The sequence below is a fragment of the Barbus barbus genome (assembly GCF_936440315.1).
Source record: "Barbus barbus genome assembly, chromosome: 25".
Taxonomy (NCBI): Eukaryota; Metazoa; Chordata; class Actinopteri; order Cypriniformes; family Cyprinidae; genus Barbus; species Barbus barbus.
This window is the reverse complement of record NC_136753.1, coordinates 18,945,324-19,089,502: the sequence shown is the minus strand read 5'-3', so window position 1 is coordinate 19,089,502 and position 144,179 is coordinate 18,945,324. Positions and strand designations below refer to the sequence as shown.

The window sequence follows — 144,179 nt, the reverse complement described above, 5'->3', positions numbered from 1 at the left end:
CAAATTGAACTTGATTGTTCAAAATATAAATTATCATTGTATGCTTAAGGCCTGTTCACACCAAAGATGGTTTTAAAAATCATTTTAAAAGAAACAGAATAACAGAAGAATTACTTGTTTGAGCATTCAAAGCAGCAGACAGCAAGAATGTTATCATTTGTTGTTGTGAACACTAATAAATTTATCATTATAGTTATCATTCTTGGTGTAAATGGGCCTTTGTTTTGTGAATCTGCATAAGTACAGAACACAGTCTGAACAACAATTGCTTCTGTAGTCCAGCTTTAAAGTGTATTCAACAGTAAATGATTAAACTCTTGTTTATCAGTGTAAAACCAATTTTCTGATTCGTTGTTTGTTCTTTACAAAAAAAACAAACACAAGCAAACCCATAAAAACAAAATGTCAAAAAAGATCCTTTGTCTACACAGAAGGGCTGAATTAGTCAATTATAGTTGGGAAAACAAATCTTTGTCATTCATTCAGTTCTTTGTTTCAAGGCCAGTTTGTTATGTTTAATTGTAACAATTTGCCTTGGAAAAATTCATTTCAGTTCATTTTATTTTAGAGTGGATTGTTTGTAGATTAGCCTAATCAGTCCATACTGCATTATGTATTTTTTTGATTCAAAGATAAGAGCATTTCTTTTGTGTTGACACTGTTGAAAAACTATTATGTTCTTTGAAATTAATTTACCCTAAATGCTGCCTGACTTTTTTACCACTGTTTGTTGAAATCATTCCCACACAAACAAGTCTTAAAATAAATCTGCGTTGAATAGTGAATAATTACTTTCATTGATCCACAGAGGTTGAATCATATAGTACTTGAATACCACATGCTGTTATACAACATGGACTCATGAGGGATTGCATTAAGGGCTGTGTGCCCTAGGCATGCACGGCGGTAATGTTTGGATAAGGATGTTAAGAGCTGGTGAGACCGGGGTCTCCGGTGGCAGCATGTCGCCAACACATTAGCACAAAAACAACACACAAAGCTGTACTCACTCTAATAGCTTTTCCACATTTTTATTTCCATAGATGGCCTGGCCACCTTCAAGAGCTTCCTCAGATCTGAGTTCAGCGAGGAAAATATTGAATTCTGGGAGGCTTGTGAGGGCTTCAAAAAGACCAAGTCCCCCCTGAAAATGACCATCAAAGCTAAAAAGATTTATGAAGACTTCATTCAGACCGGTGGGCCCAAAGAGGTTTGTTTGTTTTGCCTTTTTTTTTTTTTTTTTTTCGTGGTAATCACACTTAGATTTACAGTTCAGATAAAAGGCACAGTGCTTCAGAGGTAGAAGGAAGCAGTTATTGATTTACATTTATCAAGGTTTGCATGTGTGTGTAATTTAATGGCTGTTACATAACTATAATTTAAACCTTAGCACACGGCTGTGCAAACATTGATACAAACATTTTTTTTTATTTTTTTTTATGCAGCATGATCATTTACTAAAAAATTATTTTTTAATAGTGTTGGTTTAAAAGCGGGTTTTATTGGCACAGGCTTAGAACCTACAACCTTTTGGCTATTAGAAAAATTCTATAAAATGACCCGGCAAATACTTAAGTGGAAAACTGCATCTTTATTAAGTTATATATAGCCTATGGTGCTGAAATATCAAATATACACAACCAGCAATCGTGTAGTTAAAACAATATTCCTAAAATGTTATACAAGCTTATGTTGACCTAAAAAAATCAGGAGCAATACTTCAGTGGAAATCTATGGTAATGTGGAGCTCTAGGTCAATTTATTTTAATCAAAGTTCATTAAACTAAAAAAAAAACTAAAAAAACTCACAAATACTCCATCATATTCAAGTTTTTTTATTGCTCCTTGGGGGAAATTTAGTGGGGAGAACATTGGCCTCAGCGTTTATACAGTGATATAAACAGCTGATATGAAACATATTTTCATAGGAGATGAATAACGGGTCTGATGGAGAACCATTTGTTTCTTAGCGATCATAACGATTTTTAAAATCAATGAAATGCAAACAGTACAGTAGACATCTTATATATAACCTTTTTCTAATTCTGTGATTATTTCCACATCAATATTTGTATAGTTACGTCATTTTTTTTAGTGCTGTTCATTCAATATTATGATCAAACATTTTGATTGCACATATTACAATAAAACAAAACTGTCACACTTTATATTAGGTGGCCTTAACTACTATGTACTTACATCAGAAAATAAGTACAATGTACTTATTGTGGTCATATTGTATTTTAAAACACTTTTGCTGCTATTGAGGTGGGATACGGGTAAGGTTAAGGACAGGTTTGGTGGTATGGGTAGGTTTAAGGGTGGGTTAAGGTGAGGGATGGGTCAACAGTGTAATTATAAATGTAATTACAGAAATTAATTACAGATGTAATTACAAATAGGTATTTTTAAAAATATAAGTACAATGTAAAAACATGTATGTACACAATAAGTGCATTGTACCAAATGATTAATTTAAATGTAAGTACACAGTAGTTAAGGCCACCTAATATAAAGTGGGACCAACAAAACAAATCTAAAATAACACAACTCAAAGATTTTCTGAAGCATTTTTCTATATCAGGTTATGTAAGGAAATTGGTATGGTCATGATAATGTTTAGGAAAAAAATAAATAAAAAAGAATACAATTCTCTAATCAGGCCTGTATTCGTAAAAACTGCAGGGAATAAGTCAAATTGGATGACTTCATTCCAGAAGACTGACTGCTCCACAGCCCACCTAGAGTGCTAAGGAACTGTCAGAGTTTAAATAATGTTTCTGACTCATTATTTTTGTCCAATTTGAAGCATTTTGTGACTGACTTTTACACACTTCCTCCTTATCACCAATATCATGCGTTTAGGTGAACATCGACCACTGCACCAAAGATGTGACTCTGAGGAACCTGGTGGATCTTTCTCCCTCCACCTTCAAGCTGGCTCAGAGCCGGATCTACACCCTGATGGAGAAAGACTCCTTCGGTCGGTTCCTGCGGTCTGAGCAGTATCAGGAACTCCTCAAGTAAACTGACTTGTCCAGCTGCAGGGAGACTCGTTACTTTGGTCACAAATTTATGTCACAGAAAACTATTTTACTCAAAGTCTTTACTATACACATTTTGACACATTTCTAAAGCTCATTAAATGATACCAAAGTTGGTGAAAGTGCAAAACATCGGGCACGGTTGCAATATCTCCCTGCAGCTACTGAACTGGCCCACTGCTAACAAGAACATCTTAACATGAATTGTTAAATATAACGTGATTCCTGCCCAGTGCTCTGAACGTCAAAGTCAAGAACTTCAATAAAAGAAGTTGATTAGGGTTTAAGACACAGTATTGCTCCTTATAAACGTGTGATTTGTCATTAGCAAACATATAATTTGTACAAGTGCAAAATTACAAGGATTTGAAGCGCCTCTTAAAATCTTGTATATATGTCCTATTAATTGGAGTCACACTCCTTTCTGACCCCTGTAGACTCAATAAAGACTAAAACTGATCCCCACTTGTAATTTATGGCTTTCCGGATAAGTGCAGAAGTGGTTCATGTACTTTTGATGAGGACGTTCTGACCTGAGCACCTAAGCAGCATGTTCATCTAGGGTAAGAGGCTGGGGAATGGGAATGGGAGGGTGTGGGCTTTTTCTTGGAAATGTCTGTGTTAACATTAAAATGCCCAAATGGTAAACCAATGGAAATTATGGGGAACAACACACTTAGTGTTGAAAGCTTTACTATAATTCAAAGCTTTAAAAAAAAAGTGTGACATGTTAAGATGCACTCCAGTCTCTGGGAACTTGTTGTTTTGGTTACCGCTATTGAAAGTTGCTAAGATGGGAATATCAAGTCAGAGGGAATCTCTATAAAGCACTGGGCACATTATTTTTTATTCTAAAGGCAATGTTTATTCCCATGTCACTTTTAAAGCAGAACACATTTAGATTAAGTCATGGAAACCCCAAACATCCGAGTGTTTTTTCCGAATTTCTACAGCAACCATTTATAACAGTACCATAAATATATACACACTGTAAGATCTATAAACTATTATACTATGAACAAGAATGATTGCTGCCAAATCTTATTGAAGTTAACATCTATTATTTGCTCTTAGCATGTGCAGCCAGTCGTGAGTTGTAAGTCAAGTTATAGCATACAGAAAGGAACATCAAATATATGTAACCCACATGTGTTATATTCAGTGTTTTTTTTTTGTTTGTTTTTTGCATGTTTTTATTTACAGTTTTTTTTCAGCTGCTTGCACACATTTTCAAAACTTTGCCTCTTTTTTTCAAAACTTTACACAGAAATCCAAGAATTGCAAATACAAAATGCCTCACATCTCTTGCTAAATGTAGCACTGCATTCAAAATATCACAAACCCATCTCAAAAGCAAACATTTGCAAACACCTTTGCCATAAAAATAATTCCTGTTAGATTTTTGTGTGTTACATATAGAATTGTGTTTTGTGTTTTGCAAAAAGTGTTTTATGAAATTGAAAACCGAGTCAAAGGCCAAGAATTGGTGTATGGTTTTGCAGATTTGGTGTGTGGTTCTGGTGTTTGAGTTTCAGGTTTCAGAAATTGTGTGACAAGTAAAGATTTTGTGTGTAAGTAGTTGAAAAAACGTGTGTGTTTCACAGACACATATACTCTTGCATGTTACTTTATTAAACTATGTGTAGCTATGTCACTAAATCTAATAGCATTCATTCATAAATGAGCAGTGGTAGGTGCTTCCAGAAGTCCTTACTGATGTTCGAAAAGCAAATTATTAGTTCACTGCAGGGCAGGTTTAGTTTAATATGGCTATCAATAATTAGGCATCACCAATGTAAAGTAAATTAAAGAGAAATTGAATGAATTCAACAAGAATTACTTCAATTTTAAAAATAATCTTTTAAAATTATTACATTGGCTTAAAAAAATACCCAAATTTTGTCAAAATTGTCAGTAAGGACTGACAGAGTACCTTGCCTATACAAGAAATCTGCATAAACTATATGCATGTATGTTTGTAGTTGATCATATAAAATCCATAATCACATTAAAGTTCTGAAGATTTATTTATTTTTTTCAGATGTACATATCAGCCATTTATAAATTATTTTAATTTATTATCTTTGTCTGTTTGTTTGGTCTTCAAGGTAAAAAGTATTAAGATAAGAGTGTGTCCTTTCTGTTATTTAATTTGTCAATTTGTCATTTTCTTTACCAAGCAAAGCTAGTGATTGAACGGAAGTAATTAAGACGCTTTAAAGTTAAGCTTTGTTTTCCTCCTCTATTATAATTGTTTTCAATCATCATGGAATTACTCAACGTTGCTTAATGGTACTGCCATTTCAGCAAGCATGTAATTTCAGTAAAATCGGAGAATGTTGTTAAAATGCTAAATTTAAATAATAATGCAACTATTTCCTGACGTCCCGCACAGCAAGCTCTCTCATCTATTTCATTTAGCCACTCGTCCAGAGTGTTTTATTCACACAACCATGATAAGATGAGAGGACCAGTGTGAAGAATAGAAAGATATAAGAAGAAAACAGAGGAAGAGAGAGGTGGAAAATTGAGATGAAGCAGATGGGCGATGAGAGGTTGCCAAAATAAATAATGTCAGACGCAAACATGTTCACATTCATTACCACTCTCATTCCTAGAAATAGACGTATGACTCGTGACTAGGGGTTAAACCCCTTGTGTACTGACAGAACGAAAAGACATTTCTTCAACCATTTCTGAGTTGCATCAAAAAGGCACCCTTTTCATAAATGCCAAACAAAAGAGCATCTCCATTTTGCTTTGTCCAGACTATAGGTCAGGATCAGCAAAACAGTTCTTAATTAAATTGTTTTTGTTGTGCTGCATTTATCAAAGACATACAAAAACATAACTCATTTAATTTAAACAGCAAATGCATGCATCCAATTAATCTCTGCTTAAACAAGGTTAAATCCTTTCGAACATTCTGTTATGACAAGAAGGCAAATCAGAATATTACATTAAGCCAGTGAAAAAGTACAAAATCACATACAGTGGACCAAAATAGTATTTGGACACTCTGAGCCACATTTAAAATTGTCTAAATGTATTTGTATTAGGGTACATTTACATGACAACAAAGTACTAAAAACAAAAACATTCCCTTTGCATTTTTGTTTCACGTATACTACAGGACAACATTGTCAAAACGATCCCCACTCACACAGATCCACAAAAACAGCTAAAGTCACTGTATTATTTATGCATGCCAGACCAGTAGTTGGCAATGGCATTTTGGACAGAAATATTATGCACATATACCTTTAGACTGAACACACATTCATGTTTTGTAGTTTACAAAGAGATGATAATGGTATTGTTTACAAAAATTTGCATTTTCAGACCCCCCAATGCTGTTGTCATGCAAATGAATGGCCAAAACACATTTTAGTTGAAAACGGTGCCTCTTTAAAATAAATGCATTCATACATTGTGTGTTCAAATACTTTTATGGCCACTGTATATCTGTATCACAAATAGCCTGTCCATTCACATGCCAAATTTACGTCACGTTTCTTTCCATACCAGGGCCAAACAATATTAAATCTTATCCAGGTGTTAACACCAGTCTTACGACAGCTCGAGCTGCAGCTATAACAAGGTACAAGAGTGTGACTGAGTTTGTGTGTGTGTGGACCAGGATGCTAATCGTGTCCTTATGGCACAATAATGCTGTTCCTGCTATTTGCGCATACACACAAATGGAAACAAATGTGGCTTGTACGCACAAAAACAAAACCAGATAATGACTGCGTAGGGCTCAGATGGAAGGAGAGATAATCCTCTATAAATACTCACTTCATATGTTCATTTGTGTAGTAAAACCAGACCGCTCTCATTAAGGAGACAGCTGTGAATTTGCACTGTTTTTGATGGCTACCAAGATTTACAACAGGTGAATGTAAACTCTAGGAAACCTAAATACTGAACTGGTAAGTTTGGCTTATAAAACAGTTGTTTTTTTGTTTGTTTTCTTTCAGCAAACACCCAAAAATCCAAAACAATGTTATTATATTGTTGCAGCTATTTCCTTAATGCATTTCATACACTCTCAAAAAAAAATTACTAAGTTGTCCCTACGGTGCCATAAGGGAAAAAGCTACATCTTTGCACTTTATTTACCCCTAAATGGTACATTTTAGTACTTTAAATCAACTGTACGTTTTTTACCTTGAAATATCAGTTTCAGAATAATTCCGACTGCACATTGTCGTCTGCTCTGTTCTAACCTTTCATCGATTTTGGACACAGCTAATGACTTCATTTAAATGTCCTTGGAAAGTCCTATACCAGCACCAATAGTGCCTGGTTAAACTGACCTGGAGTTGTTTAGTCACCGGCACTGAAAACCAACTCGGTTAATTCGGCCTCTAGTGTTTCCTTATAAATAGGTTTTCAGATGCAGTATACAAATATGGCTCATTCTTTTTTGGTTCAAGCAAGTTCATTGCTGTTCTGTGTGTATGTGTCTGCCATTTCAAAAGGTGCCCACTTCAATAACAATGATCAAACAGGCACTGCAGCACCTGAAGCACCAGAGCAGAGTGTAATTACATCAAACCTTGTGCTGAGCCATAATGAGCAGCCTGCTGTCCTGCAGCAAGATCCTGCCACGAAACAGAGAACACAGAACAGAGAACAGAAAGAGAAAGAGATAAATCGGTCATGAAAAAGAGCCTGTTCTCTGCTCTAGCAGACCCTCATTTGCTCCTCTGTAACTGTGGGCAAAGGGAAAACATGTCAAGTCAGTGTAGACGAGAGGTGATGAGAAGTCACACATTTCTTTTGGGAATGTATAACAGCGATGCAGATGGTTATTGAATTGTTTTTGTAGGTTGTTTTTAGCAAATGTGAGCACATAATGGGACTTGAGTAACTTTGTGAAATATTTACCTATTATATTCAAAGCTGGATTGTCAAAATAACTGTGATGGTAATGGCAACCTCCATAATCCTTCACTCAAAGTCATCAGCAACATCTCAATTTCACTAGCATTTGCCTTTGTGCTGAATTTAATTGAACATAAAGCACAGGGTGCAAAGGTGCTGAAAGCCCTTGGGATAAAAACGCTCTTTTGAAAATATTTTCTCACCAAAACACCTAATTAAAACAGGCCCCACCACAACATTTTCCTAAACAACAGTTAGTTGCAATGCATAACATGACTTATCCATGGGGTAAAATTGATGCAATTTTAATTAATTTTTTTTATTTACACACTTATATAAACAGAATTATTGTGTGTTTGTGTGTGCGTGCATGTGTGTGAAATAACTTATTATTTTAAGCATTAACTGTAATTCCTATAGAACATTCTACCCCTGACAAGTTTACACTTATTTTGCACTTTAGGGTAAACTTTCCCCACTGTGGGGAAGTCGTGGCCTAATGGTTAGAGAGTCGGACTCGTAATCGAAAGGTTGCGAGTTCGAGCCCCCGGCCGGCAGGAATTGTAGGTGGGGGGAGGGAATGTCCAGCGCTCTCTCCACCCTCAATACCACGACTGAGGTGCCCTTGAGCAAGGCACCGAACCCCCAATTGCTCCTCGGGCGCTGCAGCATGGCTGCCCACTGCTCCGGGTGTGTGTTCACGGTGTGTGTGTGTGTGTGTGTGCATTTGTTCACTACTCACTGCTGTGTGTGTGCACTTGGATGGGTTAAACGCAGAGCACCAATTTCGAGTATGGGTCACCATACTTGACAATACATCACGACTTTACTTTTACTTTACTTTTACTTTAGATTTTTTGTGATTTTAAGCCCATCCTGCTGCTTTCAAACTGTGTTCCTTTTTTATTATTATGAAAAGTGCTGTTTATAACATTTATATTTTTGGCACACAATGTAGGGCATACAACTATACATTTTAAAATATTTGTTCTTTAATAAATTAGCCCTGGGTGTAGAATATTTATTTATTTAGGCAAATATGCATAAGTAGTATATTATTATTGGTATAAATTGAGTATTATGGTTTTCATGTTTGTTCAAAAGAATAAAATCATTGGTTTTTCAATAACCAATCAAATATTTTGAAGTGGGACACTAATTCAAGACTAGATCCAATCTGCTTTAAAATGCCACTACTATATAGTAGACAGGGAAGGAATATGGAGGATGCCGTTTCTGAAAAAAATAGTTTTCCATAAGTGAGAAGAAATTTGTTTTAAAGCATGTGCAAAGTGGGCTCAGCAACTGTGACAAACACAATCAAGAGTCATTTCCGAAACATGCCTTCAGCATTGTAGCTGTTGAATATACATTGTTTGGTTACTAAAAACAAGAAAATGTTTTTGTTCCTTTAAAGAATGTTCCAAATGAGCTGTACATGGTTTATCATTTGCTAAAGTTGCTATTTCCTGTATTTCTTTGATTGTTTTACTCAGAAATATTGTCCTATGTTAATTTTGTCTCTATAAACTGGTATTTTATACCATTTACACCGCTCTTTCCCTTGGGGTCCGGATTCTTTTTAGATCCTGAATGTGGGGGTAAAAGCCCCCCTTATTCATTGCCTTTATTTTTAAATGATTTTCAGTAAAGCTTCTTTGATCATATCTTTTCACAGTTGCTTCATCAATCATGTTTTCAATCATCATACACTTTAAAAAGCTTTTCCTTTGTACCCTACAGCTCTGTGTGAGATATACAGCAATACTTTATATTAATCATTTTCACTCATTACTCCATTTGTGTTTATGTTTTCATTTGAATGTAATAGTGTCACATCATTTGTTTACGTCCCTAGATTTTCTCTGTTTCCTACTTCAAAAGGCATGAAAGACATGAAAGAACTGAATGTTCCCATCCTATATTCGTCTTGCAATGAACCCACTACAGCTCAGCCTCTTTGCGCACTTTTTACTTCACAAAATCTCTCTGCACTGTTTTAAGCACGGTGAGAGATGAGATGAGACTGGATAATATAGTATGTGCATTCAAAAAGAGTATTGACTGTTCTCTCGCAATATTTCAAAAATCTTAAAAACACTCCTAATTAAAACCATGTGCTTGCATGTGTGCTAGGTCACATTGACTTTGCCAAGGTAGTCGTTTCCTCTGCTGTTAAGAGTTGTAACTCTGTTTTTAAATAATTCTTTGTAGGAAGGAGAAATAGGAGACATGATGAGCGTGTCAATATAAAGAGTTAATAAGTAATCTTACTCAAATGCACAGTTTGAGTCTTGCTACATAGTTTTCTAATGGTCTCTGTAATTTTAGGAATATCTGAGAAATACCCATGAGAGAACTTATAGTTTTTGAGATAGCTGAACTTCCTGTACTCTTTCACTCAATGTCCTAAACATCCACATACAACATGCTGCAATCCTCCATTACGTCACACTCAAGCTACATGAGTGCTCATCATCATGTTTTGAGAGATAATGGTTATTGACATGGAAAAAAAAAACTTTCAAGATTCTGCTTTCAGTAAGGAGATATAGACAGTAACCAAATGCTTTTCTTGTTTATGTTCAGTTATTTCACTTTAATTGCAATGAAAAGAACCTATTCATTGCCATTAAAGTGAAATTACTGAACCTACACATAGGAGCCAAATAAAAATGATAAAAATGCTCATTTTAGAAGCAAATTTCAAATGGCACATGGAGGCTTTTGCATATGAACCCTAATATATATATATATATATATATATATATATATATATATATATATATATATATATAGTGTGTTCTTAAGATGTTTGAATATATATATATATATATATATATATATATATATATAAGATATATATATTAATCTTCAATTGCATTTTGTTTTAAAACGTAAAATTAGGAGTTGTCTGTTGGATCTAATAGTATGAGACCATTTGAATTTTATGATGTCATTTTATTCATAAATATGACAAAAATAAATATGGAACCAGTAAACAAATATGTAAACAACTCACATTTGGCCATTTATTCTAACAGGAGCATTTGTGGTTTGATATGTAATGTCTGCCTTAAAGCCAAGACACGGTTTCACAGTGGAACACATTGTAAATCAGTGGCAGTGGCAGGTTATACATTACACATGCACATTTATCACATTCACTTGTCATTTTGTGGATTATGAAGAGTGGCCAATACAAAAATGAAATGCTGGAAATTTCACATTTTAAGTAGAAAGAACATACATAACCTCTGAAGTTAAGATAGCTTATATATAAACATATATAAATATGCAGATTACATAACATTACAAGAGTAAAGAGAATACAGTTGGTTAAAAGTGATGTTAATGGTCCTATTCTCATCACAGCTCAAATAAAATCCTAAGCAAAAACCAGTTTCTGTCTGTAACAGTCATTTAGTTGTAAACTACGTCACAGATGTATTGTTTTCCCAAAGCCAATTCAATGGAATTTCAAGGTTGAGGAGTAGATGGGGGTTATTTCTGTTGATGGTAAAAACATTGTCTGAACAAAACCCATTCAGAACATCACCGTCATGCTCAAGCAGTGGATAACTACACACTTTCAACGCTGCTGCAAAGATAAAAGTGTTACAATCACAATGACGGAACCATCTAATGAACTCCGCCTTTTTACTCATAAACATAAATGAGCTTTATAAAGCCAAATGAGTGGAAGTCACATTATGGCAAAGTTCGTCATATACTTTGTTCATCTAGGAGGAGATGGTTTGGTTAGGCATAACTAGGCAAGCACTGATTGTGGTCAGAAACATGACGTTTTCCTTTCTTCTCTAAACTACAGGGTTTGTTGTCCAATGGTGGTTGAGACAGTTCCAGGAACAGTTTGGATTTTAGGAAGCGCCTGTACGAGTCCTTTTCCATGAGGGTGAAGATTTTACTCTGAGCCTCCTCAAAACAGGATGCGTCACACCTTTCCAGATTCTTTCTAGTGAGTTCTCTAGTGACCGAATCCAAATTCACCTAAAAAAAATTATGGAGATTTATGAGTACAGTTTAGATGGGATAAGGGAATAGATATATTCCAGTCAAGCAGCGCTCTCACCTCGCTAGGGGAATCAGCTTCAACGTATCGCTCAAATATCTTTCTAGCATTCACATTCATCTTGTCCACTGATGTCTGCTTGAAATCTTCACAGGCTTCCCAGAATTCAATGTTCTCTTGACTGTACTCGGACTGTAAAAAGGAAGTGAAAGCCTTCCGACCGTCTGAAAGGAAAGAATTTCAGTGAGACTCAATACACTAAAAAAACAATAAATTGCATTATATATTCAATAATATAATATATATCCAAACTAAAAACAAAATGAATATGAGAAATGGAAATTAACTGAAATAAGTTTAAGTTTGTAATATTTTATTTCAGTTAACATTTATTGTGAATTTTTTAGGTGACTATAATAACCCTGATCCGAAGACATTCAAATCTCCATTTGAACTCATTATTCCTAGGGAGCGGATGCTGAGGAGGTTTTGGAATGAAGACTCTGGGTCAGGACTTTGAGTCTGGGGGGATTCTCTAAAGACTGTCCTAGTGGTTGATGACCCCTGTAGCCCACCAGAGCAGAACACTCAAGCTCTTCAGGGGCCACCAGTGCAGTCTGCGGACACGTAGCACACACTCTGGTGCGTGAAAAAAATATGGTCATGGCCTATCAGACTGACCGAAATACAGTCTCCTTTATCAGAGACTTTAATGAGACCATGGGCTCTTTGACAGCAAATACAAGGCCGAATAAACAAGGGTCAGTGCAGAAGTCTCAGGCTTTTTCTCATTAAATCATTACTATGCTGCAGCCTGTTCATCATTAACACATGCTGGTTTCCCAGATTTGATCAGGATGGTTGATTTATTTATTGCATAACTAAATAATCTTGACACTAACCTTCATTTTTGATTAGGTTGTTAAATGAGGTTTTCCATTTCTCAATTTCAGCAGAAGGGACTCTAGAATCAGAGGAAGGAATAAACAAAATATATAAATGGTTTTGTAAATGTAAATAATATCAGATTAGCTTCAGTAATGTTTAAATACTGTAATATCAAAATATTAATTATCTATAATATCAAAAATTATATTAATGTAAATAATAAAATATTATTGAAAATATAGAATAGAATAGAATAGAATAGAATAGAATAGAATAGAATAGAATAGAATAGAAAAGTAAACTTTGTTGGTCTAACCTTACCTGTTCACCACGGTGACCTTCGCCTTCTCCTTCTCTTTCTCCTTCTCCTTCAGAGACTTCTGTTCTTGAAGTGGATCTGGCTTTTGAAGCAGGAAGCCAATCTTATGCTTTATGTCTTTGGCGCTGTTGGAGAAGTTAACATATAATTAAACGAATCAAAGCAAACTGTAATATCTTGATACCCAAACAGCTGCTTTGTTTTGCTCTTAGTCCAATTCAGAGTATTCAGAGCATGAAAACATATATCATCTTGAACGTTGAACTAAAAATTATAATATCACCAATAATTTCCAATAAGGTAGTTCATACCTTTTCAAGCATGTTGCTGGGAGGGCAGCGAGCCCTTTACACATGGTGCTGGTGTGTAATACAAATCCAACGCTAGAGAAAAAAAGTCTTGAGTGTCACAACGCAGGTCCTCACAATCTCAATGCAGTCTCCTCCTACAACTATCCTTTTATACAGCCCCAGCCTCCAGAACACAACAGCCAGCCAATCAGAACAGAGGCACGAACAAAGCAGACGCAAAACCAAGTTAATTTCCAAAGTTTATTAAAGGAAAGGAGTTTGTTGTACCTAGATCACTGATGTATAATAAACATGAGATGGCATTTTTGTGGTGTACTTGTCCTGCACGTTTTACATGCGTTATTTGCTTTTGGACTTTTTTCTGTACATGTGTGCAATAATAAAAAATAATAAAAAATTAAATTAAATTAAATTAAATTCAAGTCAATTCAATTCAATTCAATTCAATTCAATTCAATTCAATTCAATTCAATTAAAAGCCAAAATTCATAATAATGTAATGTAATGAAATATAGTAGAATTTATAGTGGTTAACTGTAATTTATGTAGCTATAAATGTAATTTTTGTTGGGGTTTTTTACCCATGTAGTGTGCATTTTTAGAATTGTTACACAAGCCTGAATATATATCTCCATCTTATTGGTATTAAAATTGGTATTAAAATTTTCAGTGCAAATCATTTCATCAGCAAATGTCATGTTTTTTATGTCTGACTGAAAATGTCATAATATTGCCTTTACTCACCAGAGCGGTCTCAACAAACAATCACAGCCCAAAATTTATTTGAACTCTTTGACTGACCTCCACGACACCATGCAGCCCCTAAGGTCACAAAAGCTACATCCTCTAAGTTGTCAAATATGTGTGGTCTCCATGCCTGGATTAATTTGTTCATACCCCCTATTGCCCTGAAGAAAGGAATCTGTGGCAAGAAATAAATATTACACATTAGGACTGCTACAAATTAAAATAAAGCTGTGCTCAAAGAAACTGAACATTTTTTTCTGTCCAAATAATAAATCTCAATAAAACCTTTAAAAAAATACTTACTTTATGTCAAGGCTCCTTTGTTATTTTGAACTGATCAACTAAATCAAGATACAAATCTCCTCAATGGAAAAAAGTATTTACTACAGTCTAAAAGGAAAAGGCAAAAGGCCAAATTCTGTAATGTTCTGGAGACAGGAACAGACTCCTAATCCCCGGCTGTAATGTAATAGCTGCCATTACCCTGATTTACATATCAGATCATGTGTAAGATCATAAATTATTATCCTCTCGCAAAGGAAATGCACTTCATGTTGAATTTATGGGCGCATTGAAATCCTACTAGCAATGATTTCATGAAAGAAAGACACTGCAATTTAGTAATATTAGTAACATTTCACAGTTACATTAGGAATTAATTGAACACTGCATATTATAAAGCATATCTTTATGAAAAATGTAGAAAGATCACAATATTTCATCATCATTTCATCTCACTCCTCACATACTAACTTCATCCACAAAACCTGTTTAAAAGCACATATCTTCTCACCCTATTTATTTCAATCTGTTGACACATCCATGCAAAATATTGAACCAATCCTATCAATAGTTCTAGTTAGTCAGATGCCTGCAGAGATCTAAAGACAAACTTTTGACATCAGAACCAAAAAACAAAGCAGCAAGTTTATCAGTTCCAGTTCATTCAACTGCACCAGCTATAGGCCATATAAGGTGCGTATGAATGAACAATGGTTTAATCCAGGGCAAAGTGAGAATGAGATAACCAAGCTCACATAAGGTCATATTCAGGGGAAAAGTCACCTCCACCCTGTATTAGCCAACATTTTTCTTCTTATCATAATTTACCTGGTCCCAGATGTGGGGCTGTGACTCGAAGCATGTGCATCTTTCAGCTCCATTAAGCTTTAACTAGATATTGGAAACTTCAGAGGTCTTTTGCTGATTACACATTCAGTGCAGACTCCTGCAGATAATGATTACTAGATCGCTAGATTAATCTGTAAACAGAAACAGAAACCACTTTCATAGCTAACCACAAAATTACTACTACCACTACTAAATAATAAACATATTTATTTATTTATTTATTTATTTATTTATTTAAAATGTTATTTTGGGAAATTGTATTTATATATAAAATAATAATAATGGCAATATTAAATTAAATAATTATTATTATAATATAACATAATTCTAATAATAATTCAACAACAAAACAAAACAACAATAACTAAAAAAATATAACCATGTATATTATTAGTAGGAGTATTAGTAGTTGTATTAGTATTAGTATTCACACGCAGTTATATTGTTTATTCAGTGCATAGCATATTACCATTATTGGTGGAATTTTGACTCTGCCACTCTCCCTCTAACTACCTGCCAAAAAATCAGACTAAATTGCTGTTTTTGATTAGCATGTTGGAAAATAGCTAATGTTACATACCTTTGACCATGTCTTGAGGCTGCATGTGTAGATGTTTAAAAGCTGGACATGTGCCTAGTACAGAATGTGCAAGAGCAATACTACAAAGTAGGGCAATTTCTGAAAATTGTCATCTGACGGTTACGTTTATGCCTCAAAGTGGAAATACAGGCCGATTACATGCAGACTTTTCCGAGATTGTAGCCCTGAGTTCTATTGATTTTTTTTTTCTGGCAATTAATTTGTCCAGGTCTGACAGGTTCTTGTTGTGATTGTCACCTTAATATTCAAGGTTCACTAGAAGTTAGGCTCAATCAATAGCCTTTGTGGAATATACAGCAATGCCGAATGAATGAATGAATGAATGAATGAATGAATGAATGAATGAATGAATGAATGAATGAATGAATGAATGAATGAATGAATGAGAGAGAGAGAGAAAGGTCAAAGGCCAGTTTTGGGATGAAGCAGAAATGTGAATGTAAATGTAAAAGCAGAATGTAAAATCAGAAATGTGAAGGTTATACATTTTTTAAAGCACTTATTAATTTGCATGTTAAAACGTGTATTATCTGAGCTGTAAAATCATTGTTTTGATAGTAATTTTGACAGTCAACAAAGTTGTAAAATTGGATATCATTTTACGCAGAAAACGTTGATCCACACTAAAATGATCCAACATGTATATTGTTTTGGTGGCTATACTTTTGAAATTTTGAGTATTGTAATGTTTACAAATTGTCCCTATTCACTTCCATTGTAACACCCTCATGTAGCCTAGACCTTTGCTTTTATTCAAGAATTTTTCAAATCTAATCGAGATAATCAACACTATATATGTCACAAGTTGTGGCAACTGACCTTAACATGTACTGAACCCAGAAAATTTATTTAAACACGGAACCACTGAACAATTATTGTGTGCAGTGTTTACGCTCAATTTGAAGTGTAGGTTCAGGTCATAGCAAGTGATTTGACCGGGGTTCAAAGTGTGGCTCATTTCACATGAAGGGATAGACTCCTTCATGCTCGATATGTTATACATCACCTCACAACACTTCTGAGTTCATACTTCAGTTGATGCAGACCAGGCGTATTGATCAAAGAACCAGACTCCAGATGAGAAACAAGCCAGTGAGGTGAGATCACCCCTTTTGGCTCCACAGTGTTTAATGTCGCTCTGTATCTCAGTCTATCAAATCATGGGTAAAAAAACAAAAACAGAATGGTTCACCTCAGAGTAATGTTATATCAAATCAGTTCCAACTGCTACGTTTACACAGGAAATGGAGTCATGGTGGCCTTAGATTGTCCAGGTCATTTTTCACCATAAAACATTCATAAAAAGAGGAAACGGGATTGTGGTCCATCAGGGTCAATGAGACAAACCACAAAAAAACATTTTGTTGGTACAGTAACAAAATAAAAGAAGTAGAATTGTTCACTTGCTTTGTTTCAAAACATAATGAACTACCCTTGGAATCAATATTTAGGGGGTAATGAAGACATTCAAAAAGGTAGCCATCATATTTATGTTGCAATCCAATAAATCTAATTTGAAACAAATTGCAACACTGTGCGATAAGAGACAAGCAATTTGTTTGTGCACACGGTACGTGACACGACTGCAAGACTTGACACAATCAATCAAATATCCTAGCCAATCAGGAGAGTGCGTAGGTGGGCTCTTTCTGCAAACATACTGCACTCACAATGAAATAGTTAAGAATATTTCATCATTGTTACAAATACATGCATTGTGAGTGAGTGAATCTTACATTGAATAGACGTTCACATTTCGAGCATATTGAGAATATTTTCATGATCTGAGGTCATTTATTAATTGTAGCTTTCAGTATGGCTGTACAGGTCAGGCAAAATGATATTCAAATTCACATTAGACTAGTTTAGCATAAAATGAAGCATTTAAACAGTAGGCTGAGATTATTGTTGTCTTAGTTTGTGTGCTGTTGTTCCAGTCATGACATGCCAGAATTAGAAACTGTTTCTGAAATAGAATCCCCTGATGCTTGTCACGTATCGTGGCTGATTAGGCCAAAACTGATTAACATGGCCTTTTATTCATGCATCAGGGCTGGTTAGGACAAGCTAGCATCACATGTACAGCATTAAGTAGAAGGCATTGTGATATCAGTGAGAACATTTAATGTAAATTGACAGATGACATTTAGTTTAGACTGAACAGTATAAATAATACAGCTCAGTAAAATTTCACTTGCTTGGCAACATGCTAACAACAAACTCTATCAAAATCATTTGCGAGGCGAGTCATTTGCGTTGTCCCATTCAGATCACTATTTGCCTGACTTGCTGAGCTCCTGCCTATGTAGAGTGTTCCAGATGGTCATTTCCATGGTGATGCCTTAAAGGAGCAGTCACATTTATCATTGTGCATGAATTTTCATCGGCAAAATTCAGTCATTTCAATAGGAATCTATGCAATCTGGAATTTCGCATAAGGCTATGAACATTCCCCCACAAATATTTTTGCAACCAACAGAAAGCTCCTTGGTTTGAAAGCGACTTCTAAGCTATGCATTACTATATTATTGACAACAGACAATGGATATTTTTGCCCACAAAATTTCGCCAAAATTTTGGTACTGTTACTGCACTTTTACAAGACACCTGCCCATGTAGGAAGCTTTCATACTAGCTTTTTAAAAAGAGCTTATCAGCGCAACACACTGTGTTCCCGCCTTCACTCAAATCCCATTCTCCTTTGTTACGCTAGAGTTAGTCCATCAGCACTGCTTTTACGCATTGCCTTCAGTACACATTTCTGCTCGAATGAGAGACAGGTGTTATTCGGGAGTTTAGTCTTATCGGCCCCAGATAAACTGGGAGAGAGAAAAACACAGTGCTCAACACTCAATCAAAGTCTGACTGAACAAGCTCAATAAAATGCTGCCATGGACAGACATCATAATAACAGTCTTGTCAGTGCAGAAATGTCATTGTGCAGTCAATGAAGAGCTGCAGTGAAGCAACATGTGCAAGCAAATGTTCTGGCTTTTCAGAATGTTCTGTATTTGCACTCTGTGTCCACGCCACATTTTTAGTCATGTCTGTAGTAGATCATCAAAGGGTTTTGTTGCAAGAGTAGCTTTAGAACAATTTTCAGTAATAAAGAAAACTGTAATCATTTTTCCTATCACTTATCAGATGTTAATACCATATTGCATCACACACACACACACACACACACGAAAACACAAAAACCAGCAAAGACATCATTCTATTCTTACGCTATGAGCTCAGTTATATGAAATGATACAACACTCATGCCTCTTTGCTTTATGAAAACAGACTCTATTAATACTAAAACATTTAGTCAACGTTGTTCAAACCCCACAGACTTTTAAAGTCCACAGACAGACTTTATTCCTGGAACACTAAAGGTGAATTTTTAAAGAATATTTTGGCCACTCTTTTAATACAATGAAAATAAATGAGGACTGGGACTGTCAGGCTATTGAATATAAGATAAGCACCATAAAAATGGCTCATATGAATCGTAAAAGTTATGCTATAGCTTCATGGGAGAAAAAGACTACTTGGACTGAGTGTTCATGACTGAAGTAGTAATATCCAATTCACTAACAGAAAGTGCTTTTGAGTTAGATCTTTTCAATGAATCAGTTCACTGAATCTAGTTTACAAAAACAGTGTTAATGATTTGTTCATGAATTTGAGTGATTTGGTTCTCGCGTGACTCACTGATCCGTTTGCGTCTTCCATAATTGGAGTGGAAGATTGTCAGTGAATAACGACTTGGAATATAGGACATGAGCCATCGATATTATATTCATGATACTATATGGTGATTTGGTGTCCTTTTTGAAGCTCAACAGCCTCATTCACTGGAAAAGAACAAACACCGCATTAATCAAAATTTATTTTCTGTTCCATGCAAGAAAGTTTGAATTTTGAAGTTTATTTTTCAATGCACTATTCCTTTAAAGACAGCCACATCTTAAGCATACAACTGATTAAAAAAAAAAAAAAAAACATATGAGTGTATCCGAGTCTAAAGTTCAGCTGCTGGTTATCTGTTGTATTTCAACGACTGATGCCGTAACTCAAGACAGAAGATAAATGTTTTATAAAACAGGTGCCACTAAGCTGTCTCTACATTGCTCCCAGGACGAGTAATGTTTATGGCCATTTACAACCCTATTTCTGAATGGAAAATAGGTATGAAGGATGACAGGAAGATGACCTCTATTTATTTTCATTTTATTTTTAAATATTGACTTGATATTATTGACGTAAAGATGTTTTCAGACTAAAAGTCAAACAGTTACCGTAAGTTGTTTAATACTGTTGATGTGGATGGATTGTGCAGTGTACTATTCCAGTAAGCATATTGTCAGATGCTTCATGACACACTTAAATAATGACAAACAAACAAACCTCTTTGTCCCCCAACTGTCTGTGAGAGTGAGAAAGTGTTTGACCCATGCGAGGGAGCATGTGTGAGGAATTAATGTGGTCGTGTCTGTTAGCGCTAACATAAATAAACGTGGGAGCTACGTGCCAGGCAGCACAAAGAGAGCGGGATATTTGGCCAGATGGCGTTTAAGGGCTCGTTGGCCCTTTCATCACAGATTTTGACTGTTTATGCATGTGTGTGTTTGGAAACCTGTGCACTGAAGAGATTGTTCCTTTAAATCAGTACATCTTCAGCACACTTTAAAGCGCTGAGAGAGAATGAGGTTATGACAGATTCAGTTTTCATCACTGCTTGATGCTGATTAGGCCCGTTAACAGACTGAACTTCAACCCTAAGTGTTACGAAATCATTGGACACACGGTTTCTTCACACATTGTCTCATCAACGAATTGCAAAGTAAAATGTGATTTAAACCTCTCTGATTAATGTTCTCGTTGAACAAGCATCTGTTGTGAAATCAAGACTGACAAGATAATGGAATTGTTTTTCCACAATGAGATGGTCCATTTGATGAAACAGTCCATTTCTACAGCTTACAGAGGTGTGAATTCATTTATTGGTTTGAAATGATCAGAGGCTCTCTGTTTTGTGGCATGTATTTTAGAGCATCATCTTTCTGGCCCCTGGCAGTCGTTCCCTCCATTTAATAGTAATGTAGTGCTTTCAGGTCGCGTCTCGTCTGCGCTATTAGCCGGAATGAATTGAAATGGCAGCAAATGCATCAGATAGTGAATGATATTGAGACTGAAATGACTCCCTTTTATACTAGTCCATTATTTTAGCTGGTGTCATCCTGAAATTTCTAAAGGACAGACATTATAATGACAATAATCTAAAAGTTAGTTTTAGCTAAGTCGTTAGCCATCTGATAAGAAATGTGCAGTTGTATAACATAATGCCTTTATTGAACCAATCAGTCTTCGAATTTGTAAACTGAAGTGTTGAAAAGCTGTATGTTTTAGTTAATCTGGTTATAGTTGATATTTTAACATTCTTTTGTATTATGCAACTGTCAACATCAATATATTTAGGAATAAAAAATCATATTTATAAATAATCATGAAATCTATTCTACTTATAAATTATTTCAAAGCACAACAAGTGTATATTAAATATGTAAACAGGTATTCAGGAACTGTATCTAAAATTAATCTGCAGGAGAAATAAAAAATGTGGACAACCTTCAAGTCAAGCCAAGAGAACTATTTCTATAACATAATTATACTATACTGTGTCAAAGCAGCTTCACGGAGATAGACGGGAAATAACTGAGCAATTCAGTTCTAAACCATGCAGCGCCGATGTTGCAAGACACAATTCCGTTGTAAAGCATCTCTACAGAAAACAATGCAGCCATCATCAAGCTTAATTCAGTTTAAGTTTTGTTCTCATCCAGTGGTGTAAGTCAGTACAGTCTATTGATAAATTGTGGTCATATCAATAAAGTTACGTGTCTTTCAGACCCCAAATAAGCAAGCCAGAAGGCAACAGTAGAAAAGAACACAAACTCCATCAGGTGACAGAAATGGAGAAAAATAAATGTTGGGAGAAACCAAGTCAGGGGACAGTTTTCCTCTGGCCTAAACGAACTAACACTGTGTGATATTGATTACGGTATGTCACATTGGCGAAAGAATGAGTTGTAGTCTGTCCAGCAGTTAGGAAAAACATGAAAATGGAGCTGCCGTTGACCTTGAAGACAAAAAGGTTGAAACCACTGGTTTAGATGGGTTCTGTGCTCAAAAGATGCTAAAGGCTGGAATACAATACATGGTATTTAAAATCTGAAAATTTTTTAAATGCTAGGCATCATACACTTAACAACTGAGGATCACATACCACCAGAGTTTCTAGTTGTTCTGATCACAATAATCTCAAGCAGAAACAGGAGATGCATGAAAAACATTATACACTATGTCATTTTTTATGAAATCTGCCAATTCAAATCTGCAGACAGGCAATGAATTTCGGCAACTACTAATCCAACTTCTCCAGAGTGTAAATTGGGGGCACAAATCTGGGCAAAAGTCATGTAGTGTATTCCAGCCATAAGAAGCTCTTCTTATGTTCTCTTTATGTCAATGAGTGTAAATGTCAACATCATCGTATGTCTTAAAGACCAAAGTAAAGTCACACAAAACATGATCTCAATAAACCAATCAGTCTGCCATTTTATTCCAGATGTTACTTCTGGTTGGAAGCTCCTGTAAATATTTAGTTTAAGTATAACTCTATGTATAATGGAAACACTCAAATATTTAGTAGATCTATTGTAAATAGGTTCTAACTTACAACTGGTGAAAATGCTGAATGTATGTCAGGCTCTTACACTAAACGTCTTTTTGAATCCAATCCAAGCAATTGAATCCAATTATATAACAAGAGCATTGCAGCTACTGTACGTGTCACATGTTCCATATGGAACAGAATTATTGGACACAAGGAGCACTGGATTCCTGACCCTCAGTGGAGGTCTTTGGGGGATCTGCAGTCCAACAATCAAGCCTCGGCTGTGGGAGAGGGACTGGAAAAGCTCTCTGGACGCAAAGAGGAACATCAGGCCAGATCATGCGCACTTCCATCGTGGAACCTGTGAATGACGCCATGGCTACTATCATTCTGTAAATGTCAAAAAGACATTCGTAGCCTCAGGTCATCAGCCAGGGCAAACAAAGTTATAAGGCACAGATGTGTCATGGATTACGTAAAAGCTGCGAGATTGGTCATCCTATCAGGAAACCAAAGATGAACCTCATTACCTAAAATACAATCTAATTTAGGACCTGGTGGCTAAGCTTTCAGAGACAAAACAGAGGAAGAGAGTAAAGACGTAAAATACATTCTTAGTGTTTAGAGGCAGACGGAACGAATGAATGATTTTAATAAATATTTACCTCAGCGGGTCCTGCTGGTAATTTAGGTGAACCATGAGAGGATCTGTCACGACTCCAACCTTGTCATGACTCAAATAGCCAGTGTTTGTTCCTGCACCATTAGTGTTCATGTAAACAGAGACCAGACATCAACATGGACAGTGTAACAACATTACACACTCCTTTACACAATAAGGGCATCATTCCAAGAAATGCTGATGTATTGTAGAAACTGTCATTACATCAATGCATACATGTTTTCATCTTTTTATCCATTTAACTTTAATCCATTTAAATTTGTCATTTCTACTCAATTTTAGGAGTTTTCAAAGTTGAATTCAATTTTCTTCATCAGTGATTCTATTTAAAATGGTTTTAAAAGTGCAACCAACCACTTAATTGCTATAAGTGCTTTGTTGCGCCACCTTTTTAGCCACATACTGTATCTATCCACTTGTTGGATATTACACTATGCAATTACAGTGCAGTTGAACCTTCAAAAAGGCTGTTTCAAAATGTAAATTAAATTAAACAGCAAGACAACAGTGACACTTAGCAGACAAATACAGCCTTTCTGTCCAGTGGCTCGAACACACCAGTAACTCTTGAAGACTGTTTAGACATTTGTCCTTGGCTACAATAAAGCATCTGGTTTATTAAGGTCAAGTTTATAAAGCATGTCATTGCCTTGAATACTTCTGTACTCCAATGAAACCAAGCTATCAGCAAACAACCAAAAACGATGAAATTTCATATCAAGGTCAATGTGTCAACATTTGATGGGTGAATATGGTTTACAGGCCAAATTAGCCTTGATATGTCCAACCATAGATTAATGATTGTTATTGTGGTGTTTGACAGCCTTGTTATAAAACAAAAAACCTGTTCAACCACATTTGCCTTGAGCTTGACCTTTTACCAATTCATAGAGAAGCTTTCAGCACGCACAACGAACACAGAAAACTTAATAGCCAGACAGTGACCTCAAAACTGACTATTATCAGTGATGAGTTGCATCATATACTTTGACATAATCTTGGCGACTGATCTAATTGATAACCATCTGACATACTTATTGTAATGTAGGTTAAGGGCACAAAAAACAAAGAACTATTTGTTTTTTTATGATCTTATCACTACCAAGTTATCACTAATAGATGACAATACTTATTTCTTCTTTTCACTCATTATTGCCAGACGGGGTTGACAAATAAAAATAAATAAAGGTATGTCAGTGTTCATTGTTGTTGATACACTCAATGATATTTCAAGAAATAATTATTTATATAGAGAGGAATGTTAACAAAGATTAAAACTCATTATAGATCATTCAAATCTATATAAGAATTAAAATCTAATTTTATTGAATAGTGTGATAACGGCATTACTGATTGAAAAGTTTAACTGAAACTGAATGCTTAAACAATTTTTTGACCTCTAGTTGTATATCTTGCACTGCAGTGCCCCTCTGTGGATTTTTATTGTATTGGCATAACTCTAGAAGTGCTATACTTAATATTTCGTAATATTTAAAGGTTTTGCAATTAGAATTTATTTCAATAGCAGTAGGGTGTTTTTTTATTCATTTAATTCATATGCAAAATACAGTTTTCTGCTACAGAATGCAGAATACTGTCATCAGAGCACATAATACATCAATGGCCTACATAAAATGTTATTCTATCCTTGTAAAAACAACACTGTGAATAGCCAACAGGCATGAACAAACAAATATGTTCTTAGCTGCTTTGTTGTTTGTACAAGAGTTATAGACATTATATGTGGAATCCTCACATCCTGTTTCAGCTGTTCCTGTGCCCCATATTTTTGGGGAATCTTCATTATTAATTCAGGTTAAGCAGATCATCTGTTGATGAAGGGGGTCATGCTCAAATCTTTAAAGATTTAAACACTCAGGCAAGAGCCAGTTTATCTGACCCCCTGGACAGCCAGTGACTTGGCCACAGATTTCCCCTGAAGTGGCACAGTTGTTTTGTGATCCAGGATATACAGCAGCATATCAAATATTTAGATCTTTTACAAAAACTGCATAACATTGCATACATTTTCCAGCATTTTCCTCAATTAAGACCATTTTGATTTTTACATCAGGTTTCATTTAGCAAATGAATGGCCCTCTGCTGCAACTGCCTCAAGCTCTCCTCCATGAATGCACATCCCATGTTTTAACTCTAAATTATTTTCAAGTTCAGGTACTAAAAGTCCAGACTCAACATTAACCATTCATTCTACCATTTTTTAAACATCTCTTTAAGTAATGACTTCCAAAAGTCACACTCTTTCCATCAACATTGCACACAAAATCTCTGTTCTCTTCTGAAAAGCCACACACTGAAGGTCTTTTAAACCCTTGTAACCTGGATGCAACACCTGTGCTCACTAATTAGACAAACCCACATCAAATCAGCCTTTCAGCGAGCTGTACATCCTCAAAATCACCAGTAGAGGGTGAAAGAAGGAGAAAAATTATATATATATATATATATCTTACTTTAGTACAGTTTTGTATTTGCAAACTACCTAATAACTTTAATGCACTACCTGAAAAAAAAAAAATATTTGCATTTCCATGAGCTGGGAGATAAAAGGCATGATGTCAGAACATCGCTTTCTATGGCTTCTCACAACCTAAATTATCAGTCTCTTTTATTAAACAAACAGTGAAGATAATACAGGAAATGTATGAGTCAGTAGTTTCTGCCTACACATCTCCCCAGTGGTTACTTTTATAACATCAACAATTTTTCCAACTTTTTCCCTCTGCCAAGCGATCAAACAATTTAAAAATAGAAAGATTCCGGCTTTATACTCCAGTCATGTTCAGAGTTTGAGATGGTTGAAAAGTTAATTTTTTTTTATTGCTGAATACGAAAAAACTGCAGCATTAGAAGCATACTGGATTATGTTAATGTGCATAATATGCATTTAGCAGTGATAAATGTGGGAAATATCCCTGGCAGAAAGTGTATCTTATCTAAATAGCAAAAAAATTATTATTTGGCCTGAAGCACTACAAAAGTTTCCTTAGAGGTTTCCTCGCTCAGCCTTGGAGAGGGATGTATCCAGAAACTAGAACTGCAGTGCTTATATTGGCTGATTTTTCAGGAAAGCAAGTCGTGAAGTAGAGTTAAACAACTATATCACAATAATTCCCATAGAAGATCCATCATATTAAGAAAGAATTAGTATTATTAAAGAACTTAATAAAAGCATATTATTCAAAGACAACCATCTTCAAATCATTGGATCAATAATAATGAATAAGTCCTCTAACCAGCAACACTGGTGTTGTTGTGATGTATTCAGTCTGTTAGGTGTCATTCTATATTGTGTTAATCCAGTTAAAATAGATTTTCTGCTAATTTACGTACATAAAAATAAAAAATAAAAACAATTAGTAACTAGACTGTATGCATTCTATTTTACCATGAACAATCTGTGAATGCAGTCCATTAAAACTACAGACCGATTAAAGCAGAACTACAGTGTGATAATTCAGAACAAAGAGACTTTTCAACAGCAACCTCTTCAAGGTTACTGGATTGGGCTTCATAAAATTGATGGATTCTGGACCCGAGTTGGAACATTAACATTATTTACAGTTTCTTTTGCCATGTCTGCCCATCTGTTTGCAGTTGTTCAGTTTTCAGAGCTCACAGGACCAGTGGGGCACATAATGCATTGTTACAATCTGAAGGGCAACTTCTGCTACCAATCCACCTGTGAGTGCCTTAATGGGCTGAATGACATTGGACGTTTATTTATTTATTTTTAGCCAGTGGTAGGTATCCATTGTATTCTAATAAATTTCTAACAAATTTAAAAATCAATTTGCTCTGATGTATCATATATATACATATACATACAGTGCCCTCCATAAGTATTGGAACAGTAAAGACAAAATTGATCTGTTGGCTGTGGAGTCAAGATATTTTCAAATATGATTAAAAGATGAATGAGAGACAAAACTACAGAATGTCACATTTTATTATTAGCCATTTCAACACATATATGTTTTACCAAATAAAAAGAACAGCACTTTTAGAGTTCATCCCACTCATTGATGTGAGCATAAGTATTGGGACAGTTGAACATAAGGCAGATATAAAAGATTAAAAGTTGTTTAGTTGCAGATCTCTTGCGCACAATCTCAGCAGTGAGTCTGTGACCCATAGACATCACCAGACTCTTGGTCTCATCCTTTGAAAGACTTTTCCCAGCCTTTAATGCAGCCAATTCCAATTGTTGTTTGTTTTGGGGATTTTCTGCCTTTACTCTCCTCTTCAGCTGGTGAAATTCATGTTCAATCGGATTTAAATCTGGAGATTTATTTGGGCAATCTAAGACTTTCCATTTCTTTGCCCTTATAAATTCCTTGACTGAACTGGCAGGGTGTTTTGTGTCATTGTCCTGATGCAATATGAAGCACTTCCCAATGAATCTGGTGGCATTTTCTGGTTCATCTTTGTCTCATCGGTCCATAAATACAGTTCCAAAACTCTTCTGGCTCACCTTTGTGCTTTTTTGCAAACTCTAATTTTGCCATCCCATTTTTTGTGCTGGTCAGAGGTTTGCATCTTGCTGTGTATGTAACAGGGCGAACAAGACATGAAGATCCAAGTGCAAGCTTTTATTTACAGACATGGTCAATAACAGGCAGGGTCAAACAAACAGCAAACAGGTATAGAGAGGGCAAGACAGAAGAGTACTCAAGAAAACAGGCGTGGTCGGCAATCGGCGTACAATATCCAAGGGGCTTGGCAGAAGGGGTAATCCAGGTAAAAGAGCAATAATCCAATCGAGGTGCAAACAGAGTCCGAATGGCAAGGAAAAATGGTAAATCCAGAGGGCAAGGGCAAGGGCAAGGGCAAGGGCAAGGGCAAGGGCAAGGGCAAGGGCAAGGGCAAGGGCAAGGGCAAGGGCAAGGGCAAGGGCAAGGGCAAGGGCAAGGGCAAGGAGAGTGATAAACGCAATACAAACACTCGGCCTCTAGCAAGAGCAAGTCCATGGTTTATAAAGCCTGAGTGATTAGTGTGATCAGCTGTGTAATCAGTGAAAACAGCTGTGTGTGTCGTCAATGCAATGAATGATGGGGATTGTAGTGAAGTGCAAGAGTCCATGTGGTGAGTGGGTGACCTCTGGTGGTGATTAACCGGAAATGCATGGACCAGATTCATGACTGTGTAGCATCTGTAATTCTGTGTCAAAGTCTCCTGAGGACAGTAGATTATCAGAGCATCACCCCAGCTTTCTGGAAGTTGTTGGTGATTTTACAGACATGTCTTTTATGGTTAATTTTCACAGCTTTTATGATTTGTCTGTCATCAACTACTGTTGTTTTCTCAGCCGATCAGGTAGTTGTTGGTTGCTGGTGGTTTTCAAACTCTTGATTTCTCCATGCCCTTTGTTTTTGCTATAGCTCTAATTGACTTCCTCTTTTCTTTCAGCATTCAAATTGCTTGCTTTTCTCTCAAAGTCAGCTCCGTCATCTTCATCCTGATTTGTGTGTCATCATCGAATGCAAGATTCAGAATACAGCAGTAATGGATATAACTGATACGACACATTCCCTGCTTTTAATATCTGAAGAATTAATGCAAAGGACACAAGCTGATCACTTAGAAAGACCTGTGAGGCAACTGTTCCAATACTTATGCTCACATCAGATAGGGGAATGAAACTCTAAAAGTGCTGAACTTCTTAGCTGGTAAAACATCTATGTGCTGAATCCCCCAATAATAAAATGTGACATTCTGTAGTTTTGTCTCATATTCATCTTTTAATCATATTTTATAAATGTCTTGACTCCACAGCCAACAGAGCAATTCTGTCTTTACTGTTCCAATACTTTTGGTGGGCACTGTATATATACACAAAAAGTCATTTTTGTTTTTTGATTTCTGGTAAAAATGTATACAAAAGGATGTGAGGTGAAAAAGTGAAAATGTTGTGTTTACATCAAAGATGTTTGTGTGTCACAGGTAAAGATGACACAATATGGGTAAAAGCTGCACTTACAGGTATATCTACAGTATAGCCTACTATTTCCAACTAACATGCTGTCACACCCTTGTGGTAAGAAAATAAAAGTGCATTTGCCTGTGTGGCCTGATTCAATACTAACCACACCAACACAGGTGCTGGTAATGACTACTTTATATCGATCTGGTGTGCATTTCCCAAAAGCACTTTAGCCAATATGGTCGCATGTTCCGCTGAACTCTATTGCTAATGACGGAACTTGCAACCATAGTTGCTTTTAGGAAATGCACCCCTGATTGGTTAAAGAGGAACAGGCATGTCTAGAGAGTAGGTTGATCAGGTTTCCAGCCATGCAAGATCAAATAAACAACAAGGTCAAATGAGTTGGTGTGAAGAGAGAAATAGTTTAATATATTTGTAAATTCTGTAATAGGTACATAAAGATTGAGTATTATGGGTTCTGACTGCAGGGAAAGAAACGTGACATGTGATTTTACATTGTACACAATACAGAAAAAGAGGAGCACTAAATGTGAGATTAAAAGGAGGATAGGAATATTTCTTCATGTTTAAAATGTGGCCATAATGCTACATAATGTGGTAGACTATTAATAACAAATGTAGCCTAAGAGTAGGAAAGCGGAAGACTAAGGAAAGCCAAGAGAATTCCTTACAAACTCTGCTGGTATCTGTGCTGTCTCTAAGATGTGTGCTACTGTAGTACAATAGACAATGTACTGTACAGTACTGTAGACAATGTCATTTTTCTATAGAAGGCTGTAAGGGATATGCCAAATCTATGTGAGTAGAAAAAAACTTCCCCATGCTGATGCAGGTGTTTTATGTTTTATGACAACATAGCCTACAGGTGCTATTCCCAACAGTCCAAAAATGGACATGCATGCATGTCAGGGGAATTCTGGCATCATAGACATTTCCAGATATGCCTTTCAGTATTGTGTTTAGTAGTATTCTGTGGTGAAAATTATGTACTGAAAATATTTTAACTATTTTTGAAGTTAACTTTGTCTTGCTAAGACTGATTGCACACTTTCTGCGTAATTGAGAAATTTTGCACAATAAAATTACTTCTAACTTATGGGAGAAAATTTTTTATTTCAATAAATTAAAAAAATCATCATATAATAAAATGAAGAAAAAATAAGTGACAGTCGCAAAGCTGAAGAAACGCTTTTTCTTTTTCTTTATAAAGACAGTTACAAAAAGGTAGATTGGCCCAATTTGAATTAGAAAAGTAAGATTGATTACATCTTGGTTAATTTATAGTTGGTCAAACTAGTTTTTAAGACATAGTGGCTATGTTTATGCAGCTGAAATTGCAGTGAACTTGATTTCACCAAGTGCAAAATGTTCCTGGATCAACATACCCGTTGATCCGGAAACAACATTCCAAGCAACCAATCAGAATTGAGGGATAAGTTTACAGGAAATGTTAGTTTTATACACCCACAGTTAGGTGCTTGTATACCCTTGTTACTCAACTTTCCTTCAGATTTTAGGGATAAATTATGGGTAGGGTTAGGTTTAGGGGTAGGGATAGGGTTGGTTAGGTCTATGTTTTTAGACAATATTGTTGATCCAGGATCAACAAAAGATGCTGGTCCCAGAATATATCTTACTTGGCAAAATCACAGCATAATTTACGTTTTCTAATTTCCTTAGGGAATGAGTTGCCAACTCGCCACGATTTAATCCACGGTGTACCGAAGTCTGCCACTAGGTGCCATTCTCCGCTCTCCTTGAACACCATTGTTGGGTGTTGAATGTGAAGCGAGGTATTTTTCTCCTCCTCCAAACCTGTGATGAAGCCGTGTTCCAATGAAAGCAGGTGGAATTCCCCCTTTCAACCAATGGCGCTCTGCCCTCGCAACAATCCTTTCGAAAAGGATGTGTGGGCTCGGTCATGGCGCTGGCGTGAAGTTGTTGGAAACGGACAAGCCCAGGAAGCAGGATTTTGGCACTACTACACCAGTTAAAGCTTAGGGCTGCCCGCTTGAATGGGAACTAGTGAGCAGACCATTCAGATTTGCTCAAACGTACACCTTGGAAGCCACTTCGGCGACGTCGGATTGAAGATAGTGATTTCTACAAAAGTTGCTCTGTCAAAAGCGAGCACGCATGAGAAATAAGAGTAACCTTGGGCTAAAAAAGGCATGGTTCGCAAGAGTTAGACTGAGTTCTGACTCCCCTCGAGCTTTTTGTGTTTTTAACTGAGGAGAAGGACTAAAACAGTCACCATGCCTGCCAAAACAAAGTACAATTTAGTCGATGATGGACACGACTTGCGGATTCCTTTACATAACGAGGAAGCATTCCAACATGGGATTAATTTCGAAGCAAAGGTAAGTTTCTTTTTCAGCGGCATGTTTTGTTTATATCCTGCTGCGAATCCTGTTTCCAGTCCCAGGAAACGTTTAAAGTTGTTTGCCACTTTGTTTACGTTCCGTAATGTCAATTTAATTGAGCGCGTCAATTCTGATGCCACACTAAGCCCAATTTGTCGACAGCCGATCTAATACATTTCATCTCGTTGGCTTTGATTTCCAGTATATCGGTAGTCTGGATGTGGCTCGACCCAACAGCCGTGTGGAGATTGTTGCGGCCATGAGGCGAATAAGGGTGAGTTTTTATGGAACCAGTTTACTTTTACTGCTTCCTAAAGTGGAGTTAGCTTACAAAGTTTACAAATGGCAGTATTTCGTTTATTATTTATTCTAATAAAGCGCCACGGCGTGCACGACTCGGCCTCTATTCCACACGGGTGGTCTCTTCATGCCTCGAGCAACAATCAAAATATAAAAGCAGGACAGATCTATGAGCAAATTGCTTACAAAATGAAAGGGTTGGATATTGATAGCCCTGTCAAAGTTGCTTTGATACACATTCACCGGTTGTGTACGTTATGTCGCCTTTGGCAACCACAGTGTTTGTGGATTTTCATGTGTGTAAACAGATAGGAGCTCTTTGAAGTGGGGGTCTTCTGTGTAAAGCACTTAAAGGGCCAGTTTTGGCGCCCACCAATCACTGATGAGAATGCATGGGCTTCCTGTGTGGCTAGACCCCCTTGATAAAGATATCCTACAGTGCTATCGTGTTTTGTGTTTAAAGACATTTCCCTGTTGGTAGATGGATTAGTTCATTTAAAGTCCTCATATGTAGAAAGCTAGTGTTTACTGCTACCTACTATAAAAGTAAACTTTAGCAGGCACATTTTGTACATGTTTTCCTGTTTCACTGAATGACACAAATGTCCTCTGTTGTATGAAACATCATATTCATAACATCATATGTGTTATTCTCCTTCCACTTATAAAAAGTAAAGGGAAAACAACAGCTAACTGATAACATTTCATTCCTTAACACTGAGTCTCTTAAGTGTAATCTTGTTGTTTTCAGTTAGCTGTATTCATGGCAGTTTCTCTAACATTCACTACTTTATTGCTGGCAGGGAGAGTTGTTTTACCTGTAGATATCTATTTCCTTTTCCTGGTAAATTTTGCATTGTGTGGCCCAGCTATTGCAATGTACAATGAAACTTATTTCAGGGAAGTGTGATGTAAGAAGTGGTTTGAATATAATAGTTGAAAGGCTTTTTTTCCTACCAACATCCTGGATTCCAGCATGGCAGCAGACACCAGGTGCAAATGATCCTATTAACCTTTTCAGTGTGCTGGACCCCCTGCTATGGTCTGCTGGCTAATGGGCAGCCATACATGCTTTTAAAGCAGGAAATGATTGTGTGGTAAAGCTCAAACACAAAAGTTACACAAAACCAATCATGCTGTAGCAGTTAAGTAGTTAAAGCATTGACGGCATTGTTTGAAGTTAACTTGTTTGAGCTTGCAGTAAACTGCTCTACTAAGACAAGATGCATACAATGACAACACTGAACTGAGAATTTATTTGTTTAATTATTTTTGCATTGATTTCATATTTTTTTTACACTCTTCTACAAATGTAAGCATAGTTGAGTAAAACCTATTCTTCACGGGACAGAACTATTGATTTATAACTTTTTGCACTTTGTTTTTGCTCAGCACATTGCAAGTAATAATCGCTTACATATTACTTAAAAACCATATATACATATTTCCTATTTAAAATATGAGGAACAGTTGCATTTTGAGGGACAGTTTTATGCAATAATATTGACAAAAGAGATCCTACTTGTTTGGTTTCAAGTCCCATTCACTCTAATTTATTTGGCAAGCAGCTTCTCTGTATTGTTATGGCCTATTGTTTATTGCTTACTGTTTGTTGCTATTGTGTACTTCTTTTACTAAATGTGCATCATGGCATATGATATGTTCCAATATAGGACATTTCCATCAGTCTGAGGAGTCATGTAACATCTCTAGAATGCAGTTTGCAACTTTAGATGGTAATGTTAATGTGAAGGCTTCATGCAAAGAGTGTAGTGCATAAATTGTTTCAGTGTAGTGTTAAATATAATTCTGGTGTCAGTGCTTTCAGTTCTCAGGTATTTCACTTTGTAGGAAATGATGTGGTATCTGTAAATGAAAGGAGAACCTTTCAATGGCTGTCTGAAATCATTTCTGTTTAATCTGCCTTTGATCTTAATTGCCATCGCCTCGATAAGGAACGTGGGATGAAGAGACCCAGGGAATTGTGAATAGATTAGGTTTAACTTAAATCGAATAATGTAGAAGTGTAAATATTGAGGTGAAATCCAGTGCCTCAGACATTTTGGTCAATAGTTACATTAAAAACACAGAGAGAGAGACACTCTATTTGTTCAGGAAGGGGTGATTTAGAGTCCATTGGGGAATTAAAAGCTTGAAGCCTACAATCACTGGCAATTTTCACCACACCCAGATTCCATTTACCGAGTATAATAAGCTGGAGTCCGAAATGTTTGTAGCGTTGTGTTTTTATTAGGTGCAAAGAATGTTTGTTATTTTAATCATCTAATAATAGAGCTATAAATGTAAACACATGTGTAGATCCCTTATAACAGCTTCCCTTATGTCCTGAACAACAATTTAGTTTTATAGTGATTTGTTATTAGACTGCCAGTTTCTTAGCTTCACTTTATTTCCACATGACGCTTCCTCAAATTGCTGTCTTTTTGTTTTTGAGCATCACAAACAATAAATGGCTTCAAAATCCACCCTTCCTTGACTTTTTAAGCCTTTGTAGCTTCAAAGATGGAGATTCACTTAAGCAGCAGTAGCAGTTTGTGTTACACCAATGTGTGACAAGTGCCTTCATTGAGGACTAAATTATAGGCCTACTTGATTGTTTACTCTAGCTTCATTGATTTACGAGATACCTAACAAACACCTCGTAAGAAAGGGCTTGATCATGGCATTATCTTTGTGGAGATGATTAGCATTGAGTAGATTGCTGTCAGATTTGGAAAGGGGAATATTTACGGGCTTGCAATCCTCCCGTAAAAGCTTTCAGACTCGTAGTCCAGCGCACTTTGCTCTTATTGCTGTGCCTCAAGTTTATTACATTATATGTTGTTAGCTTTAAGATGGTCAAGCCTGCAGTTTAAAACGGCACCTTAATTAACTGATTGATTAAGTGATGTTATGAATGAGTTCTTTTGGGCTGAGATACTTCCTCCAACATTGTGGAAGTGGAAATGTTGACTTCTAATTTATAGTTATGAATAGCGTTTTTATTTTTAAGGCTTTTTCTTCACTTATTCAAGCTAAAATTAGGTAATCTTGCCTTGCTGTTATTCACTGCTGTTATATCTGGTGGATACTAGTCCCAGCTGAATCCTGTCTGCAAAATGAATTGCCTTATGTTCATATGGCAGCATAATTTTAAAGACATTCCCTGAATCCGAATGTGAAAGATCGGAGTGCCTCATTCCCCCCGGCTGTGCACTCTTACCAAAGCCATTTAAAATAAAGGTTGCATGCAATAGAAGAACAATTCTGGCTTCCCCAAAGAACTCTTCATTGAATAGTTCGTACAAGAACCTTTTTTTAGTGTGAGGAAACTTTTAATCATCTGAAGAACATATAAAGAACCTTTTGTGCAGTAGAAAGGTTCCATGGATGTTAAATGCTCTTAAAAGCCAATAAAGAACTTATTTTTAAGAGTGTACTGTTACTGGTTTCACAATGGATTTCAACAGTAACTCTGAAGTTGTCGCTGAATAGATGTTTCTCTGTTCTCCTTCAGTTATCTCTGTTGAAGCAGAAAGGTCACAGAGTGTTCCAGTGACCATTATTGATTCTCCCTTTCTGTCCCCCTCCATCAGACACCTTTTGGAGGGAAACTTAGTTTAGTCTAACTGTGGCTGCTGGTTAATGTATAACTTTGTTGTTTGAATTTAAATTCACGATAAATCCAAAGTAGCGACTGAAGTAGATATTTTCTTCTGTATTGTGCATCATACATACAGTCCTGCATACATCACCAGAAGGGTCAGTTATGACATTTCTATTAAACATTACAAGGTCGATTAATAATGGGGAAAAAGGCATGGATAAATCATTCAAAATAAGATCTATAACATGCATTTAGAAAATAGGGTGAATTTTCAATTTATGCCAAATTTCAAAATGACTTTGTTACGATAGGTAAGTATTTACCTGGCTGCCAATCAAATGGGTAAAAATCGATCTTTTGTCTTTACTTTATTAGTAAACTCTGTCTTTACTAATGTTCACTTTTGTCCATCTGACTTAAACTGGATGACATTTTGACTGCACTGTACAGGGTGCAGCCATAAGAGAGGCTGTTGGCCAGGATCCATTCTGTTGACGTGCCTCATTTTGTCTCCAAAGGGCCTCTTTGGATTTAGAAAAGCTCTCTATCCCCTCAAGAACTGAGCATCCTCTGTGTAACATTGACTAGTGTCAGAACAACAAAGCCATAGGATACTCGAGCCCGTCCCCTTCTTAACCATAGTAACAGAGAACAGTAAATTGACTCATAACTCTCTTCCTTTCTCCTTGGAGTGTCTTTGCCTTGCGATCTGTTAGAAGGATCGCTTTCACCCCCGTCAACCGCACAGGCAAAATTCATCTTAAAAACATGTTTTGTTTTTTCCTTTTTAAATGCATCCCTTTTTCTGAGACCTTTCACTGTAACAAATGAATATTCTGGCCTAATTTGAGCCTCCTTTTTAATTAACGCTTCCAGAGGCTCAGAGGTATAACTCATTCCTTGTGATTTTCTTTTTTTTTTCTCTTTCTGTGAGGGTAAAAAAAGTCATTAAGCGTTTCTGAGATAAATCCAGCAACCAGGTCCTGTTGCATATTTAGTTTTTTTTTGTTTTTTGTTTTTTTTAGCTGAGGTCAGCTTCATTAATAATGTCCTTGATGCTAAGAAATCACTTGATAAGTTAAAAAGCTTCAAGAAAACACCTTCACTTGATGTGGTTTATTCAAGTTTAATGTCCCCAGTGCAGCGCCCACTGTAATCCATCAATAAACTCCACATCTATTGATCTTTTTAATCTAACCTGAGTTTTTACATTTTGTGTGAAAATCATTCTTTAACATAAAATATGCCCCACACTAAGACAACTCTCTGGAGTGGTTCAGTCACTATGAATATCTTTGAACTGTGATTTAGTGCTGTGATTGAACTTGCTTCTTTCTCCCTTTATAGCTCTCTTTCTACTGTTGTGTTTAACCCATTTCATACCCTGGAGTGAATTAATCTCTCTATGGCCTATACCAGTTGTTCTAAACCTTTTTGACTCAAGTCACCTGTTGTCCAACACAATATTTGAATAAAACTTTATTATAAAGGCTAAGCTGTTTCTTGTATTTCTGCTGTAATTATGACAAAGTTGCTTGTTTTCTTTTTCTTTTTTATTAAACTAAGAGGAGTGATATATTTAATGGATTTACAGTGGTTTCAACAGTGTTATTATATTTTATTAAAGGGGGGTGTTTTTAGAATTTGATTTTAGATTAGATTTTGATGGTCTAAATAATATTTTATTAATTTAAATACTCATAAATCATCCTGTTGAGAAGCACTGGCCTGTACTACTTTGTATATTAATTTAAGCAAGGATTGCACCATATTTGGTGTAAGTATAAGTTGGTGTTCAAACCAATCATTAATGTTAGGGAAAATTAGTATTCTACTACATATACACTGCCCTCCAAAAGTAAAATACAAATCTCGTGTAATCCCAGGCTATCTGTAATCAGAAGCAGTTTTAAAACTGGAATATAATTTACTTTCATTAACATGTGTTTCATAAACGCATATTCCTTTCTGGATCATAAGCCGCAATCAAAATGATGTGAGAAAAGGCTAAACGATCCATCACCTGCAGGATCCTCACATGCGATTAGCCTAGTAGCAGGGACAAATTCTTTGTTTATATATGTGATGTAATGACGCAGCAGCATGCTCGAATTTCCTGTGAAAACCTACTCATACCATTCAAATTAGAAAACATTTATTATTAGCTAACCGTTGTGAATCGGGCTAAAGTAAGGCGATAGTTTTGAACACTGGCTAGTTATGTACTTGCTCAAATATTGATTTCAGATAATTTTTTACCAAAAAAGTAACGGACTGCAGCTTTAACTATGAATGCTATTGGAGTCAGTTTGCTGTTGTTGGATTAGGTTGGCTGCATGCTCTAGAATTTGTGGAAAACATCTCGTGTTCACGTCCAAAATCATTCTGCCAAGCAGTTTTGCCATGTGAATTATTGACCAAATGGACAATTGTGGCATAAAGTGTTCATGCCAGTTAGCGGTCAGTGGGCCAGTGGTAACAAATCAATGCTCACAATGATGTGAATTTTCTCAGCACCTTGGTGCTGCCTCTCAAAAATGGAAAACTAAATTTAAGGCGTTTCCAAAGCGTCTGGTTTTACGGGACAATTTTGGCCACCTTCATAGGAAAAACTGACATAGTGTTGGCTACAGGAATACTGCATTAATATGCATATTTATAAAAGGCAAATTAATTGCCTTACTTGACTTGGATGTAAATTAATTAAACATAATCAGAAATTTGCCAAATATGTATGTGGAGTTTTGCCAAGTATTCATTGGTATCATTATTACACTTTATTCTGAATGAAGTGCTGACAATCTGTCATTAAATCAGGGGAAAGCCTTTTTTATTCTGCTGCAGTAATGAGCTGACAGTGAATATGTGAACGCAATCATACAAGTGCACATTGTCTTCTGTCTAAAGTCTTTCCAGACCTGTCATGTCAGAATCCTTCTGTCTCTGGAGATACAAATTAGTTGCACTTGCTTTTAAAATATTGAAGCATTAATTGTCTGTATTGCTAGAACTCTAACTGTTTTAATAATTATCCTGATACTTTTGTTTTTCCAATTCTTTGAGTCCTTCCTTCACACTCACAGCTTGAGTCATTACTATGTTCCACATAGCTTTGATTATTCTCCTAACAAGCTTCCATCTTCATTATTGATTTACAGACACTATCATGGCCTCATCAGCATCAAAAATCGTTGTCTCTTCTGTTGGTCTGCAGACTGAAAGCCTTCTTTCCAAGGGGGTGGTTTGCTGGATAATATCTTTCAGCCCAATAAGTACCTACAAGTCAGACCTTCCCCTCCATTTATTGCTTGGCAGCCTGATATTTTTTATTCATGTGCTGGTTTTATATGAGGAGATTGTAGCTTTTGTGTAATGTGCAATGGTTAAACTGAGGAAACTGATTTGATGGTTGTTCATCATCTGAATGATGATGCATATTATGGTTAACAGGACAATTGTGGAGTTATGCAGTGCTGGGATTGACATGCAGTTTATACTAGAGTAGAGTTATGGAGTGGAGTGGGTTTGCTGCATTCAAGCCAGTTGGATAAATTAGCTTTTTGCCTAATTTCACCTTGAAAGGGCCAGCCAACATCTGTTATATACTAAATTATAATCTCTTATGGTCTAGCTGCAAGCAGTTGAATGTTTTGATGCATCTACTCATTTTGTTTTCCAGACTTTACAAAAATAGTCATCAAAAATAAAAAATAAAACACATAGAAGCATATGCATTATGTAGTATGCTGTTTATTAGTACTTACAGTATTAGTAAGAAAAAAATATTGATTTCTTGTTTTTAATCAATTCTCATTTTTATGAAACAATATCAATTCTTAAATCCCAAGTCTAGCCTGTTTTCAGTTAATGAATGAAACATTGTAGCGCACCTCCCATCCAATAAGTTACAATAAGCTTTGCTACTTTTGATATAAAAGTGTCTCAGATTTCAAATGATATCCATTTTATTATGGTGTCTTAGTGTTGTCAAAAGTAACGACCACGATACCATTCGGTACTGAAATTTTAAAAGTGTCCATTTCCCGCTAAGATTTGAGCGTTGTTGAGCAGATTCTTAAACAGCGCTGATTGGTCATTGTGTTCACGCGCTCAATAGATACATCTGTGATTGGCTTCAATGATCATCTCTTCACCGAGCACTTCATTGATCATTGAAGCCAATCACAGATGTATCTATTGAGCACGTGAACACAATGACCAATCAGCCTCAGTTCAAGAGAAGTGGCAGTGTGAAGCATGTGCAAACTGATCATCTCCTCCGCTTTAATACCAGTTTCAGCATGAAATAAACACGAATGAACATCCGAAGTTATGTTAAAAGAAAGAGTATACTTGCAGAATTTTGTATCCTGTCTCATGTAATCGCTCAATCAGTGTTTCATCAGCACAAAGACGCCAATATAACAGCTTGTAAACAATGTCATGTAGCGTCACATTTACCTCAGAAAAAAAACGCATTCGGTGACAACTTGTTAGTCATCTAGAAAAATTAACTCTAGATAGGAGTATTTTGCTAAATATACGCACCATATAACATTCATTGTAATTTTTTACTGTTATTCAGTGTTTAATTTATGTATAAATAAACAGCCACCATATATGTTTATATTCAAAAAAAGAATTGGAGTAGATGTATAATTATGTAATTGTAACTTTATTATTAAAAATGTAATTGAGTGTAATTTAAGTGTTTGTACAAATCAGTTAATTTTAACCTTCAATATTGTAGTAATTTAGCGCCAACTGACTCATGTATATTTTACCTTTTTTCCTTGAGAAAATTTGGCATGCACTCTACCTGATATATATCAAATATATTCTATATTGAATTGAATCGAATCAATTGAATCAAAAAATTGCAAGCTTGTCAATCAGAATCGAATTTTGAAAACCCAGTTTTACTTATTAGTACTTAAATCCACTTTTCAGATATGGTAAATTGTCATACGAATTTTAAGGTATTTGTTATATATTAATTTGTTTTACTTTTTGTTCTTAATTCTATTTTAGTAGTTGTCATTACATTAAAGTAGTGTTGTCACGATACTGGAATTTCTAACTTCGATACGATACCTTGAAAAATATCGATATTCGATACCACGGAGAAAAAAACTGCCACAATATTAAGGGGGTAATTTTTTTTTATTTAAAGATAAATGTAACAAGTCGAGAACATGCGGTATATTTTACATGAACAAAAAAATGTCTTGATTTAATGTCTTAGTTAAATGTTAATTGAAACTAACGTTTGCTAATACATGTACTAATTAAAATCCAAAGTTCTATTTGTTGATATTCTCATTTGCTTCATAACCAAAATATTTCCAGATATAGGGCCCTATGAAATCCGTTTTATTTTTCCCCAAATTCCGTTTAATTTTTTTCTACATTCAATTTTTTCCATTTTAATTTTTCTGGATTCTCTTTTTTTCCGTTTGAATTTTTCTGGACTTTTTTTTTTAATGGTCAAATTAAATGCTATTAATCTAAAAGCATGTCTAATTAATTAAAATCATGAAAATTATACAATTTAACATTTAATTTATTAAAAGTGTAACAAAAATGACACGTTTAGGGCCGTATGAAATGTTTTATTTTTTTTCTCACCTTATGTTTTATTGTTACCAAATTCTGTGTTTTAGCATGTCTATTATTTGAATGCATACAAACAATTTTTATTTATTCTTACAGTAGCCTTATGAAATGTGTTTTCCCCCTCAGAAATTCTGTGTTGTGTATTTAAATTTGACTGGATATCAGATGAAGCCATAAAACAATTTTAATTTATAACCCTAATTTATATTTGAATTAATGAAAATTAAACATTTACATTTTTGGCAAATGAAGGGGATTTACTATTAAAATTAAAATATTTTGTGATTATTTCTTTAAAAAAAAATTAACAGTAGCAGTAAGTAGTAGTATTGTGTACATTCTACTAAATAATAGTAATAGCCTATTTCTGGCACACGGTCTTTAATAGGCTAAGTTAAACCGAACTTTTATTTTGACGGGTTGCCGTGAATACTTTTAAAGTTCTGTGTGTGTATGACATGACGCTAGTTTTACTCAAATTAAATGGTAAAATGCTCGTAAAGTGCCTTTCAGATCAGTTCTGGAGATATTGTTGATGTATTTATGTCCTCATTGAGACGGCAGGCGGTCAATCACAATCACCGCGAGCGCCACATTAGTAAACAAAACCGCACGTGCAGCACATTCACACAGAGACGCGCAGAACATGCTGGATTCATATTTAAATCCACTTTTGCAGCTTAATATTTACAGATACTAGTCCATATCGCGATTTGATTTGAGTGTAATGACCTACTTTTGATTAATTCATCCAAACTTTGACAAATTCCGTGACATTCCGCGTTAAACTGTAAATTCCGTTTTTATGACTGGATTCCGTGCGCGTTCTCTGCATCGCGGAGATCATAGATCCCTACAGATAGCGCTCCTGCTGTGTTCTTTAACAACCAGAGCAGTCATCTATTCACTTCACTTTTGCTATTTAACCAGAGCGAAGGAGACGAGTGCGATCACGTGTGGTGCTTGTCCACGCGCCTTTGGAGAGAAGTGAAAGTGACAGCTCGGCTAGTATCGGTGTATCGATACTTCTGGAAATTAATATTGGTACCGTTCAGATATTTCAGTATCAATATTTATCGAAATATCGATATTTTTGACAACACTACATTAAAGAGTTCACCCCAAAGTTTTAATTTTAATTTTTACTCACCGCCACGTTGTTCGAAACCTGCATGACTTCTGCAGACCTAAAAAAAAAAAAAGATTTTTATGCATGTCAGTAACAAAACTTTTAATGTATAGCCATTGCGTTTCTCAAAATATTTTAAGTAAAAGAAAAAGTGAAGGTGAGAAAATTGACATTTTTGGGTAAACTTTGAAAACAAATCTTTGCTTTCATTTTTCTAAATCCCCCCCTCTTGCTAGCTTGTACTAATTCTGAACAATGTCTGAATTTTGTATTATGAGCACTTCTTATGTTTACTTGCCTCTGTATGATGAATCGCTTGTTGTATTCCTCAATTGTAAGTTGTTTGGATAAGTGTCTGCTAATTGAATAAATGTAAATTTAAAAATGTCACATTATATCACTTTTATTAGCCTAAAGTAATACACCTTGATGTCCATTGAAGCCAGAACAGTAACATCAAGCAGGTAATGACATTGGCAGATGCTCTGGGATTTATCACATACTGGTGGCATGAAATTGTAACCACCCTCCATTCACACAGCCCAGCCCCCAAACCATATGCTCATATAGCTCTCGTAGAGGCCTGGGGTATTTGAGCCATGGCAGGAAAACTTGACGGGAGAAAGGAAGTTGAAGAACAATGAGACAAACCGCACTGCGATGAAGGATGGGGTGTGCATGTACATACAACAGTGGCCTGGGATGGTTATCAGTGCTTCGGCCAAAAAAAATCAGGCCTGTCAGGAAGGAAGGAACGTGATCCATGGTTGGTCAACGCTTTGCTTGTGTGGATACACCAACAATAGCAACATTTGTAGCATTTACGGTACCAAGCACCACACCTATGTCAAATACCAGGCACGAGGAAGTGGTTTGGATGGTATACATAAGATTATAATGTCGATCGTTACCATATGCAATTATTGAGGAATATCACTTTTTATATAACCTCTTATTCCCTTTCATATGTGTCCGTAACTGACATTCCAGAAAGGTCTAAAGGCTGTGTCTTTTTCTCCAGTAATGTACTATAACTCGGTGTTCACTGAAGTTGAAACAATTTGCCCTCTCAGAGTAATTGGTTGAAATGAGGGATTACTGCCCTGCCAGAACTTATTGCACGTCATCTGGAAAGGTAGACAGCCTTGCTGACCCCTCAGGGCATGTGTCTGCATTTAGGCGGCTCAGTAGGCAGGGAAATCACAGGCACCTCTGCCAGTTCAGGAAATAATGCGACCTATACATTTTAATGATGGGAAGCTCCTCAGTTTTGTGACACACTGTGGGCCACTGGTTAGCCAGTAATTGGTGTCATTTGCATAGCTTTCAATAAAAAATCATTAAATTACCTTCATGCAATTCCAACATATTTTCACTTGAAACATAAGATCTTAGGTAAAGTGTTTCAGCTGCTCTTTTCAGTATGATGAATGTAGATGTTGGTATCACTACACATTTTATACACTAACGTTCAGTGTTTTTATATATATTTGCCAAGGCTGAATATTAATACAGTTTACATTTTAAAATTCCTGTCATGGCAAAGCTGAATTTTAGTAGCATTGTCAGATGGTCTTTAAGAAATCATTGTGATATGCTGATATGCCACTCAAGTAAAATTTTTATTTCCTTTTGATTAGAATGCTCAATAGAATGACATTTATTTATTTAAAACAGTTTTTTTTTTTTTTTTGTAACAATGTAAACAATGTTTACTCACATTTTTTTGATCAGTTTAATGCATTCTTGCTTAAAGTATTTTTAAATTATCTTTTAAAAGGTTGTGGGTTTGAGTCTCGGGCCGGCAGGGATTGTAGGTGGGGGGAGTGAATGTCCAGCGCTCTCTTCCACCCTCAATACCACGACTGAGGTGCCCTTGAGCAAGGCACCGAACCCCCAACTGTTCCCCGGGCGCTGCAGCATAAATGGCTGCCCACTTCACCGGGTGTGTGTTCACGGTGTGTGTGTGTGTGTTCACTGCTGTGTGTGTGCACGTTGGATGGGTTAAATGCAGAGCACAAATTCCGAGTATGGATCACCATACTTGGCCGTATGTCACTTCACTTAAAAAACAAAAAAAAAACAAAGAAAACTTGACCCCACAATGGTTCATTTTGTATAAGGTTCCAGAAAAGACCAAAAAAAAAAAAACCCCACTATACAAGTAGTTTATAGTGTACTATATAAAACTGAGTTATATTCCTAACAAAAAGATATCTTCAGAAGACATGGGCTATAGCACATTTTATTGGAAAAGAGCAGCCTGGTTATTCTGCCTCACATCTCCATTTGTGTTTAAAAAGGAAAAAGTAATATGTGGATGGAGCGACTTGATAAGTAAATTTTAACAGCTTTGTGAGGAATTCCTTCAGTAATCTGAAATAAAGGCCCTATCTCATTCTTGTCATTGCCGAGTTTTTTGTGATAAAGCACGGCCCTTATTTTCACATTGTAAGCGAGCAGAGGAGGCAGGGCTCCAAACTGCGACTAAAATGGTCGCATTTGCGACCAAAAATATTAATTTGCGAGTGAAGATTTTGCTGAGGTCGCCACTGGCGACTATATATAATTTGCATGAAAGGACTTTTTTCCCGATTGTTTTGCGCTCACATCTTTTGTTATGTTCACGTATTAAACTTACATAAGACGATGCGCATCAAAGTTTTACTGGAAAAGAGTTTCAAACAGTCCTCGTCTCTGCCGCACACAGTCTGCTGAACGCAGTGAAGTGAGCAGGTGTAAACAGACCTGAAAGGGCCCGTTTACACCTGCTCACTTCATGCATTTTCTCTGATCGGATATCTATATATGATTTGTTAAAACGTTTCCCCATTTACACATTTACATGGTCATTTACATAAATGTGTCTTCGCAAAACGGATATAAATCCGTTCTTCAATTCCCGCTTCATATGCAAATATAACGGAGTTCACGTCAATGAAAGCAATGGATAATTTTATTAATTATCAGCTAATTTCAATATCAAGAGAGCGCGCGGCATCAGCACTGGAAAGATAGGCTAGTCTCGCTACTTTTAATGAAGAAGATTGTGTGTTGAGCGTCTGCGACTTACTTTCAGGTTCATTCAGTTTGCGCGTCGCTTGCTGAAGAAATACTCCGCTACTCATCCGCGGTGATGCGTGTTGCATTGCGCTGTCATATCTGACTATAACATGCCATATAGCCTATAAAACGCTCTCACACGTCTATTATTTTAATATTATGGGAGGAGGAAAATTACCATATGTGGTTTCAACAACCAGATGCATTTACACTTGTCCGGTCGATCTTCTTATCGAGATCTTAGTCTATATGCTGTGTTCTGTTAATGCATGGACTTCCTGTTATTTGAAGCGCACTTGCCATCCAGTAATCGCAAAAAGCTTTGTGCTGTCTTACTTTTTAATAAACAAAGTATCAGCTTTAAAATGCTACGAAATTCAAATTATGCGGTTTGGGTGCTCTTTAATGCGGACCACAAGCGCACACTTTCGGTAATATAAACACCAGTACCCCGCGTCCACACGGTCCGTGTATGCGTCCGGATCGCGCGAGCGGAGAGTATCGCATTTAATGCTCAGGCGCGATCTCTTTAGCACCTCAGTTAAAGCAGCAAGTGAACCCATTATATATTTCGATTTACTACTATAGTATGAAATGAACATGATCAAAAGGTAGGCAATAAGAAAGCCTATAGTACAACTTACTGAAATGTTTTATGTAAAAGCTCATTGTTTCAAACTGAGGAAATGTATAAAGCTTGTAAACATTGCATTGTAATACATTTACCTCAGAATAACCACTCAGTGTCCATAAACTCATCAGTCAGCTAGAAAAATAACTATAAAGAGGAGCGTTTTACTATATTCATGCGCTGTTGCATATTAATATTTTTACTTATTCTGTTGTACATGATTCAACTCCTCCTATAAAATTGCATTTTACTAATGAAGAAAAACAGACTGAATGTGTGAAAGACGTGACAACATTTATAGGATGCACTGCACTCAGTGGCCAAGTGATGCTTATGGTCCATGATATTGGTACAGATTCTGTGTAACGAACAATTCTTTGTGACTGTATATTTCAAGTTGTAAAAGACATTTAATTCACACTTTAAGTGAACCTTAGTCCCCCGGTCGACCTGATCATCTACAAGATGGATTAAAATGCTGATAAAGCCTAGAAAAGATGAGACATAAACACATGACAAAATGATTGAAATGTTAAAATAGGGGGGAAAAATAAAATGATAATAATAAAATAAACCACTTTTATTCTGTGGCACCTAAAAAAATAATTTGGCGCCTAAGTTTTTCTTTTATAGGAGCCAATGGCTCCTTACTCGATTTTTTTGTCTGGAGCCCTGGGAGGCAATTTTTGCAAGCAGTGTAACTAAACGAGCATAAGCCACATAGGCTCTTTTATGGCCATGGCAGATGCAGTCCTACACGCTCCTTCTGGTGTCCCAATGCTAATTGATTATATGCACCAATGAAAGCCTCTAAGCCACAATAACTTCCAGTGTAGTCTCTTGCTGAGGCCACAATTATTACAATGATATGGGCTTGGTGTTTAACATTGATCATGTGTTAATTGGGGAGAATGACAGTGCGACCTATGGCTTTCAATCATAATTAATGCCTCCATATACTCCCATCAGCGTACACTTTCTGCACCAAAGCCTCTTATTTACTTATAATTATGTACACTTACCTCATGCTTGACGAACTAATAATCAAATCAGTGAACCACATCTTGACAGTTTTAAAAACGACACTGTTCATGTTCTTTGTGGGACTATTATACTTTTCAGGGGCGTGAAGGTCTCTAACTAGATTTCAGGGCTACGCAATTAAGGTTAATAAACTGGAAATAATTTCTGATGAAAATGATTCCTACTCTGGGAAGATGCCAACCTTTTGCGTCTTGTAGAAAGAAGGTAATTTTTTTTTCCTCTCACGGTGGCATAACTTTGAGGGGAATGTTTGCTTTTTGGCTAACAATAAGCGTAACAAAGCCAAACTTGCAGGGGTCTTGGCAAAAAAAAAAAGCCAAGTTCAGAAATCTTTTTGCTGTGATCTCAGCTTCTGGCTCTTTGGTTTATCATGGATTTAGCCATTAGTTATTTTATTACAAACTTCATACACATCAAATCACAGTCTAAAACATAATTTTGTCTCTCACGACTATGTAACATAATTTACCCAATTAAATCATTATGGCATTTGCACTTTTTCTGCACCTTAGATGCAACAATACCCAGCCACTGTTTTGGTTATCCTTCTCTCTCTCTCTCTTTGTCTGAAGTACTGTAACAGTGTATTTGAAAAATAGTTGAAAAGAGAAGCCTGTTTTTGAACTTGGGTTACTATAACAGTTGATCTCCAACTCATGCTGAGCCTCTGTAGGATTTGCAACAAAATGTTTGCAGTCCAAAGGGTTTCAATTGGATGTTCACTTAGCCTTTGTTTAGTTCACAGCATAGACAGGACAGTGTGTCTAACAAACTAGACTGGAACACAACATTGAGTGTTTAGGACTTTTTTTTTTAATTGATCTGTCAAATGTTTGGTAGGAATCTGTGACACTGTGTATGGCATATTAAAAATGAATTTATTTTAATTTATTAATGCGGAAAATTTTTAATTGATAATTTAGTTTTTTGTTTTATTTATCATCTTGCCAAAAAATTGTTTCCAATTTCATTATTAATTTAAAATACAAATTGCTGTTTTTTTTTTTTTCCATAATTTATATAGCCACTGTTTTGGGGCTTTAGACTAGCATACAACATTGCCATTGCCTAATACATAAATTTATAGTAATGGTTAATTTATTGATGACTTATGCCCTGTTTGAATACTAAACTCTTTATAGAGAAGATTGTTTATAAAAAAATAATTTTTGGTCCATTTTACTTTACCATTTTTTTACCATTTTAAAAATCATTGCAGTCCTATGTTATTTGTTATTTTTCAAATAAACAGAATTATTTCATATTTAGTGGCATTGATATACTATTTTAGTTTTTATTAATATTTTTAATATTTTTATTATGTTCAGTTTTAATTGTTTATTTATTTTTAGGTTCTACTTTATTTTAGTTCATGTTTATTTCAAATGTTTTTTTTTTTTTTTTTTATTAATGATTTTTGGTTAACAATAATAACTTTTTCATTGTCTTTTTTTGTTGAGCTGCCTTCATACACTCAAAAGAATGCGTCATAGCCATTGTTCTCTTGTTATTGTGCTGTATGACGAGGCATAGACACCAACTATTTCTTCTCCTTTTAGATAAATTGTGTTTTTGTCAGCAGTGTACTGTACATCTAATGAGCATTTATGAAGACCCACAAATGCATATGGGAAATTACGCAAATACAAATTTCTTCTAATGGTTTCTCTGTGTTTGATATTTTGTGACTACAGGGTTCAGGAGGTATTGGAATCTAGATGATTATAATGGGAAATGGGGAGTAACCATGGAAACCTCACAAAAGTCTGTGGAATAACAGTAGGAGTTATAGAGAAAAGTGTGGAACAGCTCAAACCTCTTTTGATTAACTCACAAGACCGAAACATCATGCCTCTCGAGTAGAGCATTTATTCAGCAAATCTGTATGGTTTCCTCTGAAAGGACCTCTATTCAACCGCACATGAAATACTCTCACATTCCAGAGTCACGGCGAAGTCTCTTGAACTTGAATTACATTTTGCAATATTCGTTTTTCAATTTATTCTTCTCGCATGTTACAGCTGCAAGTTTAGTATCTGTATCTCTGAAACTTAACTTGGTGATTTCTGCTCATTTCATATAATGGCTTCGCTAGTTTTTTCATAATTGACTGTTTCAATGACTTTTGAAGGAAACTGAGCTGAACGCTGAGCCTCACAGAAAATGCGCGTATATTTAACATTGAGATAGTGGTGGCTCTTAACACTGGCTGAGTGTCAAGAGAGCTGCTTCATCCGTTTGCAGCAGGGTAAATCCTGCCAGCTCACTTCTTTGATACATTACTCACTCACAGCATCGGGGGCTTTGAAAACGCTCCAATTACATGGCTTCCATTCAGAGGCTTGCATATCTTCATGCGTCGTCTGTTGTGCACTGTCAGGGCTCCGTTTAGGGGAGAAGTAGGACGAGGGAGATGAGGACAACTGGATGATAGTGAACACCACTGAAAAATGTAGTAGCTTCTCAAAGGAGTTTACCACCTCTGGGGTTTTGCCAATAAAAGTCGCTTTAAAATCAATATAACAAGGTTCAGTTAACTGCAATAATGTGAGCCAATGTTCGAATTTGATTACATTTATTAAATTAAGTTAAGATTTAGAAACCTTACACACACACACACACATATATATATATATATATATATATATATATATATATATATATATATATATATATGACCCTACAAGTCTTACTACTTTCTTTTTTGTTGTCTGAAATAAAAAGTTACTTAAAAATCATAAGAATAAATTATTATAATCAATAATCTTTTGTATTATTATATCTTATTATAGCTTTACAAAAACATCTGGCCATTGTATCAAATGAATGATTTATGTATATGTATTTTTGTTTACACAAATAATAAAATTGTCATTTATGCATCATGTCATTCCAAAACCCACAAGACATTGCTTCATCTTTGGAAAACAAAAATATTTATATTTGCTCTCTTCATTGACAGTCCAAATACCGTATGCATAAAAATAGTACAAAAATTTTCAAAATATATCAATTCATGTGCATATACACCTTACCTTAGAACCTTGTTTGCATATAATGATACATACACTACTTGTAATCATTTGTGAATGAGGTGTATTTTTACGTTCTTTCTTATCTTATCTGTATTGGCAGCTTTATTCGAGTGGAGTGAAGGAGGCCAGCCTCCAATCACTCCTTCTCAATTACAAACAAATTATCTTGACGGAGGGTTTCTGATGAGGTTTTCAATCTGCTATTATTGGCCTGCTAGAAGATCTTTAATTGAGTGATACTTGAAAATTAAGTGCACTAAGATAGTGATTAAACTGTTTAGAGATTCATTAGCATTTTTTTTTTCAAGTCAAGAAAATTAAACAACAGCTGGTCACTATAATTAATGGCATTAAAAGTTTCATTTCAGATGTGTTTTATTATTGTAATTCACATATCACATAGCATTCATAGCATTTCTCCCATTTGCACCAACCACGCATTCTGTTTGCAATTTGAAATTGCAGAATTGTATATGCAAAACATCGCCTTGTGTCATCCACATATTTGTAGACTGCCAAACCACATGATGATGACACCTGAATGTTAGATACTCTTCACTCCAATCTGTTTATATTTCATAAAGAAATGAACCCTCTCGTTTTTCCTCTTTGACAGATGTCTGTTGCTGACTCTTTACTAAAATATTTAACAAGGCACTTTATAAGAGATCACACTCCATCCATTTTAAATGACACCATTTGATGTTGGCTCACATAGCCAGGAGTGCTCTAGTTGCTTTAGACCAAAAACATGTATCTGGTATCTGGTAATTTTTTTAAAGTTATAGGATTTGAGCTTTTTTTCCCCTCTTTTCCATGTTTGCCTTCATTCCATTATTGATTTTGAAATGATGATAAAATAATTTTCAGTATTTCAGCCCCAATTTGCACAGATATTGTCAGGTTTTTTAGCCATTCTGTGTCACTTAATTCTGTTGTTAACTATAACAAAATGGAAAATTATATTAACAATACGCTATATGTGATACATTCACACAGTGATGGCTGGCACATAGTGGATAAGACTGTCTGTCTGTAGCTTTTGCCCATCAGTGACACTCCAAGGAAATCAAAGAAATTTGTGCACAAACCATAGTATTTCTCAGCCTGACGGCATATTGATTGTTTCCATTGTCAGTTCGGATTTTAGCAGCCAAACCCTTAACATGAGAGAGAGATTTCTTCCAAGATTTTGTCCTGCCTTCTTTGTGTTTCCTATGAGACCCTTTTTGCTATATCTCTCTCTGAGACAGATAAGCTTGCAAGTGAGGCCAGTCAGCTTCAATAATAAAAACGGCAGTTTCTCTGAACCCAGAGGGACAGGGAATGCTGTAGTCATCTGTTTCATTCCCACAGCAGATCCCCCTGGTTTTCGTGGTTTTAAGTGTTGGATTTGATTTCACAGCAGAAATGTGGAGCTGTAGGGCACTTGCTAACTTTATGAATTGCAGTAAGCAGATTGCCAATAGTCATCCAGACTCCAAACTAATAATGGCTGTGGAGACACTCGCAGCCTTTCTGCTGAAGGCCAGATTTATTTATTCTGCCTCATACCACTCCGTGATCATACAGCTGTTGTTACAATACCAATATTTCAGTGTTTGACACACACGCATTGAATTGGAAAACATACAAGGAATGATAGACAGCTGCATGCTTATTTTGAGACATAATATATGTTGTTCAGTCCATATTGGACTTCTGTTATAACCAAGTTGTTTAATTGAAATAATGGTAATAAATAATATTTTTTTATATGATAGAGCATTTTCATAGTATGAAAACAGGAAGACAATAACATTTAGCAAGAAATATACCACTAGATTATTGGTTGGGCAATATAAAGCCGAAAGTGGGCACTTTCCTGAAGTGATCTCATCTGCTTTATTACATGGCAATTTTAAAATGCATAACAAAAGAACCTTATGTGTTTTGTCTCCCAAATAACACTTCATCTCCTTTTCAGTGGAAATTGAAGGCACTGTATATTCATTGCTGCTCAAATTGAGAACTCATTCAGCTAAGGAGGCCATCTGAAGGAAGGATGATGGCCATTCTGTTTATATAGATAGCAAATGTGAGAGAAAGGTCAGAGAAAAAAATGGTAGTTTTTAAGTTTAAAGTTTTAAGGCAGAGAGAATTTAAGAGATTATGCCTAGAGCAAGATTGTGTTTGTTCTGTGCAACCATGGTCAAAATATGGTGTGCATTACAACTCCCACACAAGGAGAAATCCCTCTGGCTCTCAAGCAGCTTTTAATTGGCTATGCAATGAAGGGCTGTTATGCTGATCTAGGGCCTATTTAAACAATAAAAGGCTGAGCTTTGTTTATAAGAGGGATTTCATCCATATGGGTCTCATGTAAAATCTGAAAAATTATCAGGAGCAGCACGCCACTTATGAATTTATTTTTAGAGTGTTGTGATATGTAAGCAGAAGTCATGCACTCAATTTTGTTGCATTGCACATCGAACAGAAAAGTTATTTATCATTGGAGTATTGTCATGATATGCCGTTTGTATGCTGTTCTAGTTGTTTTGTTGCTGATTTTGAACTGAATTTATTTGGTCTTGTTATTCTGGATTTCTATCTGAAATTAAGGTTATATTTGATGTACTTGTTTTGTGATGCATTGACGACATATAAAGTTAGAATATAAATTCTGGCCCATACTAATAAGCTGGAAATTATTTTCATGTTCTGGCCATTAACTGTAAACAAACAGCTATTAAAGGTCAAGCAAAGACGTTTGAGCTTCTGGTTACTGTTTTTGTACTGTGTTTGTACATTGAAACTTTTATTCACATATAAACATTTATCAAAGTTTGGGCTTTCAATAGGGACAGAAGTCTAAAAATATATAAAGGTTCAAAATTAGATAGTTTGTTTTTATACAATTTTTAAATAAATGTAAAATAAAAGACAAAAAAAATCAAATCAGCCTTTTTAAATGCTATGAGTTGATGCATTACAGCTTTAAAGTACCTTTTTTTTGGGGGGTGTTCAAAATTTACAAAATTTAAATAAGAAGCGAGTATACCATGAATCCATTTTCCAAAATGATTATAATGATTATAATAATAATGTAATAATTATCTAAAAATAATAATTTCGACTGGTTTAGGTGCTGGAGTAGCCCAGTACCTGCGTGATTCGTCATAGACATAAACAGAGAGAAGTAGCTCCGGCTACAATGTTGTTCCGCACACAGTTCTGTTTATTAACTGCTAGAGCGCCAAAAGTTACAGACTGCAGCTTTAATATGTATAATTATAAAAAAATCTTTTTTTTTTTTGTTTTTTCACAATTATTAGTGTTTTTAAAATTTAACTTAAAGGTAATCTATATGCTCAATTAAATATTCATCACACAAATATTCATTCATTGTGATTTTAAAAAATAAATCCGTAAACAAACAATTAAACCTGCAGGATGATCAATGGCCATAGACTAAAGACAAAAATTAACATAGAAAAAAATAATCTTGCACACCCTCCCCATTTTTCTAGCCATGAAAGGGCTAATATCTCTTATAGTGCAGAGTATATTGTGCATTCCTACTAGTTTTGCTTTCTGCTTTGTAACATTTATTGGCCTCGCTGTTTGTTTTGAGACCCGAACTCGTGCGTCTTTAAAAAAAAATTATATTCAGAGTTAAGAAATAGTGGGGAACTTGATTCAGTCATAGCTCATTATCCAGTCATTTCAGTTTCCTGTGGTCTTAGAAGATTCATCTCGTTTTTCTCACAGAAGTAGTGATTCACAGCACTGCAGCTAAATATCATCTCTGCCTACCTGTCAGAGACTGTTCCTCCGATTTTCCTTAAAGGAAGGGGTGTGAGGGCTGCGGTACTTCCTCTTGCCACTTATATTCAACTTTCCACAGGTTTATTCGGAGGCTTTGCCAGCCCTTTGTTTTCAGCAATGACAGCAATCCATTTTTCCAGCACAAAATGGTGCACAAAGTGCCTTTTAAATTATTGCATTCAAAATTACTAACTTAAGACTTAGCGTCTGCCACACTTTAACTTTAACTGTCTCTCCAATCATGTCATCTGCCTCTGCCGTTTTCGATGCTTTTGTGCCTATCAATCTCCAGGAATTGAAGGAGGTGATTGGCAAGCTTAAACCTTCATTCTGTTCTAGCGATATCATTCACCCGAGATTTTTAAAATTAATTATCAATTCGGTTGGGCCAGGTTTGGTGTCTCTTATCAATAAGTGTCTCCAAACTAGCTCTGTTCCTGCCAGTCTTAAAGTGGCTATGGTCACTCCTCTGCTCAAGAAGCCTTCACTGGACTCCTCTGTCCTAAAAGATGTTCGGCCAATTTCTGTCTTACCTTTCATTTCAAAAGCTTTGGAGAAAATTGTGCTGAATCAACTTCAATGTTTTCTGTCAAGTAACTATATTTATGAGGTTTTTCAATCAGGTTTCAAGTCTGCTCACAGCACTGAGTCCGCCCTGTTGAGAGTGTTAAATGATATTTACCTCTCTACTGATTCCGGAGACTCTGTGGTTCTTGTTCTTCTAGATCTGTCGGCCGCTTTTGATACCGTAGACCACTCCTCTCTATTATCTAGACTGGAGTCTTGGGTAGGTCTTAAATCTAATGTCCTGAAATGGTTTCAGTCATACCTGTCTGACAGAAAGTTTTTAGTGAAGCTGGGCAATTTTACCTCTTCCCCCGCACCTCTGACCTGTGGCCTTCCACAAGGCTCTATTTTAGCTCCCTCTCTATTTTCACTCTACATGCTTCCTCTGGGCTCTATTCTGCGTAAACATGGCGTGTCTTTTCATTTCTACGCAGATGATACTCAGATCTATTTACCTATCAAAAGAAACAATTCCACTGCGATTACTTCTCTTCTGCAATGTCTAGAGGAGGTTAAATTATGGCTAGCCCAAAATTTCCTCTTCCTAAATGAAGACAAGACTGAGGTAATTGTTTTCGGTCCAAATGAGAACTCTGTGTATAAGCCCCGAGTTAGAAAGTTTATCCGTTTTTAGATCCTCACGGTAGTGTTGTCACGATACTGGAATTTCTAACTTCGATACGATACCTTGAAAAATATAGATTTTCGATACCATGGAGAAAAAAACTGCCACAATATTAAGGGGGTAATTTTTTTTAATTTAAAGATAAATGTAACAAGTCGAGAACATGCGGTATACTTTACATGAACAAAAAAATGTCTTGAGGTACTGCATCTGTTGATTTATTTATTAATCTTTTATTAATCTTAGTTAAATGTTAATTGAAACTAACGTTTGCTAATACATGTACTAATTAAAATCCAAAGTTGTATTTGTTGATATTCTCATTTGCTTCATAACCAAAATATTTCCAGATATAGGGCCCTATGAAATCAGTTTTATTTTTTCTCAAATTCAGTTTTATTTTTTTCTACATTTTATTTTTTCCACTTTAATTTTTCTGGATTCCGTTTTTTTCCGTTTTAATTTTTCTGGACACTTTTTTTTTTTTTTTTTTTTTAATGGTCAAATTAAATGCTATTAATCTAAAAGCATGTCTAATTCATTAAAATCATGAAAATTATACAATTTAACATTTAATTTATTAAAAGTGTAACAAAAATGACACGTTTAGGGCCGTATGAAATGTTTTATTTTTTTCTCACCTTATGTTTTATTGTTACCAAATTCTGTGTTTTAGCATGTCTATTATTTGAATGCATACAAACTATTTTTATTTATTCTTACAGTAGCCTTATGAAATGTGTTTTCCTCCTCAGAAATTCTGTGTTGTGTATTTAAATTTTACTGGATATCAGATGAAGGCATAAAACAATTTTAATTAATTTATATTTGAATTAATGAAAATTAAACATTTACATTTTTGGCAAATGAAGGGGATTTACTATTAAAATTTAAATGTTTTGTGATTATTTCTTTTAAAAAAATTAACAGTAGTAGTATTATGTACATTCTACTAAATAATAGTAATATAGCCTATTTCTGGCACACGGTCTTTAATAGGCTAAGTTAAACCAAACTTTTATTTTGACGGGTTGCCGTGAATACTTTTAAAGTTCTGTGTGTGTATGACATGACGCTAGTTTTACTCAAATTAAATGGTAAAATGCTCGTAAAGTGCCTTTCAGATCAGTTCTGGAGATATTGTTGATGTATTTATGTCCTCATTGAGACGGCAGACGCTGAAATCACCGCGAGCGCCACATTAGCAGAACATGCAGGATTCATATTTAAATCCACTTTTGCAGCTTAATATTTACAGATACTGGTCCATATCGCGATTTGATTTGTGTAATGACCTACTTTTGATTAATTCATCCAAACTTTGACAAATTCCGTGACATTCCACGTTAAACTGTAAATTCCGTTTTTATGACTGGATTCTACGATTCCGTGCGCGTTCTCTGCATCGCGGAGATCATAGATCCCTACAGATAGCGCTCCTGCTGTGTTCTTTAAGCAGTCATCTTTCTATTCACTTCACTTTTGCTATTTAACCAGAGCGAAGGAGACGAGTGCGGTCACGTGTGGTGCTTGTCCACGCGCCTTTGGAGAGAAGTGAAAGTGACCAGCTCGGCTAGTATCGGTGTATCGATACTTCGAGAAATTAATATTGGTACCGTTCAGATATTTCAGTATCGATATTTATCGAAATATCAATATTTTTGACAACACTACCTCACGGGTTCGGAACCTAGGAGTTCTTGTTGACCAGCATTTAAAATTTGATAAGCATATCTCCTCTGTTATCGGATCCAGTTTCTATCAGCTTTGCTTACTGTCTAAAATTAAACATTTTCTCACTACTAAAACTCTAGAAATGGCTGTTCACGCTTTTGTTACATCTCATCTAGATTACTGCAATTCTTTATACTGCGGTATATCTAAGGGTCAGATTGCACGTCTTCAGCTTGTTCAGAATGCTGCGGCCAGAATTCTTTTAAAGTGTCGTAAACATGAACACATCACCCCGGTTCTTAAATCCTTACACTGGTTGCCGGTTTGTCAGAGAATAGATTTAAAAATTTTACTCTTTGTATATAAATCCCTTCACAACTTAGCCCCTGTCTACCTCTCTGAGCTTCTTCATCTCTACACTCCGTCCAGAAGCCTACGATCCTGTGACCAAGCTTTGTTGGTAGTCCCTCACGTTAGGCTTAAGCGCAGAGGTGAGCGTGCATTTGCAGTGGCAGGGCCCCGACTTTGGAATGCCCTGCCTCTAGAGATTAGAATGGCCCCTTCACTGTCTGTTTTTAAGTCCCTGCTAAAAACGTATTTGTTTTTCTTAGTGTATTGACTACTGTGATATGGCCTTTTTATTTAATTATAATATTTTTTTTTATTATAATTTTTTTATAGGGTTATATTAAATTTTGTCTGATCTGTTTTTCTGTGTATGTGGTATCATCTGTGAAGCACTTTGGTCAGCCTGTTGGCTGTTGTATATGTGCTATACAAACAAAATGAACTTGAACTTGAACTTAGTTTATTTGTACATGATGCTTCTATTAATTTTTTGGCTTGTTTTACTAAAGACAGAACCCTCATGATGCCAAAATATTTGTGTGCATGTGTAACAGACTGGCAGTTAGTGTTTGCTTTCAACCAATGTTCATTATGAGACTTGTTTGCTCTCAATAACATCCCCACCACGCAAATACACATTCACTGTATGTTCTTTATTTTTTGTTTACCACAGTTGACTCACTGCTACATTGAAAGAAATGGTAATGCTTCCTTCAAAGAGTATGGAAAGTGTTGGTGCTTTTAAAGATAGTTCTTTTGAGATACTGTAAATTAAGACATAACACTTATCTATCTCACTAGTGGGGAAGTCGTGGCCTAATGGTTAGAGAGTCGGACTCGTAATCCAAAGGTTGCAGGTTCGAGTCTCGGGCCGGCAGGGATTGTAGGTGGGGGGAGTGAATGTACAGCGCTCTCTCCACCCTCAATACCACGACTGAGGTGCCCTTGAGCAAGGCACCGAACCCCCAACTGCTCCCCAGGCGCCGCAGCATAAATGGCTGCCCACTGCTCCGGGTGTATGTTCACGGTGTGTGTGTGTTCACTGCTGTGTGTGTGCACGTTGGATGGGTTAAATGCAGAGCACGAATTCCGAGTATGGGTCACCATACTTGGCTGAATGTCACGTCACTTCACTTCACTTCACTTCACTTATCAGAATGACTAAAAAAATATTTGACTTACCAGCCTGTCTAATCGGCTAGTTAGTTATTCGGTGACACATTAGGGGGTAAAATGGTATTTTCACTCAGAAATTGCTAGTAATTAATTTAGCTATTTTGCAAATTTGCTATTAATTTGGTGTTTAATGCCTTTTATTTAGATAGGACAGTAGGTCAACAGGAAGCGAAGTGGGTGAGAGACACTGACGAATTAAATGAAATTCTAGGGCTGCCCCCTAATAGTTGACGAGAATAGGATTCGTCAAACCAAAATTTTATAAGTCGCTTAGTTGCTGAAAAAATATATAAAAATCCACAGGAAGTGGTAAGGTCACAGTCACTTGCTCTTAAAGGACACCTATTATGGAAAACCCACTTTTACATGTTTGGACATAAATGTGTGTTGGCAGTGTGTGAACACAACCCCACCCTACATTGATAAAAATCCACCCACTCCTTATTTTTTAATCCAAAGCTGTTTCAATAGGCATGCCACTTTGATTCTCAAAGCAATATGATGTCACATTGCTTAGGCCCCACCCACGGGATTTTACTGAGAGCCCTGCATTAGTTTCCGCCCTCAGCGAGTTGTTTGGTTGTACACTGTCCTTCTTTTTCATAGAGACATTCTGGGGACACCCAAGACCAATATTACATCTTGTAAAAAGGGGCATAATAGGTGCCCTTTAAAATACTCTCATTTTTGGTAATACAGATGAGAGTAATACATCTTTTGAATCTGTAAAGACTCAAAATTCATTTGTGTGCACTCACAATAACAAAACTTGTGTGCTTTTGTAAAATAATGAAAGCAAACTGGATGGGCTTTCTGCCATCTCGGTCTCTGTGAACTTGAGTGTGTCAAAAAAAGGAACTGTAAACTATATACATATGCACTGCCCTCCAAAAGTTTGGAGAGGAAACGGTCAGCTGGCATCATGTCTGTCATAGAATGGCCTCCCCAATCACCCGACCTCAACCCAATTGAGCTACTGTACTATGGGAGGAACTGGACCGTGATGTTTGTAAGAAGTGTCCAACCAGTGTGAATCATCTTTGGGCAATCCTTCAGGAGGTTTGGAGTAATATATCAAGTCAATGTTTGAATAAACGGACAGCTCGGATGCCCAGATTATGCAGAGCTGTAATCGCTGCTAATGGTGATATTTTGATGAATCGAAAATTTAAGTTTTTTCTATGTATAAACCGTTTATGTAATAAAATGTTTTCGTAGTTTGTGTTGTCCCTTATCAGTGCAAAATTTTCACAAAAAAGGACTTTGTCCGAAACCCCACGTTTCAAGGGCGTTTCCAAATTTTTGGAGGGCAGTGTATACTTGCCTTTATACAGAGATTAAAAATATATCTATAGAGAGTGAAATGTCTACTTTCAAATCAACCAGCTCAAATGGAAAACAAACATTCTCTGATTGTGTAATCCATATGAAACAGGCGCATCCACTAGCGTACTGCAGAGATGACGAGTCAGTGCCGCCGAATTCATCTCTTAAGACAAAAACAAAGAAAGCACAAGTTTATCAGCAAATTATTAAATTCAGCCTTACTGTTTTCCCGACACATTCATAATCATTACTTTTGCCAGTGTGCTGTGGAAAGCTTTATGTGCTTGAGCGCTTATTAGGCTATTAAGACAATTAAAGGCTCATTATTATGATTTATTTATGGTTTATTAATAAATGTGCGATTAGTCGACTAATGCTTAAAAATGAATGACTACTAGTCGACCAGAATAATCCTTAGTCGAGGGCAACCCCTAGAACTTTTTTTTTTTTTAAGTAGAAAGACTAAAATTGAATTTTCTTGCAAAATAGACTAAAAATAAGTTATGTTTTATTCCCAACTTTAAAAAAAATTAAATATTACGGTGTTGCCTATGTTGATCCGATCCTAGTTTAAATTACCACTGAGATTAAATATAATTGGAAAATAGAAAATGTTTTTTTTTTTTATTATTACTGATGCACTAAAATTAATTAATAAAAAAAAAATACAAAGGAAAAAGTTAGCAAAAGTTTGGGTAAATAAATTTTGGCCGTCCAAAACTAATTTGGCCAAAATAAATCAAATAAATATTTCTTTACTTTGCTGTTTTGATCAAATATTTCCCATTGCCAAATTCCATTGCATCATTGTATTCCAATTACAAATAAGCAATTTAAGTTTATTTCATCAAAACGTGTAAAGAATGTGGCTCTCTTTGAGAACATAATTTTTTTGAGTATCTCACCACAACAACATTGTCTCGACCAATGGTGTGAGTTTGGGGCGGGACTATTTTCTTGCTTGACCAATGGTAGTGCTGGAAAGCTGAATATAACTCGCATGATTTCATTAATACTAGTATTGCCGAATTACTCACTTTGAGCTTTAAATTGAAGCCCCACTTTGTCAATTCCAGAATGTGTGCACGAGGATCATTTTAATACATAAAAACCCTCTGGATTTTTACATATTAGTGCAGTAACTTAATAGCAAGGCCAAACTGATTTCTTTGATTACGTTTGGCGCTTAGCTCTCAGGCACAGATTCATCTTAGATGTTTTGGATTACTTCTTAAATGGCATTTGTCTACAGTGATGAAATGGGCAAAGCAAAATGAGAGTGAGGCGTTTTCCGCCTGCTACGCTTTGAGAAATGGGCTTATGTTTGTAGGTCAGCCTGCCTTTGCTCCTGTAATGAAAAAAGCGTTTACCTGTAAGTTCCAGCTGTGGAGCAAGGCTGTGCTTGCATTCTATCTCAGTGTCATCTTCATGGGTCTCTGACAGTGGTGAGAGGGAGAAAAAGAGAAAAGTATGGATGTGAAGAGGCTGAATTCCCCAGTGGGCTTTTATACTGAGAGCCTCTTCACAGCCAGTCTAATTATAATGCTCAGAGTCATTGTGTCATTGTGCCCCCTTCTGCCCATTTTCAGGGGAAAGTAGCAATGAGCCAGAAGCCAGTGTTTTCATGTTTTTAAAGGACAGCTGATCATGTTTTATACATATAAATTTTATGTGTGATAGTGATTTTTTTTTTTTTTTTTATGTTAGGAACGAAGTGTCAGAGAAACTGGTGGGCTCTTTTGAGTTGGGCCAGTACACAGCCTCCCAGCAATCATCCAGAATACCCTAGCAACCACCCAAAACCACTTAGCAACCACAACACGCCCTCAACACTCTAAAATTAAGGTGGCAACTTTTTTGTGGCATAGAAAATGTAAAATTTAATATCATGTAATTTATTCTAAAGAGATTTAGTGTATCACTTTCTGCTTTTCATTTTACTTAGATGTTATTGTCTCTTCATTTCAGATCGTAATGAAATCAGATCTTTTGTGACATTCAGAATTGAATCTTTTCAAATCCATGAAACTTTGTTTACTCCAGAAGAAATGAACTGATTTTGTTTCCCATATCTCAGTGGAAGTTAATGCTAGACTAAAGGTTGGTTACTCTGGGATAATATTTCAAGATCAGTTTGTCAGAACTCATCGATTTATTTTCAACAATTTGTTGTCCTTCTGGACGCCTTAAGAATATTTTTATTGGTTGCTATGGGAACACCATCCTTGATAGTATCTTGTGTAGCCATGGACACTGAATGAATCTAAATGTTGATTCAGAGCGTGTCCGTGTCTTGATATCATGGAAAAAAGGCTTGTTGATAAAGTCAAAGTTTTTCCTCAGCAGTGGCAGTGAAGTGTAGGTGCTGTATATCATCTGGATATTGATTCATGATAGATTTTCTGTTTTTTTTTTATTTTCTGTTGTCTGCATAAACTTCCAAGATGGATGTGCTTCTCTCCAGCAGGGTCTGTCTATTCTGAGACTTTTTTGCTTCTCTCTTGAGCCTCTACTTTTTGATAAGCTGCAGAAATTGTCACCAAGATCAACCCTGTCTGATGATTAATGCTGACACATTGTCTGTCCCATTGTGCTGCTGGAGGATTGTAGATACAGACTCACTCGCTCTCTAGAATGCAAAACTCTTATCAAAAGAGGTGTAGTAAAGAGCCACAAGATAGAACGCCGTGACTTTTGTAACCCTGGAAAGTACAGTGTGCATTGATTTCTATTCTTTCCTTCCAGAAACTGTCAGAGTGACCTTGGTAGAAATGTTAAACTGTTAGCCTGTCTGAATTAGCCTTTACATCACACGACATCACAATATTTTTAGGCATCTGTAACATCCTTGAACATCTGTTATAATGAATAAGTTTGAAGCCCTAAATACAAAGTATTTTCATTGACTTTCATGTATTTTTTTTTTATTGGATAGTACACAAATTATTGAACTTGTATAATATTCTGGACTTACTCTGTGTTTACAGTGCTGTATAATTGTATGTTTTTGTTAATTTATTACAAAATAGGAAGTTTCAATGATTTTTAGTGCATTTAAAATTACTTCATTTAAAAAGTCAGTATTGTTTTAAATAAATTTATAGTTTTATTCAGCAATGATGTATAAAAAAACTTACAGTAAAGACTTTTACAGAAGATTCATATTTCGAATAATTCTTTTGAATTTTCTATTCATAACCTATTCAAAAAAGATGTATCATGGTTTCCACAAAAAATATTAAGCAGCTGTTGACATTAGATAGATAAATAAATTATTCTTGAGCACCAAATCAGCATATTAGAATGATTTCTGAACAGTGATGTGACATTGTTCTTCAATTTTAAACACTTCATTTCATAACAGACATAACTGAAAGTATTGACAACTTGTGAGTCAGATGTTGTTCCAGAAGCTGCTCTGATGTATTCAGTGAATTCATTGAGTGAAGGATTGGTCAGACTGGTTTAAACCAGTAACAACTGAGTTCGAGAGTCATTTTGAATTGTTTATTAAAAGAATCGACTCCTAAAAGTCATTTCCTTTGAAAACTAGATCAAACGGATCATGCTGTACATTGGGAGGAATCCTATTTTAGATTTTTGTGGTTGTATAAATTGTATAAAAAAAACAAGTTTCTATGAAAATTGATTTTACTGCAGCAATTTATGTACAAATGGATTGATGAAACCACCCTGCATATTTTTGAGTTTTTGAGGAGTTGTGCCCCAGCTGAGCAGCTGACATTGAGATTAACGGAAATGTCAACGAGTGGCCTTCACCAGATGTGTTTCCCATGCTCAGTGCAAAAACGAATTGTTTATGAAATTCATTATTGACTTGAAGATCAAATTTTAGTGATTAGTTGATGCAGCATTATTTTCAGTCTCACCCACATGCATGATCAAGTCTGCTGTGTAAGTATTGTTGTCTGGGGACAAGATAAAAATAAAGAGCTGCCTATGATGGAGGGTGTCATTATGATGGATCACCCTACCTCTCAGGGTGGCTCAATAATCAACTCTTAATCTTACATGTTAAGATAGAAAGAATGAATGAATGTGTCAGATTTAGTAGTGTAATAAAGGAAGTCTTTGCCCCCCGCTTGTGTACATTCATGTAGCTGTCACGAGTGACCCAGGATTTGATTTGTAGATTGCTGGCAATGTATCCCACTGAATCTCCTGATCCCAGGAGGGATACTAAAATCCTAATCTAGCCTCAACAGCGTGTGAATGTCATTCTGTTGAAAGGTGCCATTTCTCAAAGGCGACTAACGCAGGATATTGTGAATGCTGTTGCAATGAGCGAAATGAGCCTGACATTTTAACGGTGCGCTGTAGATCAAATGAGTGGCTTCTGCTCTGTTAGTTGTGCATTATTTTCACCACCTCACAGCAGAGGAATCACGTCCTTGCTGTCTGTGAAGCGTATAATAGATAATAGCAATTATGAACCCTTAATTTTTGTAGCAGAATAAGCATGTTTTTAGGGATATAATGGGATCTGTAGATAAGTTGCCTGCCATATTATTTGTAAAGAGTGTATTGTTGTCCCAAGGTTTTATTCAGTCAAGCTGTAAACCGTAATGAACGTTGGCTACTTGAATCACCTTTTTGTCTGAGGAACAATACTTTGTTCAAAAGATAAAATGTTTCCTACAGGATTTTGTTTGTGTAGCAGATTTCACGAGTCAGACATCTGCAGTTCACTGAGTAATTGGAAACAATTCATTAAAGAAGTTAGTCCTCTGGCCAATTCATTCTATGATTAACACTAGTGTTTCCCAGAAAAATCCTGAGAAAAATGTATCATGGCTTCCATGACTGTTGATGATGATAAGGGATGATTCTGACTCTTATTACAGTGATTTTGGAGGATCATGTGACACCAAAGACTTGAAGTGGCTGCTGAAAATACAGACCTCACAGTAATGAATTGCATTTTAAAATATAATAAAATAGAAAACAGCTATACTAAACTCACTGTAATAATACATAATTACTGTTTTACTGCATTTTTGATCAAATAAATACAACCACGATGATCTTGAGATTTCTTTCAAAAACATAAAAAAATCTTACCGACCCCAACCTTTTGAACAGTAGTGTACAATATATCAATCTTCCCACAATCATGGAAAAAAACATTATGAAATGTTGCTTTATTTTTCTTTCTAGGCCTAAAAGTCATAAAATCTTTCTGGTTTTGCTCTGAAATGTTTTGTTGGATATTATTGCTATAGATCTAATAAAAGTTGCTCACAAGCTGTAGTTATGTCCAATTTTTTTCAGTAAATATAAAAAAAAAAAATTGATTTGCAAACGTGTCTAATAATCCCTTAGTGAACAATGTTTAAAAAATAATAAGTGTCTGGAAAGGTGTATCTGTGCAACTGTATATCTTTTTAACTGCATGTTGTCATAACAAACTGCTTCATTTTGTGAAGTCGGAGAGGTTACTCTGGTTGCATCTAGTCAATTCAGTTGTTTTAGTGAAGGATTCATAGTTTGTTCGTTTGAACAATTTATTAGAAGAATATGTTCATAAATCATACTACTTGTGCTGCTGTGCTTATGTTGCATAACTCAAATGATGTAGGATTCTTATTCTTGCTTGTTGCTTTTTTGGTTCATTGATGGTTCAGTACAGGAATCACTGCCATATTTTATTCAACTTTGTATGATATAGATTTTTTTCTCCGTTCTCCTTGTAAAACATTCAGGGTTGGCTCTGAAACCATTCTGAAAGCACAGTTAGATTTCTCATCTGATTGTTTGAACTTTGCTGTGACCTTGTAGGTTCAGCTTAGAAAGGGATTCAAGACGAGCTCAATGCTCAATGCATTGTTTGACTTTGAGCACGTCTCAACTTTGTTCTGTTTTCAAGACTGATGTAAAGTTTTTGCCATGCCTGTTATGCACATCTTGAGCAAATTGAGTTCTTTCTTCAGTATTTAGTGCACACGATTATTTTCATGTAAACATTGTAGAATTAAACACCAGCCAAATTTTGTATGGTCAGAACCTGAAAAGGAAAGTTGAATCACAAAAGTTGTTTTAGGCAGGGTATAGTGAAATGGTTTTATATTTTGCTTAAATCTTTCATTCATACGTCTCTTACAGACAGCAGTGTCTGTATCTTCTTTGACCCCAATGTGTAAAACTAGATGAAATTTCACTCAGCACCTGCTGAGAGACAAGAAATGGGGTCCAGGTGGCTGAAAGAAACTCAATTAAAATGAGACTAACAGGAAGGCATTACTGCAGAGAGGGGGTGAAAATGGAAAAGAGCGGTAAACGTGCCATCACCTGGTTAGTATTAACACGTAGGTGCACGTGGTGGCCTTGACAGCTTGTATATTAGCGCTTTATTTATTATTTTTTTAAATTTATTTATATTTTTTATGCTGTGCTGAGTGTTAAATTATATAGAATGAGGATTGGCCCTTTACTGTAAAATAAAGATCATTAAGTAAGTGCGGGGGATTCTATCTACACCCTGACATTTCAGCTTTTGCTTGTTTACTGCTAATAATTTCTCTCCTTGCTCTTATCCATGCATGTTTTCATGAATTAATTTTATATTCTTCATGGCTGCATGATATATTGAATAGTTATATAGTTTTTTTTTTTAATTAATCAACATTGTGAATGTCACAATGATTGAGCTTCCTAAAGTCAGTATGTGACCGAAGGATTGGGAGTAGGTCTGCAAGATTAATTGAATCTGATTGTCATGCACATCTTGTCAGTAAAGCCGGTTCTGTGATTAGTAGTAAATTTCCATCACCTGCTTTGAGATGGAGCAGCATTTACCACAAAGAGCCGTAGTTCTCTGACAAGCTACACAAAAAAATATTATTTGCAGACGATATTATTGCGCGATTATGAAATCGAAGAAATCGTTTGCGATTTAATGACAGCTGTTTGCGTAGCTTCTCAGTGAACTACGGCTCTGTGTAGTAAATGCTGCTCCATCTGAAAGCACGTGAAAATACCACATTTAATAACATGTTTTTACTCCAAACTCACTTCATAACATCAGCCGAGTGTTTGAAATAAGTCCCTCTGTGAGATGATGTGGCTTCTTACATAGAATAAGGTACTCAACATATTTCATGGTATTCTAAGCAGTGATAAAGGCCTATGTCCATTAGCATTGCATTAGTTATACTTTATTATAATGAAAATTCTAGGGCTGGACCAGAATATTCGATTAGTTGAATATTCGTTTGGTAGGATGACATTCGATTTTCAATTTTGAGAATCGAATATTCTTTTTTTTTTTGACCACCTGGCATCCCCTGCAAAACTGTTCTCATTCGCGCTTGAATATGAATCGCCCATGAGTGAAAGTCATGAATGTCATGATTCAGTTCACCTGGAAGAGAAGACAAAATTGCAGAAGACCTCAGCTGTGTGGGAGTACTTTAAATTGAGTGAGGACACGACAAAGGCAGTGTGCCAAATATGCAATTTGAAAGTGGCGTACCACAACAGCACATCAAGTTTGAAAAATCACCTGAGTTCTGTAAGAAGGATGCCTGTAGTATATTGTTGGTGTAAAAAAAAAAAAAAATCCGAGCTGCTTTTATCCACCATGTTTACACATGATGAAAATGTGCCCTTAATTTGCTTGGAAAATACTTGCGAAAAATAAATATTTTATTTTATTTAAACTGTTCGTTAATTAAAATGTGTAATGCTGTTATTGAAAGTACGCTACAGTGTTCTTTATTTATTACAGTTCGTTGAACTTCGTTTTTCTTTTAGTTAAATAGCCCACCCTTACGATGTCAGTAATTACTGTGTTGCTAATTTCTGATTTGGGAGTGATTGTTTGTTAGAAAAATGTTAGGCTACCTTATTAAAAGTATTGCTCTTAACAGACCTGTGTGTTTTGTATCAGTAGCTCAGTGTCCATTCTCGAAGCATATAAGCTCTGTCCGTGTGAGGTGTGCCGCTTCTGGCTTGCGCTCTTCTGTAGTTTATTAAAAGTTTATTAATGTGTCACGTGTCCATATTGCACCAAAATGTGACACTGCACTCTCTTGGGCCTGCAGCAAGTCAATTGGATGAACGGTTGTTTATTACAAGTTGTTTATTCAAGTTCACGTAAACTCTTCTCTCTGCTGCAGCTGTCTGTCATCCTCCATTCAGCATTCAAGCTGCGTGTCGCGTACGTTTTCAACAGTCAAGTCGATGAAACTCTCTTCAAGAGCACACAGTAATTGAAATTTAAAACCGTTAAAAGGCTCAATAAACTATCACACAGATTTAATAAACTATGCATCAGTATCTCTTTCCTTTTGTGCTTTGAACTTTTCTATGTGACTCCGTGCTGCTTTAAGCACATCATTCTGCGCACTGGCTGCACATAAGCGCTTTGTGCTGCTCTGTATTGGAGCTTTTCGTATTATAATACTTTTGATACTTTTGCCCAATGAAAAATTATTTATACCATTTCTTGTTCTGTCCTATGATAGGACCGAAAAGGAAAGGCTATTAATAATCTAATATATTGAATGAATATATGAATGTAGCACAGTAATGGAGGCAGCACCATTTGATAGTTATTTGAACGTAACTATCTATCTTGTTATTTGAACATAAATGTGTGTTGGTAGTGTGTACACAACCAGCCTATAATGATAAAAATTTTAGTTTTTGACCAGTGTTATTTTTTTAATCTCTATAAAGAATATCCCCTTTTTCAAATCAAGCCATTCTCAGCCTCTTGTCGGTGAGTCTGTCTGTCGCACCCACGGTAGTTGATTGACACTAGCGTTTTACCTTAGACCCACCCTGTGTGAGCTGTAACAGTCCGAGCGCCATTGTTTCAATGCCGGAGCAGGGACATATACAAGAATGGCTTCTAAGCGATTGAGGTGTTTTGATGTTAGATGTAATAATGAACATAGCAGTCGTCATTTACTCCCAACATTTGAGCCGCTGAAGACACAGAGGTTTAACATTACTTTCGTTTTTGAAGGGAATGCACCCTCCAATCTATCTAAATGCATCTATGTTTGCGCGAATCATTTGTGATCCGTGCAGCTTCACCTACAAATGAAGTGAGTATAAGGGTTTTTTATGAATCTTTGCAAATTTGTCACTTTCACTTTCAAATCGCCTTTCCTAAGTTTTGCAGCTAAAGTAAATAGGTCGGCTTGTCACCCCACAGAAGAGAGGGGCGGGGTGAGGAAAGTGAAAGTGATGTGACATGTGGCCAAGTATGGTTACCCATACTCGGAATTTGTGCTCTGCATTTAATCCATCCTAAGTGCACACACACAGCAGTGAACACACACACACCGAGAACACACACCCGGAGCAGTGGGCAGCCAATGCTGCGGCGCCCGGGGAGCAGTTGGGGGTTCGGTGCCTTGCTCAAGGGCACCTCAGTCGTGGCATTGAAGGTGGAAGAGAGCGCTGTACATTCACTCCCCCCACCTACAATTCCTGCCAGACCTGAGACTCGAACTTGCGTAACCTTTGTGTTACGAGGCCAACTCTTTAACCATTAGGCCACAACTGCCCCCTAATGAGGAGAGCTCATTAGCGTTTAAAAGGAAATGCAACACATGGGTTGCTGTAAAAAAAAAAAAAAAAGCTAATTTTAACAAGGTAAAAAGGGTTGTTTTTTACACTACTATTGAGAAATTTTAACCAAAGTACGTTATTGACTTTTCATTTAAGACCCTAAAGAATCATATCAACAATCGGGCATCCGATAACCCCTTTAATGGTTTATTTATAATTTACTGATATTTACATGTATTTGATACATATATATTCATATTGTATTTGATCTAATTTATTTTACTCTGAATTTTGCATCTTGGTTTAAACATGTTGCTGCTTTTGTGACAACAGTGGCTGGTCTGAATTGCAGTTTGCCAAAACAGGCCAAAATGGGTCATAGAATCCAGTTTTTTTCTTTTATGTCTGTAAGCAGGAAGACGCATAAAAATCGAATTTTCTTATTATCTAAACTTTGGCTAGTGAACAAACAAGATGCAAAATAGCTAGAAGGACTGTTCAGCTGTAGTGATATTGATGGTGTAAAAATTTCAGCATGTTGCTTTGAAGGATGTTAGGCTTGAATTTGGCATTGTGTTTTAATTAAGGCCCAATGGCAACTTAGTGTACTTTTTAACAATATTGTGTATATCCCTATGAACTTGTATACTGTACATGAGTAGGAATGAAAAATGAGAACACGCTGCTCTTCGTGCTGTCCCTGCGGAGACTCTTGTTTACTTGTGTAAGAGTGTTTGCTCACAGTTGTTTGTACCAACACCCTCATCCATACATCTCTAAGCAGGCTAATGCCTCTCTGAATAACGGAAGAGCTCTGCATGCATCACAAAGTTAACTCCTGAGAAGCTATAGAGAAAGCCATTTACTAGAGAACTCTATTCTATCCAGATTCAAAGGCTTTGCTGTTCCCTTTCCGACTTTCACACGGTTGATATGCGCTTGGCTCATTTAAAAGTTCCAATCTTGCATTTCATTTGTTGAAATGTTAATGGCATTTGAGCTCGTTCTTTGCAAGGGAATACGCCAATAAAAAAAGGGTGAAGTTATTGATGTTTGGAGAGGACGGACCGCATGATTTCTATTTAAATGGGGTCTTGGGTTGAATTTAATTAATAGAAGTATCCTTGGGTGTCCTGGAAGGGTGGAAAAATAATTACTCTGTATTGATATTTCTTCCCATAATGATCTCTATCTTTCCTCTCCTCTTTACAGTATGAATTTAAAGTGAAGAATATCAAAAAGAAGAAAGTCAACATCATCGTGTCTGTGGATGGGGTGAAAGTAGCGCTACGGAAAAAGAAAAAGGTAAACTAAAAGTTTCTAGTTTAAAACTTGTTAGGATACATTTAATTTGTTAAATGGGAGATAATATTTTGTCATGTATGCATGTATTTATTATTATTATTATTTTTTATTGTTAGATTTATTTATTAATTAATTAATTCATTCATTCATTCATTTTATTTAGTTATTATTTATTCTTCTCACACACTCATACAAATGTTACCATTTAACAGCACAAAGATGCTACAAAATTCAGTTATTACAGACAAATAATTTTGCTGTATGAAGTATATTGTTTGCGATACTTGTAACTGAATGTTACGTGGCATTTTATGCAATAAAATTAATTTTATGCAATGAAATCCTTTTTTTAAATGCACAAAAAGTATGCACATAAAATGCACCAGGAACTTGTAATTATCTATCTATAACCTTTTTCATTATCTATAATTGGCTTTTTATGAATGAAAATACTGTGCCATAAATTGTTTTATTGGGCTGTAGTAGAAATGTATTAATTTTAAGTGTTAACTTCCAAAATGAACATATTACATAACATATCTAGAGGCAAGTTGATTCGGTGTCAGTTTGCCATGGTTGGTCTGCTTAGATTCTACCTTGTTTTTTAGTAACAATAACTGCAGGTCATAATTTAGATAGGGATGTTGGTAGCAATCTAGTATAAGCTTCAAGTAAAGACTGAGGGTTCTATCTATTTTTCTCACAGTCCTGCTTTGCGGTGTTCACCCTTTGGCAAGACACTTTGCCTTAAGGTGGTTTCTGGGATGATTTTGTCCTTTAGCAAGATGCTTAGCTCAAAGTTAATGGGTACAGTCAGTCCCTGCAATTTCTGCATCTTAAGTTGCCTCGTGCTGTTCATTTAAACATAACTTATTGATTTACACAGGTGCTTTATCTCTTGGTTTAATTTGGTGCTGTAACTTAAATGAGAAAATTGATAGACCAGGCTTCTGCCTCGGATATATTATCATATATTAAAGCCTGGCTTGTGGTGAACTGAAATGATCACTTTCATTTCCTGCAGAAAAAAGAATGGACCTGGGATGAAAGCAAGATGATGGTGATGCAAGACCCAATATACAGGTGAGGAGCTTCATAAAATATCTCTTTTATTTTAACTGCATTCAGCACTTGACCAATGTAGCTGTCAGTCCTGAAAGTAAGTGAGTAATGCTGTGTCAGCTCTCAATGGGAGGCTTTCGGTGGGAAGGGAGAATAAAATGATCATGTCATATTTGCCCCTAAACTGTGTACCTAAATATATCACCTTCACACTCACAATAGCAGCGTTCACAGTCAGTGTTTAAGACTGACCACTATTTTAGTAGCAGGTGCGAGTCGCAGATTGCCTGTAAAACAGCCTGTTATGATCAAATTATATCTGAATGGATGGGTAACTGAAGTCAGTCTCCTTCTCTAACTTGAAAGTAATGACCATAATAATAGAAGTGATGGGTATTTTGGTTCTTTCAGTGTTTAGGTGTTTTTTATTTACGTACAGATTCATGTCAGACAGAGATGTTGCACTACATCTTAGTTTTCCCCCCCTGTATTTTGCACCATTATTGTACAGTATCAAGTTGTGAATATTTAAATAGTCATCTGTAATTCCTAATTTATTTTAGAATATATATCTAAAATATATATTTGTAAAAAGAACATCTCAAATTAATTTTCTTCTTTAGCAAACCCCCAAAACAAGGCAGAAAACCATATTTTGCTACCGTTTCAATTTAAACATGGACATGTGGAATTCCTTAATCTTAAAATATATCTTTAAAATATCTGTGTCTAAAATATCTATTAGTAAAATAAAGATCTCAACTTGTGAGCTTTACATAACAAAATTTATGTTTTGTTTTTCCGTCTTGTTTTTGCTGTTTTGCTTGTATTCTCTTCTCCGCCCAAGCAACATTTAGTCTAGCTCTGCAACCACAAAAAAACTCCTATTTTCTTTCATTTCTTAACCAGAAAAAGATGGCAGCCTTAAAGGGATAGATCACCTAGAAGTGAAAAATTGACATTATTTACTCAACCTCATGTCATTCTAAACTCATAAGACTTTGGTTAATCTTCAAAACGCAGTAATTTTTGAAAGTCCAGGTAACCAAAATTTTAAAAAAGTTTATAAAGGCACAGTAAAACACATCTAAATGATTTAAGCGGTTGAGTTTCAAGTCTTGTGAAGAGAGATTATTTTTTTATGATGCATTTATTAGATTAACAGATTTAATTTAAGATTTAATTTACATTTTAAATAATGATGAAAATAAATGGCATCTTTAACTCTGAACATAGACCACAAGAAAACAACCCACGAAGCAAAAAAAACTCTCTCACTCAATTTGATTGTGACCACTGAGTCATTTCAGATACATAAAATGTGCTTTCATAACTGAGATCCATATGAATGTAATTAGTTTAGCACTTCAAGCAGTACAGAAAAACATATTTTGCTGCTGTGTGAATGTAGCCAATGTGATTTCGCTGTTACTGATGTTTTGTTTTCAGGCTGTAATTCTCCATTGAACTTGGACTAGTTTGCAGCAACCTATGTCACCCCGCACAGATGAGTCCTTTTTAAAGTCTGTGATTATCTTCGGTATTTCTCTATAATATGAGACTTGCAGTGACGGGCTCTCAAATGCCACACATGCCTAGCCACTGTTAATGTGCTACATTTCATATAATAATAAAAGTCAAACAAACACCCAAATGACATGCATAGTCAGATCGACATACAGTATGTGACTTCAAATTGTTAAAAGGCTTCAGTTGCTGACCAGAACAATTTAATAAATGAGACTGAGAGATTTAATTGCACTCCATTTCATTTAAGTAATTAGACAGTGGGAGGCTCAATTAACATTGGGATTAGTCTTTTGATTATGCAAATTAGAACATCCGGTGGTTTGCAGATTGGAAAAAAATCAATGAACATTTCACAAACTACTCATTGTATTGAATGCAACCTGGAGTCTCAAGTAGAATCTAAGTGAATTTTGTGGAGGAGATCAGTGTGCATGCTGTTTGCCGACTGTGTCTGTCAAAGCCCGGATAATGAGATGTTGTGGTTAGAGTTTAAATCTTTGGATTCGTCAAAAGAAAGCAATGGTTTGAACCCAGGTGGTGGCTGTCGTCATTGCTACCTTACAGCAATTTCATACACAGTCACTGACTGTGTTCCTCTAAGCCTAGCTGAGGAGAATGCAGGACCCAATTTACCAGTCGCTGACAGGCTTAATGAAAAATGAGAGGACTACCGCGCTATGTCATCAGTATTAATCTTCGCTTGCACTTACGCCCCGGTACTAATCGTCAGGCTGATTCAAAGCTGGTGGGGAACAACAGCATTGTCATAAAAACTACACCCAATGCTAACCACAGGACTGTCTTCTGAGACTTGAAGTGAAAGGATGACAAGGAGCTTGTTATAAAGCTTGAAACGGCTTCAAACATGACTGGTTCACAGCCCATGACCTGATGGCTGAGATACAGTCTTTTTCTTGTATCCACAATACTGCAGCCACCTGGAATACTAGTATTTTATTTAGGATTCAGTTTATCCCTGAGACTCAAGGGCACTCAGTGAAATGCGGTCATGTTGGTGTATCTGTAAAAAAGACATTTAAGTACAGAGTATAGAGAAGCCGATTTATGCTTGATCTTTCATGAGTCTGTTCTTGGGTTGTGAGCAATTTGAGACATTATTTTTTTGAATGAAGTAAAAAAACATTACATTTTGCATTTGTTTGTGGGTTGCTATTTAATATAAGTAATTATTTCCATTGATTATTTCCACCTTTCAATAAATAAAAAATGCAATGAATAAATGCCTTTCAATAAATTAAATAATAAATACTCACATTTTCAAAGTTCAGTTAAAAAAAACATATTCAGATATTGAGATTACAGGTTATTCTTTATTGCTATTTTAAATACTGTAAATCTATATATTATATAAACTGTACACTATTAGTGTGTATATTTGTTTATAAATACTTGGGGTCAGTAAGATTAACATTTTTTTAAATTGATCAAAACTGACAAATAAAAACAAATTGTTATTGATAAGAAATCTGCATTTCAGCATATCATAAATGATTTTTGAATGATCATTTGACAAGCAGTTATTTTAAGTTCTAATAATAATTTACAAGATTACTGTTTTTATTGTATTTTTGATTAAATAAATTCATCTTGGTGAGCAAAACGTAGGAATTGTAGAAGAAAAAAGTAGGCTATTATCAATGCAGAATTTACCACAAAATGCAAGTTCTATTAATGCAGTATGGTTTGTATTTTTTTTATTGTTTTTTTACTTATTTTTTTTATATATATATATAACTTTCTTATGCATTTGGCAGATGAGCAACTTTTATAATGCTCATTCATTCCATGGGAATCAAGCCCATGACTTTATTGCTATCGCCAGTCTCTACTACTTAAGCTACAAGAATGCCTATTCAGCATGCTGGTTTTCTGTCAGACTTTTGTCACAGTTTACATCATTTAGTAAACAACCATATGCAGCAGTCTTATGATTATTAATTTCCTAACTCTTAAAATTTTGCAGTGATTACAATGTAACTTCACTGTAACATCAGTTCACTTTTGTTTTTCATATAGTTGGTGAGCAAACCTAGCCATAAGTAAATTTAAGTCTGCTTAATGAGCAGATGTTAAAAATATTTCTTGAATATTAAGGCATGCATGCAATAATTTTGTTCATCAACACTTCATCTTTCCTGGATCACAGTGTTGGGATCGGTCCAATAAAATTGCCAACATCTACATCAGCACTGCTGCAAAAGCCCCAGAATGCTTCATCTCCCTGGCAACATGTGAGCACAGCATCCCCATTAGAATATGAAAAGCTTTCTCCATCGTCCTTGCTCAAGGGTATGTGTGTGAACACGTGTGCATTTATTTGTGTTTGTTTGTGTGTTGAGGACACACAAACCATTAGTGGTGTTTTATGAATGCATTCCCATTAGTGCCAGAGTATCCACACAAGCAACCGGTATACATGACTCCATGATTAAAACTAACTCGATCATGATGGATACCTCACATACTGGCATCTTCATGTTTATGCAAGGTTTCCATAATTGGCAGGCATGCATGCATCCCAAATGCATCTGTCTCTTACTGCAGATTGCTTGCAGTCTCTCTTATTGTGTAGAAATATGGTTTTAGGAGATGTTTGGCAAGAAAAATATGATTTCCAGATCCTCATATTCCCTTCACCAATCTCATTGGTGAAATACTTCACACAATCCCCACAGGAGGCGGAATATATTACAGTGTACTAGACGAAAAGCACATAATCTCAAGATAATAAATTAGTGGCTGGTTTTTGTACCTACAGGCTCTGATTGATGTGTTTATGAGTCTTACCGCTGAAATTTTCACCTAAATCCATATAATGTGTGTGGCTGATTGACCAGCATATGAATCAGGTCACCCGTCTTAATTATAAATAAGAATCTGGCTGATCAGAACAACAAGGATTACATTCACTGTTTGTATAGCAAACACTGAAGAATGCATGGAGAGCTGAATGCCCAGTGGCAGGTTTTAATATTTCTTGTCAAGGTTTTTGTCTAGTTTGCATTCCTTGGGAGTCTTTGTCATCAGATGGAAATTTCATATCTTGCTCCTTGTACAATTTAACCAACCCTCAATATAATTCAGGTCTCAACACCACAAATGTAAAATAATTTTTTGCCTTTATACTGCCTGTCTAGTTGAAATGTGTGGTTATGTTTGGGAGAGATACTCTTTTAATATAAATGTCACCACATTTGCTCAAAGGTTTATAGTTTGAAAGATTTTTCTAAAATTTTTAAAGGAGTCCTTTGTTGACCAAGGCATCATTTATTTGATTAAAAATACAGTACAACAGTAATAGTGACATTATTGCAATTTGAAATAACCATTAAACTGTTGAAAATAAAATGAACTATTAAAATAACTGTTTATGTTTTAATGCATTTTAAAACTGTTTATTCCTGTAATGGCACAGCTGTCATTCTAATATACTAATTTGGAAACATTTCTTGTTGCTGAAAACAGTTGTGCTGCTTAATATTGTTGTGAAAACCATGATTATTTTATAACTAGTAAAAGAAATTGAATAGTTGTTCATTTATTTGAAATAGAAATATTTTGTAAAATGTCTTTACTGTCACCGAAGATCAATTTTACGTATACTTGCTGAATAAAACTATTAGTTACATCTTTTTATATAAATTATTGTTATTATTAGTAATATTTTTGAAACCGTGGAAAATAGTGTTAATAATATGCAAGTACACGTTTTTCTGAATGACCTAACCACACAAAGTGTGATCATTAAAAAATTCTCTGATTTATGTTGTAGAATTTGGGAATAATCCAGTTTTCCTAGCACATACTTTGACAAACAGCCCTATGGAACAACCCTCATGGTCGTAAAACACACACTCGGCCACAAATCCTGCCTGTATATTCACTCTTTGAGGCCTGCATCGGCCTCATGCTTTAAGGGAGCAGTTTCAGAATATAGACCACCACAGCTTATTCCTCAGATCCTCCCACTGTAGCATCTGCTAAAATAGCCCATGAAAATTCAAAAGAGCTCTTTCTAAATGCCATCTCATGCCTTTATAATACCTATTTTATTAGCTTCTCATTCTCATTCCGGACCATAATTGGGTGGGTGTTGGAGAAAATCTTATCATGTAAGCCATACCTCTACTGCTTGAGTTCCTTTGTTATAAAGCAGAGACTCTTCATTTTATTCCTTTAATGAGTGTTGCTGTGTTGACTGTTGCAGTTTCACCTTATTGTTTGTTTTGTTTAATGTCCCCCACACATTAACCTGATTAAGCAGTATTTCAATGTTTATGCTCTGTTCCAACTTCACCATTTAATAACATCCTTTATGGATCATCTGATGACGAGCGGTCAGACAGACAGTTGTTTACACCTGGTACTGACACGCATGCCAAATGCGATTGCTTGTGATTGGGTTTCGAAGGGAGGGCCCATAGGACAAAATGCATACCAGGTGTAAACAAGGATATCTGACTGTATCAGACCATTTACCCAATAGTTTGTTTAATTTGAGTCACTAGGGAAAGGGTGTGAAGACCAGGTTATGAGTGGTGGCAGTTTGATTTTAGTCTAAATGCATTAAGTAGACAGTCACACACTTCTGTTCTCACATGTTATTTCCTTTTGATCGCACATGGCATTGCTGTCAAATGTTGTTCTAAGCACACCCTGATAAAGGTTATTTTATCCAAATTGTTTCCTGTGCTGTACGACCAGTGAAAGCTTTGATCACACTGAAGTTAGTGAATGCAACTTCAGTTCAAAGAGAGAAAATAGCCTTTGTTGTTCCCCTTTATTTGCATTTTTCAGCTTTGCTGAAATGGCAGCTGGTGCATTTTTAGTTTAATGTTATTATGCGAAACTATTTCTGGTGTTTTCCACTTGTTAATAAGTAAATACCGTTCAAAAGTCTGTCGATGAACAGCTCTGTCTAGATTGATATCCAGTTTCCTGTTTTGTTAGTAAGATGTACAGATGAATGTGTGCTTACAGTGTACACATTTACAAAGAACAAAGCGTCTGCATACTGGCAGGAACAGTGGGAAGCTTTGTGTTTGAATTCTGAACAGTGATGCAGAACCCAGCATGAGCTGTTGAAGAGTCAGCAATGTAGGATTTCCCAAAAGCTTTCTTTTTAGTTCACTTTCCCAAGATTTTTTTTTCTGCTATTCTGCTACCCTTTATCAGTTAAGTGTGCAGGAAAGATTGTAAGCCCTACTGGGAAATCTTTTCCATACTGACACAAGGGTCTAGTTGTCTGTGTCTTATTAAAGTTCTGACTTGTTTCCATCTAGAAGTTGATCATTTAATCATTTCCTTCAGTGATTCCTGCCTCTTCTCAAACTTTCGCTAACTAGAAAAGTATTGACATTTTTCCCCCAAGTAACTATCTTTAGCTAGGTCTTTCTTATACTTTTAATTATTTCATATGTAGAAATGAATATTTGATTGCTGCAATGATGTGCATTCAGCTTTATCAAAGCTTTCATTGCAGTTTTAGTAGTTCCATAAAAGACATGAATGTCAGATGAGTTCAGTTATCCTTGTGGGTGTCGAAGACCGCATTGCAAAGCTTTTATTTGTTTGTTTGCAAATATATTTGATTAATTTATGATCAAATAAAAGTTGTTGTAAAATAACAGAGAAGTAAATATTTGAAATTCTGCACTATAACTTTAGTTAAACCAGAAAATAAACCATTTTTATTGACTTACAAAAAAGGACAATAGAAGCAAAAATGTGTAAGTCTCAGTTAGCTTAACGCAGTATACGTAGCAAAGTTTTTTAATATAATAAATAAAAAGAATAGAGAATGTTAGTGTTAGAGGGTCATTATTTATATAAATATAATTTTGTTTTTTTTTTTGTACTTTTGAACAGTGTTTTCCCCCATTAAACACACAAATTATAAAGGCATTTCAGCATTAATTATTTTTTTTTATTTTTTTTTTTTAACCTACCAGATGGCAGCATTTATCAGTAAGCCTGTTATTTAAGAACTGATTGAGTATAAGAGTGTGAATATCTGCAAAATATTACTAATATTAGTTTCTAATTATGAATATAAACACATTAATCAAATAATAAACTGCACAGATAATTTTGTATGTTTTCTCTCAATGGCAGTAGATCTGAATTGCAGATGTCTCTTGTGGAATGACCTTGGTGCTCTTTAAAACTTATTCAGCAGACATTTTCATCAGCAGAGTAGACGAGGGAAGGCCAGCAGGAAAACTGCTGACACATTGGCTGATTGGAATTGATACTGGATGGCATAGTTTTTGCCATGCTGTCTTCTACCACTGATGCAAGTAATATTAAGTGATATTAACAAGAATAAGTTAGGCTCATCAACCTTAACTCCTTCAAAAACAGCCGGAAACCTTGGAGTTGTGATTGATGATCAGCTGAATTTCTCAGACCACATTGCTGAAACTGCCCGGTCCTGCAGATTTGCTTTATACAACATTAGGAAGATCAGGCCCTTTCTTTCGGGAACATGCTTCACAACTCCATGTTCAAGCTCTTGTTCTGTCCAGACTGGACTATTGCAATGCTCTCTTGGCAAGTCTTCCAGCCAGTTCCATCAAACCTCTACAATTAATCCAAAATGCCGCTGGAAGATTAATCTTTAATGAGCTGAAAAGAATGCACGTCACACCTGTTCATCAATTTGCACTGGCTACCAATAGCTGCTCGCATTCAAGGCATTCATGTTTGCCTACACTGTAAAAAAAAAAAAAAAAAATTGTTTCAAAAAGTTTTCAACTTTAAAAAAATTTAAGTCAGTGGGGTAACAAATTATTTTAAGTTGAAACAACTTTCTTTTTTACAGTTTACAAAACCACCATTGGCTCTAAATTCAGTACATCAGACATATGTGCCCTCTAGAAGCTTGCGTTCTGCAAGTGAATGCCACTTTAGCGTACCATCCCAAAGTAGAGCCCTGCACGGGCCTAAAATATAGGCCCGAGACGCTCAGGCCCTAGCCCGGCCCGTGTCCGACATCTTATCAGAATTACTGGCCCTAGTCCGACCCGAGCCCGTCTTTTTTTTTCCCCTTTTCCCAAAACAGCTTATACTGTTTCAGCTATTAAAATACTTCAGTTGTGTATGAAATGGCAAAGTGATTGTATTTTGTTTCGTTATTTTAAGTTAATTTAGAAAAACGTTTGGAGTATTTTTTGTTTTTTAAAGTAACGACCAAGCGGCCAGTGGCATATAGTGAGTTGATCATAGTCTGTATGTTTGATATATTTAGCCTTCTCAAATTATCACGACTTGTCTAAAATTAAATCTATAGTTATAAAACAGCTCCACAATGTTAGTTGAATTAAATAAAATTAAAAAATTAAATAAAGGGGAAAAAAGCCGTTTCGGTTTCGAGCAGGAGCGCTTCTGAAAAACTCTAAAGGCGCATCCATGGTTAGACGGTGAGTCAGGATCATCATCAAATGCATGGATGATCCAAAATGCAGCTTTTCCCGAAGCATTGGGAACTTTTATTAGTAACCACTCTCCAAATTCTCCATGATGCTCTGCATGGTCAACTGTCACCTGTATGCTAATGTGTGCGAATATGCGTTGCGTATTGTGTAGGGGATGTGTAATATTTATAATATAATCAGTATTTCATACAGTCGCCATGTGTGCTCTGCACGTAATATGGGCACAATTAAAGGAGAGAAGCTAAATGAGCCCGAGTCCGACCCGAGCCCGATCTGTAAAAAAAAAGGCCCGAGCCCGGCCCGAATGGACTCAGCGTGTCGGGCCCCGACGGGTCCCGACGGGCTTGCAGACCTCTATCCCAAAGAGGCACAAAATAATTTTCACAGACTTTTACATTAACTATTCCCTCCTGGTGGAATGACCTGCCCAACTCAATCCGAGCAGCTGAGTCCTTAGCCATCTTCAAGAAACGGCTAAAAACACATCTCTTCCATCTTTATTTGACCCTCTAACTCTAGCACTCTATTCTAATTCTGTTTTATCCATCTGTCTTCTTTGTATTTATTTGTCTTCTTTGTATCTTTCTGACCCTTTAACACTAGCTTTCTTTTTTTTTTTTAATTCTATCTACTTGTTTTCTTTATAAAAAAAAAAAAAAAAAACAAAGCCAAAAAAACCCCACAGTTGCTATGTGTACTGCATTAGGCTAACCGCTTGCATTGTTGCTCTTTTGTTGGTTTTGATTGCTTCTATTGTCCTCATTTGAAAGTCGCCTTGGATAAAAGTGTCTGCTAAATAACTAAACGTAAATGTATATGGCTTTAGGACTGCAACATATTGAGGACTGTTTTTGTTAATAAACGTTCAGGTTTATTTAAACTTGTAGACTATACCATCCATTCCATAATGCTTTATTTTGGAATACTTATTCCTTGCTGAAAAAAAATAGCTTTTTGGAAATATCCTGCTAGCTAAATCGTGTGTGAGAGTTGGACTGAACGGCTGTTGTTATTGTATGTGTTCCTTGAAGAAAGTCACAGATGAATGCTATCAATTTATGTGCCAGACAGATACGTAATTTCCTTAGCTCTGCACCCGAACTTCCATTTGCGTAAACCTCATCGCACAGTACATTTAGCTTGTAGTGCTGCATCCGATATTCCATGAATACATAAAAGGTCCACCACATTGGTCTTCTAAATGAGCCTCCGGAGGCCTTGCGGACTGTGAGGTGTGTGGCTAATGAAATGTGCCGAGCACGTCCTCTGTTTGTATGTGATTACTGTCGGTATGCTCTGAATGGCTGTTGATAAAGCAGAAGCGGAGGCAGATTTGCCCTCGGCAAGGCTTACTGCATAGACAGAGGGTTGTCTATTTTCCTGTTTAGTGTTAACTCCATTACAAGAGGCTTGGAAAGTCATAAGCTATAACGTTAGTGGCGATCGTCCGAGAGAACCCAGCATATACCTCAGGAACATTCGTATTTGAGACTTTGCTGGTTTAAGACTAATCTGGATGGCTGCACATAAAACTTCCACATATCCCACACAGTCTGATCCTTAGCCAACCTTAAAGTTTAACTGAACAGCTCATACAGTACATGGGGTTGGCTGCATCATCTTCACTTTGGGGGAATTTAGTAATGTGAAAGATGAACATTGAACATTGGAAAGGCACCTTAAGCACAATGTAGTTAAGGCTTGAGGCTCTCATTTTTATTTGCATAGTAATTTTTTCTGAAGCATATTTTGATGAGCTGTGTAGTCTTGAACTGCTCTGCAACTCTCTACTTTTCTCAAATGAAAAGATTTGAAATAGTGAGACCAGTTTTATTTTCATTCCTTTTTTATAAAAGTGTTTATTCATTTACTTTTTCTATTTGTTGTTTTATATAGTTTTTACTTTATCTATTTTTCATTAGACCACATAAAAAGCTTTTTTTCTTAATTGAAACCAGAAAATTAATTAATTCAAGTTGTGACCTTAAAATGATAAAGAAATATAAGCTTCTGCACTTTCTGTATTTAATTAAGAACATTTAAGTTTTTATTTATATATTTTTATTTATGCAGTTTTAAGTTTTTTCATTTATATATTTTAAAGCAAAATTATGACTTAAATTAATACAGAAATATTTGTTTCTTCATTGTAGTTGTTTTCAACCAGAAAATAAACTATTTTAAAATTTTTATTTATTTTTTATTATCCAATTATAGCAGAGATTCTATATAGCTTTTATAGCTGTTAACATAAATAGTTCTGAACTTTATTTTTATGTATTCGTTTATTTTTGTGATCCAGTTATAGCAAAGTTTTCACTTTAAATGATACAGACATATTTAAGATTCTACCTTTTTTCCAAAAAAAATTCTACACTAATAAAATGAGCAAATTTGTTTCATTGACCATGTGAATTCCTTTATACACACTGTCAGATGTTATAGTATCTTTTGAAGCACAAGATGGAATGTTTCCTTGGAAAATTTATTAAATCATGTTCATCAGGTTTTACATATTTAAAGAGCCAATGCAGCTCAAGTGCAATTGCAGCAAAATGTATTTATTTATCCCAAATTGTTCTGATAATTTTCATTCATTCTTTCTTTCTTTCAAAATTTGGAGCATTTTTAATGATCTTAGATTTTTTAAATCCACAGCATTTATTTATATGATCCAAACTCCAGATTGGCCTAGTTGGAGTCCCTTTTTATTGTGTTTTCTGCATATCTCTGTTTTTCTTTGTTTTTACTATGAGATGTTTGAAGTGGGTGACACCATTTGTCTTCAGAAGGAGACAGTTGTGTGTGCTTGCAGATTTCCAAGAGCAGAGAGAGGTCTCATTAGATGTGTCAGTGGGAGCTCAGAGGAATGGACGGATGGCTCTTAATTATTGACCTGCTTGGCAGCTTACGACACTGAGATTGAGATTCCTCTCGCCTTCCTCTCTCTTTACTGCCCTGTCACTGCATACCAGACACATCCATTCAAAGTCCATCAAAGCTGCTAAAGGAAATACAAAAATGATAACTGTACAAACTCATCTATTCCTCTTAAAGAATGGACATTTAAAGGTGATATATGTTTCCCCTTTACAGATCTCCTGAAAAAATTGGGTTCCTTTTTTTGTTGTTGTTTGTTTGTCCCATGCCCAACAGTGTTTCAGCCTGGTTACCATTAATAATTTGTCTTAGTTTAACTGATTAGTGTAGCTGTGTTATTTTCATCAATGAAGTTAAATGTTGACTTTTTTTTTTTTTTTTTTTTTTTTTTTTTTGTGCTTTGTTTTTGCATTTTTGGTAATCAAAGGAATTCCATTTTTTATTTTATTGATCTTTCCTGTCTACAGTCATGGCCAAAAGTATCGGCACCCTTGGTAAATATAAACAAAGATGAAAATTAATCTGCTTTAATCCTTTTGATGTTATTTTAAAAATTAACCAACAATCTAACCTTTCATTGGATAATAGGAATTTAAAATGGGGGGAAATATCATTATGAAATAAATGTTTTTCTCAAATACACATTGGACACAATTATTGGCACCCCTAGAAATTCTTATGAGTGAAATATCTCTGAAGTATATTCCCATTCGTATTCACAATCTTGAGCACTCCAGGGTGATTATGAACATAAAATTATCCAGCCATGGCTTCCTGTTTCACAGAAATATAAATAGGAGGGAAAACAAAGCCCAAATTCCCTTAATCATCCATCACAATGAGAAAAACCAAAGAACATATTTCTGATGTGCAGCAAAATATAATTGAGCTTCACAAATTAGTGAAGTGGCTTTAAAAAAAGAGCTAGGGCAGTGAAAATTCCCATTTCCACCATCAGGGCAATGATTAAGAATTTCCAATCAGCATAAAATGTTACGAAACTGCCTGGTAGAGGATGTATGTCTATATCGTCCTAATGCGCGGTGAGAAGGAGAGTTTGAGTGGCTAAAGTCTCTTCAAAGGACCACAGCTGGATAATTGCAGAAAATAGTTGAGTCTCGGGGTCAGAAAACCTTAAAAAAAAAAAAAAAAAAAATGAATCAAACAGCACCTACATGACCACATGTTGTTTGGGAGGGTTTCAAGAAAAATTCTCCTAGCTCATCCAAAAACAAACTTCAGCATATTCAGTTATCAGACACGACTGGAACTTCAAATGGGACTGGTTTCTATGGTCAGATGAAACTAAAAAAAGAGCTTTTTAGCAGGAAACACTCAAGATGGGTTTGGTGAACACGGGGATAAAAAGTACCCTAAGTGTACAATGAAATATACTGCTGTATTTTTGATGATGTGGGCTGGTCCTGTATTTCTGCTGGAGGTCCTGGACATCTTGTTTAGACACATGGCATCATTCTATCAAATTCCAACAGATCAGATTTACCAAGGGTGCCGATATTTTTGGCCATGACTGTATATATAGATTGAATCAATGCACCCAACAAATGGAGTGCAGAAACTGTACTTGTTTGTTTGTTTTGTCAGCAATAACATAGATGCTGCATAAACTGATAATAAAGTATTATAATTCAAAATTACTGTTGATGAAACTGTGATGAGAGAAAAAGAACATGGCAGAATAATAAAAATAGTCTTTGCTCCAATATAGTTTTTCCACACGTTTTTGTCAGTTTGCAGATTGTTAGCTGTTGTTTAATTTTTAAATAATTTCATCTGTTGTGCAGTTTACATGCAGTTATTTAATAGTGACTAAACTTGACACATTTTTGTTAAATGAACTATTTTATACTTACTTGGCCCAGTAATGCAAGTATAATGCATAACTGTTTCTGTTGCTTCCTTAAAATTGAGAAGAAAGTTGAAAATATCTAGTGTGCATGCACAAATTACCGCTGTTTTTCTAAGAAATACATGCTGATGTTTTAATGCTTGTCAAAATAAATTATCTAATAGGTTATTTGTTCAAATACAAACACTTTTGGAAGTGTTCATTCATTTTTTTTAAGAAGAAATTTTCAATTGACACGTTCTGATTTCATTATTAAGTTAAAGTTTAGATTTAACTTGTCTGGTGTGACTGAAGTGAATGTTTTTATTCACAACAGATTCAAACTCAGGCCGCCCATCGTGTTAGGGCACATGCATTTCACATCTCTGACCTGTCCTGATGTTATATCGTGGCCATCTGCTCACCCTATTCTCTCCCAGGTTCTCGTGTGTGTGTGTGCACGCCAATGGCAGCGCAGTTTTGTTGGATGCAGAAGGTGAATGTCAGTCAATAGACTTTTCATTTCTTATCTTTCATTATAGCTGTATTAATGATTGCAATCATTTGAATATGGGAATCATGCAATAAAAGGCCTTTTCTTTTTTTCATGTTATAATTATACTGATAGCAGAGAGAGAACAGGAAATGTTGACAAGAATTGAAGGGAACAGGATCAGGAAATGACGCAAGTCGAACCTGAACTCCCATTGGAACTTGTACTAACTGCTAAGACCCCTGCAAAATTGAACAAAAACATTTTCCAAGTCAGCTAGAGAGTTTAAAGCGGTGTGCTGGAAAGGCTTGTGCTGTTGTTATGCTTTCCTAATGAAGTGTCAGAGCAAGACCTCTTTTCCTCCTTCACTGTCAGGAACGTCTTTCTCCCTTTCATTGTTTTACTTTCTTCCATGGTTCTGTACAACAGCCAAGTCAGGAAAGTCAGTCTAGGCTTAAATTCTCTCGTCTGTTTGATGGCACTTGTGAAAAGCACAGTTAGAAAATAAAAGAATATGTGATGGTTTTTGCCAGTAATGAAGTGGTGAGCTACTGTTTTGTTTTAATGAACAATTGTGTATTTAAATATTGTGTTTGTTAGTTCTTCAGTTCATTGAAATTCAGGAGAGAAAGTGTATTCCTCAGCTTTTCAAATGTAACATGTCAGCGGTATGCTGACGTTCAACATAAGCCCTCATTTTGCTTTCAGCCTCTTCCGTTTCTACATTTCTTGCCATTTTATCTCGTTTATCTTTTTCATGTACAAATGTATAACAGAGGTCTGCAATGTGATCCAAGCCTGAAGGGACCCAACAGTTCAGGATTTAGCTTAGATTTGTTTTGAGAGTGCTGTTAGGTTTTTTAAGTCTCTTATGCTCACTAAGGCTGCATTTATTTGATCAAAAATACAGTAAAAACAGTATGGTGAAATATTACAATTTAAAATAACAGTTTTCTCTTTTATGTAGTTTAAACAGTAATTTATTCCTGCAATGGTAATGCTTTAAGAAAGATCATTTTGTTGAAATATCAGTCTTTTGTAGCGTTATAACACCTCTTTATTGTTTGATCAATTTAATCCATCCTTGCTGATTAAAAGTATCAATTTCTTTATTTTTAAATCACTACATCAGTTTTAGTTAGCAAATTTGCCAGTGCCCATCATTTTACATTTCAGGATCTTACATGTTTGAGCTTTTTTGAACTTTTAATGTCTGTGTAGGCCTTTGTCTCTAAACGAAGTGAAGTGACGTGACATACGACCAAGTATGGCGACCCATACTCGGAGTTTGTGCTCTGCATTTAACCCATCCAAAGTGCACACACACACCTCAGTCGTGGTATTGAGGGTGGAGAGAGCGCTGGACATTCACTCCCCCCACCTACAATTCCTGCCGGACCTGAGACTCGAACTCACAACCTTTGGATTACGAGTCCGACTCTAACCATTAGGCCACGACTGAAAAAAATGCTGGAATGTCTGAAGTAGACACAAAATACAGTTAGACTAATTTATTTCAGAAGTATTTATGACTTGTAATCATATATTCATACCACATAGTAGAGAAATGAATCATTCAAGATGCTGCTTTTTGAACCGTAACCGTTCTAATCTACTACAATCATGCCAAAGTGAGCAATTTTATATTCATGAGCTCATTTTGTGCAATCATAGGAATTAGGCAGTAGACCCAACATGCACTTTGTATTTGCAAGAACATGGTGACATTTCACGTAGATTATGTAATAGCAGTTGTGTATCTTCACATAATAACTAGAGAAAACCCTGAGAAAATTAATCAATTTGGATGCCATGTAATTTAGGCTTTTTAAAGTTGCAGTACAAAGTTCGGTCAGCATGTACTTCTGTGCTTTTCATTTCTGTAGCTCTGCAGAAAATGCAAATATTGTATGGTTATCAGAGTTGCAGCAAATAAGCTAGAGGAGAAAGTGCTTAGAAGTGTTTGTTATTTGCAAAGCCTTTTAGCAACGCAGTTGTTCCTTATGTAACCGCTGCTGATGGTAACAGTATAAATGTGCAGTTGAAAATCCTGTTTGGCTGTGTCCCCGCAGAAAATGCAGAATTGCATGAAAGCCTAATCAAAACACATTAATCATCTTCACCAAAATTTGCTGCTTGAACTTGACAACATGCCCATGCAATCCACTGACTCACTGGATGAGGCAGATGACATGTCAGGACAATATTTATTTTTATCTGGCAGACCTGAAACCAGTAAATGATTGGGGTCTGTTGGCCCTCTTGAATAGAGGCATTTCGTTTTAAAACATTTCGAGTTGGTTAAGAACAATGAATGAATAAGCCGTCACATCCTAAATCATTTCCATGAAGATAACACTTGAGTTTGACTGTAATTTGTGCCTAGTTAAGTGATTACAATGATTTTTGCTATCCAACAGCATGCTAAACCAGGAGCAGCAACCCCAGGAGGCTTTTGACAGTTTTTGTGAGTGTGTTTGATTGCAAGCTGAAGAGACTGAATCATGTGTGTATGGGGACTCTCTTAGGATGATGGGATTGGGGCCATGTCAGCTCTGAAAATATGAGAATGCCTGCTGTTGCCCCCCTTCTGAAGAGCAATGGTGACATTTGTGCGTCTTTATTGTCACCCAGAGCATAAACTTGGCACCAGGAGCAGGGAGAACTGGCCTGCTGTTATTAACAGAGATATAATAAGAGGCATCAATAATTCAGATCTCTCATTTGTAGTAAAGTGCAGAGGAAATCATGGCTCCGTCTATACAGTCCTCATGACTGCACTTGCCTGTGTAGAAACATACTGAAAGATTCACCAGAGGGGCAGGGGAGTTTGGAAGTGATGTAGGTATAGGGCAGATACATGCTGAATGGAGCAACATCTTGAAAAATTGGTCCAGTTTTTGGTTTGACCTAATTTTACATTTAATGTACAAAACTTGCAATGTTAGTGTGTTGTAGGTGGTTGTTAGGGTATTCTGGATGGGTTTTAGGTATTTGTCATGCCATGTTGTGGCTAGCTGTAGTGGCGTGAATGGTTGCTGGGGTGTTTCTGTGATTGCTTCCGTGTTTCTAGAGAGGGGGTTTCTAGATTAGTGGTTCTTCACCAATGGCCAGGACCCAAGCACTGTTGTTTTTGTCTAAAGCTGCAACACCAGTAACGTCAATTGAGTGAATGTTGACAGAATTTTTCTTTTTGAGTGATCTATCACTTTATTTGTATTCTTCATTTTATTATTTAATGAAATAAAACTCTAAATAAGAAACTAAAACTGGCAGTTGGTGGCGGTAAATGTCTTTAAGTCATTGACTCATTCATTCATTCGATTCCTTCAAGCTCCTGATTCATTCAGGAATTAAGTAAATGTTTATGTACGGGCCATTGAATCATTAGTTCACCCGATTCATTCAGAAACGAATCACCAATGTGTTGCTCAGACATGCACAACAGTTCTGCTGTGGCTTTATAGGTATCATTGGCAAAATTGAGAAAAAAACAGGCAATGTTGTTGCCCACCTAAAATATAACAACTTATTTACTGAACTGTCACATAAAATATGCACTGATATTATTCGGAACAAAAACAACACTCGTGATATCGCTTGACATATGATGTATATACAAGACAAAAACTCAAACGGGCATTTTTTGCCCCAATATCTTAAATTTTATGGGAATATTTAAGTGCATTTTATAGGCTACATTGTTGTTGCCCTCCATCATGTCATCATACAGTCAACTGTATGAAATGTAACGTACAGGTCTGGGGCGGGGCGAGTGCATTAACTGCATGAAAATATTTAATAGCGTTATATTTCTGTAACTAATTAACATGCTAAAATGACAGCCCTTATATTTAATCATCCAACAATTTGAGGTATAATTGTATGTATTTTACATCTGTAACATAAACTGTACAGAGCTTGTTGCATGCCAGTTTAATAGGCTTCTTAGGTTCACTGCAAGTATGAGTAATAATACCTGAAAAAAAATACAAATGTGCAATGTCCTGTATATGACTTATTTCAGGGACCTTGCAAAACACATTTTAGCTAAGCCAGGCATCCCTAAAAGTCATCACTATTGATTTTTTTTGATAATGAGGATGAATGCTTTGAGATCTTAATGCTAATGTATCATCACTTCTGCCTATTCTATTCTGTTCTTCTTATTCTATTCTATCCTATTCTGTCCAAGTTAAATGGGCACGCTTGCTTAGAATATAGAAATAGCATTACTTAGTCATTGGCATTTTATATATCTCAGAAATGAGCAAAGCAGCACTTTGCCTTCTAGTAGATATGCTCATATTCTTAATCAGACATTTCTCAAGCAGAGCAACCCGTTAAATAAGGCTACGTAATGGTTGTGGAGTCAAATCACTTTCTATGATGATGGGCGGAGTGGTGTACATTACATATACTCAGCAGATATTTCAGCTCCTCATTTTGCTTTCAGACTTGATGAATTAAAGTGACGGGGGAAAAAAGCTCTTAAACGGCATGTGTCATCTGTGCAAATCGCTGATGCGGCATGTCTCCCTGAAGTGTCAACAGCAACGAGGAGCATTCAATTAATGAGTAGGGTTTCTCTTCACCCATCTGTCCAGCACTGTGTATCAGAATGTACCCCTGAGCGGACTGGTGTTTAGGTACATCTTCCTTGCAGGGTGTATTCAATACCTTTAGCATCACTGCAATCTTGTATCGGCAAGCACTGACATGTTACATGCTGACATTCTCAGTAGTCTGAGTGTTGGATACATATCAAGTCTGCACTAGTCCATATGAAGACTATAGTGATCGTAAATAAATATTTCCCAGGCTAATACAACAATAACTCAGGATGTTTGAGTTTTAGATACAGATTTCCTCACTGTCAGGCCTTTAATCACAAAAGATCAACCTGCTCTTGCTCTTAGTGGCGAGATCGATATAATATTTGATTTCTAATGTCTCAGATAATTAGAGGTGTGTGATGTATATCATGACTGATATATTCACAGATAATTGGTAAAAGTATACTGATATCAATGATGGTGAAGAAATTACAACCGATAATTGTAATCAGTAATATACATTTGCCTTACCATTTTTTTTCTGTTTGACCCTGCAATATAGTGCTTAGTGTTATTTTACCCTTAATTATTAAATTTCTGTAACTGAATACTACTGTTAGCCCTTATTTTATATGTAACTGTTATATTGTATTTATCTGTGCTTGTCATTTGTGTCTTTGTTCTTATTTACTGACTGTTCTCTTGCCTTTTAATCATGTTTGAACTTAGGCTAGTAGTTTTTGCTGTGGTATTAAAGGAGTTCTTAAAGTGTACTTTCAATAATAAATGGAAAGCAACGCTACATTGATATAAAATAAGTGGCATTATTTTGTTTGTTTAAGCTACATTGATGTTAAAATAATTTTTTTAGATTTGAGACATTACTTTTATGTAATGCTATAACACTGCTGGTCACTTCGTTAGTTATGACTGCACAAATGAATGAAGAGTCTCTGGGTACTATTATGTTTCTTTCATATCTGTAGTGTGGTGATTTGAATGCCGTTTTAGGCATTTCTGCTTCCTGCTGCCAGTTATTCACTCTCTGACAAACCCACTTAAACAATCTAAGATTTTTCTTTTTTTGTCTGTCAAGGTTTAGTGAGTAGCAAAATACAAAAAAATAGCAAAAGCGAAGTACCCCTGCCAAGCCGGCACGCACCAAACCAGCTTGCTTTTTCTTGGTGAATGTGTCATGTTGTCTAGCAATCTAGCTATTTGTCTATCATTTCTTTGGCAGTTTTACATTTGAGGTTCTCTGTGGATGTGCATGAAAGTTGTTGCAATTGACATCGACGCATTTTATTCATCTTATTCAACGAGGTTGCTGCTCAGGATTTTCCTCAGTGCCTTGTGACAGCTGCATTGTCATTTTGTCAAGCTCTAAAGAAAATCCTCTACTCTGTTGTGGAGGAAATTGGATTTGCATGGTGTCAATTATTTATCTTTTGGTTTATGTAGTGTTTTACACTCTGATCTGCATTGCTACTTGATCCTTGCTATAAGTCTTGTTTGCTTTGGGGTAAATGTACTCTCACAGTGTCACAATAGATCTGAATGTGCTTCATTGACTCATGTTGCTTTGTTTGCTATACTTCAAGCACAATTTTGTTTAGATGTCCAACAAAAATACACAGCCAAAGGTCATTTCTAAACAACATTAATGGTTTCCTGATAAAAGGGTGCACTGTGGTGGTTTGGAACAAAATATAGCAAGAAAAATGACGCAGATGCAGGAACAGGACATTTTCCAGTAAATACTTTTCTCCTTTTTACTCCAACTAAATCTACTGTCCTTGAAAGTATTGCACGTTAGAATAATTTTTTTTTTTTTTTTTTTTTTTTACAGGATATTCTACGTATCGCACGACTCTCAAGATCTGAAGATCTTCAGTTACATAGCAAGAGATGGACAGAGCAACGTGTTTCGATGTAATGTCTTCAAATCAAAGAAAAAGGTAGGCATCTCTTGAGTGTGTCTACTAGTCAGGACATTGAGTGCTGATGGTTTTCCTTGGACAATAGAATCCTGTCATTGAAGCTCTAAGCGAATGAAGGCTACTGACAGTTCCTTCCCTCTTCAGCACACTTGTTTCATTTTACTTCAGGGCATATAAAAAAACCCATCAGAAAAAAGGGAACAGCAGCCCTTGGCCATGAAACTGAAGTGCACTTTTCAGAATGGCTATATTTTTCTTCTCAGTCGGTCTAGCAAGCAAAGCAGTACAATGATCCAGCAGCGGTGCATGTTAATGATATACTGACAGGGCATGCTTTTAATTCTTAAAGCTATTGAATTCTGATCCCTTTCATGCTTCTGCACTGGATTTGAATCGGAGGCAAATATGAAAGCTAAATAACTGTCTAAAGACGCCCACCACCTCTGAAAAGGATTTGACATCTGAATCTGTTTTTCTCTGCTTGACTGGTTTAAATATTTATTTTTAATATTGGCAATTAATCTACAATGTCACGAGAATCAAAATAAAAAATTTTTCAGAGGGAAAATAATAATTTTTTTCCTCTCCAGAACTGGTGCCTACACTCACTGTCTATAAATATGGAAAGGAATTCATGCTAGGCTAGTGTTGTCACAATACCACGGAGAAAAAAACTGCCACAATATTAAGGGGGTAATTTTTTTAATTTAAAGATAAATGTAACAAGTCGAGAACATGCGGTATATTTTACATGAACAAAAACAAAAAAGTTTGTTGATTTTATTTATTAATCTTTTATTAATCTTAGTTAAATGTTAATTGAAACTAACGTTTACTAATACATGTACTAATTAAAATCCAAAGTTCTATTTGTTGATATTCTCATTTGCTTCATAACCAAAATATTTCCAGATATAGGGCCCTATGAAATCAGTTTTATTTTTCCCCAAATTCAGTTTAATTTTTTTCTACATTCAATTTTTAATTTTTCTGGATTCCGTTTTTTTCTGTTTGAATTTTTCTGGACTTTTTTTTAATGGTCAAATTAAATGCTATTAATCTAAAAGCATGTCTAATTAATTAAAATCATGACAATTATACAATTTAACATTTAATTTATTAAAAGTGTAATAAAAATGACACGTTTAGGGCCGTATAAAATGTTTTATTTTTTTCTCACCTTATGTTTTATTGTTACCAAATTCTGTGTTTTAGCATGTCTATTATTTGAATGCATACAAACAATTTTTATTTATTCTTACAGTAGCCTTATGAAATGTGTTTTCCCCCTCAGAAATTCTGTGTTGTGTATTTAAATTTTACTGGATATCAGATGAAGGCATAAAACTATTTTAATTAATTTATATTTGAATTAATGAAAATTAAACGTATACATTTTTGGCAAATGAAGGGGATTTACTATTAAAATTAAAATATTTTGTGATTATTTCTTAAAAAAAATTAACAGTAGTAGTAAGTAGTAGAATTATGTACATTCTACTAAATAATAGTAATATAGCCTATTTCTGGCACACGGTCTTTAATAGGCTAAGTTAAACCGAACTTTTATTTTGACGGGTTGCCGTGAATACTTCTAAAAGTTCTGTGTGTATGACATGACGCTAGTTTTACTCAAATTAAATGGTAAAATGCTCGTAAAGTGCCTTTCAGATCAGTTCTGGAGATATTTTTGATGTATTTATGTCCTCATTGAGACGGCAGACGCTGAAATCACCGCGAGCGCCACATTAGTAAACACAACCGCACGTGCAGCACATTCACACAGAGACGCGCAGAACATGCAGGATTCATATTTAAATCCACTTTTGCAGCTTAATATTTACAGATACTAGTCCATATCGCGATTTGATTTGAGTGTAATGACCTACTTTTGATTAATTCATCCAAACTTTGACAAATTCCGTGACATTCCGCGTTAAACTGTAAATTCCGTTTTTATGACTGGATTCCGTGCGCGTTCTCTGCATCGCGGAGATCATAGATCCCTACAGATAGCGCTCCTGCTGTGTTCTTTAACAACCAGAGCAGTCATCTTTCTATTCACTTCACTTTTGCTATTTAACCAGAGTGAAGGAGACGAGTGCGGTCACGTGTGGTGCTTGTCCACGCGCCTTTGGAGAGAAGTGAAAGTGACAGCTCGGCTAGTATCGGTGTATCGATACTTCGGGAAATTAATATTGGTACCGTTCAGATATTTCAGTATCGATATTTATCGAAATATCAATATTTTTGACAACACTATGCTAGGCTATAGTTGTCACTATGACACATCACATCATCACAGAAGTTTGTATACACAAGGATCTTCGAGTGCTAAGCGCTTGAGAACAGACTGTACAAGAAGTGTATGTGAAAATACAAGACGTCAAATATAATAGGCATATGGCTATTGTATTGAACAAATACAGTATGACTGCATTAAGTCACCACATCATCTGAGGTAGTTGTTTTTTCCCCTCAAATTCACTGAAAAAAATATCCTGTTAAACTTGCAATAAAAAGGCAGCTCCTCCAGAAATTTACTGTCAAAAATAGTGCCAATGTTTCTAGTATTACAGGATGACAAAAACTGTGTTTTACCTTAAAGGGTTGGTTCACCCAAAAATGAAAATTTGCCTGTTTTACTCACCCTCGAGGCATCCTAGGTGTATGACTTTCTTCTTTCAGACGAATCCAATCGAAGTTATATAAAAAATTGTCCTGGCTATTCCAAGCATTATAATTGCAGTGGGTGGGTGTTTCTGTTCAACAGGCCACAAGACGTCAAATAAAGTGCGCGCATCCATAATAAAACATGCCTCGTACGGCTCCGGGGGTGAATAAGGGTCTCCTGTAGCGAATCCATGCGTTTCTGTAAGAAAAATATCCATATTTCAATTGAAATAAACACTTTTCTCTGTGCGCGCTTTATTTGACGTCTTGTGGACTGTTGAACAGAAGCACCTGCCGACTGCAGTGAAAGAGCTTAGAAGAGCCAGGACAATTTTTAATATAACTCCGATTGGATTCGTCTGAAAGAATAAAGTAATTTACACCTAGGATGCCTCAAGGGTGAGTAAAACACAGGCTAATTTTCATTTTTGGGTGAACTAACCCTTCAAAATGTACTAATAACCACCATAATAAAACAAGTGGATGCACAGGGTCATTCCCACAAAAACAAAACGTCATCAAGGTAACAGGCACAATACTAAACAGTTTTATTTTTATCAGTAATGTAAATTAGTGTTGTTAAATTTTTTGGTAACACTTTACAATAAGGTTCCATTTGTTAACTATATTTAATGCATAAACTAATATTAGTGATACATGAGATAGCGAACATTAGAGATAACAGTGAGCGATACATTGTTACAGTATTGATTAATAGATGTTAATGTTAGTTCATAAAAATATAAATGTTAATTGTAAGTTCATGTTACCTCAGGTCCATTAAATAACATGAAGATATGCAACTTTTGATTTTAGTAATGTATTAGTAAATATTGGAATAAACATTAACTAAGATTAATAAATGTGAACAGACTTTCACGTGAAAGGCTGGGAGAGACACGACACTAATCTGAATACAACTTTCCTGTCATCTATAATCTGACTTTTTGTTTCATGCCTCATTGCAAATAGCATACAAAAAGAGCACTCTGTAATGAGATTGCCACAATATTAAAAACTATGTAGCATAGAAAACAGTTATTATGAAAGCCTTCTCTTGTCATTAAAAAAATTTAGTTCACCAATAGCCATAGACTTATACAGCAGAAGTTTGGCCATGGTGAAAGGCAATCAGTAAAACAGTATTCTTTATTTAACAAAGATTCTTTATAAAGAAGTCGCTCATTTGAGTTAAAAGCTTTGTCTGGCCCATTTCACCCCGGCATCACTGTCCATTACAGACGGAGCAATTCAGAGCTGCTCTGGTTAATTGTACATCAACTGCTCAAGTGTGCTCTCAATAAACTGCAAATAGATCTGCACTGATAATTTCACCTTTTACTTTCTACACTCAAACATTTTAACTGAAATAATGTTGTTTAATATTTTTTTGCCACCATCTATCAAAATACTGATAACAGATCTTCAGCATTTTGTGGAATAGGTCATTTTTGTGCAGTGGTCTTATGGAGTCTGCAGACCGACGGTTGTATCCATTGTTTAAATGCAGCTTGAATTATATTTTAACACTTAATGGTTTGTCACAACTAACAATTAGAGACTTATTCCATGGAAAACTGAAAGTAAATTGACAAATTTCCTTCGGTTTCCAATTAAATTTCTTTCCATACCCTTTATATGTGATGTTACTGCATTACTTTTGTGCAAGCTATAGTATGTAAAAACATCTAACACTCAAAGCTTTAGAGCATCCTTAAGTTTTAATATCAGATTAAAGTTTTTGCTAAACTTTGAATTTCCTGTTTTGATTGTTTAAATGTTTGGCTACATTCCTGTTTTCCACATTTGCTGGCTAATAGCATACCATCTGAAATTAAAAGTGTGGGAAGGGACACAAAAGCTGTCACGCTTAATCAAATGAACAGGTATGAGTCGTTTCAAAGAATTTCTCTTTTGTTTGAGTCCCTTTGATTTTGTTCCCTGACTGAATTGAGACTTCAGAGCCCTGTTAATGACCTCTGTTAGTGTCAGATTTTGACTAACTTTCAGTTGCTAAAAAGATAGACATCCAATATTGCAAACCGTCCAAAAAATGATGAAGGTGGCAAGGTGATGAACAACAACCGAGATTCTTTCAGACATCCTGAGCTAGAAAACACAGAACTTCTTAGTGGACTTTCCCTGACATTCTGAGCTAAATCCGATGAGTATTATCCACACACCACTGAGATGCAGGGCTTTGCTCTTGAAACCTGTAGAATATTTACTATTTCAGCAACATTTCTTTTTATTTACTGTCTGTCTGTCTATCTGTAGCATATACAATATGTATTCTATATATACAATATCTATCTGTCTGCCTGTGTCTACTTTATACGTTATAAACAATCTGAGAGAGAGACACAGAGAGACACACACTGAGAGAGACACCCCTCCATAAGTATTGGAGCAGTAAAGACAAAATTTCTCTGTTGGCTGTGGAGTCTAGACATTTTACAAATATGATTAAAAGATGAATATGAGACAAAACTACAGAATGTCACATTTTATTATTGGGTGATTCAACTCATAGATGTTTTACCAGCTAAGAAGTTCAGCACTTTTACAGTTTCATCGCCCTATCTGATGTGAGCATAAGTATTGGAACAGTTGCCTCACAGGTCTTTATAAATGATTAGCTGTGTCCTGTTGCATTAATTCTTCAGATATTATTTATTTATTTATCTAGTCATTTAGCAGACGCTTTTATCCAAAGCGACTTACAAATGAGGACATAAGCAATCAAAACCAACAAAAGAGCGACAACGTGCAAGTGCTATTACAAGTCTCAGTTAGCCTAACGCAGTACAGATAAATATTATTATTATTATTATTATTATTAATTTTTATTTATTTATTATTATTATTTTTTTATAAAAAGACATAATCAAATAAAATTAGAATAGAGAGTGCTAGAGTTAGAGGGTCAAGTAAAGATGGAACAGATGAGTTTTTAGCCGTTTCTTGAAGATGAGTAAGGATTCGGCTACACGGATTGAATTGGGCAGGTCATTCCACCAGATGGGAACAGTTAATGAAAAAGTCTGAAAAGTCTTTTGTGCGTCTTTGGGATGGTACAATAATGCGTTGTTCACTTGAAGAACGCAAGCTTCTAGAGGGCATATAAGTCTGAATTAATGAATTTAGGTAAAGGGGTGCAGAGCCAGTGGTGGTTCTGTAGGCAAACATTAATGCCTTGAATTTAATGCGAGCAGCTATTGGTAGCCAGTGCAAATTGATGACCAGAGGCGTGACGTGCGTTCTTTTCAGCTCATTAAAGATTAATCATGCAGCGGCATTTTGGATTAATTGTAGAGGTTTAATAGAATTGGCTGGAAGACCTGCCAAGAGAGCATTGCAATAGTCAAGTCTGGACAGAACAAGAGCCTGAACAAGGAGTTGTGTTGCATGTTCCGAGAGAAAAGGCCTGATCTTCTTAATATTATATAATGCAAATCTGCAGGACCGGGCAGTTTTAGCAATGTGGTCTGAGAAATTCAGCTTATCATCAATCACAACTCCAAGGTTTCTGGCTGTTTTTGAAGGAGTTATGGCAAATGAGCCTAACTGGAAGGTGAGATTGGGTTAGCTGAAACCACAAGCAGTTCTGTCTTAGCTAGGCTGAGTTGAAGGTGATGGTCCATCATCCAGCAAGAAATGTCTGTTAGACACGCTGAGATGCGAGCAGCTATCGTTGGATAGAAATTAAATATCATCGGATAGATATTAAAAGCAGGGAATGTCGTATCAGTTATATCCAATTCTTCTGCATTCTGAATCCTGCAATCGATGATGACACACACAAACCAGGATGAAGATGAGGGAGCTGACTTTGAGAGAAAAGCAAGCAATTTGGATGCTAAAAGAAAAGAGGAAGTCAGTTATTATACTATAGCAAAAACAAAAGGCATGGAGAAATCAAGAGTTTGGAAACCACCAGCGACACCAGCAACCAACAACTACCTGATCAGCTGAGAAAACAACAGTAGTTGATGACAGACAAATCATAAAAGCTGTGAAAATTAACCTTAAAAGACATGTCTGTAAAATCACCAACAACTTCCAGAAAGCTGGGGTGATGCTCTGACAATCTACTGTCCTCAGGAGACTTTGACACAGAATTACAGATGCTGCACAGCAAGATGCAAACCTCTGACCAGCACCAAAAATAGAAAGGCAAGATTAGAGTTTGCAAAAAAGCACGAAGGTGAGACAATATTGGCATGAATCCTTTTTAATTTGTGATCATTTTTTGTTGATAAGGGACAACACAAACTATGAAAACATATATTTTATTACATAAACAGTTTATACATAGAAAAAACTTAAATTAGAAATAACAAACTTAAATATTCTACGGAATTGTGTGCTTCTAATTGTATAGCAACAGTTTGGACAGGACCCTTTTCTATTCTAACATGACAGTGCCTCTGTGTATAAGGCACGGTTCAAAAAGAAATGATTGATTCAGTCAGTGTGGAACAACTTGACTGGTCTGCAGAAAGCCAAGTCCTAATCCCAGTTGAACACCTCTGGTGTGACTTTAAATGCAGACATTGAGCCAAAAAGTCATCACCAAACAACAATGTACTCATAGAAATGACTAAAGTAGTCAAACATGTTCATTAGAAGGGGGTGACCCAGTACTTTTGGCAATATAGTGTATAGTCTGTCAATAGATGAATATCCTTTATTTATTAATTTGCTCATTCATTAATTTTTTTGCTTAGTTACTTGCATATTTATTTGCATAATTTATGTATTTGCTTGTGTATTTTTTTATTTATTTGCTTTTTTTGCTCATTGATTTATTTTTAAAGGAAATAGTGTTATGCTGGATTTAAAGAATATGCAGAAGAAATGCATGTCCAGAATGTGTAATGTACACACTCATCCACTTTTATTTTCTAATAAATGTCATTTTGTTATTAATTCTTTGATACATTTTAGCATTTTAAATTTTTGACTTTGATTTCAGTGCATTAATAATAATACTAAGCTCTCTTTCATTTCTCTGTAGAGCCAAGCCATGCGGATAGTGCGGACGGTGGGTCAGGCTTTTGAAGTCTGTCATAAACTTAGCCTGCAGCACACCCAGCAAAACGCAGATGGCCAGGAAGACTGTGACACTGACAAGACATGCACAGATTCTGGAGTAACAGGTACTTTAATGAATTGGATCCTCTTTTCTTTCCACTTCTTTGTCCTAATTGAAGTCAGTGTAGTCAGCTTTCACAACAGGTTTTTATTCTTCAGTCTCCCTCTAATTGATTGTCTGTTTGTGCCCCTTGAATTTGGTGTGATGGGATTACAGATGTGTGATGTTCTTGCTGATCCCTGATACACTTTGATTTAGCAAAGGGAAAATCCATGTGGTTGTTCGAGGTATTTTGGTGCAATCCAGCGCAGTGCGTTAGAGGAAGTCTTTGTGAGCCGGGAGCTTTGATAGGCAGCATGGAACAACACCTATGATTGCTTGTGTCTGAGGGGCAGATCTCATGGTGCATGGGCCAGGGGTTCAGGCTGATCATCCTCCCACAGCTCCCTCTGGACAGGTTTTCTTTTCAAATGTAAATGAGCTCTCATTCACCCACGCGCTGCATCTAATCTGCACAGGATTCCCCAGCACCAACTCGCTGCAGTGTCACATGGATGGGACTCACTATGGTTAACAGCTCCATTGCTGTCCCAGTGATAGGACAGGGAGACCTTAATAACCCCTTTCCATAGGGAAACAGCAAACCGGATGGAGAGCTGACACTTCAGAGCCAAACAACCGCGTAACTGCTTAAATTACTGTAAAACCTGCCGACAAATAAGTATAGTGCTTTATAGCCTGTTTAAGCAGTTAAAAAAAAAATGTTGGTCCCACATTATAATAGGTAGCCTTAATTACTATGTACTTTCATTGAAAAATAAGTACAATGTACTTATTGTGTTCATTGTATTGCAAAACACTTTTGCTGCTGTTAAGGTTGGATGCAGGTAAGGTTAGAGACAGGTTTGGTGGTATGGGTAGGTTTAAGGCTGGGTTAAGTTATAAGGGATGGGACAGTGCAATTATAAATGTAGTTATAAAAACTAATTACAGATGTAGTTACATGCAGGTGTTTTTTCAAATATAAATACAATGTAAAAACATTTGTTTTCCAAATTTCCTTTCTGAAAGAGCTTTTATATCTGCCTTATGTTCAACTGTTCCAATACTTATGCTCACATCAATGAGTGGGATGTACTCTAAAAGTGCTGTTCTTTTTATTTGGTAAAACATCTATGTGTTGAAACGGCTAATAATAAAATGTGACATTCTGTAGTTTTGTCTTATATTCATCTTTCAATCATATTTGCAAATGTCTGGACACCAAAGCCAACAGAGCAATTTTGTCTTTACTGTTCCAATACTTATTGAGGGGACTGTGTGTGTGTGTGTGTGTGTGTGTGCGTGTGTGTGCGTGTGTGTGTGTGTGTGTGTGTGTGTGTATATATGTTTGTGTTTTTATTTATTTATATTTACTATAGTGTGACATTAATTTTTAATGGAATAAATCCAATGCATGATATATAATTATAGTACAAGAATGTTGTACAGAGTAGTTTTACATGTAGTATAGCATGTCGCACCACAGGACACGGCTGTCACTGCTTGCCATGTCATGTCAACTATCCATTTCCAGAAATACAGACCTGCTGTACAGACCGAGTGAAGGTGTGGTCAAAACATACATGGGGCCCCATATCAGTAACACCACCGTCCCACAGGGGATACACAGTCAACATCAGTGTTTGGTCAGAATAGATCTGTTTGTGTATATACCTTTGTGTGAATAAAAGCAACCAAAAAATAAAAACTAACAGCAAGTTAGTCCCTTTTAAACTCTGTAGTTTCCTTGTACCAACAAACCAATGCATGATGGCATAAACATATAAAAAGCCTCATGCTTAATTTTTATTTTCAGTGAATTTTTCCTTTAATCCCTATATCATGCTTTCCATCTCAGTAATAATTATTTAGCAAGATGAATTGTTTCTCTTCAAAGGGCGGGAGCTCACAGGGGCCGAAAAGCCAGGTGCAGATGAGACAGACATTGATGCAGAGGAGCTTCCCCTCCCTGACAGCACAATGGACGAGTTCAGTCGCGGAGTCACTGACCTGGATGCAGCCAAGAAAGAGGAAGATGTCACCAAGGACAAAAAGGTATCCAGCTGCAGCTCGCTTGCCCACTTAATTATTCAATCCATATCAATAATTAACCACAATCTTCTATAATGTCGCGCTCTCGAAATGGTTTGCTAAAATGTTGTGTATCAGCTTTTACGCACACATCCTTTGCGCTGTATCTTCCAATTAACTTGAGTAATCGAGGGAAGGTTATTCAGCACGTATTTATTGTTTTGCAGATTAGGTTTGTTTGATGCTCACGGCTGTGTTCAGCTTGGGGTCCAGATGTAGCTATAAGCTCATTAGCATAATCTTGTAGTGTGAAAGCCGCTGTGCTGCAAAGGATTATGTAATGAAACTGTGACTCTGACTAGCTAAGACATTCTTCAAGAGAATCATTATGGTAATGACAGTTTAGTGCTGAGGAGAGGAAGGTAACAAACAAGGTACTGGAGTATCGGTTGCATTGCATCGGATTCGTCTCTATGGATAAGTGTCACCATCTGGATCATGCAAATGACAAGCATTCTAATAGAGTTGGACTGAGGATTCGAGTCAGCCTAAAATAGCATTAGGAGTATTCATTCCATTGAATGCAGGCTTTCTGTTGTCCATATAGCTTATTCTACCTCGCTGATGCCTGTTTATCTTTCCGCTCAGGCATAATTTTGTGGGTTTGTTGCATCAGTGTCTGCGGTGATGAGCCTGGAATCATGTCTGAGACTGATAAGACACTCCTCTCCTCAGGAAATTTCAATGTCAGAAATGTTTGGGTTGTCTCAGATGATTGTTCCATGATTTATAAGCCAGTCAGAAACTTTTACTCTGTGCCAGAGAAAGCTTCCATGCCAGCCTCGGAGGTACTGTGTCCTTATTTCATTTGGTTTCAAAATTTTTGACCCAAATGGAAATTTTGCAATCCAGTATAACTCAAGTGAGGTTTAGTGGTAGTCTAATGGATAAAGGGGGCAGTGTGATTTAACAAAAGTGTGGCTCCTAGATAAAACTCATGCCTCATTGTTTCCTTGAGCATGAGCTGCTTCTCAAATTTTAAATAAGTACCATAATGATTTTTTTTTTTTTTTGACTATATTCCAGATACTCAAATCTGCTGGTTTTCTTTGGTTTGGGATTTATGTTTGAGAAATTCGTAGTCTTGATTCCATATGAAGAGACTGGCTAAATTCAAACTAAAGAAGAATGTCCTTGTCCTGTTTTGTTTAATAAATTTATTTTAGGGATGAGCAATATTTTTTTTATTCGTTATCAGTTGATATTGGATATATCTGTAGATACTGAATATTTAATTGTTTTTGCTCATTTTATTTTTACATTTCTTTTACCTTTGCTATCATTTAATGCCTTCTTAATTTTTTATATAAACTTCAATCTTTAGCAAATCTCAAAATCTATGCTTATTTTTCATTCTGTACATTTTATAATGCCATTACGCCTAAATCAAAAACAATACACATATATCAATTCTTTTTAAATTTTTAGCATTTTATTTTTATTCAAAATAGTAACAATGTAGAATTTATTATAATATAGATTAAAAATATTGGCTGTTTATCGTTTTCTGGCCATAATATATCAAAAGATATTTGCCAGAATTTTACAACTATTTCCGACTAGCTTACATTTACTGGAGTCATGGACAAACTTTAATCACAAGTTTATGTGATATGTGTGATATGACACCCACTGACATTTTCTACTGACATCAGCTACTACTACCATGGTAACAGACATTATTCAAGTCACTGACTTTGGTTGCTTGATCATATAGGCAGTCATTTATCCTTTTCTGCCTGCTGTTGTGTGAATGGGACAGTATAAGATTACCAGTAAATGCAGTTGTCAGTTCCAAACGCCAACGGTGTGAATGTAATCGAAGAGGTTGTTTGATCTTAAAAAATAATTATTTTCTCTCTCTGGTTTTCAAAGAAATGTCATTTTTATAACTGAATCATACATGTGTACATTTGGCACTTTTCGCAGGAGATTTAAATTTAGCTTTTCAGCAAATGTCTTCATGAATAAAGCCTCTGAGAGCGTTCTGTCGTACTCCTACGTAAGCAGATCGTTTTAGATTCTTGTACACTGCAGAACAGGGATACTCATGCCATCCTCAAGGACTTGTGGAGCGGAAATGGACTGAGTGTGTAGGAGTTCATGCTGTTTTTTTTTAGGGTTGGTACAAGTGTCAGAGCTGTTCGGTAAGCCTGCAGGCAGTTGTGCTTGTGCTCTGTCAACTCCATGTGCCTTTTGAGTCTACCGATATGAACATCAGCTTATATTGGAGTATTTTTTTTAAACCTAGCTATTTAATAGATTAATTTCCTCCTCAGTAGTTGAAATGTTTTGAAATCCCAGTGCATGCTTTAAGGAGAAACTTTACCTGATTCATGGTTGGAGAACTATTTAGGGAGGTGAGAACCAGACAGGCATAAGTGACATCTTTGGTGAAATGGAGATGTGTATATATATATCAAATGAAAGCTCTTAATGAGCTCTTTCAACTGGCAAAAGTACTTTCATCCATGAGTGTGCAAATTTTTATTATAAACAACTGAAATCAGTACACAAAGTCAGATCAAACTATGGTATCATTTTTGTTTTGGCTCTCCTGTAAAGTTGGTGAAATGTCACTTACGCCTTTCTGGTTCTCACCCCTCGATTTGTGGAATTGATTAGTAAGTCAAATATATGGGAATGTTTGTAATGCTGACAGGCTCTTGGTCTATAATATTGAGGTCAGGCTCCCTAAATCTGAGTCAATAGAAATTAGTTAGTGAGCAGAATACTAATCTTTTTGTCCCTTTTAAAATGAAATTTATACATGTACATAATTTATTTTGGCTGGTGTTTTCACTTAGGAATGTGACCTTATCGTTTTTAAGAGCATTTTTAATCCACATTCTGAACATGACCTTGTCACTTTATTATAATTGCTAATAGAAATTGGAAGGCGGAGAAATAAATAACACTCTAAATGGTCTGGTGTGCTACTCCAATTTAATTTAAATAGAATTGAAAATGTTTTTAATTTTTTTTTCTTTACGATATTATTAATTTATTTTAATTATTATTTTATTTATTTATTTTTATCATTATTTTGTTCATTTTATTTAATTGGGTCATTTTAGAACCATTTTAAAAATCTGATTTTCTCTTTTATTTTTGTTGCATCAACTAATTAATATAAAGAGCTTGAATCTTTATATATTATACCCATTAAATGTGGGATGGTTGGCTTTACAACAGTTTAAAATAACATTTACAAATGGGAATTCTGTTGTATGTGTGTGTGTGCTTGCTTGTTTAATATGCAAAGTAGAACAAATTACCATGTTTATTGTGTTTCCTATCCTGCAGGCAGTTAATTAGAGCAGCAAATCTCTGTTTCACCCCACCATATTGTTTTTGGAAACTGGCAGACGCTTTCTAATAAAATGAGAAGTTTGAATGGCATTCCTTTCTGAGCTTTGATAACGAATGGGCCAGGGACTCTTAGTGTGCACAAGTGTTTGCATCCCGTTTTATAAGAGACCGCAGTGTGCATTGGAGGATTTCTGCACAAAACTGTCACTGAATAACTAATGAAAGCAATTAGTCTTCCTCAACAATTCTGAACTTTACCCAGTGTCAGACCTCAGTATCACAGTCTGGAAACTCTGTGGCAGCCTACTGCTGTGGGAATTTCATAGCAGAGGCTGAAATATAGAGAAATGAGGCTACTGTGTAGCTCTGATCATATCAGACAATCTCTGCCAGGCAAACAGCCAGGTTTCTACCACAAATTAGTTCCCTTTAGTTACAGGGCCCATATATCTTTTGGATGCAGGTAGAATAACTTTAAAACCAGCCAGACCCCTGAGGAGCGAGCTAGACATCACAGACTGAAAGTGCGAAGACTGTGTAAATATTAGCCCTGTTTCTTCATTTTGGAGAAGTAGTGTCTATCCAGATCAGACTGTTCATGTGAAGTGTTTGGAGATGGGATTTTGGGGAATGGTGGTATGGAGGCTCGCTCTCAAGAGCCCTCAGGCCTGAAATGCTAGATGGTACCCGTAAGCCAAAATGTGTTTCAAAGCAATGTCAGTTTCTCTGGATAATTCATGATGAACTGAGTTCAGCCCATGTATCCAGTTAAGAGGCCGCTTTACTTTTGCCCTAGTGCTCAATTTCAGAAAATCCTCCCCAATGTATTGCTGTTTGCACCAGATTGGTGGATAGACACTTTAGAGCAGCCAGAGGGATGTTTGGTGTGCTGCTTCATGTCTGTGCTAGATGTGACCAGAGTATGTGAGTGGAGCGGTATGATTTTGAATGGAGGGAGGAGCGGATTTTTTAAAAGTCGGAGCGTCGTATTTTTCACTCGCTCCAAGAGCGCTCCACTACCGCTCCATCATGAGTATAATTCATGCCAACGGCCCGTAATATAACTGCATATTTAGCAAGAAATCACGTCAAACGTATTTAGCTAGCTTGATAAAGAAGGATCACTCAAATCAGTAAGAATGTGAAAGCTATGATGATGGAAATGGACACGCGCGTGAAGTTATTGTTCTCAAGGAATTTGTTTGTTCCTTCTAGATACTGAATATTTTCAGGTGAAAGCATGATTTAAACTGGTACAAAACTTGTTCAAATGCTCTCTCAATAATGCATTCCAACAAATGTAATCTTACAGTGCTACTTCATCTGTTTCCAATTTCGCATGAGCAAAAATCTGTAAGAAATGCAGCGATCTGTAGGTAAAATAACTGATGAAAATGTATTATTTTCATCACAAACCAAATTTGCACTGCAGAAACCAGCAATTATACCTTTTAATTCTGACAACCGTGTTATTAGCTTGTCATGTGTTAGGAATGACAATTCCCCCCTTCACCATTCCAGTTTTTGTTTGGTGTTTTTTTTTGCTTGTTTGTTTATTTGTTTGTTTTGTTTGAGCTTTTTTTTTTCATATCTATGATAGATGGGATTATAGAAATTTGTGGTTCTTATTTCAGCTCCTTTCACCATTCCAGTTTAATTTAAGGATAAGTTCACTTCAGAATTAAAGTTTCCTGATAATTTACTCACCCCTATGCCATCCAAGATGTTCATGTCTTTCTTTCTTCAGTCGAAAAGAAATTAAGGTTTTTGAAGAAAACATTCCAGGATTTTTCTCCATTATAGTTGACTTCAATGGGGACCAATGGGTTGAAGGTCCAAATTGCAGTTTCAGTGCAGCTTCAACGGGCTCTACACAATCCCAGCCGAGGAATAAGGGTCTTATCTAGCAATACAATCTGTCATTTTCTAAAAAAATAAAAATAATATACTTTTTAATCACTTTTTTTTAATAACTTACATTTGTTTAGTAACTGAATAAGTAACTTTTATTAAGAGTTATTTGCTCACTCTGTTGTTTAGTTGGCCAACAGAAACCCACTGTCCTTGTTGCACACAATAACAGAACATGATGCCAGCAATGCTAAGGCCATGGGTTCGATTCCCATGTAACATATAGCACATTTTGCCAATATATCACTCTGAGTTGCTTTAGATAATACTGTCTGCTTAACATATAAGCATATAGATATAGATTTTATATATTTATTTCTAGTGTTTGTATTATTTCACAGCTACCAGTCTTCCTCTTCCATCATATTCAATTCAGCAAGCTCACAGCTCTTAGGCACAATTTATTTTGCCATGGTGCTGTAGATTGTAGATTTGCCTTAATTAGCATCCTTTTCCTTTGTTTTTCCTCTAAACACATTCATTTCATTGCAGCTGAGAGGGGACATAAAAGAACAGACTGTGAAAAGGACAAGCTTTCTGTGTCAAGAGCCTTTGCAGTCAGTTTAGTTTTATCACTTTGATGTTTGCCATGCATGAGCTCTTGAGAGATGAACTTGTATACCTAGAAAAGTTAGTCTCTTTTTACACTTAAGTGTTTAAACACAAATCTTATAGAGTAATGTATGTATGTTTGTAAATTTGTGCAGTGTGTGTATTATTTCTGTCATCTTTGAAAAGCTTGTATTCTGGCATGACAATGCAATAGTGTCACGAATGAAACAGAAAAGCCGTAAGGTGCTTTTTCTCCAGTAATCTTTAACAAAGAATGAAATAGAAAAAAAGAGATGCACAGTTAGAAATAAAATGAACACTTTTCTTACTGTTGGTTTTGTATTCATACAGAAAACAACCTTTGCACTTTCTGCACCAACACTGTTAACCGTAGGGAACCAAACAGATATTGAATCGTCTCTATTAGGTAACAATAGAAGCCTAAAATGCCAAACTACAAATGAATTTGAACTGAGCAACATCGACTATGCTGAGATGTGTAGTCTAAATGCTGATAAAGCTTTGGCATTTCACTCTCAATGATCTTTCAGAAATTATATCAAAGCCCTTTTGTCTTTATAATTCATTCAGTCATAAATTTAGATCGCGTTTCGAAAGGATGCACGATTATTCAATGCATGATTAGTTCGTTCACTTCTATCCATATGCTAATGTGTTACAGTGACATTTAACATTAGTTTGAAAGCGTGGAAGACAATAAAAGCCAACAGCTTTATGGTGGCACTTAATCATCTTTAGTGTTAGTTAGCTATTTAACCGCTTGGACCTCTTTTGATTCTCCTTCTGACGGTGTCTGACAACCATCTCAGCTCATGATATTTAATGCCATTCTATATTTTTCAAGATGCTGAATGAACCACCACAGTGGGAAAAGGATCCTTTATAAACTTGCTGTAAAAAGTGGTTATTTGAGATTGTTTGATGTTTCAGGTCATTGTTCTATACATCTCAATGGAGGAAATCCATGTGGACTATGTTTTAATAGACACATTAGTTTTGTCTGATCTTTTTGAAGCTGTATTATTGTCTAGGGTGTGCCGGTACCCTCAGGCAACTTTTAGTGTTATAACTATAACAATGCAAACGGATTTCTCTTGTGACATTTCAGACATTATTGTCTTGAGACTGTCATGTTAGTGAGAAAGGTAACAGTGCTCACTTACATCCTCACTGTCTTTGCTGTTAAAGTCCTTCAGCATTGTATTCTAGTCCCCAAATGTCATGTTCTTGTCCTCAGGGCTACTTTGAAAAGCTCAAGGGCCACAAAGCCTCAAGATATCTTTAGATCAAAGAGCTGCACTTTTGCTTTTTCTTATTAATGAGACTGCTAGACTACAAGTGGAATGTAGTCTACTGTAGGTTTATATCACGGTAAGGGTGTTTTATCACATTTGAAGCATTTCTGATTGAACAAAATTATGAATAAATCCTTTCTTTCGTTTTCCTTCTTTCCTTTTTTTCTTCCTTCATTTCTTCCTTCCATTCTTCCTTTTCTTTTGTTGTCGTTCTTTAGAAAAACATGGTGCCTTAAAAATGTGCTATGTTTTGTTGGAAGAAAATGTGTTGTTTTTTGGGTTGATGTTGAGTTAATTTAGTTTTTTGGTTTTCTTTTTTTTCTGTTGTACTTTGGATTTGTTTGAACTGGTTGTATTGTTTTTTTTTGTTTTGTTTTTTATTTGATTTTACAGCAATAAAGAGGTTTTGTTCTTTCTTTCTTTCTTTCATTTTTCCTTATTTAAGGTAAGGCACCCATTTATCAAACTAAATAAATAATGAATAAATTCATCATTATCTTTCTAACTTTATCTGGGCAATCTAATCCTTGATAATATTCAAGAAATGGGTGATGGTTCATCTGTGAAATTATTAACCGCTAAATTAAAAATAATAATAACTTCTAATCTTTCAATATTTCTTAAATCCCTCCCTGTTCTAGCTTGTACTATTCTAGACAATGTTTGAAATTATTTATTGCTAGCAATTCTTGAGTTATTGCCTTGTATTCATAATTCGTAAGCTGCTGTACATAAATGTACCTGCCAAATATATGTAAATTATTCTTAGATTTAAACCTTTTTTTAAGCCATTTATTTATTTGTTATTAAAGGATGAGTCACGTTTTTATCAAACAAAATTAATAAATCTCTTTTTTTGTCTATTTTATTTTGTTTTATTTTATTTTCAAATTATTCGTTTTATGAAGATTCAGAGGTAGCCAATATGTACCACCTCTTTTTTAGTAATATATATAAAATAAAAATGTTTTTTGCATTTACTATGAAAATCAATGTTAACAAACATTTTTACATTTCATAATGTGCTTCTTGATGCTATGACTAAAAGCTTCTTGTCTGAGAAACCCAGAAGCAAGAAAGCAAATTTGTGTAACATCGCAATAATTCCCTCTATACGTCTCTAACACTGTCAAGGACATCTCCGAGAGAAAAAAAAAAAAGTCAATAAACAGGAGGCAGCAATCTGCCTTGCAGAAAGCCCTGAGCAGAAACGCAATGAGGGCATTTGTGTGGCCGCTTGCAAATCTCAGTCAGCCCAGCTGTGAGCTGAACATTGCTCGTTTACCCTCAAGGGCCCAGTGCTTTCACTAGGGTACAACCGACACTTCACATTCAGAAAGCTCGACATATTGCACAGGTTCAGGAGAGGCGATATGTCTAGTCTACAGACATGAGTTATAGCATTTTGCTCCCAAGCTTGTTGTATTTCACGTGCTGCTGAGTGTGTTTCGATGTGTGTCGTCTGTGTCTGACTGGAATATCAAACAATGTTTAAAAAAAACTCCTTATTTACATTCAGGTCTTTATTTCTTGTATAATGAATATGCAGCGCTGTTAGACTCCTGGATTGTTTCACCAATTATCAAAAAGACCAGCATAGTAATTGTATGCATGAAAGAAAGACTTGCATTGTAAAACTCAGCATATTTTCTTTTTTATGCAAGATGTGCAGACTTTCTCAGGCAGAGGTGGATTAGTTTGTTGTTAGATGTAATCTACTTTTAAATGCATTGCTTTCAAGTACAGAACATCCATCCTAGACTATCAGAGACCTCAGCACATTTTCATCTTAGCTTTACGTGCCAGATAAGACGTTTTTTGATGTTTAAGAGGGATACATGTAGGAATAAACATTTTTTTCCAAGAAGTTTCTGCTCTGGATGACAGTCAGCTTATCTGCTTTGTAAAGTCGATATACACTTTGAGACTCTGCAAACTTTCCGGTGAAGTCTTTTGACTAGTAGGTGTCTTAATCTCAGCCTCAGATGTACCGCTCACAGTATGTTCACTGACTATCTGATGAGTTTTGTACATGAAAATAGTAAGAACTGGCTCAAAAGCAGCTGTTCCAATTTGATTGGCTCACTTTTTAACAATTTTGTGCCTTGAAACAACTTTTGAGTAAAAAGTAATTACTGGATTTGATAAAGTTGGGCTGACTTGTGCCAACAAATCTTCAGATGCTGAGAGATTGATGGAGACAAAGTAAGTAAATTAGTGTCAGTGAGCAAAACTCTGTTTTGTATTTTACACTACTGTTCAAAAGTTTTAAAGAAATTAAGACTTGAGCAAGAATGTATTAACACAGGTATAATTTCTACAAAAATATTAAAGGAACACTCCACTATTTTGAAAATAGGCTAATTTTCCAACTCCCCAAGAGTTAAACAGTTGAGTTTTACTGATTTCGGTAAAACTCAACTGTTTAACTCTTGGGGAGTTGGAAAATGAGCCTATTTTCAAAATAGTGGAGTATTCCTTTAAGCAACACAACTGTTTTCAACATTGATAATAAGAAATACTGTTGACCGAATTGGCATATTAGAATGATTTCTGAAGGATCGTGTTACACTAAAGAGGTAATGGCTGCTGAAAATTCAGCTTTGCCTTAACCGGAATTAATTATATATTAAAATAGAAAATGGTCATTTTAAATTGTAACCATATTTCACAATATTACGGTGTTTAAAGTATTGTTGATCAAATACATTCAGCCTTGGTGAGAATGAGACTTTTTTTCAAAAACAAAACAAAGAAACCCCAAACTTGAACAGTTGTGGGAAAAAGTTTTATGTGTGGATGGACAGAAAAGTCTAGGTTGGAAGTTTGCTTGTGCAGACGAAGCTGTAAAGTGGGGAAGGTGTTCTACTGGTTGTCAAAAGTCTGGCAATGCAACACAAATCTGTGTGACACATAAATCTCATAGAACCTAAACAAGTTTCTTACAGTTACCTACCCTCTGTATGAACTTTCAGTTGAAAAACATTCGGCAGCTACCATAATAATGGATTAACATTGGCATAGAGCAAAGAAAATAAGAGCAAAATCTTTTCTGATATTGTTATTCTCCACCTTGAAGTATGAAAAAAATTCTGAAATGAAGACAGCTGCTGTAGAAAATCCAAGGCATCTGCTGTGACCTTTCAGAAAATATGGAGATCTGTATGTAAGCTGTAGCACCTGTATAATTATAAGTTTGTTTAATAACCGTCCTCCACCAGTGGCCTTATTCCACAGGCGTCTGCAATCCAATGAAATATAATTAGGTTATTTGTACTATAATAGCAGTGTACGCCATAGATTGCTGTATTATTGGTTCATATATAGACACTGCTTCTTAGTCTCTCAATTTCTTTCCATTTTTTCCTCTTGTTTTCTTGGCATATCCATATACTTCCTTACTGATCTTTTTCTGCTTCTGTAGGTTTATATTTGACCCAGTCCAAAACCTCAGGTGTTCATGGATCCTGGTGATGATCGCAAAAGCAGCACTAGATGCTTTTAGTAGCTGCTGTTGATTACACATCCATCACATAATCACAGATTAACTAATTAGGTTTTTCTGCAGCGGTTAATTGAAAGCACTCAAATGAACGCTATTTCCCTTGATACCTTTTAGCAGATGTGTTTTCTTCAACCATTTACCAAAGACTGTTCTGCATTGTATTTCCTGTTACACAGCAGAACAGATGATAGTGTAATTATTCCCTGTGGAGTGATGGAAATATTCCAATAACCATCATAGATCAACTATATTTGCATTTCCACAAGGAAATGCTGGTGTTTGCTAAGTAGCAAAAGCTTAAGCTCTGCATAAATGAAATATCAAATTAGAGCAGTCGTAAACTTTGTCGCTGTCATAATGACTCGTGTCTTTTTTTCTGTCAGCTGTGCACGATAATCCAACACGCAACGTGGTTTCTGTGCCAACTTTGCAGTGTAAACAGCTTTGGATGATTAAATGTATGTAGATAACAGATCTCAATTCAGTATGGAAATAAATGCAATAAAGACCAGTTGTAAATATTAACCTATATCTTTGCTTTTGCTTAGATTTTGTATTGCAAACGTAATATTGTATATATTTTGCTTATGCCAACTCCATTACCCATATTGAAAAGAAATTGGATTTTGTTTTTTTAGCTAATTTGCCTCATTTTAAGTAAAACGCCAGGAAAAAATGGCTACTGCATGCAATAAATGTGGACGTTTGTTTTTGACACCATAAACTATCAAAACCATGAGATTTTAATTTTCTCTTTTTTTTTTTTTTTTTTTTTTTAATCTGTCAGTGGTGACAATTCAATAGATGGAACTGAAAATCAGTTTTAAATCATCCTGTGGTATCATTTTCTTAATTGTAGCTAAATTTTCAGGGGTTATAACTATTTAGCATAGCGTTTGTTGAGTTAAAGCAAGAAAAACACATTGTGGAAGGAACTTTTCTTTCTTCATTTATAGCCGGTTTTATCTCATGTCTCAGAAAGCATGAAAAGCCCTTTTAGTCTGTCTCACACATCAAGGATCTGTTTCTGCAGCATTTGTTGAGCTGTGCTATAAAATTTGAAGTCTGTAAAATATATTCATCATTGAATCATTTATTAAGAATGTTAATTCATTAAGAAAATATTCATTAAGCCCGTTCAAACTTCTTCCTGTGCTTGATTTTCAGGCAGTTGCAGTGTGCTCAGTTCAGACACTGTTGACAAATGATTTTGTTCATGATTTATGCTTTGTGATATGATGACTTCAAACTTGCATACCACAAAATTTGCAAATATTTTATCAGCAGAGTCATGCTTATCTTAAATTTTTCAGTTTATATTATAAGATGAGCAGAAATATAATTCAGTAAGATATTTTCCCTAGAAATGTATGCAGAAGATGTATGTAGAATATGCAGATTTTTCAGCTATGAATTCAGAGGGTGTCACCGATCTCTCCGGCTGAGGTAGATTCACTGTGAGGCGTCTGTGAGAGCAGGTGTTGTTTACAACATGCCATTCTTCAGCACTGCCCAAATAAACAGCTGTCAGTAGACACACACAGAAGGAAATCCTCATCAGTTGACCTCAGCCAATATGTGAGAAATCAAAAACATGAGAAGCTGAGGTGAACAACTTTTCCAATATACTGCCTGCAATCTTATTTGACATCAATCTTAAGTAAAAGCCTCCTTCACTGGATCCATGGTTTTCTGGGAATATATAAAAAGTAATTTTTGCCATTTTATCATGAATTGTTTAAAGGAAAATTTACTTTTTCAACCCAATCTAGAAATAATAGGCCTCATTCACTGATAATACAAGATGTGCCATTCAAAACATTTAAGTTAGACTACATGTCATTTGCCAGTCTCTTATGCTCACCGAAGCGGCATGTATTTGATCAAATACAGTAAAATCAAAAATATGATCAAATATTACTTTTAAAAATTATATTTTAAAGGGTAATTTATTCCTGTGATGGCAAAACTGAATTTTTAGAAGTAATTACGTAACTCTTCAGTGGCTCATGATCCTTCAGAAATCATTCTAATGTTTTTTCACCCCATCGTCCCCTTCTGACCTGCTGTTTTCCATTGTTTGTACTGGTAGTCCTGCCCAAAACTTTCAATCATCTGTTTTTAGACCACTCCAAACAGTGCTTTGAAGCACAACCGAATCAGGTTCTGAACTGCATTCTTGTCACATTAAATTGGGAAAAGAGAACATTTTAACTTTGGAGAAAAAGAAAGAAAGAAAAAAAATGACGCTTGAAATGCATGCTTTAGGGGGTCCATATCAGTTTTATGTCTAGAAGATGCTCATGTTCGATTTTTCAAAAGACTGAGGCCTGGTTTTGTGTGTCTAGCCATCCGTTTAGTGATTCAGCACCAGGCAATGCCTGAATATTTCAAAGGGCTCTTTGCAGCACATCAATCTCAGCCAAAATCAGTCTTATCTCTGGCCGCTGCTGCTGAGGCTTTCATACTCAGTCCCTCATTCTGTACGTGGGAGGTCAATATCTGACAACTGGCATTACCATATTTTCATCCCGACCGGGGTATAAATAAGTTGGCTGTGTTGGGTAAAACTAATAATTCGTCGCAGTTGACTGCCTCCCACACCTCTGAGCTCTGTTTGTTTGCACAGCTACACAAGCTGCAAGTGCTACTGTAATTAATATCTGAGCCTCAGCAGGGGCCGGCAAAGAGACATCTTTGACCACAGAGCTTGACCAGAGTGGTGCTATGTATCCTAATGGCAAGCATGCAGTTGTTTTTAAACTAAAGACATTGGCATAAAGCACAGGGGATGAAATGGAGTTTGTTGTGCACTAATGACTGCTAAACTAGTTTGTATTGTTATTTTGCTGATTATTAAAGGCCCTTGCCAATTCTGCATTGTCTGTTTTAATGCTTTTCAACTTATTCAGCTTTTTCATGTCGTTCTTTATCCTCACACAAAGCTATCGTATGGCTTCAGAAGACTTTTTTATACTCTTAATCGTGAACATGTAGATTAATAACCGATCTTGACAAAACAACTGTTCTCTCTCTTTTTCTCCAGCCCTCTGAAGAGCCCAACATCCTGCTGGCTTCCCCTAAATTGCTACTTCCTTCAGGCAGTCAGCTGCCGGCCAGCACTCCCCTGTCTGTACACCACCAGCTCCAGCTGCTCCAGCAGCAGCTCACCCAACAGCAGCAGCAGACACAGGTGGCCGTGGCCCAGGTGAGATGGAGTAAATGCAACATTGCACTTTAAATGGACATTTAATAGACCTGTAGAAGCTGAGGGATTTAGGTTCATTTCTGGGTGGTGTTGTGTACATTTTAATATAACTTAGTACAACTTAGTATAAGTTTTCACATCAAAAGTTTGAAGTCAGTAAGATTTTTTTTGTTTGTTTTTGAAAGAAGTCTGTTATGCTCACAGACTGCATTTAATTGATCAAAAATGGTAATATTGTGAAATATTCTTACAAATTAAAGCAACTTTTCTATTTTAATATATTGTAAAATATAATTTATTCCTGTGATGGCAAAGCTGAATTTTTTAGCAGTCACTCTAGTCTTCAGTGTCACATCATCCTTCAGAAATCATCCTAATCCTGTATAAAAGTACAAAATCTTACTGGCCCAAACATTTGATTGTGTGTGTGAGACAAATGAGGGTATAAATTTGTATAATGACATATTACAATGAGAAGGTGACTTATGAGGACATTGCCCCATATCCCCATTTTTCAAAACGCTTATAAATCATACAGAGTGAGTGTTTTGAGAAAGTAAAAATGCACAAAGTTTCCTGTAAGGCAGGGGTGTCAAACTCAGTTCCTGGAGGGCCACAGCCCTGCAGAGTTTAGCTCCAACCCTAATTAAACACACCTGATCCAGCTAATCATGTCCTTCGGGATTATTTGAAAAATACATGGTTTGTGTGTTGGAGCAGGGTTGGAACTAAACTCTGCAGGGCTGTGGCCCTCCAGGAATTGAGTTTGACACCCCTGCTGTAAGGGGTAGGTTTAGGTGTAGGGTTGGTGTAGGACAATAGCACATACAGTTTGTACAGAATAAAACCATTACGCCTATGGGATGTCCCCACTTTTCACAAAAACAAACGTTTGTGTGGGGTAGTGGGGGGGGGGGGGGGGGTATGATTAAAAAGAGCAGCTAGCTCATCTAATTTGCCTCTATAATTACATGTATTATTCTTTTGAGGATGGTTTTATTAATGTGTTTGTGCATTATGCAAATTATGTTTTATTATGGGTCAGGTGAGTTTAAGTGATTTGTTTATTTATTTTTCCCTCAAATAAATAATACAAACAATAAGTGTTCCTCCAGAAATTTGAGCAGGAAAATTGTGTAAAAGGTTTCTACACTGACAATCTTGGATTTTTTTCAGGTCTCATCTCCTTTTTAAATAATTGAGTTGTTTGGTCAAACTGTTTGCTCAATTTATTATTGAAATCTGAAATTATTTTATATAAACTTAACTGTGGAGTAAAATCTAGGTGTTCACCAAACATAGTTATTCTGTAAAGAAAATCTATTTCTTGTAGTAGTACTTTACAAAAACTATTGCCTATCAGCTACGGTGGTCTCAGTGTGAACCTTAGCTACAAATCCCAACATTAGAACTGGTTGTAAATGGCTTGGAGTGCACAAAACAGCTGTATTCTTCTGTCTAAAGCGTTTTCGTTCTTTTCAGCACTAGACTAGTTTATTTATTCAGCCTTTGAAAGCATGTGGTTTACTTGTTTAGCCACAGTTCTACACCGTGTTTGGCAAGAGGAGAAAGCCGTTGTTTTTCATAAGCATTATGCTCAGCCAGAGGGTACTGTCTCTTAAGAGAGTGCTTTTGTGTGTGTGTGTGTGTGTGCGTGTGTGTGTGTGTGTGTGTGTGTGTGTGTGTGTGTGAGAGAGAGAGACAGACAGACAGACAGACAGACAGACAGACAGACAGACACTTGGCACTCTTCACAGTTCTTACAATAGTGTTACGGGGTGGAATTTTGTTCCACGCTCCTTTGACCCACATCTTTGTGTCTGCATGTCGCTTTGAGGTGTGTTAAGGATAGTCAGGGATGTCCATCCTGTCATAACTCTGATAAGCAAAGCCAGCCAATTGAAAATGTACCCAGATTTGCAACACAACACGCTCAAAGAGAAACAAGCTGTGGCTTTGCTCTGGCTGCTGTGATGTCTTCAGTCATTGAAGAAGAGGAGACGCTTTGAAGCATGCCATCAAAGCGGCACACGCAAGTCAGTCGTCGCTTATTCATTTATTTCTCCATTTGTTTTGCAGTGGCTCTCATCCTTAGGGAAAATGATCCGCAGATGAAACGATATTTGCTTTTCTGAAGTCTGGATTAGTTGTGGAGTGGGTTATTTGTGGAGGAAGGTTTTTGTGTGTTTTGTGTTACTTTTAATCATAGTCTGGTGGAAGATTCTCCTTTAAACAATTCAGTTCAGATAAAATGAGTCAAACGCATTTGGCTTCTGCCATGTCCTGAAAACGATGCCCATGTCAAATCTCCCAAAAATCAGTTTTGCACGTTTGTATATTGAAGATGTTTTATCAGAGCAGTTCAGGCAAAAATTATTGTGAATCTGAGTTCTAGTACCACACGAGTCATATGTGGTTTCTCTTAAATGAAAGTCTTATGGTTGCTGTTTGATTTTTTTTTTTTTTTTTTTTGAGAGATGATACAGAGGGTTTATAGAAAATAGCCTCTCTGATTGCTTCATATTTCAGCACGGCTTGTTTTCCACAAATTGTTTTTTATTCCCTCTTGCAGCTTTCAATGGGGAGTTTAAAGGAAAATCAGCACTGAAATATTTGATGTAATTTCTTTGTGCCATTTGAGGGCAGCAACAATGGAATAAACAGCCCTATAAAAACCTTGTAATAACTACAGTGCAGTGGAAGAAAAAAATACATTTGTGCTTTAAAATGACTATGGTCATGAAAGTCTCCACTTTAAATATGTGTGATTAAATAGATTGTTAGAACATGAATCACACAAATTACCTTTTTTTAGAGCTCTCTAGGTTATGTCAGTGAAAGTGAATCATTTGGTGACATCCTAGTCCCATTAAATCTGTTCTCTTGAGAAAGCATGGAAAAGAGTTTAGAAAACAGTGTAAATGTGAGATTTAGGAGTGTTTTTCTTTTTACATAAGACTAGCGCATGCAGACGCGGAGCATTGATCATTCCTTACCCATGAACTTTAATCCAAAAGCCAGAAGGATTGTGAGGCTCTGATTTGTTTTCTTCTTTTTCTTTTTCTTTTCTTTTCTTTTCGTGTTGTGTTGTGTGATTTTAAAAGGATAAGAACAGTTGATACCCGCACATGCCTACTTGGACTTTACCTTAAGAGACTTTAGACCTGGTTAAGTTGTTGAAATTCACGCCATTGATGTTGAAACATACTCTTCTCTATTTATTTTGTAAATGGAATTTTTTATTTATTTTTTTACAACAGCTCTAGGTCACACTTTATATTAGGTGGCCTTAACTACTATGTACTTATTTTTGATGCAAGTACAATGTACTTATTTGGTTCATATTGTATTGCAAAACACTTTTGCTGCTATTGAGGTGGGATACGGGTAAGGTTAGGGACAGGTTTGGTGGTATGGGTAGGTTTAAGGGTGGGTTAAGGTGTAAGGGGTGGGTCAACAGTGTAATTATAAATGTAAGTACATAAATTAATTACAGATGTAACTACATATAGGTATTTTAAAAATATAAGTACAATGTAAATACATGTATGTGCACAATAAGTACATTGTATTATATTATTAATTTAAATGTAAGTACATAGTAGTTAAGGCCACCTAATATAAAGTGGGACCCAGCTCTATAACTAATATATCTCATTCTACACGCTAATATTATTGCCAGAAAATATTGTTAAAGGGGTCATATGATGCGATTTTTCCAAGTTTTCCTTTCTCTTTTGAGTCTTACAAGCTGTTCTTACGCAGATATTATCCCTAAAGTTGCAAAGACTAAATTCTCAAACCCAAAGAGATATTCTTTATAAAAGCTAAAGACTCGTCCACGCCCTCCTAAAACGGCTCATTTAAACACGCCCCCACATGTCTACGTCACGCTGTGGGAAGATTTGCATAACACCACCCAAATGTATACACAATGATAGAAGGTGTAAATAATATTCTCAATGAAGTATTGTTGCTGCCGCCGGCGCCATGTCCTGGAGACGCTGTGTTTCGTTGTGAAAGTGAAAGTACTTTGTTTGGGTTTCCAAAAGAGTCCACAACTAGAAATCAGTGTTAAAGTTGTATTTACAACACTGTTCTAGAACAGTTCAACCCAAATATTAGAGTGTGTGCAGCGCATTTTATAGAGGACTATTTCCTGAACCTGGGAGAGTAGCCTACAATGCCAGCTGTGCACAAAGGCTGTTTCTATAAAGTGGGGCAATTCCAACTTTGCAAGGACAGTCTGACGCTTATGACTCACAGCCTTTAAGTATGTTATCATATTTAAAGAATTTGCCACTGACTATTCAAACACGAGTTTTGAGCAGTGTAGAATAGCGTTTGTTGTTTCTCCGATCACAAATGCAGACATGGTAATGTTTACGTGGCGCGATGCAACGAGACTCGTAAAAAGACATTATAAGTCATTATAACCAGTAATTATGTCCCCACTGGATGCAACAAATGCCTCGTTTATAATGGGTTTTATTGTTTTTGTCTCATTGCACCGGGACATGGCATCACAATACGGTAAGGGGCGTAACATTTTCGTCACAAGTTTGAGATATTCGGCCAATCACAACACACTGGATAGCTGGCCAATCAGAGCACACCTCGCTTCTCAGAACAATGAACTTTGTAAAAATGTACGCGTTTCAGAAAGGCGGAGCATAGAGGAGTAACAATAATGTACAGTATGTGGAAAATGTGTTTTTGGAACCTTAAACCGCATAAACGCATTGCATTACACAAAATAATGTTATTTTTAGCAACATCATATGACCCCTTTAATCTTTTCTGCCATACAGTCAAAGATATTACTGTTCTCTTTTCATTTTGTAGCCATAATTGGACTGTGAACCTTTAATTGCTTAATTAGTAGATGTGAAAATGAAACAAAGAATAACTGATTGCAGTGGTAATGCATTGACGTTAAACAGTTAAACATTGTTGCTTTTGTTGTTTACTTTTTTGAAGACAAGGAAAAGAAATACTACTTCTGTATGTCATTGAGGAAAATGATGATCATCAAAGGACTCCAACATTTACCCTGACTTGCCTTGTTGATGAATGTACCCCACTCAGATTGATATATAAAACCATGACAGCATGAAATATGAGGCTTGTATACATTTACATCCATATCCTTTTGAAAACAACATCTTTTGTCATTATAGGCAGCTCTTTTCCCAAAGACAATCACTCTTAGTCAGAAAACATACACGCACACATGCGTACAAGCACTTCACTCAAGAACTGATGGCAAGCGGCTCAACCTGAACTAAGCTTTCAAACCACATTTACAGTATGGTAATTTTTTTTCCTCAGTCTTTCGCATTACTCCCTGCTGGCCTGATCTTGATGGCTCATTGGCTTTGTCTGGAGAATGTATTGTTCTTAAGGGCAGGCAGCACGAGCAGGCACACTGTTTAAGATGGGTCATAAATCACCCCAGACCCCTTGGAGAGCAGCCGCGGTGGCTTTAGGAGCAAACAGACACTTAGACGGTGCTCAGGATAAGCCACTGGTGGAAATGGATTCGCCCATCTATCGCTGGGTGGAATCGTAGGACATGTGAAGGACACTCAAGTGCATCATAATCGCTTTGGAAATCTTTACAGCTGGCCATTTGTCATTAGCTGGACAAACCAAGCAGTAATTCATAACAAAATGTGTGAAGGACTTTTTCTGGTACTTATGGAAACTGAGGTTTGTTAGACTATTCCAGATAATTCCTTTATCTAGGATTAAGTTAATTATTACTTGACTAAAGCTGTGTAAATTGAATACTAAATAAGTATTCAGTGATAATATTCATCTGTAATATTTAATGGCTTATTTGTTTATTATTTTTTAATATATTTATGTAAGTTTTTGTATTTGTAAACTTGTATCATTTATATAACTAAATATAAAAATACTGAATAATAATTATGTTGTCGTTTTAAGAGAGATAACAGACATTTTTCCTTCCACTGCTGCTCTTCGTATTTCATCATTACTCTTAAAATAGAGCTGATATCAGGAACATAAAATATCTTTTTTAAAAGGTTATTTCATGATGTGGTGTTAAAGAAGCTTTTCGGATGAAAGCGCTCTTTAATTTTGCATGAATGCCGCTACCTACAGAGTAAATGAGATGACCTTCATAGTAACACTTTAAAGTTTGCCATGAATTTTTCATATTCAATATAAATGCATTCGAAATATATTAAATATAACTGCATACCAAATTGCTTAATGGGATGATTGTAGATAAAAATCTTTTAAAGATGTTTAACCTTAAATATATAAATAAATTCAAGTAGGACTTTGAAATTCTCAGAATTACAATAAAAAGATTATTTTCATTTCCTTGAACTCTTGAAGCCCAGACAATGATCCCAGTGTGTTCAGACAAATTCTTCCAAAGCTGAACAAAGGCAAATTCTGATATTAACTATGAAATAATGGCCTTAAATGAAAACCTAAAACTTTTTCTTCTTTTATTTTTTAAAAGTATCACTTTAAACTTGCATAATGCTTTTGAGTTGGAGCTGAAAAGTAAATTAAGCCAGTTTGAGTTTTTGTCCTTAGTAGAGGCGACTCTAGGATAATACAGCATATTAACTGCTGGAGGTATCTGTGTTGTAGGTAGAACATTCTGCTGTAGTTAAACAAGCGTACTTTGGTATGTTCCTCAGGTTCATCTGTTGAAGGATCAGCTCTCTGCAGAAGCTGCGGCGAGGATTGAGGCCCAGGCTCGAGTTCACCAGCTGCTGCTGCAGAATAAGGACCTACTGCAGCATATTTCTCTCCTGGTCAAACAGGTTCAGGAGCTGGAGTTCAAGCTGGCTGGAAATGGCTCTAGTGAGTATGATTTCCTGTGTTCATCAGTGCTAGGAAGTAACTTTAAAAACCTCCATTGTTTTTGTAGCAGATTTTAAAGGTGCAATAGGTGATTGTCTTCAAAAAGATTTTTTGTTATGCTGGTTGAAAGTCTCTTCACATCCCGATGGCAATCATTAAGTTAAGTGGTCTAAATGTATTTGTCTGTATTTATATATTCTGTGGAAGGCGTAGGACCAAAAAATGTCCGACCAATCAAAACGCTCGGTTTTATTGACTTTCCTACCTGCCTGTCAATGTATGTATTTGCATACCTCTGCACACTTGGTTCACACAGACAGGATTCGTCATCAGCGCGGTCACGCACGCTGTGCAGACAAACATCAACAAATGGGAAGCGCTGATGTAGCCTATTGTAGTAATGTTATCTCTAGTGTGAGTGTGTATGCGTGCAGGGGGCGTGGCTTTAGACAGCGATTGCAGGGAGGGTGGGACGTTTGCTTTCAGTGCTATCAGGCTAAAGTTAGCATTTTCCAAGATCTCCTACTGCACCTTTAATTGTGCCTTGTTTAACACCCTTCATAATGGAAGAATAAGCACAAGCACAGGAGGTCTGTGTTTCAGTAAAGCATCTTTTGTTGATCTTCAGCATCCATTAAAACATCTCTATTGCATTATTTGTTGTTAAAAAAAAAAAAAGTGAATTAAGATTGAATATACAATTTGGTATGAAAATATTTATTTATAGTCGTTGTTAGATTAAGCAGTATTAGAATTAAAAATAATGCAATTAATAGAATCATGCACATGATTATCATGCATTATTCACAATTAATTTTTAATCTACTGACATCCTCAGGCTGTACAGTATATCCATGCATGAGTACAATAGTATTGCATTTCGATTGTTCAGTTAAACCTTTGAGCAAAAGTTTTAAGTTTTTTTGTTTTTTTTTTTTACACAAAAAAAAATTAGATGGAATAGAACTCACATTCATTTTATAGACGACAAAATGTTTGTTTAATTTTAAATAATCCTAAAAGTGTAATTATATAGTGAATGAGTATCTATCTGTCTGTCTTTATTTTATTTTATATATTTATTAATGCCAAACTTGCTTAGTTCTTGTGGCCAAAAATAACTGATTTAATTATAAGTTATATACCTGGATAGTTTCTAAATTAATCTCATGAATATTAATTAATTGAATTAATCCCAATATGTTAACATGGTAACATTCACAGCCCTAATTTGGACTTTATTATTAATATTACTATTAAATTGCTAAATGTTAATGTGTTTCTCACTTATAATAATAATAATAATAATAATGTTGTTATTTTTATAAATTATTATTATTTTTAAAGAGGACTAGCTATGAAAACATCCTGAGAATGATGCTGGTACTAGATTCTAACCTTCACTTCAGAGTAAAATGGTGTGTATTTATTAAAGAGGACGTGAGAAGAGATTTGACTGTCATTTACAGCCGTTTTTTACAACGTGACTTAAGTGTGACAGTTGGGACAGTCAAGGATGAGAGCTTTTATCATGCAGGCTAATGTGAAAGACAGCACATCTCCAGGTGCTGCTGGTCTATATGAAAGTGTGCTTTAAAATAAGCATGAAATTAACCCCTGTGGAGTGCCATGATGGGAGAGAAGTTAAAAGGCAAAGTGAAATTGTATGTGATGGGGAGAGAGGTGGAACAGATGGGAGGGTCTGAGTGAAAAGGCAAGAGTGAAAGAAAGCTGCTGAAACACATCAGATCTATTCAGAGAGGGCAAGTGAGGATGTGTTGGGAGCACTGTTATTAACCCTCTGGAGCAGAAGAAAAGGGAAAAAAAGTGGAGCAGAACTGACATTATGAAGCGTTATATAATATGAAAGGCAGATGACATCCACAAAGAAGAGTGAGTAGAAGGACTGAACACCAGTTTTACTTTGAAACAGTACAGTGCTAAGATAATTTGAAACAGTAGTTTCGAAATTAATTAAAATTTTTAACATGCATCATGATGGTTTATGCTTTCAATAGTTGTTTAGTGGTTAGCTAGCAACTTACTTTCGACCATGTTTGGTTTAATTCTGGTTCAGATCTTTTCTAACAATATAAGTCTTTACTATCACTTTTTATCCATTTAACACATCCTTGCTGAATAAAAGTATTAATTTCTTAAAAAAAAAAAAAAAAGAAACAAAGAATTTACTGACCCCAAACATTTAAATAGTAGTGCATTTTGTAGCACAAAAGTTTGAATAAACAGTTCTTTTTAACTTTTTATTTATCAAAGAATCCTGAAAAAAGTATCACAGGTCCCAAAAAATATTAAGCAGCACAACTGTTTCCAGCACTGATTATACATCAACATATTAGAATGATTTCTGAAGGATGATGTAACACTGAAAACTGGAGTAATGATGCTGAAAATTGAGCTTTGCTTCACAGGAATTAATTTATATTTTAAAGTATATTATAATAGAAAGAGAAAATAGATGTGTTAAAACCAAACCAAAAATGTTTTGATATGAAAATCTTTTTGTTTAGGCAGTTTTGTTAGTTTAGTATGATTAAGTAGAAAAAGTTATGAGATTATTCACAGTTAATTTTCAATCTCTCTTTCTCTTAACAGTGGGATCCCAAGACAGTCTCCTGGAAATCACCTTCCGTGCCAATGTGCCCCCAGTCCTATGCGACCCCACCACCCCCAGATCAGAGGATGCCATCCTTCCTCCACTCAACGATGGGACACAGCTATCCCTGCCGCTGGGCAGTCCAATAGGTAGGGACCATTGCTTGATCAAGTTTGAGTGTTTCCGCTTTCTTCCGGGACCACCCCAACAGGAGGAGAGTCCCGACACACCATCCCAAGGCATCTCGCCCTCATCACGGAACGAGCTTCTGGGTAGCCTCGAGCTGCTAAAATTCCGTGAATCGGGAATCGCATCCGAATATGAGTCAAACACAGATGAGAGTGATGAAAGCTGGGGACAGGAGGACGAGAGCACTCTGCGTCTGCTCAATGTGCTCAACAAACACGGCCCCTCTGACTGCTTGGAGGATGAAATTGCTGTTTAATGAGATTTTGCGCACTTAGAAAAACACTGCTTGATGCTTTGCTTAGAAGGTTCAAGTCAATCAATGTCAATATTGTCAAACCGTCTACCGCTGTTTGTACTGCTGATAAATCTGGGAGACCAAGGTGACATTAACCGTTTGGTGGCCGTTTAGTTTGTCACATTTTATGTCATATATTGAAAAGCAAACAGCCCCAAAGCATAGTAAATACTCTTGTCTCCATTTTAGAGTTTAGGGACACACATCAAATGCCAGAATCTTGTATCTCTAATGGAATGTTCATACACTCAGCGATGGAGGTCGCCAAGTGGCTATATTGTTGGTCATAATGGCCATCCCTACTTCCAAACACTCTATATGTATATGTATATATGTATATGTATATATGTGTATATATATATGTGTACACACACACACACACCAAGTTTTCCAAGCATGATTTTAGTAACACTTTAGATGGATAGATTGATAGATTTGATTGATTTAAATATATAGTGGTATATGCACTATAAGTATACATCTTATATACCATTAGATATTTTGTTTATATATAATGGCACATATAGATTATGCATATTGCATAAAAATAATAATAGATTTATTTATAAATATAATGTTTTATGTTATATTTAAATAGTTTAACATTTGAAATGTAACATATAAATTATATGGGTATGTATACTATATATATTTAGTATATATAGTATATATAGATTAGTATGTAAATGGTGTATGATTTGTTTTTAACAAATTTAGCATCATTGTAAAGTCATAATATTTTATATCCTTGCATGTGGACAGCGAATGATAGAAAAAAAAAAAAGAAAACAAACAAAAAAATGTTTTTTATATATATATATATATAAGTTAAATCACAGTAGGCAGATCATGTTCACCAGCATCTTCCCTCCTATTGGTAGCTGCCACATCACATCAATACTCATTTGCATAAAGTTAAACTTTGTTGCATCCCTGGACACTCCCATTTTCTATTGCCACCATTGGCTTTGACGTTGGAAACCGCTGTATGTGTTATCGCTCTTTAGAGTCTACAAGCGATTGCTGGTTATTCACAAACAAGTCATTGTTTTTAACTGCAAGGATACAAGTGAAATGTAGAACAAATTTATACATTAGCCTGTGATATTGTATCTATGACATCAGTTTTACAGTTGCGGATTTGTTCCTGGGCGGTATTAGCAATGTTTGCGCTGATATGCTCAGCCACTTAGATCAGCTTTCATCAGAAGTGCTCAAAGTAAAGACAATTACCATGTTTTAGCATGCACAACAGAACAGACTCTGAATTGAATGACTGTGGACTGAGGACGCTAAGCTAATTATACCCTAAGGGTAACGTGGCGTCTAAACCGGTCAGATCTTTACCAACAGGAACCCCAATTAGAGTGTCAGAGTTTTCACAACCCACATCCCTTATTCATTATTTTCATACTCAGAAGAGCTTGTCATGTCTGACTGCTTCACATATTAACTTTTGTACACATTTTGCTTTCTTGCGTTTAGTTTTTCTGTGCTTCTAAAAAGTGATATTTCGGTGTCTTACCTGTATCTCTCTGATAAACTACTGACTCTTTAACCTCTCTGTTTATATTTTCCAGTTTTTCCCTCTCGCTCTATCTGTTTCTCTCTGTGTGCCCAGTGTCATTTAGAGGCAGACAAGTGCATACAATTAGACTGGTAATAATGGAGTGGTAAGCAATTCTTCCCACACATAAAGGACATCGAAAGCTCTTTCTGTTGTTGGTTTAGTCTTAAGCGTCTGTATGTTCCTCCATTTATGCACTGATATCTTTTTTTCTTTCCACCAAGAAGAAAAAATTTAAGAATTTACCATCTTTAAATCTCCTTCAGGCTTGTAACAATCTTCCCACAGATTCTTCGCTGCGTCTGTAATGTGGGTTCATGATCAGTCGTGTTGGCTCGCAGCAGGTCTGGAGGCCAAGACCCAGCTGTGAGCTGTGGTCTAAAACCTCCACAGGGAAACGTGTCATTGTCTGAACACAAAACCAGTATTTTTTTTTTTTTTTTTTTTACACTGATTTCTTCTCCTTCAAGGACACAGTATATTTGTATTAGTAGTGTTTGCTAAGGCGCATACATCACTGCTTCTATTGTATGCAAGCATTTTTGGAACATTAACAGTGGGCTCTTTTGATTAAAAATTTAATTTGCTTAGAACTGCATAGCAATGGCATGAAAATCAGTGAAAACACTAGCAATTTGGCAGTGAATTTCTGTTATATGCTACTGATGCCTGGGGAAGCAAAGCTAATTATAAAAAAATTATAATTTTGTCATCGACAAACATTGATCTTGTCCTTGAATCCTGGCCACTGTTAGTTTTTGAGAAAGAAATAATTCAATAATTATTCCACAGAAAACAGCCTTTGGTGTCATGAATAATAAACCATGAATTGCCCCTCCTGTAGGTTACTGCAGGTTTTCAAAGTATATGACTCATTTCAAAGCCATTTTAAATGAGTTGTGTCATTTTAAGAGCTTTGCGGTGACACAGCGTGACTGTGTTCATTCAGTGTGAGAGTCATTCTCAGTGGATATTTGGTGACATGCATCAAGTTGAATTGCCAGATCAAGAAGTTATTTGAACTAGCTTTTAAAAGTGCCTACACAAACTGGCATTTCTTTAGCAGCAAGTGCACACTAAGTTACACATATATCCATCATGAATACATTTAATTGACTTTCCTAGTTAAACTGTGGTTCAGTCGTTCTGCGATTCCAAGAATCGCTGGCACGCAAATGGAACCACTTCAGACGCCATAGGCACGCACAACTGCTTCAAGAAATAGAAATAATCATTAAAACGTGTAGTGCTCACAAAACCAGCAAGTGCAGAGAACACCATCTGATTCGCTGTATAATTTTAAAGGATGTTCTGGAGCGTCCCTGTCTCATCTTTGCTCGCTCAGGGAAACGAGCGGCTGTCGGATTGATCCTTCTCCCTGTGGCGTAATTGAAATTGCATAACAATATCTCATCTCATTTTAGTACAGCTGCCGCTTCTGAGGGAAGCTGTTGGAAACACGGGTGCCTCTGAATTAGAGGCTCATGTCCGGGCCCACCTGCTCGCTCTGGAGGCTTTGGAGAACATTCTTTCTCCTGAAGTTGCCAAGGTACTTTAGTTTGAAATGTTCAGCTCCAACTATTGTAGGGACCATAAACCTTTATTCAGAGGGTATAGAAGACCAAGAGGCAAAACTCTGGTGCTTTTTGGGTAACGGAGGCCATTTTGGGGTGAAAATTCCAACTGGACAACAGCACAGATACATAGAAATAGACAGAATAACAATGAAAGAGAAGTGGAATAAAGAACGCAATGTTGGGCAATCCACTGCAAAAACTATCAGTGTGACCGTAAAAATATTGCCTTTCATCGTTTTCTTAAAGACCCTGAAAGGTGATTATTCACAAAAGTGTAAAAATATTGTGTGTTTTGAAGTGGGACCAAGCATTATCTTATGCACCTGCTAAATTTAACAGTTTTTAGTCTATTAGTAAACTTAATTCCTTTTAGAAACTGCAGGTCCTAGCCATAGAAAACATAAAAATTATACATAAAATATTACATAAAAAAAAGTTTTGTTTACATCTTCCTTTAATGGACATTAATAAGACAATACTGCAAAAACCGTTTACAGTTAAGCTGTTATATTCCTGTTATATATTTATTGTCCAACATTCCAAATTTTTTCTGTCATTAATTTAATTTCATAACTGGCATGGTTTCTAGAGAGCAAAGGTTTTGTGTAAAAAATAAAAAAAGGGAAGACTTAAACACAAATTCTGTAAAATAAACGGTTAAAAGGATTTGAATATCACTAGTCTAGTGATTTTAGGTTATTGTTGTCATCGTTCAGGTTGTATTTCAGCTTTAATGTATGTTTTTTTTAAAACAAATCAGCTGATATTTGCCTTAGCGACAGCTAGAATCTAGTAGAGTGCCCAGTCGCTTTCACCCCAAAATGGCGGAAGCGCAGGGCTGCTGTTGCAATGGAACGTTCTATTGGCTTTCACTTCTTGTCAGTATACGTTCTTTGCTTTATTTATGGTGGCCCAGTAGTGCACAACACAACGTAATCTCCACAACACACCGCAAACAAGCCACAACCCATGAAATTAGCACAACACAACAAGATTAGCACAACACAATGGAAACAAGTCGCAACACATCAGAAACAAGTTGCAACCCAACAATTTTAACACAACACAACAAACAAGCCGCAACACAACAAGATTAGCACAACACAATGGAAACAAGTTGCAACCCAACAATTTTAACACAACACAACAAACAAGCCGCAACACAACAAGATTAGCACAATGGAAACAAAACCCAACGGAAACAAGCTGCAACACAATTAGCACAAAACAACAAAATTAGTCCTGTGCATTGTGTTGTGGCGATTTCGTTGTGTTGTGCACTACAGGGCCACCATATTTATTAATGACTATTTCCTGTCAGGGTTAAAAAATTAGACATTATGACCTGGGTACCCAAGGAGTTCCAGGGCACAGTTGCTGCACTTGGCTGGAAAAATCCTTCATGTTTAAAAAGTGAGCTCCAATACAGTTCAATTGATTTGAACTCCTTTATGCCCCACAAGGGTGACACCATGAAATTAAAGACTGCCCCTTAAAAAAATTACATAATTAGCTATATTTCACAGAATTGTGTTGCATGCATGCTACTGCTTGACATTGATGTGTTGGAAGCTTTGATTAATTATTGATCTGAGATTTGAAGCCGGATAAAAATGGGGGCTTCGTCTCCTGTTATGTTCTCTGTTATTTTTTCTCTCCAGTAGCAGAACATTGCCATAATAACATCTCAACATCTATTTTTGATGTGTTCAGTGCTGTTGTTTGGTCTCACCTTAATTTGAAGACTGTTCTGACATTTTTTGAGATTTATCGTCTTTCAAAAATAAATTTTTTGCCAATGCATTTTTTAAAGTAATGCTGTAGGTTTCAGCACGCTGCTTAACATACAAATAGCTATTGACCAGAAAAGTTTCCATGCCATCTACGGTTTTTGGTGGTGTTGTTTTTGTTGCTCTTTTGTGGATTTTTATTCATTAATTTCCTTTCTACCCTTATATGTTCTTCAGTATATCTACAGTACCAAGGAGACTAGTCAGCCAGCAGTGCTGTTCAATAGAGATGAAGCTAATGGATAGTCCTAACAGTGCAGTTTACTTCAGAAGTTCTCTGCTCTTTTCATTTAGGAGTCCTGAGATTGATGCTTTTATTCTCGGCCGCTGTGCCACTATAGTGCTCCACCTCATTTGTGTTAATGATGGAGTTGATAACAGGGAGTCAGATGGTGCAAGTGCATTTAGAGTTAGTCCACCTTGACCCTCTCATCATGTGTTATCCAGGGCTAACTCTTTTTCCCATCCCCCTGCCATTGTATTTAAAGATTCATGCTAGAAACGGTGTTCAAATGAAATATTGATGTTTGACCCATCTTCTGCTGACCTGAACATCTAGGTCAACCAACTTGGAGATAATGGGTTAAATTGCTTTATTTATTCATTGTTATTCTCCAATTTGTCCAAGTAGAGATGGTAAGCGTTTGGCTTTTCGTCATCGCTTCATTTTTGATTCTGTAATGATGTAATGCATCATGAAATACAAAAATAATCGCACCAAAAAGTGACCAGATTTTATATGGTTAATACATTATACATTACTGACACACTATCCTCCAATTTGATACTGTTAAGTGCTTTGACAGTCTGTATTGTTAAAAAAATGTCTTCATATATATTTGCATTTATTTATACATCAAATAGAATGTCTTTTCTAAGACTTAAAAATATCAAATTTTGCTGTATTATATCATTTAGAAATATAGAAAGTATTATATTATATTATATAAAAAGGTATAGTTTATATGTATTTATTATTATATTTCCCATAAAAATATCATCAATATCTCAAATAGGATATGTCTTTTCCAAGACTTTGTAAAAATATGTATAATTGTATTAGAATTATGTCTAGAATAATTATTTCTATAATTTTAGAAAATAATGTTATTTTTATATTTAAAAGGTATAATTTATATTTACATGTTGTATTTTCTATAAAACATGTCACTGTCAAATAGCATGTCTTTTAAATTTTTTATATTATAATTTCTAAAATACATTTCTAGAATTTTATATTATACTGTATTTTATTTATATTATATAACACTAAAATATTTAATCAGTTAAAAATTGTACTGTAAATACATGCTGTAAAAGGATTTTTTTATGTCGTCTTGCACTAAACTCAAATAGCTGTAAATGTCATGGAAATTCATGGTCAAAAAGAGCGGCAACCCTGTACCATGTGGCCCGTGCATGTGTGTGCTGGACAGCGTTTGGTCCAGAGGTTTCCTGCTGGGACACATCAGGAGCTCATAAACCAGCCCAGAATAGCAGCGTGTCAGATGCCCTCCTAGCATTTGCTACTGCGGTGGAGTCTCAGTGAGGTATTTTAAACTGCAGCCTCGAGCTACACGATAATGTCCAGCCCTGTGGAGAAGGATCAAAACCAATGATCATTGCGTTACGCTAAAAAGTGGAAGCTGATGATTTGCTATACATCCATCTTTCTCTCTTCCTCACTCAAAATCTAGTCTCACAGAACCATACTTGTGATTTTCAAGAAAGTCTGGTCCAGTTTCCAGTAAATACTTTTTAGGAGTTCAAGAGCATAGCACTGAAACCCTATTGTAAATGTTAGAATGCCCAAGGATCAGCATTCTCCAGCTAAAACTGACCGGGCAGACCAAACCATAAGTCGTAGATACTTGAAACTTGGAGGGATAGTAGTACTCACACCATCTACAACGCCACCAAGGCTTTCCCCAATCAGCCTGACAGGGGTGCTACAGCGATCAAAAGTACAAAATTACTCCTAAACCGTGACGCTCATTGGAATCCTTGGCTCATTACAGACAAAACAAATGCCTCGGATTTGATCATGAAATTTTAGGGTATTTTGAACTTTTTTAAAACCTGCTTATGTGAGATAATCCAGTTTTTTTTTTTTTTTGCCCGATTGGAACCAAACTAGTGCAGAAAGATTCTCTAGAGAGAATATATATATATCCATAAGTATCAAAAAAAGTTACATTTTCGACTCTCTTGCTACGGGACACCAAAATGTTTGTAAGGGGCGGAACCACTTTTACTAAAATGCCTATAACTCTTGAAGGGAAAGAGATGTATAAGAGCTCACTCTGAGGTCACAGTAAGAAAATAAAAAAAAGTGGAGTTTGGCCACTTGGTGGGGCTCTAACGAATAAAAAGATAATAATAATAATAAAACGGCTATAACTATGCACCAGTTAGTCCGATCGACTCAAAAATTTGTATGCCGTGTCTTTGTCCAAAGTGCAACAAGTGTCGAGGACAGTTGTGTATCTAAAAAAATGAATTAGACGAGGTTAATGGAGGCCGATCGTAACGAAACTCGGTTCGACTCATATCCCTAAAGGTCTGTAAGAATTTTGAAAGAATTAGGCCACTAGTTAAGTTTCAAGTTTATTTGTATAGTGCTTTTTACGATACAAATCGTTGCCAAGCACCTTTACAGAAAATTTGAGTTTCTGCATTGTGTGTAGGAGTAGCTTATCAGTGGTGATTATGTCGAGGTGATGGCCATATGGAAGAAATGTACAGTAAAAATCATGCAGTTAGTTAATGGCATGTAATCTGTTAACAACAATGATTGTTGCGATCAAACTAAATTTATAGTAAAATTTGGTTTTTTTTTTGGTTTTGTACATTCACACTATATTCATATTGCTGCTTGCAGTTATATTTAAAAATGATTTTAAGTTGTTCTGAGACAAGGTTAAGATGGAGATAATTAGACAATCTAATTGAGTGTTTTTTTAGTTTTGCGTGCGATATGCATCAGACGGTCAGTGAAGGAAATGTGGGTGGCCCGTCTGAGGCTGATACTACTCACAAGCATAGTAGAACTAGTCTAGGTACTGTATTAAAGTAAAGTAAAAAAAAGTAAAAAAGTAATTAGCAGATAAAATATCATGTCAGTCAGTGAAGTCCTTAGTAGTTTGGACATCAATTATTTCTTTCAGATGTCAAATGGCCCTATTGGTGTGCTACCACAGATCAATATTTGCAATGATACAATCACATGAAACCACAGACAAGTACCTTCTTTTCTCCTGGTCATTTCTCTCCAGTACTCATTATAGCAGCATGTTGTGCTAGTTTAAGCTTCATAGCTAAATTAATTCAGTGTGATGACGCACATTTTGAAGATCAATTCTGTGAATGATTTAAGCTGGTCTTGGCATGTCTAGAAAAGAAAAGCAGACCTGTCGCAAATGGTAAGTTGTGGGTTTTTTGTCATTTTTTTCCCCTGATTGCCATGACAACAACATGCTGTTTTTGGCACACAAATTTCCCTCATTCATCTGTTTGCCTTGCCTGCAGAGCCAAGACATTGTCAGCATCAAAATAACTTTGCTTTGTCAAATATTTGTGTGGAAAATCCTGTCTAGTCTCGTATGTGGCCCGTGTTTGTCGTCACTGAGAGACTGTCACAAGCTAATGAGAATTCTTACTCCTCCATGAGCAAGTGTTGAAACTATTTGAGTTTAACAAGCTGGAAATAACTATGCCACATCAAATGCCTTAAAGAGTTTCTTAAAATCACATTTGATTAGAGCCAGACTAATATACAGCGTTTATTGTAAACGGCTTTGAATGGCTTAAATTGGAGCTGAAGTTGAAATGGAACACCGTGTCAGGGCTGCTTTTGTTGGCAAATTGCAAATCTTTCCGTCTTTGTCATTGTCAGTCTCCATCTCTTCAGTCACCTTTTAAAAGGTAAATTCTTGGTGTTTTTTTAACATTTGTGATGTCCATTGGCCTATAAATACTATTCTAGTTGCATGTATGAGAATTCATATACTGTTTTGTTAGCTGCAAACAATAAATTATGCTCTCTTTGTCACTCAAACGCAAACCATGAAATAATGGTTCTGAGGTAAGAAACATGAATTCTTGTGACCTGCCAAATGCTGTTTTTGTTTCATTTTATTTTATTTTATTTTGATGTCCATTTTCTGCCAATGTCATTGTTTGTGGTTTTTGTTTATTTATTTTTGCATGAACTTGTGTCTGCTGTCTATTGTTCAACATGTGATGTATAAAATGCTTAATTACCACTGCATGAAATTAGGGATGCACAAAATCTGTGTCATATTGTTTATCTGTACTTTTTTAAAATTATATCTGTTGATATTGGATATATAAATCAGATATGCTGAATATTTAATTGTTCTTTTTTTGACCATCATCTGATTATTATTATTTTATTTATTTTTTATCAAAATGTATCCAGTTTTCATGTATTTTAGAAGGCTATGATGCCTAAACCCACTTGTAGCGTTTAGAAATATTAATTATTATACATTTATTGGTAACACTTTACAATACGGTTCCATCTAATGCATTAACTAACATTTGTATTGCTAATGAAAAATACATTTGTTACAGTATTAATATTTGTTAACATTAGTTGTTAATACTTGTTCATTGTTAGTCCGGTCTATTAATAGATAATACTTTTCATTTTAATAACGAATAAATAAATGTTGGAATCAACATTAACTAAGATTAATAAATGCTTTAGAAGTGTTTCATTTATAGCTTATGTTAATTAATGGAATCTTATTGTAAAGTGTTACCAATGTATTTATATAAAATAGTTTAGAAATTCAATTCATTGGTTATTTATCAGTTATCAGCCAAAACATGAAAATGCATCCCTACATTTAAAGATCTTACAGATCTTAGAAAACATAAAAGATAACAATATTGAGTTTGTCGAACAAACTCTTCAGTTTTAAACAGTCATGCATGTATGTCTGTACAAAAGCTTCTGAAGTCTCAGCTCGCCTTTAAATGTTAATGTGGTAGGAATGTTTTCATTCAAATTTCCCCAGTGCCTCACTTTGTCTGAAAACCTTCGTTATTTTGTTCCTTAGTGGACCAAAGCATGTTTGAGAACTGGAATGCTGCGGAGCAGCCGAAGCTGAGCTTTCGTCAGGCAGGCAGCAGCACCTCCACAGACACATCTGCAGGATCAAAGACAGGAGGCAGCCAGCACCTAAAAAATGCCCTGAACTTGGGCAAAGCCATGGGAGCCAAGGTAAACGACCTGCTCCGCCGAAAAGATCCCAGCACCCTCGGAGACATTGGAGTCACAGAGGTGAATAAGAACGTGGAGCCAGTGTGGTCCAGCCTGGCTGAGATGGGCCACAGTACAGCAAGAAACAGGTAAAGATTTCACCCTCACAGCTGCAAACACCAATGACCTCAATACGGTCATTATATTCAATAGACTTCACGCTTGGAATAAAATTGCTAGGAAGTTGTCAACCATGGTACTTGCTCTTGACATTTAAGGCCCGTAGTGCCTCTGCAGAGACAGATTCAGGGCTGGACTGCGTCATGTCCCAATCCGATACCCCCTCTTCTGTCCTGTCTAATAAATGTCAACTAAACAAGGAAGTCAACACAATATTCCTCTAAATGTGGGGTGATTTTTGATCTGGTTCCAGTACATTTTCACTAATGCTGAATGAATGCATTTCATCCGAAGAAAGCAAAAAGTATTATATAATATTATTTCAATTTAAACTAAATACAAAATAATTGTTCTCTATTTAATATTTATTTATTTATATCATGGCTCTTTACATGATCCTTTAGGAAGTTTCTTGGTTAAATAAATGAATACTTTTATTCAGCAAGGATGCATAAATTGATCAAAAGTGACAGCAAAGACTATTTCAAATTATTCATCAAAGAATACCTTAAAAGTATCACTGTTTCCACAAAACTACTAATCAGCACAACTGTTTTCAACATTGATAATAACAAATGTTTTGTGAGCACCAAATCAGCATATTAGATGATTTCTGAAGGATTGTGTGATGCTGAAGACTAATTGCTGCTTAAAATTCAGCTTTGCCATCTTTTGCCATAAATTTTAACATGTTATTTCAGTTATAATCTTTTGTAGAATAATGTAGAACATTGTAATAAAGTTTTACAATATTACTGATTTATTGCATTTTTGATCAAACAAATGCTGGCTTGCTGATCATTAGAGACTTTATTTTTAAAACAAAATCTTAATTATTCCAGTATATCCCTTATATACCGTCATTCGTCCTGGCAGATGGCCGTTCATATTTCTCTATGGCAGTTCATATGTCTTTCAGCAGTGAATGTGTGAACGTTACAGCAGAGATTTGACTGACATGTCTTTGAGGAGGAGGGAGGCATCTGCCATCGTTATCAGCAGCCTTCAAGAGAATGTACATGTGTCTGTTTGTGCATGTTGCATCAGGCAAACTTTGACTTGTGTCGAGGGTTTGGCTTAATTGGCTGGATTCTTACCAGTTGTGTAACATCTATAGATAGTATACGCATTCCTTCCAGCTTTTTTATTATACGTGCTCATACATTTTATGGGAATAATGCCTTTGTTCATAATTAGTAGCGCTTCCCAAGACAATCATTGAAAGACATTACTACTTGGAGTTAGTGCTACAAAGACAAATGTTAAGCAGTGAACTTGTTACCCAGTCTTCACAATTTGTGGAAAAACACCTCAAATTCAGGGGCCTGATGAGGAATATATATAGTGTTAGACTTTATGGCTTTCATCAACAGTTTTATCTTCAGCAACCCAAGTGCAAATTCCACTGTCATAAAATTTGCATTTGATGAAATGATGCATTTACAAGAAACCAACTTCTTATCATTTCTAGTAAGGCTATTATTGGCCAGATATGTGGCATTATTGAGGGATTTGTGTTGTCGTCATGGGATATTTATGGAAAGTTCACTACAGGAATGTGTCACTATATGACTGTGAGCATCTCATGTGACTTGAGACGGCAATGACACCATTACATGTACTATTCTTGTCCACTGACCTGTTTCAACATGCTTTAATATATTAACATATATTTTACACTTCTGTTCAAAATTTTGGGTTTTTGAAAGAAGTCTCTTACTCTCACCAAGGCTGTATTGATTTGATAAAAAATACAGTAAAAAGAGTAATGTTGTGATATTTTAATGCAATGTAAAATAGCTTTTAATATATTTTATTCCTTTAATCAGTCTTCAGTGTCACGTGATCCTTTAGAAATCAGTCTGGTCAAGAAATATTTCTTGTTATTGTCAGTTTAAAAAAATGCAATTTCATGCAAGTCTTTACTGTCACATAATTGCTCAATTAAAATGCATTATAAAAAATAAACCTTTATAAAAACAATGTTGCTGCATTCCCACATAATAATTTATTAATAAATGTGGGATAGAATGTAAATTAATACAAATACATTTATTAAGTTATTTTAAAATAAATAACTTTTTACATTTTAGTTTGTCACAATTTTTGCTTTCTTTTTCTAAGATTGAAATACTTTTTCTTTAAAAAGGTTAAAACATTTTACTTGGAGAATAACATCACAAAAGTATTCTAAGTGTACTTTCACAATTCAAAGTTCAGTCAAATTCAATCAACTTTCCTCCATTGGAAATATGGCAAAGCTAATGAGTTATCCAGCTGTCTTTTTATCCTGCCCAAAAATGATCCTCTGAATTCAACAGAAAGCCCGTTCTGCTGTTTACTTTCCCCCTTTCCCTGTTGGCTCAATCTGTGCTTTAAGATTTAGCTTTAATAAGATTTAATCAAATGAAGTGTTGTCTTGTATTACAGAGGGAAATATCTGTCTTTGAAATCTTTACATTTTAGAAGTGTCATTTCGGACCACTGTGTTGGAGAATAAGTAAATTCAGGCCACATATTTGCTCTGATCTTTTGTGGTCATTCTATCTTGCACGATCCCATTATGTCTATTCTTTTTCTTTCTCTCACACAGTCACATCTCCCTGGATTCCTTCCCTCGGCTAGATCCCCCACCTCCCACTGGCAAAAAGCGTCTCCCACGGGCCCTGAAGACCACCCAGGACATGATGATATCCTCTGACCCCGTGGTAGCCTCCCCAGAATCCTCCTTTGTCTCCTCACCTGACAAGATCTCCAAAGATAAAGCTGAGCTTCAGCCTGAAATGAGGCCTGAAGAGTCCGGTCTTGAGAAACCTTCAGGACCCGGCGACTGTGTCGACAGCCAGATGGAGAAGACTCCCATTTTAGAACTAAAAAATGAGCCCAGAGCTGTGGTGACGGATGAGAAAGATTCAGAGGATGTCGATCAGTCACAGCTGCTGCTCTCTGTTCCAGATCTCATTCACAAAGACAATCTGGACCCAAAGAAACTGGCCAGCTCAGAAACTAGAATGGCTTCCACCCCATGTCCAGGGAAAGGGGGCTGCCGCATCAGCGTCACTGAAGGGGAATTGTTGGGTAATGGCACAGCGGATTACCGGACCCTCAGCTTGGAGAACGAAGAGTCCCACCCTGACCTGCTGTCATTTGAATAACAGGCTTGAAAGCCTTAAGATCATTGATTCTCCAGGCTTCAACGATGACAAAAAGTCATTTAAACTGCTTTCATTCTGCATTTCATATTTTGCCTTTAAGAACCACTGATTGTACTTAGTTATTTCATAGATATAATTATTCAAATGATAAAAATCACTATTGTTTTTTTTTTTTGTTTTTTTTATCGTAGCACCATAATCAATTTAAAATATTGTATTTTAAAGTATTTGTGGACCTGTATTAAAAAAAACCATGATGAATCAATTAACAGAAACCAAAGTCAATACTACACTGCAAAAAAGTTTTTAATTAGTATTTCTTGGCCTTTTTCCAGTCAAATATTCCAGTAGAACTACCAGATAAATTAACTTGAAGCAACACTACTGCATAAGATATTAAGACTTGTTCTCGTTATATCATAAATGTTAGTGAAGTTTTGTATTTCTTACTGCATTGGAAGATTGTTTCACTCGTTTTAACTATAAAAAGACTAATAATGATAGAAAAGATTTCAGATTCATATAAATGCTGTTCTTATGAACATCAAATCAAAGAATCCTGAAACAAATGTATTCAGAATCAGTATATTAGAATGATTTCTGAAGGATCATGTGATACTGAAGACTGGTGAAAATTCAGCTTTGCCATCCTAGGAATAAATTATTTTAAAATGTATTAAAATAGAAAATAGTTATTTTAAATTGCAATAATATTTCACATTAGTCACTTAAGTCTTCTTTATGTAGTTTTATATGTAGAGTATGTACATGTATTTTGTTTTTTAGACTATTTTACTGGAAAATTAGCCAAAAATAACAGAATTTTTGCAGTGTTACTGTTATACCTCCAAAGCTGTCTTTGCAGTTTCATAAGTGGGCAGCATTTCATGTCTTATATGTGTTTTTTTTGTTTGTTTCATATCAATTCTACATCCATGGCTAGCTGACCACATCTCTAAACTTGTGCTCGGTGGCAGTATGAGCGAGCGCACATGGCCTTGGGTCAGTCTATAAAGCGTTATGCACCTAACGGCAGTAGTATGTGCTGCTTCCATGTAGTTTTTGACACTGTGACCTCTAGATCAAGATGGAGAAAGTCTAGGATCCTACCTTTGTAAGCAGTGTCATAGTAATAATAGTCAAGGTGACGATGGCTCGAGGAATGTCAGTAATGAGGCTCAGTCAACATGAAGGTATGCAGAAGGGTTCTGAAATTCCCTGGAATGCTATAACTCAACACTAATCTCGATTCTCATCCTCTTGTTTGTGTAGACAGCCTGACTCCCATGACATTCTCTCAGGCCTGTTCTTTATCCCACACAGTGGCTCCTCTGGAGAGATTTTGGGCTATTCCGATTCTAACAATGTTCCTGTTATTTAAAGAGATATACCGTCATTTATATGTATAGATGTACTGAGATGTTGATTGTAAGTCAAAGCTGGGATGAAATAGCTGATATGCATTAATGAAAGATGACGTAAGAAAAGTTTTGATCTGTCATGTATGTATTGGCAATATAGCATTAATTAATATCTATGAGCTTCTGTACCACGTTTTGGTTAAACTACCTTTGTGTTACCAATTGTGCAATGATGCATAATTCATAATAGTGTGAACACTACAAAAAGAACTGAGAGTAAAGTAGATTCAAGCAGATTTATTTGCAGTTGATGAATTAATATGGACCACTGATACGGTGTTACTGGACTGTCAAATATGAAGTGTTTTATGAAATGCCTGTGTATATTTGCTGGTGAGACTACAGCTGAATGAATGAAAGATTATAGCTTATAGCTTTTTAGACATCGTTTAGAGTTGAGAAGATGCTTGGTGGGAACTTAAAGGAATAGTTGACCTAAAAATGAAAATTGGATGAAATTCCACTCACCCTCAGGCCATCCAAGATGTAAATGAGTTTAATCAAAACAGTCCAAAGATCAAAATATTTGACACTGCTTGATCTGAGCATATTTCTCCCCTGATTCAGACCACAGGTTTTTTTACTGGAGAAAGTAATAATATATGGATAGAGGAATCTATTAGGTGGGATCCTCTATTAGTGTTTTAGCCAGAAGTAACTGTTTTCGATTTAAAAACATCATCTTAATAGATTTTTTTTTTTTTATAACACCTAGCTTTTCACTTCACAAAATGTTAACTGATGAACTGGAGTTGTGAAGATCACTTGTGGATTATTGTGCTGTTTAAACTCTCATTCTGACGGCACCCATTCACTGCAGAGGATAATGTAATGCATAATTTCTTTAAATCTGTTTCAATAAAATCTTCATCTTAGCCTGAGGGCAAGTACATTTTCATCAAATTTTCATTAAGTGAACTATTCCTTTAACCTGACTGGAATGTTATTTCTTATTTTTCTGTGATGATTAATGTATTTTAATTTCAGTCAAAGTGGTCTCATCATTGTCACAGTTTGTTTGAATGAAGAAAAAAGAATGTTGAAGGAAAAACGCATGTATATGAAGGTTTTATGAGTGCACTGAAATGTATTTTGAGAAGCTGGGTATATTAAAGTGATTTCCCATTATGCTAACTATTCATGATGAAGTTTGGGTCTGGGTGCCTTTATTTTCAGTAAATGGATTTTATGCAACGTATTTTTATAGAGTTTATAGAGCTGAATTTACAGGGTCTGCACCACTGGAATTAAATAGCCTGCTTTATGACATAACAGTAAAGCATGATTGCTGTTAGTCCTACATGAGATTGAACCTGTAAATTTTGGTTTACCAGAACTGACCATGATGTTACGGTCAACCCAACTCCAGACCAAACTGTCTGTACTGTATATTTCAGACCACCCTGCTAACCATGTTCAACGCAAGAAATATTTTATAGATTCATGTGCATGGACACTTCATAGCATTTTCTGATCACCACAATATCACGTGATTTTAAAGCTGCTTTAATCATTTTCCTACTTTTTATTAGCTGCAAAGTAACCAGTTTTTTACTATCTTTTTAATGATTTTTTTGGATCTAATCTGTCTACTTCAGCTTACAAGCAATGCACCTTTTATATTTTCAAACACTAAATAATTTTGAAATTAAACATTTAAATCTATTAATCCAATAGCCTCAAAATATGAAATGTTGAATCTTAGGTTTAGACTGTATTCTGGTGCTCTACACAGTTTTACCTTCCATTCAGCCTGTGCTGAACTCAAAAAATTATTTAAGAAGCAAGCTGTTAGAAGTAAATTCTGATAGTGAATTTGGGGCAGTGGGTGGGATCTTCATCCTCTATTCCGTCTCGGTGTTTATTGTAGTCCGTTTCCTTTCCTAAAATATAACTTTGTGTCCTATTTATCACTGCCAGCCAGACATTTTGTTTAGACTGACTACTTTAAGCTTGAGGGTAGCTTTTAATCCGAAGAAAAGATTTTGTGATATGGGTAGAATAATGGATGACAGTGGAGTATTGAAACCAGTTTTGGAGTTTAATTATCTGTCAGTTAGTATAATATATGGGGTTGGTGTGGAATTGAACTCATGATCATTGTTACATCAGCCCACTTTGCTCGAAACATTTCTCACCTGTTCCTGTGCAATTCAATCTGTTCATCATTGCCATTTTTACTGGTGTTTTACATCGAAATGTACTTGTGATTCAGTACATTATGAAATAAATTGTGATTTAGTCAAATGGCATTCTGTTGCATTTGATTTATTTGGACTACATTGTCTACTATTAGATATTTTTAGAGATTTTATAGTATGTATATATAGATATTTTTGTATTGTATGTATATATGTATATATATATATATATATATATATACACATATACATGCATCACAAATATATTCTTTGGTTTTTCTCATTGTAATGGATGATTAAGGGAATTTGGGCTTTGTTTTTATATTTCTGTGAAACAGGAAGCCATGGCTGGATAATTTCATGTTCATAATCACCCTGGAGTGCTCAAAATTGTGAATATGAATGGGAATATACTTCAGAGATATTTTACTCATAAGAATTTCTAGGGGTGCCAATAATTGTGTCCAACATGTATTTGAGAAAAACATTTATTTCGTAACGATATTTCCCCTCATTTTAAATTCTTATTATCCAATGAAAGGTTAGCTTTTTGTAAATTTTTTAAATAAAAGATCAAAAGGATTAACAATGCAGATTAATTTTCACAGCCTCCTTTGATCATATTTACCAAGGGTACCGATATTTTTGGCCATGACTGTATATATATATATAGAGAGAGAGAGAGAGAGCAAATTACAATTTGAAATATATTAAAACAGAACAGTTCTTTTAAATTGTAATATTTCACAATATTACTGATTTCACATGTGTTTTAGATCAAATAAATGTAGCCTTGGTCGTAACAACCCTAAACTTTTGAATGGTTATGTATATAAAGTCATTTTGGATAAAATCTCACTACAAAGGATTGCTTATATTAAGAGTTAAGATCAAATGAGACATTTTTCAGACTGGACGGATCTGCTGCTACCAGACTTCTCGGAGAAGGGAGGGATACTTTAATTTAGTGCTGGATTTCCTGCAGGACATGAAGAATGCATTGTCAGAATTCATTTGTTGTCCTTGTATGTCTCTCTGCAGGGTTTGAAGAATTTCTCTTGTCTCTTTTTTCTTGTCTCTTTTTCAGTCCTATTTACCCTTAAATATTTAACCCTCTGTATCCCAAAACATTCTGCCCTAAAAGAGTCCCTTATACAATGTTTATAAGTTACACTTATTAATTTACTGCTATTGTTCCAGGATCATTAAAGATTGTGTTAAATGATAGCCTACTGGAATCTTTGGTCACCTGTTTC

The 144,179-nt window shown here is 35.8% G+C and overlaps 3 protein-coding genes across 3 annotated transcripts in view; 2 read left to right on the top strand and 1 right to left on the bottom strand.

Annotated features, from left to right (window-relative positions):
• Positions 1 to 5,169, top strand: part of LOC306845476 (regulator of G-protein signaling 5-like) — a 10,310-nt gene extending 5,141 nt beyond the window's left edge. The window contains exons 4-5 of the mRNA XM_079378314.1: positions 1,044 to 1,210; positions 2,866 to 5,169. Of these exons, the coding sequence (XP_079234440.1) occupies positions 1,044 to 1,210; positions 2,866 to 3,027 (329 nt within the window). The 3' untranslated portion in view covers positions 3,028 to 5,169. The remainder of the gene's footprint in view (positions 1 to 1,043; positions 1,211 to 2,865) is intronic.
• Positions 5,170 to 10,876: 5,707 nt separating this feature from the next.
• Positions 10,877 to 13,648, bottom strand: LOC306844832 (regulator of G-protein signaling 4-like). Its single transcript, XM_079377232.1, has 5 exons — positions 13,486 to 13,648; positions 13,177 to 13,299; positions 12,870 to 12,931; positions 12,028 to 12,191; positions 10,877 to 11,945 (listed from the first exon to the last, which is right to left on the bottom strand). The coding sequence occupies exons 1-5, from the start codon at positions 13,527 to 13,529 to the stop codon at positions 11,697 to 11,699; spliced, it is 642 nt and encodes a 213-aa protein (XP_079233358.1). The 5' UTR covers positions 13,530 to 13,648; the 3' UTR covers positions 10,877 to 11,696.
• A 17,389-nt stretch (positions 13,649 to 31,037) lies between these two features.
• LOC306845225 (carboxyl-terminal PDZ ligand of neuronal nitric oxide synthase protein-like) lies at positions 31,038 to 143,018 on the top strand. The gene is made up of 12 exons (XM_079377897.1): positions 31,038 to 31,638; positions 31,844 to 31,915; positions 70,345 to 70,437; positions 71,462 to 71,520; positions 92,114 to 92,222; positions 99,898 to 100,039; positions 101,915 to 102,072; positions 115,751 to 115,912; positions 122,599 to 122,764; positions 125,378 to 125,527; positions 135,884 to 136,175; positions 138,800 to 143,018. The coding sequence occupies exons 1-12, from the start codon at positions 31,534 to 31,536 to the stop codon at positions 139,359 to 139,361; spliced, it is 2,070 nt and encodes a 689-aa protein (XP_079234023.1). The 5' UTR covers positions 31,038 to 31,533; the 3' UTR covers positions 139,362 to 143,018.
• Positions 143,019 to 144,179: the final 1,161 nt, after the last annotated feature.

Bases quoted from the DNA above. Each gene is read 5' to 3' on its own strand.
- LOC306844832 (XM_079377232.1), bottom strand. From the start codon at position 13,529: ATGTGTAAAGGGCTCGCTGCCCTCCCAGCAACATGCTTGAAAAG. The intron at 12,932-13,176 runs GTAAGGTTAGAC...CTCTGATTCTAG, and splicing joins AAGGTCACCGTGGTGAACAG to AGTCCCTTCTGCTGAAATTG. The intron at 11,946-12,027 runs GTGAGAGCGCTG...AATTTTTTTTAG, and splicing joins AAGCTGATTCCCCTAGCGAG to GTGAATTTGGATTCGGTCAC.
- LOC306845225 (XM_079377897.1), top strand. From the start codon at position 31,534: ATGCCTGCCAAAACAAAGTACAATTTAGTCGATGATGGACACGACTTG. The intron at 31,916-70,344 runs GTGAGTTTTTAT...TCCTCTTTACAG, and splicing joins CGGCCATGAGGCGAATAAGG to TATGAATTTAAAGTGAAGAA. The intron at 122,765-125,377 runs GTGAGTATGATT...TTCTCTTAACAG, and splicing joins GCTGGCTGGAAATGGCTCTA to TGGGATCCCAAGACAGTCTC.